Source organism: Ptychodera flava, chromosome 12 (genome assembly GCF_041260155.1).
Source record: "Ptychodera flava strain L36383 chromosome 12, AS_Pfla_20210202, whole genome shotgun sequence".
Classification (NCBI taxonomy): domain Eukaryota; kingdom Metazoa; phylum Hemichordata; class Enteropneusta; family Ptychoderidae; genus Ptychodera; species Ptychodera flava.
The window spans coordinates 30,359,682-30,490,198 of NC_091939.1; the positions used below are offsets into that span (position 1 = coordinate 30,359,682).

The 130,517-nt window shown below is 36.8% G+C and overlaps 4 protein-coding genes across 22 annotated transcripts; 1 reads left to right on the forward strand and 3 right to left on the reverse strand.

Moving 5' to 3' along the window:
- The first annotated feature begins 20,752 nt into the window (after positions 1–20,752).
- Positions 20,753–58,897, forward strand: LOC139145597 (leucine-rich repeat-containing protein 74B-like). 19 transcript variants are annotated; one of them, XR_011554973.1, is made up of 16 exons: positions 20,765–20,983; positions 22,321–22,498; positions 25,631–25,645; positions 27,577–27,749; positions 30,350–30,457; positions 33,693–33,836; positions 38,456–38,623; positions 40,379–40,494; positions 41,338–41,416; positions 42,820–42,915; positions 43,672–43,914; positions 45,612–45,697; positions 48,911–48,929; positions 52,263–52,965; positions 53,648–53,675; positions 56,631–58,897. XR_011554973.1 is itself a non-coding variant. In XM_070716853.1 (16 exons), exons 1-14 carry the CDS (start codon positions 20,819–20,821, stop codon positions 53,648–53,650), a joined length of 1,593 nt encoding a protein of 530 aa, XP_070572954.1. In that variant the 5' UTR covers positions 20,765–20,818; the 3' UTR covers positions 53,651–53,675; positions 54,606–54,626; positions 56,631–58,897. The 19 variants fall into 19 exon arrangements, 15 of the variants coding, with proteins under 15 accessions (XP_070572956.1, XP_070572954.1, XP_070572955.1 ...); XR_011554975.1 differs by having other exon boundaries at positions 52,263–52,314; XM_070716853.1 differs by lacking the exon at positions 52,263–52,965 and adding an exon at positions 54,606–54,626.
- A 2,974-nt stretch (positions 58,898–61,871) lies between these two features.
- On the reverse strand, positions 61,872–91,177 carry LOC139145599 (copper-exporting P-type ATPase-like). The gene is made up of 19 exons (XM_070716860.1): positions 90,893–91,177; positions 82,572–84,315; positions 81,735–81,898; positions 79,594–79,755; positions 78,673–78,752; positions 77,840–77,990; positions 77,208–77,441; positions 76,227–76,480; positions 75,891–76,011; positions 75,070–75,204; positions 74,549–74,737; positions 74,004–74,183; positions 73,418–73,559; positions 72,498–72,635; positions 71,217–71,359; positions 69,883–70,086; positions 69,652–69,769; positions 69,097–69,199; positions 61,872–66,643 (listed from the first exon to the last, which is right to left on the reverse strand). The coding sequence occupies exons 2-19, from the start codon at positions 84,199–84,201 to the stop codon at positions 66,547–66,549; spliced, it is 4,245 nt and encodes a 1,414-aa protein (XP_070572961.1). The 5' UTR covers positions 84,202–84,315; positions 90,893–91,177; the 3' UTR covers positions 61,872–66,546.
- A 26,008-nt stretch (positions 91,178–117,185) lies between these two features.
- Positions 117,186–118,250, reverse strand: LOC139146274 (solute carrier family 35 member G2-like). The gene has a single exon (XM_070717680.1). The coding sequence runs from the start codon at positions 118,248–118,250 to the stop codon at positions 117,186–117,188; it is 1,065 nt and encodes a 354-aa protein (XP_070573781.1).
- A 3,938-nt stretch (positions 118,251–122,188) lies between these two features.
- Positions 122,189–129,339, reverse strand: LOC139145600 (phosphoserine phosphatase-like). Its single transcript, XM_070716861.1, has 6 exons — positions 129,173–129,339; positions 127,002–127,279; positions 126,046–126,180; positions 124,234–124,379; positions 123,235–123,383; positions 122,189–122,558 (listed from the first exon to the last, which is right to left on the reverse strand). Exons 2-6 carry the CDS (start codon positions 127,274–127,276, stop codon positions 122,448–122,450), a joined length of 816 nt encoding a protein of 271 aa, XP_070572962.1. The 5' UTR covers positions 127,277–127,279; positions 129,173–129,339; the 3' UTR covers positions 122,189–122,447.
- Between the last annotated feature and the right edge of the window lie 1,178 nt (positions 129,340–130,517).

The following is a 130,517-nucleotide window of genomic DNA, read 5'->3' on the forward strand; positions in this document are numbered from 1 at the left end:
TGGCATTGACTTTTTTGCTCCATGGTGTGAATATACAAAAGATCGACCAAACGATCGATTCTGCCCACATCTGTAGCTATGTAGAATTAGGTCTATGCTTTCGTATGCCAGACTGCAGAGGTTGGTTGATTTATAACGTGACCCTCTCGGATTTTGTTCGCAGAATAAATCAATGCTGATTCTTGGAAAATTGCCAGGCTTTTTATACAGGGGTTTCCCTTTAGTTGTTTGTTTATTTTCCAGTTACAAACGAGTGTATTAATGGCGTTTATTCCCATCATTTCATCGGTTAATTGAAAATATTTTCCTCATGGAGCTTAAAGGAAATTAATGACGAGTAAATACACATATATTCTTGTTAAACAAAATAACATGGTAAAACCTATATGTCAGTATAAGGCTGCGTTCACAAATAACGATTGGGGGGGGGGCTGGAGGAATCGCGATTGAAATCTTATTTTTTTTCAGATCCCCCCTCAATACCCTAAAAAATTTTCAAATGCCCCCCCTCTATATGATCAAAATTTTTCAAGTCCCCCAACTATCACAAGCCCGCATATTTGTGAAGGATGTGCATGCAGAAAAAATCACGTATTGCGGCGTTCCGCTCGCATGCAGGTGTTCAACACTACTCTGTTATAAGCACTTTGTAAAGTCATATTCCTAAGACAAGTTCTTAAATTGATTCATTTTAAAGGCATCAGTGAACCTTTTGGATTTATCAGTCTAAGCCAACTTGAGTTCATCAAACTCTGGCCGGGTCAATTGCTCCTGCCGAAAAGCACACAAAATGACAATCATGAGAGAGTAGGCAAATTGTGAATTCTGGCTAATTGCCATATTGTAAAAAACTGAGTACAGTGACCTACCAAAAATTTGTTTCACAAGTACAAGACATATATGAATTAGATGCTACTCAAAATTGACAATATTGGAAGGCTAAAATATTAATGTTTTAATCTTTTAAATTTTGGGTGTAATAATGGCAAATTTGGTTAAAAATAAATAATTTCATTTATTCACATATTTTTTCATTTAGTCTTTACTGTTCAAAGTTTTACTTTTGTATTATTTTATGACAAGAATGTGAAAATTTAGAAAATCAAGCATGGTGACCCCATCTTTTTTCTTTAATATTTTATTATTCTCATATGCCAGAATTCAAAAATTTGGGATAACTTTTTAAGTTTCCTGGTATTCCATATGTTGCTCTCTGGCCTGTATGTTTCACTGTCATGAGCGCCATTTGACCCAAACTCTTCTTCAACTACCATGTACATCAGAGTCAGAGCTCTGTCACTGCTCAGGTATGCAGTGACAGCGACACTGCAGTATCAGGGCGGTACCTGATAGTGACACTGCCCGTAGGCAGTAGCTGTATTAATTTAGATAATTTTGACAATATTTTTGTTCAGTTTATACAACTGAGTTCTTGTTCTACTCCCTACAGCATGTTGAACTGTTCAGTATTCAGCTTGCTATCACAGCCTGTGTATGTGTACCATGCATTTGTATCACTGACAACTGACTGTCAGTCTGGACTCTCATTAAATCATCACCTAATACATATTAATATATATAGGCTTTGTCGACAAACTGAATATTGTGTGTTTGAGCATGCTGTAGGGAGACAGCAAGAAACTGTAGTTGATACATTGCATAGAAATATTGCAAAAATCAACATTTGCAGCTTCTGCCCTGTTATTTATAGGCTTGTTTGATTTTTTACAACAAATCACACATGTTTAGATTTTTTCGAGATAAAAGTCATGAAATGTAACAAAATGGTTTCTAGATTTTGTTAAACTTTTACAAACAATACAACAATTGGATGACATAAAATGGTATTCATTGTTCATTGAATTACCTACAAAAATTTGAATTGGAAAATGTAAAACATAAAAGGGAACCAAAAAATTTCAAGTCCCCCTACAGGTAGAGCAAAATTTTCAAATCCCCCCTGTACTACCCCCAAAATTTTCGAATCCCCCTGAATTCCTCAAGCCCCCCTAACCGTTTTTTGTGAACGCAGCCTAACTACTGAAATCCATGTTAAAAAGACAGTAACCATTGCTTCAACGATGGGAGGAGTGTTGAAAAGATGTGAACTTGTTGTCAGAGTATTTCACGGCGTATGAAGAAGTCTCGGCGTTAGTATATGTGATAAATGTCCGCCATCCTTCCTGAAAACGAACAAAATAGGTGATCAGTGTCCAGATCGGTGATTACTTAAAAATGTACCTGTTAACCTCATCTACAGGAAGTGGTTTACTCAATGCCACATTTATATTAGTTTTCCCTCGTAGTTCACTTATCTCCAAAAGTAAAAGTGGCGATTGGGAAAGTACCAGTTACGTAAGAACACGAACGATACAAAATGGCCTCTGGCCTTCATAATCGCAAAGACAAAACGTCTCCTCATCAGGCGACATTCCGGATAAATCTGTGAGCAATAGACAAGCGTCCCCTCCCCTCCCCCCGGTGGTGCTACTGTCGGGGGAAATGGGTATCTATGCGTGTTCCTAAGATCACGGGGAAAGGAGTATTTTTGTTCCCTATCATGGATCCGTGAAGTCGAGAAAAAGGGGTTCTTTTAAAACCTGGCCTAAGAAAGGTTTGAAATATCCCAGGAAATACCTATTAGACACTCAAACTTCACCCAAAGTTTCACTGTGCGTTTGCTATGCTTTGATCTGGTTTAAAGCTGTAATGTGAAACCTAATGAATTTTATGAGTTTGACACTCCTGTTCAAAAGTTAACAGTTTCTTTCAGACTCTGATGTGTTAATATATGCGAAAACAATATCATAATTCAGCATTGGCCTGACTCTAATATTACGTCTTCCTCTACTCCTGGATTTTGTAAGTAACGAGCATGGATGCCCATGCTCTCTGAGAGTGTCACCACCGGGCCCTGTCCATCATTGAGGCTGTGTATGAAGTTAAAACATCACGATGAGACCAACGAGGCGGAAGTCTGTCAGTCCAGATTCTTGCGAAACGGCGGTGACGGAAGCATCGCCCTTCTAGATATTCCCATATTTGATTGTATCTTATTCCTCTGTGAAAATAACATCAGAATCTGAAGCTGAGCTCGCTGATCATCGGATAGACAATCTTGGAGGTTGCGTTTGGAAATTTCTCAATTTATATTCGCGTGGGCGTTCGTCCTTTTGCTCGCTTTACAAAGAATCTTAATTCCTCCTACAATGAGTCGACTTTTTCTGTATCAAACCGTCCTGATATGTCACGCACAAACTGTAATACATCTATTAAATTTGTAGAAGATCTATTCAGTGGGGCATTATGGGAAAAAAACCTAGTCATTGATCGCGTACAGCCGCCTTTACAAATACTAGCAGAAGTGACATTCAATGTATAGTTGTACATGGAGATTTTTGCCTTCGGAAATTATCGGGCGAAGGCCCAAAAATATCCTGAGGCAAAAATACTCCGGCTAGGGAATATACTAACATGGACTCTACAGTTTCACTTCTCCTTTCAAGTCCCCAAATGTCTATGCAAATTTCGTGACAATCCTACGCTTTTCCCCGTTTAATTTTGGCATATATTTGCAAAGCCCAAAGCCGAAGAAACTGACCAGTCCCTATGTCTCTGTAATTGAGGCGAGCAGATTGTGAGTTTTAGTAGTATATGATATATTAGCCACTAGTCTTGAGAGGAGTGGTTGAGCTGACAACAGCTGGAGGTTAAATTGGCTAAGATACTTGTACAAAGGAAGATGTGTATATATATATATATATATATTTGTTAATTCGTTTATTCAGTACTAATGGCCTCCGGCCAAGATGTACAAACTTCAATAGAAAATAATACAGATCGCTAGTTAACAAAAATTACTGATTCAAAAGAACACATACACATACATATACAAGAAATCTTAAATATTTGCCAAGTGGGCAGCTCTAGCAATCTCTTCCCTGCGTTTTGTCGCGAAAAAAATGTATCTGCTCAACTTCCTTAGTGTAACGGTATTTTGAGATGAAAGGAGGGTCTTGAATTTATACATAACAGGAGGATTAAAGTAATAGTAAGGTAAGTATTTCGCTCTCAAGTCCATATAAGTTGGACAAACAAGTAAAAAGTGAAATTCGTCTTCAACGATACTTAGATTACAAAAGCTACAAACTCTGTCGGGTCTGGGAATATTATTCCACCTGCCCGTTTCTATTTTTAGTAAATGGGAAGATGTTCTAAATTTACAAAGGGCAAGTCTGAAAGCAGGTTTCTCTATACATGTCAAATATGGTTCCAAAGTGAGCTCTTTCTTAAATGCACGATAAGTATTTAGCCTCTCAGAGTTATTCAAGTCGCTCATCCAAAGTTGGATATCAATGTCTATACATCTTTGCTTAAACAATCTTAAGAATACAGTCTCGTCTCCTACACCTTGGTGTTCCCAAACTTCTCCGAAACCATAACTTTGAAGTAAAGCTCTTACACTTTTTGCCCAAAAATCATAACATTGTACATCTATTTTACATTTTTGGAACTCGTAACATTTGTATACCATTCTGTTTTGTCCATTTTCAATATTTTAACCAATATTTAATAATTTTACAATACATATGAATCTTCAAAGTTGGTCTGCCTAGCTCGCCCCTCATAGCAATGATCGAAGTGTTGTTGTACAGTTTTAAAATATGACGCAGCATTTTGTTGTGAATTTTTTCAATATCTGGCGCTGGATGAAATCCCCAGATCTCAGCACCGTAGAGTAGGATTGGCAGTATTTTGCAATCAAATATTTTGAGAGCAGTTGAAACATGTAATGTACCAAATTTACAAAGGCAGGTAGTGAGACTGAATAAGGCTCTTTTAGCTTGGTCACTTAACGCTTTTTGTGCTTGATACCAATGACCAGTCCAAGAAAGAACAACACCAAGATAGCCATAGAAAGAGGTTACCGCCACCTGCTGGCCATTGTAAAACCACTTCTCGTATCTTTTTAGACCCCCACCTCTCCTAAAGACAATAATTCTAGTTTTGCCGACATTAACTGTGAGTTTCCATTTGCAGCAATAATCATACAGTTGGTCAAACAAACGCTGTAGTCCTATTCTTGAAGAACTAACAAGTGTGAGATCGTCAGCGAACAATAAATACATTATTTTCAACAGACCAATTTCGACACCAGAATAACAGTAAGTGTTGGCTAGAGAGGTTCCAATATCATTGACAAAAATCGTAAATAAAAGAGGGGACAGTACTGAGCCCTGCTGGACACCAAAATTACAATCGAAGAAATCAGTCATACCTTGTGATGTCCGCACACACGACTGTACATTTCTATACATTGATAAAATAACTCTGAAAATTTTACATGACAACCCACATTTAAGCAATTTATAAAATAAACAATAATGATCAATGCGATCAAACGCTTTTTCAAAGTCAACAAATGCTATGTATAATCTACTCTTTTTATGAGCCAAGTATTTTGAAATAATAGTGTGTAAAATGAAGATATTATCTGATGTACAGTAATTCTTTCTAAACCCCGCCTGTTCATCTACAATTGGATAGTTCTTTTCAAGCCACACACGAAGTCGATTGTCTAAAATGCTACAAAAGACTTTACCCATTATAGGAAGCAAAGTTATCCCCCTGTAATTACCGGCACAATTCTTGTCACCTTTTTTATGAATTGTGTATATATATATATATATATATATATATATATATATATATATATATATATATATATATATATATATATATATATATATATGTGTGTGTGTGTGTGTGTGTGTGTGTGTGTATATATATATATATATATATATATATATATATATATATATATATATATATATATATATATAACGAATTTATGTTATAACCTAGCATTATTCTCGCACATGTAATACCTCGTCTTCGTTTGTGTATCTCATATTTCTTTGCCAATTTTCCCAGGACACACCGGTCTCTCGCACACAAAAATTCTCTAGAAAGGCATTTTCTTTGATTTCTTGGTATTGTCAGAGGAATAAAGGACTGCGGGCAAGCCATCAAGGTGTACACTCTAGCGCTAGGAAAAACAACCAAGGTCACGATACAAGGCTCTACCTTTCCACTTGCCCTTGCCCATGAATAGGCCATAATGCACCGCCCTGTCTGTGTTTCCGTCTACCTTTCGGAAGGGAAAGGCAACAAGTTTTCCTTCCAGCGATGGGATATTATTCTGAGGCCCGATCACCTCACGTTTTGTCTGGAACGTCCTGGAAGCAAAGAAGAGACTTAGGGACACCATCAATAGTGATTTGCTTTCTCTTTGAAGGGTCATGTAGCATTTAATATCCTGCATTCATTCTACATGGGAAGGGATATGTTTACACAGTCCTCCAGCATAGCATCCACAAGCCCGTGTGTATTGCAATGGTTTACTTCTCACACGAATATTTTACTAACATTCTTTTTACTCGGACAGTAGGATGTCTCTGGTTTGTTACATTCTGCAATATTATGAACTATGCTTGAGAGCCAGGCACAAGAACTGTCAAGTTTTGCATGTTTTAGCTCTCTCAGCATTTTTATCGTCTTTCTCAATGCCAGTGCTGAAAGGTACAATTTCCTTTTGAATCGTTATCAAACAACTGTCGACTGAGAGTTTCCTCTCGACACTTTGAGTTTCTCGGAATTTTGAAGATATGTGTCGAACACCAGGGACACATAATCATCTTCTCGGCGCGCTTACACCTGAGGGCTTGTTTGAGACTCTTGGGAGATTAGGGTGACAGACAGACAGACAGACAGACAGACAGACAGACTAAAATTGTAGATTGACTGGACAGAGATGGACGAAGATGAGTACATGTGTCTGTAGTGACTGAGGCTAAAGAAAAGGAAATCAGCGAGACGAGATAAATAGAGCAAATCTCTTTTAAAAAACGACATCCAAAACGTGCATGAGAGCTTAATTGGCGGCTTAATATCCTCCATCGACGTGATAATAACCTAAAGTATTCATTGAGCTTTCGAGGCAAGTGGTTTTCTCGAAGAGTTACTGTAGCAATTTGCAAGTAATTTCATTTTTAATTTATCCAGGCGGTTTTTGCCAACAGGTGTACCGTGACGGGATGCCAAAACGAGACCAGACTGGTTGGTGGAAAATTCACCGTACCCTTGATATTTTTTTCAGGTAAACTTAAATGAACATTGCCACTCACAGAAAACTGTTTTGTTAAAACTACAGTTTTAGGCTTAGCATTTGCATCTAAACCTATACTTAATAAATTGAAAGCATTTGAGAGGAGCCATGAAAATACTAATCCAGTATTTGACGGAATGACTCACCGTGACATAACCTTATGACAGCGAACCACATGCACTTTAATCCTACGCTATAGGTTCAATCCTGCAATCCATATAAGATGTAAAACTTCCTTCCACCCTTACGGCTGTGCCAGATTCCCGGTATGTCGTGTGCGGGAATGGATGTCGGCGATGGGGTCCAAAGGATATAGAGAAGAGTTTATAGAATTAAAGAGAATTAATCCATTGCCTGTAATCAAACTTTACAAAAACAGAATTCCTCTGTGCGCTAGAAAAACACTCGTTCTTACATGTACCTCAAAACGATCCATGTGTGACTGACGTGGAGGAGACTACCGTCATAAGATGACGGTATAATCGGTTCCCCAAACTACGTAACTTCGAGTAAAATACAGTTGGATATAGATTGTAATATTGATACGATAGGTATAAAAGACTACAGAACATGTAATAGAATCTCACACCCCCAAGGACCTGGGATCAGATTTCTCACACGAGTTGGGGATATTTTGTCTCACACGAGTCGCAGGCGAGTGTGAGACAAAATATCCCCAACGAGTGTGAGAAATCTGATCCCAGGTCCTTGGTGTGTGAGATTCTTTTTCTCACATGACCAAAAAATGCGTTAAATTCACATTGGACATGTACAACATTATCCAAAATCGTGACAAGTCTGTCGTCTGCCACTGTACTTTGACCTGCTTACTTTGTAGTTCTGGTTTGTGTGTTACTCGTCGTGCCATTGGATAACATTTTGCGCGTGGAACAAAACAGACTGTTTATCATCCAATCAGAGCTCGTGTAATATTTACTGCAGAGTGTGGGACGGTTTCTGAGAGTGTGGGATCGATTTTTCCCACACTGTCGATCCCGCACTCCTAGCGGCCAGGAATGTCAGAACATGTATTCCAAAACTTATGTAACAAATGACTTATAACACGATTGGAAGTTGGGAACTAGAGAAACAAATTACCCAAAACACGATTGAAACTAATTTGGGATAATTGGATGGTGAAGTAATGTCGATTTAATGTACAAATGCTATCTCATCTGCTTTTCTTTTTATGTTACACACTTGTTTTTATGAGTAATCTGCGATATTGCAACATTCAGCTATATGGCACCTAAAACTTTTGAGAAATTTGTAAAATATTAGTTCCAATCGTGTTTTATGTACAAGAAACGATAAATCCTCAAGTACGTGTACTTTGGATTTTAAAAAAGACGATGCATTGTTGAGAAATGTTACGCAAAAACAGAAACTTTTTTGAAAATAGAGACTGATAAAAACTGAATGCTACCATATACAATATCTTTATAACATATCGCTCTAATTCTATCTCGCATGACTCATCTGTAGCCGATCAAAGTCAAGTGCTGGTATACTTTCCCGCTAAAACTAGCTACATGCAAGTACACATCACATATCATGCGTGTGTTCAGGGTGCATCGATCACTACCGGAAGCATAGCTGCATCAGGGGCTGCTTAAATGTATGTCCCCAGGGGTGGGGGTAGGGGCATGCAGGGGTGTCTTGGTATCAGCACAGGTTTTTTATTCAGTGCTATTGTTTATTTTAGTTAATATGTTTGACTCGACTGTGGTATGTATTGCCAATAAAGATTTATACTGTCAACTTATGGTGTCTTGATCTTAGGCCAAAAAACCCCCAAACAACAACAACAACAACAACAACAACAACAACAACAACAACAACAACAAATCAACAAGAAAAAAACACAAACAATTGTGCTGTTCCGATAACCCGACCTACCCTAGTTTTTACCTGCAGACCCTAGACTTTTAGAGCAACGTAAACGTGGAAGTAAAAGAAAGAAAGTAAAATCACTCGTTCGTTACCTGGCATTTGATTTTTGCTTGAACGAGGATGTCATTTATGTTTTTATTCCTTTTATATGTATGGTACGTTTTTTGCTCACGTGTTGACACACGTGGGCATATGTCGCAGCGATGTCTGTCTGTCTGTCTGTGTGTCTGTGGTCTGTCTGTGTGTCTGTCTGTCTGTCTGTGTACTCAATATCTCTAAAAACGGCTGATCAGATCAGAATCAAATCTGGTACATAGATTCATTTGCAAATGGCAAGAACTGATTAGTTTTTGGTGGGTGTGGCTTGCTTACTTTTTGCTCATTTGCATATTAATGATTTTGGAAAAAAACTGATATATATTGACAACGACTGCACACAATTTGATGAGATTCGCTACAAATGTTGATCACACCAAGATATATCAGCTTTGATCTTAGAGATGATGTTGTGGCCAGTGTTTGATCACCTTGACCCCGGAAAAATTTGAATCTCAAAATAGGAATATTTTAGAAAAAAAACCCCTGCTTACCTACCTACCCTTGTTTTGAAAACCATTTTATTGGAACGGCACTATTTATTGGGGGGGGGGGGGGCTTATCTTAATAGCACTGGTTTTGTAAAGATTTCTACTTCCCTCTTACGCGAGGTTTATCACTGTGTTGCGTCTATTATCTGATGCGTTTGATTGCCTAATGCACCAAAGCAAGCAAGCAAGTGTAAGTTACTAATCTGTGGCCGTATCAACTCTAAAGGCATACTCAAAAGCATCGTCCGCTCTCACGGGTCCGTCACTTCGACTACAGTCTCCCACTAATTACCTGATTCCGGGGAGCATATCCAGCAGTCCAGACAAGAGACCTTGGCAAGCGAAGATGAACTCAAATGGGACTATATCCCAAAGAGAAATCTTCACATACATAAATATCTGCAGGAAAGTGTTCGCATGCACGTTTAAGAACAAGCAAAATATACAAATATCACAGTATATTATGCGTATAGGCTCTCACTATCGAACTCGGTGAGTAAATTTTATATCCAGCATTCTAATCACTAGAATTCAATATGAAATATGAAAATTAATCGCCAGTTTTATGTTTGAAAAACAGATTGTCTAAAAAATTAAAATAAGATGAAAGTAAAAAAAAATTGGAAACAAGCCATGACCAGAAACAATTCTTTTTGCCATTACTGAGCAACTTCACGAGGATTTTTTCTAATTTTCTTAGATTTGAAATGCTGTTCTCGTATGTGATGCCTCGTTTCTTCGAGCAAGTGCTTGCCGTGAAGTATAGCTTGCTTGAACACATGCCTGTGCAAGAGCTAGAGAGAAAAACGACAACTTGTCTCACGATCGATGGCCTACGTACTTTTCCCGTCACATCATATGTTCAAATTGTTAATGTTACATTTTACCTTACAAAAGGTTACCCTTTATACCGAACTGGGATATCTATTTATTTATTTCAAATAAACTTTGAATCATACACCACGGACTTAAGGGCAAACTTTCCGATGATTAAGCTTATTCGCGCCGTAGCCATTTGCCACCAATCTCACGACAAAAATCGACAGTATAATGCGATCAACAGAGATAGTTAAAAGTACACATGCACAAGTGTGACTTTATTGTACTAATCTAGCGTAAATGAAAATTATCTGTCGTAGTTCTTGGTACTTGCTTTACGTAATAAACATTTCTCACAGGAAGGTCCGACACGCTGCAATGCATTGTGGGGAGTTTGTCTGCATTTGAAGGAAATTAACTACTTATTGTTTTCGATACAGTTAGTTGCAACTCTGGCGGGTTTTTTTCTCTTCTGTGGACTGTAGGATTATAGTTACAGCTTATAAGATGAGCACGGTCTTAAAGATAGGCGCATTATTATTAAAAAGTATTAAAAATCAAGGATAATTCAAGTTGTTCAACAGCAAAATCAACAGGAGAGGGTGGAACAGTGGTACACGCTCCTTCATATGATACAGAAGATAGACCACCCAACATCATTTTTTGTAAAGATATAACACGATATGGCAAGCATCAGTATACGGAAACCTAAAACACTACTTGTCGTTAAATGTGAAAATATCGACGATTTGTTAAAAAGGAATTAATTTTAGAGCGTAAAATCAAAATGCTAAATTATTTGAAGTATTTCAGCTTTTTCTCTTTAAAACATGAAAGGTAGCGTGAAATTAGTTTGTAAATTGTGTATGATAGAATACAGGCAATTCATAACACAAATACAATAATGAACGAAATCATTACTTCTCCTGTACAAATACAGTATGTACAGTATGTAAGACCTAATTTTATCGAACGAAATAACTTTCAAAACCCTGAGTGAAGTTCTGTTTTCATAGCTTTTTACCAGAAAACGCGCTCATTTTTCTCAGCTCTTACTTATCTTTCAATGACAAAAACATAAAGGAATGTATAGTTGGTTAAAAGAAATAGTGGCTCGATCACCCTCTCAAGATACCTTGTGCAAACGCCTTTCCGAGCCACCGTCATGTTAGATTGTCCGAGACTGTGTCTGATGGTCGTTAAAATTTGCACAAACATCGAAACGTCTTCGTGCGTAAGGAATTTGGACACCGTAAGGGAAGTTATATTATGCGGTTCAAAAGTTCAACATAATCAAATCATTGAACTTGAGCGGGGTCGATGAAAGGCCATGGCACTAGAAATCCCATTCAATGATTAAGTATTACAACGTTATCATCTGTAAAGTTCACGAACAGAAGGACGTTGAACAAATTTTATTAATTGGATCCTTGGTCTGAGATCTAGTGAGATAATTAGATGACATTACTCTGAGAAAGCAATGCCATCTAATTAGATACATGCAACATCGACTTTGCTTAAAAGACTTTGAACCCTTGACTCTACCTAGGGTATTTGCCGTGATACATGTATAAGGCTGCGTTCGCAAGTAACGGTTGGGGGCGGGGGCTGCTGGAATCGTGATTGAAATCTTATTTTTTTTCAGATCGCCCCCTCAATACTCTAAACACTTTTCAAGTCCCTCCGTCTATAAGATCAAATTTTTTTAAGCCAACCCATTCCCCCCCCCCCCCATTATCATATAGCCACATATTTATTAGGGATGCACGCAAAGAAAAATTAAACATGTATTAGGTAGTTCTGCACGCATATGCTCAACACTACCTGTTATTATCAGTTTGTAGAGCCATATCCCTGAGGCAGGCTCTTAAATTGATTCAATTTTAAACGCATCAGTGAACTTTTTTGATTTATCAGTCAAAGCCGACTTGAGTTAATGCAATTCTGGCCAGTTAATGGCACCTACTGAGAAGCTCACTAAAATAATTTCATTATCTGCATTTTTTGCATTTATATTATATTCTTTATTATACAAAGTTTTACTTTGTGTTATTTTACGCTGAGAATGTGAAAATTTAGAAAATCAAGCATGGTGACCCCATCTTTTTTCTTTAATATTTGATAATTCTCATAATGCCAGAATTCAAAAATCCCTGATAACTTTCAAGACTTCTGGTCTTCCATGTGTTACTTTCTGGCCTGATCTTTTGTACAAGTATGTTTCACTGTCATGAGCGTCACATGACCCGAACTCTTCTTAAACTACATCAGAGTCAGAGTTATCTCTGTCACTGCCAGTATGCAGTGACAGTGACACTGTCCGTAGGCAGTAGCAAGGCAGTAGCTGTATCAACTTTGATAATTTTGACAATATTTTTGTTCAGTTTATACAACTGCTTCTTGTTCTACTCCCTTCAGTATGTTGAACTGTCCAATATTCAGCTTGCCAACACAGCCTGTGAATATGTACCGCGCATTTGTAGCACTGACAAATGACTTTCAGTCTGGACTCTAATTCAATTATCACCCGATATTTTATGCAGGCTTTTGTCGACAAACCGAATATTATGTGTTTGAGCATGCTGTAGGGAGACTGCAAGAAACTGTATTTGATATATTGCATAGAAATATTGAAAAATTATCAACAGTTGCAGCTTCTGCCCTGATACTAGGTCTACTTGGTTTTTTTTTACAAAAATTCATACATTTTTACATTTTCTCGAGACAAAGGTAATGTAATGCGACAAAATGGTTCTATTGTATAGGTTTTGTTCAATTACAACTAACATTAGAAAAATTGGACGACATTAAAATGTTACTCATTTTTCATCGAATTACCCATCATACCTTGGAATTGTAGAGAGTAAGAGGCAACCAAACATTTTCCAGGTCCCCTTATATGTAGGCAGAGCAAAACTTTCAAGTCCCCAAATTTTAGAATCCCCTCATGAATTTCTCCAGCCCCCCTCACTGTTTTTTGTGTACGCAGCCTAATGGTTGGTAATCGTGCCTTGAAAAAAGGGACTGTTGTTTAACCAGTCATTTACTCGCTCATTGAAAGGAATCTTATTTTGCTCACTTTTGTCTTTTGATTTTGTGTTCGCTAACTACAAAGTGAATTGTTTTCAGTCCATCCATGGCTGTTTTGTCACGTGTGACTTCATTATAATTACCATGTAGTATATTTCGCGCATAATACAGTTGATATTTTACGTATTTCCTATTGAGAGTCGACTTCAAGGGAGGAATTTGTTTAATCATAGACTGTAGAGAAAATCGACGGATTTGTTGGATTTCATTGACTGTCAAGGTCAATATTATTCCCAAGATTATTTTGGGCAAGGCGCGGCAATGGTGGGGAGTGTTTTTTACCACCAATACATCTTTTAACAGCAAATGACGAGTAATGTTCCCGAAAAAGAATTCCCTATGTAATAACTGGAGTGGTAGTCATTCACCGGGGTGACCGAACCAGTATCAACACGACTCGTATGTACAACCATCTGACTTGAATATGTCAGACAGAAAAGTATTTTTCAGTTGTGAAACTTTAGAGGGCCAGTAGCTGTAACTTTTGATGATGAACTCATGCAATCATAGGTAGTAAATATCTATGTACATCCCAAGAAGTAGAACAAACAAAAAAGTATTGTAATTAATGGGGAAAACATTTATATTAGCATGCCAAATGAACAACTGGCCGATATGTCTTGTTTTGCATTGTGACTTCGTGCCATTATTTTCATGTGGTATAAAGCGAAGGCCAGTCAACTTTTGACTTGCCTATAGTCTTTGGTAATAAAATAAATGCATATCAACGGAAATGATGTGATGGCGTAATAGTCACGTGATCGCGTAGGCCCAAGCACAGACCTATACATGGCAAAAAACACATTTCCCAGACGCTTAATACGAATAGGAGACAGGGAATAAATGAATAAGTTGAAAATCTTTATTAAAACATAAAAAACAAAAAACGCTAGGCGACTAGTGGACTAGTCTAAGTCAAGCAATGTTACTTAGTAATTATGCAGACGCCATTGGTAAATTTGACGTAGTCATTAGGTCTACTGTATCCTTTAATCATGAATCAATGGATTCATACAATACTCATAGTGTGCTAATACTCTCTAGCATATTATTCATTCTGTCCCGCTAGCTAAGATATGCCATGATTATCTCAAATAAAGATGTGCTCACGATTCACATTCTACTGTTTTTTTTAAATTATTGCTTTTCCGTGTAAATCCACGTAATTCCGTGAGATCCGAAAACTCCAGTATCTGCTCGCCCCAAAATTAAAAAATTGACACTTAACGTTTATAAATGCTTGTGTATAATCGAAAACACCTATCATTTACTAGTAGTGTAAGCCAATCAAACTTACTTTGACGGGTATATCTTGAAAAACATTTTAACGGGAAAGTTCAGTTCATGAATTTAATTGGCTGACACTGAAGGGATAGCTGTTTCAAGTGCTATATTTGACCAACTATAATCATCTGATTAGTTGAGGTTTGATTCCGGGGTTCCAAGGTCTCATGGAATTAAAACCCCGACTCGAAAAGGCCGGGGATCGGGATTAACTGTGGTGTAAAGAAGGTTGTGAGGTGTTTGTGTCTTTTGTTTTCCTTTGAAATTGCAATCGTTACGGTATATAAATATGTTGCCAGAGGATTCCGGTATTTCCAGGAAACCATCAGACTTTTACATGGGGTATACATGTTAACCACGATGTGTAGCATGGAGGTTGAGATGGTGTACATGAGCTTAATTCGTGGCGTGAGCGGCTGTTTACACCTTCCTACGTCCATGTTGCCATTGATCCACGCATAAAACACGCAAACATATTATTTTTATATTTTTCAACCAGAGGGCAGGGGCTCTAAGAGGGCACGTACTGGATTGCCAATTTGTAAAGTTTGCATGCAGATGAACAAAATTATTGCTTCTGCGACTTGTAATAACTAAAACAACGTCCTCCCTCTAAAACAAGCTTATAGTTTTATAGTCGCATAATGTAATTCACAGACAGTGAAGTCGAGTCTTCGACTCCAGTGTCCATGTGTCTGAACTTTTATGATATCGTTGAAGGAACGAGTTTCTGTTTGTGATGGACTTTGATAAGTCGGCTACAAACTGATCTGAGCCTTGAACACAAGGTGGAAGAATGCAACAGGAAAGACGACTAGAATTCCTTCGGCCTACACACTGACTGACGCATTGACTCTGTATCTCAAACAAGTGATCGGCTGCTGTATACACTGCAAAGGTGAAGTTTGTAGTGAGAGAGTGGGTTAACCAAGTGGCACTGAAACTATCATGCATTAGCATTTTACGTTAAGTCCGACTTTTTTATAGGTGTTTTATGACAGAAAGTGGTCAAAAACAGCATCGGAGCCCCTGAAACTTGCCGATTCCAGAATGCTACTTGGAATTGCCGATGAAACACGTCATTTCATTTCATTTCTCTCATTTCAGTCTTGCGTGTCCGAGTTCGATGTCATCTTGTAGGCCCTAAACTCGTAAGCTTAGGCCTAATTAGTTATAATTGGTTACAATTTACATGTAAATGTGAAGCATACCCATATTCACTCCGATAGCCTATTTTTGTCCAGTCAATCTACGAGATTTTGGCACCTAACCCACACAAATTGCAACAGAATTTTTTTCTTCAGAATGCATTTTAGAGAGGTACCCAGAACAACATATTAAAAGTTTACTCGAATCCACCTTGGGGAAATATGCCTAATTTGCATAAATCAAATATGGCGGCCAACTATCCGACAAAATAACATAATTGGCCATATATCACATGTTAAACAAGCTATTTCAGTGATTTCAAAGTCTGACACTAGTTATTTGGCTCAGGGAATCATTTTGGAGGTATAATGTTTCATATAGGCACTTCACTAATTTGCATAATTCCAATATGGCGGCCAGCATTCCTACAAAAGATATTTTCGGTCATATACCACGTATTAAACCAGCTATTTCAGTGATTTCAAAGTTAAAAGTATATTTGTTTGGCATTGACAAATGATTTTTGAGATGCAATGATTTCCATAGGTACTTTGTTAATTTGCATAAATCCAATATGGTGATCAACATACCTACAAAGGACATTTTCTGTCATATACCACGTATTAACCCTTTGAGCGCCGGTCTATTTTTGTTAACTTTATAAAATGTACCACAGTCATTTTATCAGCTATTTTGCTAACATTTTGATAAAAAACTGTTGCTGATGAAAAATGATATCCATTTGGTCCAAAATTATGAAAAAAACGTACAGACAAGTTAACAGAAATTGGTAAAATATTGCATAAAATTTTGGTCAAAAAAGTACAGCAGTCAAAGGGTTAAACAAGCTATTTCTGTGATTTCAAAATTAAAAGTGTGTTTCTTTGGCATAGACAAAAGATTTTCAAGATTCAATGATTTGCATAGGTACTCCCTAATTTGCATAAATCAAATAGGGTGGCCAACATACCTACAAAGGACATTTTCTGTCACATACCACGTATTAACCCTTTGAGCGCCTATTTTTGTCAACTTTATAAAATGTACTACAGTCATTTTTCTGCTATTTGCCAAAATTTTGATAAAAAACTGTACCTGATGAAAAATGATATCCATTTGGTCCAAAATTATGAAAAAGTACAGAAAATTCACAGGAATTGGTAAAAATATTGCATTAAAATTTTGATGTAAAAATTACAGCAGTCAAAGGGTTAAACAAGCTGTTTCTATGATTTCAAAGTTAAAAGTGTATTGCGTTTGCATGTAAAAACGATTTTTGGCTTGCAATGATTTGCGTTTGCACTTTGTTAATTTGCATGAATCCAATAGGGCGGCCAATATACCTACAAAAGACATTTTCTGTCATATATCACGTATTAAACAATCTATTTCAGCCGTTTTTTAAGTTTAAATATATTTCTTGAGCATAAAGTATCACCTTTAGCGGTTCAATGTTTTTAAAAGACACTTTGATAACATTCACAAATTAAATATGGCTACCAAATTAATACCCAAATAGCTTCTAATATAAATAGGGTTCTGGTAGAGTTTTTAGCAATAGGAGTATCATGAAAAAAACTGTTAAGAAGGTACTGCACCCAACAAAGCGTATTGTGCTCCAAACGAAAATTGCAAATATTCATCCAATTTTGATTAATTTGTTAACCCAAGATTAAAAATTGGTCAGTCTACCTTCTAGCTTGGCAAGCAGTCGTAAGTTGCATGATGTAGAAGTGTTAATGTATACAAATGTATTCACCCGATTTCCTGCTTCCCTTTTATCCCAATTTCAAGATTTCCAAAGCATTTAACTCCAGTCTGGCTGGGTCAAACTTTCTGAAATTTTCACTTTATGTTCTTTAAATGCTATATAACAAAACAACTATTTTGTTTTGCCATGAAATTTTACATTTTGAATAAGAGGCATTTTTATTTTGCTAATCATGATTTTAAGCACTTTTTTGAATGTCAGTCTTTCAACCCATGCCATATTAGAATGAGGATAGATAATGAAAAATAAAATTGCCGTTTTTTTCTACATGTACTCTTGTTTCAAGTGAAGTATAACATTTTACAAATAGTTCTATGGTTTCCTTGTCATCTTAGACAAGAAATATTCCTTTGAAAAGAGTGTGTTGGTAACGTGCAGCTCCATCTTATGTCCTTAAACAATTATTTTTAAATGTGGAAAATAAACATCGTTACAATAACGATCCATTAAAGAATAAAAGTTTATTTTACTAGGTGTCTATGATACCTGATTTGTTAACATGCTTCATTAATATATTGTATTTTGAAAAAAGTTTAAAGTGAATTTGGTAAAACTACAAAATTATCTGACATCCGAACGGATTAAAATACGTATATGTTGATGAGCTTTTACTATTGAGATGTAAGAGAGTCATGCAATTTTAATTATTTTGTGATTTTTCTATATATGACAACCGTTAAAGTCCTGTGCAAAATCCTTAGTTTTTAATTTAGACTGAGCCCCCTTCTTATGGACGAGTGCATCTTTGTACATCCCCGAAGATGATAGGCAAGAATTCCACACATATAACAGCAAAAATACAATAAAGATAAACACAACAAGATAATAAAAATGGAGAAACAAAAAAAAGTGTGATCAAAAAAAAAAAAAACAAATGACACAATACAGACAAATTAAAACTTAGCGCTGTTGCCAACAATGTCAGACTCTTAAAAACTTGATCAACACGCAAACTCACAAAAATTGAAAACTGCATGCTTAGCGAAGGTTTATCATTAATTCAAACAACTCATCAGCCCAACAGAATCCAACTGTTACACGATACAAACATGTACATCTGGAAAAATGACACTTGGAAAAAAAAAACGACTCCTGGTGTACTTGTTTGTATTGTGTAATGGTTGGATTCTGTGTTTGGATTAAGTATAAGCCTTTGCTAAAGCATGCAGTATTCAGTTTTTGTGAGTTTGCGTGTCCTTAAAGTTTTTATGAATTTGACATTGTTTGCAATAGTGCTAAGTTTTAATTTGTGCGTATTATGGCATTTTTTTCGTGGTCATGTCGTTTTTCTGGTTTTTTTTAGCTTTGTTGTGTTTATTGTATTTTTGCTGTTAAATGTAATGACTTCTTGCCTATCATCAAGGGGGGTCTTATAAAGATGCGCCCATCCATAAGAAAGGGGTTCAATCTAAATTAAAACTTAAGATAATGAACACGTCTTTTTTAACAGTAAACATTACAGATTACATTTTTTGACACTGTACAGTGATAAACACCCATACAAATTACAAAAATGCCGTACACAGATGAACCCAATGTTATATTCAGAAAGAGAATATATTATTTAGAAGACTAACAATCATTAACAGTCATCATATATAGAAAAATCAAAATTTTAAAATAAATGTCCAAGGACAACAGTTTCTTCTCGATAGATTCCTAGTGCTAAAACCTATATCAAACCCTTATTTATATTAGAAGCTATTAAGAAACGGGCATTAATATGGCAGCCATATTTAATTTATGCAAATTATCAAAGGGCCTTTGTGAAAATTGAACCACTGAAAGTGTTTCTTCATGTACAAGAAAAATATTAAAACTTTAAAATGACTGAAATAGCTTGTTTAATGTGTGGTATATGACCGACAATGACCTTTGTAGGAATGTCGGCCACCATTTTGGATTTATGCAAATTAACAAAGTGCCAATGCAAATCATTGCATCTCGAAAATCGTTTGTTCATGCCATAGAAATATACTTTTAACTTTGGAATCACTGAAATTGCTTGTTTAATACATGGTATATGACCAAAAATGTATTTTGTAGGAATGTTGGCCGCCATATTGGAATTATGCAAATTAGTGAAGTGCCTATATGAAACATTTTACCTCCAAAATGATTCCCCGAGCCAAATTACTAGTGTCAGACGTTGAAATCACTGAAATAGCTTGTTTAACATGTGATATATGGCCAATTATGTTATTTGTCCGATGGTTGGCCGCCATATTTGATTTATGCAAATTAGGCATATTTCCCCAAGGTGGATTCGAGTAAACTTTTAATATGTTGTTCTGGGTACCTCTCTAAAATGCATTCTGAAGAAAAAAATTCTGTTGCAATTTGTGTTGGGTCTATACCCTATTTTGACTGGACTAATTTTTTGTCCGTCGCATGGCTGAACTCTCAAATGCGATATCGCTTTATATAGCAAGTTTGGAGAAGACGCAACTGTTGAAACTACCTCTACTGAATCTGAAGGTCGGGTTTTCGTGATATGGAATATTTCCTGAGCGGACGTGCATCCGTAGAATCTACGTCTACGCACACATTATTTCTCGCAGGGCGTAAACAGGATCATATCATGGCTCCATAGTTTCCGGAAGAATCAAGTCTGAAACACATATACCGTCCCCACTTCAATTCAAAACACCTACATAATAGGCTAGTTTCCCTGGTAACACGTGTTGATTTTCCCATCCTCTGGCATTGAGTAATTTGAAACTGATTGCTAGCTAAGTAAATACTCCGACGTCAGTACGGGTGTACCTTCAGCTATCATAAATGCATATGATTAGATTAACCTACAAGAACATGGAAAATAAAATTGTAGCGTCATTTACCTAGGCAATGTCCTTTATTAATATTTGGGGCAGAATACTGAGCATATAACGTCATGTCGGATTTTAAAATTGATGTACAGGTGCTTGCCATCAGAGGGCGCTAATGCTTCCCATTTCAGGGTATTACCTATGCAAATTGGGATGCAAATTGCCAATAGCAACTCCAACATACACAACGCCATTTTGGAGGCGATCACTAGCGTAACTGCAATAAGTCATGGGTCGCGAACAGACTCCAACGTCGGAGGAGGGTTTATCAAGAGCCCCGTCCAGACAAGGTGGGGAGAAAGACGAAAAAACACAGAGTCGACAAGGCAGTGCGCTGGGAAGTAGAGCGCCGAGCAGAGCCAAAAGCCGCGGCAGCATAAGCGAAACCAGAAAGGTAAATAAATCTGGGACTTGAGTAAGTTTCTGAGTGACTGATGACACCGACTTATGACAGCTCATTGTATAGGCCTCGATCATGACGAAAAGTCAGATTTTACCTTTAACGGGACATGTGGATATAATCAAACAGTAACATTCAATTTCTAGTACTGCCTTTTGATTATGAGTGCCCAAACGCATCGTGCAATTCAAGTTGAAAACTGAACCCGTTTGTCTATAGGGTCTATGGAGTATGGTTTACAATATGGCCATGGCGAAACGTTAATGTACATGAGCCGAAGCAGTCATTATACACACATCACTTTACGTGAGTTCGTACGGAGGAACAGCGAATGTATACCACAGCCACAAACTCGTAAAAATATTTCTTTGGCCCTTTGATGACCTGGGGGTCTCGCATCACAAGATTCTGTGACACTCTTTTGGTACCTCCATGGTATTTCCTATTAAACATGGCCAACTGCTGAAATTTTGTCTATGATATATGAACTACTTTCAGTGTCTGTTTTTTCGTCTATGTACATATTATCTTGAGGCGATAGGACACACCAATATTATTCACATATCGATAGCCTCAGCTCACATTTGTGCTATTGTTGTTTCCAATTCAATTCAGTTTACACTATTTTTATCTCTTGGACCAAAACTTAAAAGTAATCAATGATGAGACATAGCTACATCCAAAGCAAACACCAACACTTGGGGAAGTCCTTCTACATATCTGGTTGCCAGGAAATCAGCTCTTTCCAAATACAACTGCATGCGTTATTTTTCACACAGTTATATCAACTTGCAATCAACAATCAACGATGTTTTGTGGTCTTCACTCGGAAAGATTTACAAATCGATGTTGGCTATCTAAATCTTCACGTAGAAGTAGCATTGAAATTGTCCAAACGTTCTGATACTTTTTGAGTCAAAAAACACACAAGAAAGTCTCATGAGATGTTAGGTATAAATTTCTGTAGGGAATACAAAAGACTGAAAAAAAAATGGAATAATTGATAAGAATATGTATGTTTGCATAAATTATATATATGATATATATATATATATATATATATATATATATATATATATATATATATATATATATATATATATATATATATATATATATATATATATATATATATATTTGTATATATAAACATTCAATTCAATTACTGACAGTTCAATGTAAATGTAAAACTGATCATTCTTAAACGTCAAATGACACTGTAGTATTCCTATAAAATCTAAACGGCACAAAATATTTAAAACTAAGAGACTGAGTTTAGGTTGACATGAAATACAGCCAGAGATACATTTTTACATTCAATATTTCAACAGACTGTAAGCCGGCCGAGTAGTCGCGCAGGATCGGCGAACCGACGACCGGACAGCCATGTTTCCAACAGATCTGACAAAGACAACATCGACAGCGATACAGAAGAGACACGGACTCGAGCCACATCCGAGCAAGACGCCATGAGTGAAAGTGGCTGGGACACTGATCTGGAAGTCGAAGGTATGATTTGAAAGACAAGAATGCAAAATAAATCATGGTGGTCACATCACCAGTGGTTTCGAAAATTCAAAGATGATGAGACTCTATAAGCTTATTTCAGCCCAAAAATACTCCTCAGTCACACATAGAGTGTGGTTTTTCTTTACCGCTTGATTCATCCACTATCAACTCAAGCTTGTTCAATTATATCCATCAGCAAAATAAGGTTGTGCCATTATCATATTTCAAAGAACACGTTTAACAATTTACGGCAAATGAAAAACGGCTCTTGAATTATTTATTGAGACTTTGCAAATTACCGGCAAGAATTGGCATTTTTTGTTCATAAAATCTGTCCAGAAATGCTCTTCTAAAATGTATTTCTCTACTGCTATAAACAGAAAGAAACCATGTAATATTTCTGTGTAACATGTTTGAGAAATCTGTAATTTTTGATCTCGGAAATAGAGGGAAATGTATTTTACAGTTCCATTTGACTGGAACACATGTTGATTTGACCAGTTGTGACTTTTATACCCTGTACGTGTCAACTCAAAATTGTTTTAGGACAACCTGTTATGCTGTTCATCGTCATTTTGGTTTTTCCAAGAGAACCCTTTGTTCAAATGTCACAAAATTTTATTCTGATTGTCACAAAATTTCACTGAAATTTTGAATGATAAAATGAGAGTACCCTGTTCCTTCCCAGCTAATTCATTAACATATAACTGGAAAACCCTACTTTAGACTGTTCCATTTAACTTTGAGCTTTCTATAGAATGTATATCGCTTTATGTATCGTCCAACTCGCATGCCTTGTGAACGATATTTTGTTTTCCGTAAAAGCTTTGCATGACAATAATGAACCCATTGATTTTCTTGCAGTTGGTTTTCTTCTTTCTCTATTGTTGATCCGAATGCCAACTCTAATCTCACATAACATCCTTTATCTAATCCTAATCCACATTGATATAACCTTTAACCCCTGGTGGCCATACATTTCTTGATTCTTCTTTACTTGTACCACCATTACTGGTGTTTAACTTTCTTCCACTAGGTGAAATGTAAAAAATTAACATTTCCCCTAACTGTAATATGTATTAACCATTGTCTTTAATACTAGATTTTTATTTTCAGTAACACCCTCCTCCAGCATCAAGATCCTTTATTAATAATTAACAAGTATCAGTGGACAACAAGGCCCTTTGCTACTCATTGACTTTATTTCTTTCTCTTCTCTGTGCAGTTTCTTTTCTTCACATTGGCAAACTCACTTCCCAGTCCTCCAGCTGGTTGGCTGTAAGGCAGTGTAACCATCTCAAGCTTTGGTATCCATACACGTATCTCAATTCCCAGTGTCATTGTTTTGCTGATCATATACTATACCATAGCTGAGTTATCTGTATTCACTTACAATTCAGTCACGGTATCTCCACTGGGTACTTGATGGTAGACGAGTCTGTATGTGTCCCTCACATTAACCCTTTGAGTGCCAAAGTCAATTTTTGTTGTCTCTGCAGATTATCATGCTTACATTTTTTTTTCAGATCAAGACAATTTTTTACAAATTTTTGCCAAAATTTGGATCAAAAACAGTAGCCAATGAAAAGTTATGTCCATTTAGTCCATCATATCAAAAAAAATAACAGAAATTCATAAAAGTTTGTAAAATTCTGCACTAAAATTTTTGTTAGAAAAATTAAAGCACTCAAAGCGTTAACAATAGTCTTGTTATAAACTGAGCGAGCAGATAGCCTTCTTTGTCTTGCAGCACTGAAGTGCATTATCCAAAAGCTCTAGTAAATTGATTACTAAGATAATCTTTCAGACCCAATTATGATATTAAATTGAGTGATTAAATTGACTTTAGTGAGTGTACATAAATAGTCTATTAATTTTATATGCAACCATCCATGACATTTCTAATCATGTTGTGCATTCAGTGTCATTCTATCGTGCAGGTGTTTGTCACGCATGAACCATGTAGGAAGACAGTGTAGCTGCTAATGAACGATCAAAGAGCTTCCATTTTCAATGAATGGGGCAATAGCAGTGGGATAAAAGAAATATTTGTACATATTTGAAATTAAATTAAAGCATGTACATCTCTTGATCTTCATAACCTGACCCAGCTGGTGTAGGGGGTAATTAGCTAATGTGACAATCTTTGCCATCGCCCACAGACAGTGCAGATATAAACACGATACACCTACAGTATATTGGCTATCTATGGATGGATATTCTAGTTATTAATAGTTTGTCAGCTTTTTCTCTTTCATTGGAAATTCATCATATTTTTGGGGAAATTTTGTGAGATATTAATTCAACGTGTAAAAATTATTTGATTTATTTTTATGTTCTTTAAGGGCACCGACAAAATTTTAGTTTATCTAACCGTATCTATTATATCGGTCTATCAGTATTGATTGCAAAAAGATAGTTATAAGTTAGTAGCATAATTAAAGTAGTATGCGCCTCGAAAGTGAAAGACTTACACTTTTGCTCAAACTTTCCTCAAGGAATCTTTCAACCATTCTCTTTCAAAATCAAGAATAAAATTCAGGGATCACCTTGTGAATTTTGTTACTAGAGAAAAAAATAACAGAAGGTTTATTGATATTTGAAATTCAAATTGGCCACCATTCCTGTGTTAACTCTATGGAGAAAAATTAAATTTTCGAATTTCGAAAAACTAAGTCAGTAAAAAGTTTCCTTTCACCAAGAGCTTTAAAATGAACCCCCACAAGTGGTAGATCAGAAACAAGCCGTAAAAATTTGAGAGTCTGAATATCTGTCCTGGCCTGAGGCACATTGAGAAATGCAACCAATGAAGTCAAAAATAAAATCTGACTTAATCCCATTGCAACAGTATACGGACATCTGCATATATCATTGAAACGAGATTCTGACACTTTGTAGAAATCGGTCTTGAAAAATTCCTACTCTGAGCTTGTGTGAAGGACGCTTATTCCATACTACCAGCAGGTTCCCTGGAGATACAAAATAACACCATCTAACGAATACTCTCCAAGCTAGAAACCTGCAGTCCAGCAGTCTGACCTTTGACCCATGGAGGAAAGTTCACATACGCGCCGCAGAACTTTGCATTTACTATTTTCTCTCTGCCTGTTTTTTGTTTGGCCTCCCTTCTAGGAGTATTACGCAGAAGTAAGATATCAAAAATTTCATTCCAATTCACCCGTCATTGTCAGTGTTGTTTGTTGTGCATGGTCTTGTGTCACCTTTGTTCTTTCAGTAACCGTGTTAAAAATTTCTATTTTTTTTAAAGGCACAGAATTTTTATTTTAGAATTTCTGTATCGTATTGATGTATTTTTGTAAGTTTTGAGTTCACTAATATTTTGGAGATGGTCTGTAGTGCTGTCGTAGAAAAACACCATTTCGGTTGTCTTGCAATGAAGCACGAATGCCTCCCTTGAACTTCAAAATGCCTTTCTTGAACTTATGACCTCATACTGACCCCTCAGGCTGTGGTAGATTTGTGTATGGAATTAAGGTGATACTGAGGGAGCCATTCACTATCATCACTTCAGGTGCAGGATCTTTCACGTGCAAATTTGTACCGTTTACTCAGGGTTTTCTGCACATTTCGGTTAAAGCTGTATTCACATTTGTAATATATATATATCTATGTAACCAGTTAAGTGTTATGTTATCCAAACAAATATTGGTAGAATTTAGAAATGTAGATACTGACTTGGGAAATATGGATAAGCACGGATTAAAAATCATGTTGGTTTAGTTTTACATAAAATCTGTTCAAATTTGAATAAACTTTTATACAGAGTGACAGTTTTCTATTTCAAATTAGCAATTGACCACAATGGCTATCTCTGTCTATGCATATGCAGGGATATGAGATGGCATACATACAAACTCTTTAAGTTATTAAATGTTTAATTTATTTTGAGTGGCTTTAGAAGTACTTTTATCAACGTAACCTATTTGTGTTTCCACAGAGTCACACTTTAGATGAGCAAAAACTGCTTGCATTTACCTACATATAAAAAAATCATCAAAAAAACATTGTTATGAATATTATTTACCCACCCTCCATCGCATACTGATTTGAACTCTTTGATACGCCATAAATGACACAAAGACCTTTTTTTAATACCTGCAGTCAATAAGTGTAAACAGATACCTATTTATAATCTTTTCAAGGAAATCTTCATTGTCATGAGACTTCAAAACCTGTGAATATTCAGTCAACTGTACACCATGGAATTAAATCCATGGTGGAAATTCCTCCCCTGGTGTAGAATTTCACATCTTGTGTAGACTTGGTTTCTAATCCATGCTATATCCATATACCAGAGGTCATTAGTAGCTTGATGGAGACACACTGAGTGGGACAAGATACCGCCTGTCAAGATAATCTGCTTGCTTTGTTACTGGTAGATGTTATTGAATAATATGGACAAGGTGTGCCATGATAATTGGAGATCTGAACTATTTCAAGCTAAATTACCACAGCAAATAAGATACTGTCGGTAAAAATGATATCAAGAAAGAGAAGCAACATTCACCATGTTTGATGCAACCTGATTTGAAAGTTACAATTATGTTGCCCTGACAACCACCAAAGCTGATCCTTGTAGCGATTTCTGACATTGTTCCAAAGTAATAGTGAACTTAAAAATAATGACGTTCTATAATGATTTTTGTTCTGTGTTGTTCTGTTTACCATTATGTACTTGTGTTATCATGATTCTTGTCTCTCAAATGCCTGAACTTATTTTGATAATCGAATGAAATTATAGCATTTTAGGTCCTCGCAATTGTCTATTTGCTTGTGTATTTTTTAGCTTCTTTATTTATTTGTTTATGTTATTTACTGATTAATTTTGCTCTTGTGGTAATATTACAGTTACTTGTTTGATGTGGAATGCAAATTGTTGACATTTTCTATAGTGCTGCATTTGATATTGTTTGTGCTGCGTGCTCACAGTTCTATCACAGCAATTGACTTTATGCAGGAAAATTTTAAACACAACCTTGCTTTCTGCTTTCACCCAAAAGTGTGTTTATCTGCCCCGGTTTTGACGCATTTCATCCACCCAATCTCTCCAACTGCAGAAACGCGCGAGTCATACGACGCATCTGGGCGAACCACGTACAAAGAAGCATGTAAAATGAATGGTGTGGTACCCGTGTCGTATTTCTTGAGACATATCACCGATGCAGAGCTGACCATGATGCACCATGGACTCGGACCAGCGGGCGCAAAAGCCATCGCTATTACCTTAGTCGTAAGTATCAGTAAATAGTATTGGTGTCTCTTTGTAACACACCCACCTAACCTTACATGACCACCATAGTTCTTGGAAGGCGTTAAAAACAGTTTCTCATAAATATTAAAGAGCAAGTAGCCTTAATTTTGGATGATTTTTCGCTATTTTTGCTTTTTATGTCAACTGCAAGTTCTTGTTCTACTCTCCTAAACATATTGAAATGGCCACAATTTAATTTGCCAACGCTGCGTATGTGTAAAATTCACTGTAACAGTTATTGCTTCCCTTTGATTTCTAGAACTGATCAGAATTCAGTTGTCAACAATAAAAATGCTGTTTATATACATGTATGTACAGGCTGAGTCGACAAGTTGAATACTGTGTATCTCAACATGCTTGCAGAAGTAGAACAGAAACTATAGTTGACATTAAAATGAAAAAAAAAAAAAGTGAAAAAATCATCAAAAGGTATGGCTTCTTGTTCTTTAAAACTTACATGATTGTCTGCAGAAAGGACCAATGTGTTGCAAATTAATAAGTTCAGGGAGTATGAGATTTTCCAATTTAAAAAAGCAACCTATCAGGGAATGTTAACTGGTCATGATTGGTTGTAACTGACATACCTGTTGATAATCAGATCATGTGAGACCAGGAGGACTGGTGTTCACCTATTCTCAGCTACATTTCACTGTCACTGATTGATCTGTAAAAAAAAAAACTGAAACTGGCTGATCTATGATAATTGACAGCATAATCATCAATACTGAAGCAAGGGGACCATAGCTAGCTTTTCTCGAGAATTTATGTGTGTGGAAAAGTGAGCTCTCTTTACAAGTTCATACAGTCATTGCATTGTGAGATACAGACCAAACTGGTTTCTGTTTCCCATGTATGCCTCCTAATTGATGACAACCAAGCCCTTTAGATTGACTTTGTACAGATCTGTTCATTAAGCTGTGTTGTTGCACTTGAACTACAAGCTCTGTATGTAGGGGAGACCATCACAGCCTATGTGGTAGATATCCAATATTTGGTTCTCGTTGATCAAAGCAGGAATAAACTGGTGATGTATGGGTGGCAAAGCCATATGTACAACACTGGCACGTAGCAGCACTTGATGTGTGGACACTCTTATTTAGTTTCACACCTTGTTCATGGTCAAAACAGTTGACATTTTGCAAGACAGATGGTTGGATACACTTGACCACCATCCCTATGACTTGACTAAATGCTGCAGTGTCAAGTCAAGTTGAATCTTGTACCACTTCTTTCTTCAAGGAGTTCACTGTTGCTGTTGATCTATGAAAGCATCTTTCCTATCTTACTTTACTTGAACAAATCTTGCAACACGCCTACAGAAATAAATTCAAATAATGGCTTAACTCTTTGAGTGCCGTAATTATTCTCACCAAAATTTTGTTGCAACATTTTACTAACTTCATGAATTTTTCTGAATTTTTTACGATAGTTTTGGACCAATAGACATCACATTTCATATGCTACAGTGTCTTATCAAAATTTGACAAAAAATCTGGAGAAAATTGACTAGGAGGTGACAAAATTTGACTTTGCTGCTCAGAGGGTTAAAAAACAATTTAGTGTGAATTTGGTAGTATTTCAGAATCTCATACAGGCATAAAAAGAATTTTTATGTGAGACATTCCTGCCAGGTGTGAATAAGCTGATCATAGCCTGACATGAAGAAAATGTTGAAATCTTTCAACATTTTATCGTAACAGTACTTTGCTAAATCAGTTTTGGTGGAAAGACTTCAAAAACAGGTTGCAGTTACTTAGTCGTGGACAGTGATACAAATAACATAGAAAGCAACATTTCAGGGCTAGTTGTTAGTGTGAAATGCCTGGGGAATGGTAGAACTGTGTATTGGTTCTTGGGGTTGTACTTGACTTGTAGAGCAGTGCACAGCAAACGTTACGTCCAAAAATCTAGAAGTTACCCTACGTGGATAAATAATAACTCAAAGTGAGGCTTTAATCAATGGTATGAAAGTGTATATTTGCTACATATGTAATTATGACTCATGTGATTTTCATGGAGTCATCGCCTTTGTTTGTACCAAATTGAATTTTAATTTTTACAAATATGAACCGCACAGCATAGACTTATCTGTAAAACAATCAATCATGAAAAAGCTTCGAGATTGCAAGAAACAATATCACAGCACTAGTGTTTGTTTATTTGAAGTATTGAACCACAATGTAAAAATGGTGCATTTGGGTACAGCGTCTTCATTAAGGCCGGTATTGGTAACTGTTACCCAGGGTTCCCCAGTCATTTTACCAGGGTTACCCATGGTATATCAATGCAATCAGATTAGGAGACAGTAAAAATGTTACCACAGTTCCCAAATCATTTACCAATGCTCCCCGACCTTAGCAAAAACACAGGGGTAACCCCATACAAAAGGTACTGTCTTCATGTCAGGTAGTACTGGTTCTACTCAACTTCATTACATTTCGACTACATAAACTTGCTGGTAAAGCAAAACTCACAAGCCGTATACTCTTTTAAAAGCAGTGGACTTTTTTGTGTTTTGCCATAGATTTCACATATCTGTGCTTTATTTTTATATTTGGTGGTTTTTTTTCACTTGGTAGGCAAACACCACAATCCTGAAGTTAAATCTGTCAGATAATTGGCTGGATTCAGAAGGTGGCATTGCCATTGCCGAGATGTTGAAAGAAAACTGCTACATAGCAGAACTGGTAAGTTAACTTACATTCTATATCGGATCCATCTATCCATCCATCCATCCATCTTGTTTTACATCACAGTAACGTACATATGTGCAAACAGTTTTGTTGTTTTCAAAACTTCAATTTATTTGCCAGTCATCCAGTGAACACAAGTGAAATGCTGCTCAATTAACAGTCAGCTTTCTATCTTGCCCTACTTGAAGATTTTATTGGTACAAGAATTGCAATTCTTGATAGATCACAATGTGTGCTGGTTAACATGGTTTCTGTCTGTCTTGGGCCACTTTTCTTCTGACTAGATTTTTAACTTTGGACTGTTATGTCCTACATGTTTCCATGAAGCAATGAAAAAATCCAAGTCATTAGACCTCAGCTACATTTATAAGCAAATGGTATTTGCTAACTTCAAAAATTTTTCCAAGCGATGGGGAACAATTGGTCTGCTCAAAAACCATTTGAATTTATAGTGTATGTATGTGTGTCATTTTAGTTTGTAGGTCTACGCTGGTCCACACTCCGTAGCAATAATGGCATTGTTCATCACAAAGAGAGACAGTAAAATGCTTCACCACCACAAAACATTCTGCAGTTTAGTAGATTATTACCCTAAACACTGAAACAAGATAAAAAAATTATGTTTACCTCTGCATCCATACAAGAAAAGAAACATTTTTGATCCCCATGAAATTTGACATGGAGAAAACCACCTTACCAAAGCATTTTGTCTTCAAATGTGAAAGTCTTTTTTTGCCTGAAGTTTCTCGTGATATGGAAGAGACGTTGTTTTCGATGCTCACGCACCTGGTTTTTGTTGAGAAAGATCTGTGCGTCATTTGAATACAGAGCTGAAAGGTCAGGAAGGAATTTGATACGTCAGATTAATCTCCTGTCTCTGCTGCAGGCAGTGTGAAGTTTCTGTCTCTCCTGGAACATGATGAGACGTGCAGAAGTACAGGTAGCCATATCAGTGGTTATTTGAGACTGGGTCATCAGCTTACTGAGTAAAATCTGCTGCCAAATACCACATCGCTGTGGGGGTCTAAATCTGATGTGAATTTCACTGCCTTTCTGTGGTAAGAAATGGGGGATCTATCAAGTGCATTGTACAGGACGATGAGCGTGTCCCTCATGGACCAGTTCAGTGTAGATCCGTTTGCTTTCTGTAGCAAATTGTACGTCAGCGGAGGGAGGATGAGTGTGAGGTTCAAAGGTGTTCAGATTACATAGGTTTTGTTTTATGGAATGCACGGATTGATATTACAGAGCTACCTGGACATGATACTGCCCATGAATAAAGGGTCATGATAAGTTAACAGGTTCCTCTTTTGATCTTAACTTTGTGTCGGTGAACACAAATCATCTACAGTAAAGCTGTGCTGTAACTTATACACCCAATGGAATATTCAGGGTCTCGATGCTCCCGGAAAGTCCTTTAGAGTCGTTGAATTTTAAAACCTCCTGGAAAGTCCTGGAAAAGTGCTTGAAAATAAAACTAAGCCCTTGAAGTTCCTGGAAAATTGATAATCCACGCATTCAAAAATTACAAGATGATCATCCACTATATCCTAAAAATGATATATAAAAATGATATCTGGAAAGTAGTATTTTTGACCTTAAAACAGTCCGTGAAAATTACCAAAAAACCTTGAAAGTCCTTGGAGATGAGGTTACTTATTGGACCCTGGATATTACAATAAGTAAGTTTATGTTTGTATCGGGGTATTATTTGGAGACCTAGTTATACGTCAGCAATTTCAACATTAATTTCTTTCATTTTAGTCTTGCCTAAAGATGAAAGCTGAATTTGGCTCGTGTTACAATGCCTCATGGAAGATGGATAATGTATGATTTGCGTATACTGTGTAAATGAAATAGATATTTATAGATATGAGTGGTGTACATGGACGTCATACATGTATGATAGCTAGGTGATACTCTTTCTATAGACATATCTATTGAATTTCTCTATATTCTTGATAATTAACCCTTTGAGTGCTTTAATTTTTCCCACCAAAATATTAGTGGAACATTTTACCAATTTTTATTAATTTTTCTGTTCTTTTTTTGGTAATTTTGGATCAAATGGACATAACTTTACAATTGCTACAGTTTTTAGTCCCCACGATCAAAATTTTGGCAAAAATCTGAAAAAATTTGTCTTGATCTGAAAAAAAATAGTGACTTTGGCACTGTAAAGGTTACTTTTGCAGTACAGCCTCAAAGCCCATGTGACATGCTACTGACACAAAGTGAATTTTCTTTGAGGCAAGAATTTCCAAATAATTGCAATTTTGTATGAAACTAGCAAAGGAAATTTTTAGCAATACTCAAAATTTAATTGATTCTCTAAAATAGGCGGCAACTTTTGTACCTCACACTGCAGTCAGGTGTCGTAAGGTACAAAACTATTTGAAATTTTCACAACAAACAAGATGTAGAAGTTTCACACCTGCATTCCACCCACTTTATATCTGCCTGATGATGTACTCTAAGTAATTAGATACTCATGTGTAAGCTTAGCAGATTTAGCATGTGGGTGCCATCATTGTGACGTTGGAACGTCCAAGCTGGAGGTGGTTTAATGAACTAATTCACCTACTTTTCAGAATATGGTATCTGTGACGCAAATCCATTTGATGCGTGACAGCAGGCTTTCAGTGAACAGCTGTCATGAAAATGTGTCAAAAATCTCACATTGTGAGATTTTTGTCAACAATGTACGACATAGGTCCTTTGTTTCCCTATGCAAGATATTTGAAGAATAGACAAGCGGTATTGTTATGTCTCTTCATGTATTGGTACCCACAGAATATATTGCAAAATTATGCAAATAAATGTAGCATTATTATGTAAATAAGTGTGCTGAAAAGTTCACTCCTTAAAAAAAATAGCACTGATCGTGATTTCAGGTTTGTTCCTAACTGTAGCGGCATACGCACAAAATTTGACGTTACTGCTCAGTTGAAATTTGGACAATTTTGTTGTTGCATGCATGGCTGTTGTTGCAGCTTGTTGTCTGAGCCATAAAGTAGTGTGATTTAACACAAGCAGATTGTATTTTCGTTGTCCTTGCGGAAAATGCAGACAAATATTTATTTTTGCATATTGGTAAAAGAAAATGGTGTCATTTGCGATAGGTGCTATTGTACATCGAAATCTGTCTTACAAATCGTATAGCAATCACATTGCTCTCGTAAGTTATGTCCTGTTTGTAATAATGTATCATTGTTTGTGTCATTCACAGGACCTGTCTGACAATCGGCTAGGGGATGCCGGTGCCGCTGCCATGTCAGAAATGTTACTCCAGAATGTTTACCTCACCCACATCACTCTGGCAGGAAACGCTTTCGGAGACAAGAGTTCAGATGGCTTTGCGGAAGTTGTTCTTGTAAGTGTCAACAAAGTTTAATATTTTTTTTATCATTTGTTCAAGTGAACTTTGGTTCAGTTTGTGTTTCCTAGCAGTATTTAGAGTTAGTATGCACCAGAAAGTGAGACTTCAACTTTTGCTGAAATTTTACCCAAGGAAATTTTTAATCATACTCTCATCAAATCAAGAATAAATCGGGGTCACTTTGCAAATTTTGGTGTTAGCAAAACAAATTACTTAATATTCACTAATATTTGAAATTCAAGATGACTCTCTAATGGGGAAAAATTAAAATTTTTGAATTTCACAAAACTAAGATGGGTAAAGTTTGACTTAATCCCAAAGCTTCAAAATGAGCCCCGACACGTGGTAGATCAGTAAAGTAGTAATTTGTGTGACTGAATATCTGTCCCCAAGGCCCACCCTACCTCAGCACAGTTACTGAAAAAGAGATGGTTGGCAAGAAGTGAGTTTCTGCTGTGAGATGCTTGTCTTAATCATAAGGGCCTATGTCTCATTTAGTGAAGATTTGAAAGGCAAAGCTTGTCTTTACTGTTTGAGTATGTAATCATAAACTCTATAATGTCTATGGTCAGTTCTGTTATATTTCACGTTTCTCAAATGGATTGTTACAGTATGACCATCAACTGGTAAAGCACAGCCTTTCATCCGCCCACTTCTCACTCTTCACCAGCATGCTGTGTGCAAATTCACACCATAGAGCCAATTCACACTTGTTTTCACACTTTGCAAGGTTGACATACTTGACCTGTAAAGTAGACGACCTCTGCAATCAACCGGTACAGATGATGTATTGAGGTGTTAATTTATCTTGACTTATCATCTGCAAGGCTGTACTGCTAGGCTCAGGAATGTTGAAACATGGATGTAAAAAATAGAAGGATACAGGACAGCCCTATAATCCCTTTCACACCTATTGTTATTTCTTTGTCTACGCTGGTCTTTGAAGTTGTGGCATGGTTGCCGCGATCAGGACGGCTCGGACACACCCACTTCACTCACAATATCATGTACATCAAATTATTGTTGCCAAATTCATAAAAAAAAAACTTTCAAACTTGTGAAATTGCTTGTGTTGAATGCCCAGACTGAACAGAGCTCAAACAAACCAAAGACTGAGAAAATCGACGCATATTTGACCAAGTTATGACTATTCTTTGGAACCGACTTGGATAAAGTCCCCTGATCGTAAAATTACTCTAACTTACAAAGTATCTAACCGCGGAGTCTGATTTTTTCTTAATTAGAAGGTTCAAGGTATGAACGCTTAAAAAATGTTTGTTCCAAGTGCTGGTTCGCCTGGCCGTTGAAGTTATCGTATTCTAAAGTTGGGCTATATTTGCGGTACGCCGATAGTTCGTCCCCATAGGATTGCGTGCAAATGCGTTCGTCGTTCAGGCCATGGTTCACCCGTTTGAAGTCACTTTTCCAGACGTTCAAAGACACTGCTGAAAGAACTGTTACGCCAAAACTAAAGTCATATATATAGACTTTCCGGTCTGGTCATGTTTATCGATCAGAGTACCTGGCCGAAAATTCCCTGGTGATTTTTTCGCCGAAGTTCATTGCATCACGTCACCATTCTGCACGGGTTCACGCATTGTTCAAGAAGGGGAAAGGTTATTACACATGCGCAGTTCTTGTTATACCGTGTTTACAGGAGACAGAAAGTGAGCCAGATGCTATGTAGTCGATTGTTTTCGTCCTCGATGAGCTGCATATCATCGTTAAGATAGAAAAAGGTCGTAGTATTGCTACAACAACATTACTGGCACGAAAGACGCTATTTTTACGCTGTCTGTGGTAATGCACGGAAAGACTCGACGTTTACCGATGACAACCCGAAGGCACGCTATGAATAAAATAACACGCTAATCCCGTTACGGGATTACGAGATAACGAATCGGCGGCAACTATCCCTTGAACAAAGGATCAAAGGAGTGTCCTGTATCCTTCTATTTTTTACATCCATGCCTGTTGAAAGTATCACCATTCTTTTGGCTTTTTTGACTTTGAGATTGTCCTCAGTAATAGCAATCAAGATCCTTAGCTACATGTACCTACAATACTTTTCAAAGGAATTTGAGACAGTGACTCTGACTAGATTTACAAAAATATTGACTTAGTAGCAGTATTTCATTCAATCTTTTTGCTCTCAGTGATCATGTTTATGAACTTTATCACAAAATTATACCTTGAATGTCATAGTCATTTTTTGTTGCCCATGTAAAATATAACTCACTTAATCTCTGGGAGATTTTTAGAAAAATTTTGATCTAAAACTGTAGCCGATGTAAACTGATGTCCGTTTGGTCAAAAATTATCAAAAAAAGACACAAAAAATCAAAAAAATTGGTAAAATGTTGCACAAAAAATTTGGTGGGAAAATTACTGAACAGTAAGGTTTTATACATGTATGGTCATGATAAATATAACAAATGAATAAACATAGCTATTATGTTTCAATTTTTTTAATGAGCTTTTTCTGAAGTTTAATGAAAATGACACAAGTTACTTGGAAGTAGGTGTTCTGGCAAATTGTATTGTGATCGTAGTAAAGAGATGAATTCACAAAAGTAACAAAACAGGAGATATTTCAGTGACAGACAGAATGATTTATTCATCTCTAAATGGCATCATGATTCATTCACTTGGATCATGGCAAAGTTATCATATCAACTCTTTATCAACCCTCGCTGTTTAACTCCCACACAAGACCCTCCGGTATATTCCTGATAATCCCTGCTGCATGATATGAAAACAACAAAATTAATACACCTGAGTCTGTGTGTGGAAAGCAAACAAAAAACGGGTTCAGAAATTTCAATTGTCATTTTCATCAGTTTTCCAATGCTCTCTGATTGTCCAAGCAAGTGTTTTTATTCCACCAATCACAGAGCTTGAATACTGAAAATTTAATCAAGAAAATTCAAACAAGAAACTTTGAAGGTGATCAAACTTGAGGTAGTATGTGCCTCAAAAATGAAAGACTTAAACTTTTGCTCCAGGAATCTTTCAAGTATCCTTTTTCAAAATCACAAATAAAATTTTTTGTTGTTTTTTTGTTGTTGTGTTTTTTTTTTTGGGGGGGGGGTAGTTTAAAGTGCAAATTTGCATACTACAGAAAAAATAACCTAAGATTTACCGATATCTGAAATTCAAAATGGCCGCACCCCCATTTTATCTCTATGGAGAAAAATAAAATATTCAATTTTCAAAAAACTAAGACCATTGAAAGATTTTTTACACCAAGAGCTTTAAAATGAACCCTCACAAGTGGTAGATCAGAAAAGAATTGTCCAAGTTTGGGAGTGCAAATGTCTGAGGCGCAATCTACCTTAAAAAGAGTTGTCTAGTCTATTCCAATATCAGCTTTGTTGAATTGTTCTCCTTAAACTCTGAATCAAATGAAAGATAAGGAACCATTGGCATAAACTATGATTATTGATTTGCATTGCAATTTGCATATGTCACGTATACTTGTAAATGTATGTAAATATGCAAACATACATAAACACACAAACATGCTGTTCGAAAGTCTGAGAGCGTGAAGTTTAACCCTTGAGTGCTGTATTTTTCCCACAAAATTTCAGTGCACATCTTACCAATTTTTATGTACTTTTCTGTAATTTTTCTGATAATTTTGGACAAAATGATCACAACATTTCATTGGCCACAGTTTTTTATCAAAATTTTGGCAAAAATCTGACAAAAATTGACTTACCGGTAGGTATATTTTATAAGAGTGACAAAAATTTTCTTTGGCGCTCAAAGGGTTAATGACAAATACAACACTTTACAATCCAAATATTACAAAATCCTACTCTTGATCAACATTACTTGAGGAATACTGAAATACGGCAAAAGAAAAGCTGTCAAAAAAACCCCTGTAACTGTGAGTATAAAGTGAAGAAAAAATGGCGATCATGTAATTTTAGGTTTTTGCAAGAAATATGTACAGAGCATGCAGCTGTTTTCAAACACAGCAGACATTGGTGTGCAGATTGAAAGTGAGAGTAAAGTCTCATTGACACTAAGTTATATCAAGCATGATCAATCACATTTGGGTTCATGTTTGATTTGAATATGCAGAAACTGGAAAATACCACCATCAATGGCGACCCTTGTCCCTTGACAGTATCATGCTAGCCTGGTAGGAATTAATGCAATGCCAGCTGGGCTCTACAAATATAAAGTGCAATGTTTCAAAAAAGGCCATTTGAAGACTGTATTTGACTAAGTTTAACTCCCCGTCCCTCATTTTCCATCATAATTGGCATTGTGGAAATTTCTGTCAGTCAAAAAAAAAGTAATTCATAGTACCTGGATAGATGTTCAGGTGTGTGAAAAATCATCGGCACTGAATGTGAAATTATGTATTGCTTGAGCATTGCAAACAGGATGGGATTTCAAATTAAAAATATCAGATAGGTAGTTCAGGCAACCAATTAGTCAATTAGCGTTCTATGGGTTTATAATACCTTTTGAGTAGAGCTCTGCTTTGAATAGGTAGCCAGCCAGTTCTCTCGGTGAATAGTGCTTTGTTACTTTTATCATGATGTACAGTCCTAGCTCATTTTTTCCTAAATTTTTCCCGTATCTCATATTTTTTTCAGAACAACAGCAAATTAGAATTTGTTAACCTGAGTAGGAACGCATTCAGCGAGCCAGCTGGTCTGATACTGGGGCCGGCTATATCAGAAAACATTACCATCCGACACCTGGATCTCAGCTGGAATTACATTCGGCGGAAAGGAGCCGTGGCATTAGCTAAGGGCATTGGAGTAAGTTGCTGATCTTTCAGCTGTGGAACGTTTTTCTTTCATCAAAAAAACAAAATGCATAAAGAATAAACCCCTTTCCTTGCAAATCTATGACTACACATATTATCCTCTGTTCATGATCCTAAAATGATAGTTCCTGAAAATAGTCCCATCCCTTTCCTTCCTCCTAACATCATCCGTCAAATTTTTAAAAAAGTTCTTTTCTCAAATGCTTCTAATCAATAACCTCTCCACTTCTGTGAACAGACTCTCTGTGCAACAAGTTTCCCTCAACCGTGTTGCTTTTCACAGGAAACCACTATTCCTCTAAAACCTGTCTTCCACTTCCAACCCGATAACTTGCTCTTTTTCCAAATACTTGAATCTTGCTTCTGAGATACTGAGAAAAAAAGGTCCACAGCGGGTTCAGCATTTCACTCCCTTATCTTTTACTAATGACACTACAGGATGAAGGTTTTTTACAATAAAACTAAAACAACCCAACCAACCAACAACACCCAATTTCCTAACTATATAGTTTGAAGATGTCCCGTTTATCACATTAATTATTTCCACATGTGTACTGCAGCTGTAAATTATATACATTTATTTTATTGTCTTTATAATGTTTTATTTTTATTCTATGGTCACTCACAATTTGAAACTTTAAATCTAAATTCTAAATCAATCATGGAATAAAGGAGTAGTCTTTCATAACTCATCATAGACTAGTTCTAAAGACCTTTCTACGTAGATTAAAAGTAAACCCCCCCAAAAAATGTTGAAAAGGCAGAAAGTATAAAAATATACCCAGCTTTTAATATGGCTGAAAGTCTCAATAAATAGTGGAAGGGTTTAAGCTTGAATGACAAGATGTTAAATACGGTTGGTTTGGTGGACAGTGTTTCAGTAATTTACCCAAACATTGTAAGATTACCAATGAACCCTTCGAGTGCTAAAGCCAATTTTTGTTGCCTGTATAAAATATACCTGGTCAATTTTTTTTTCAGATTTTGCAAATATTTTGATTAACAAACTGTAGCCAATGAAATGTGACGTCCATTTGGTCCAAAATTATGAAAAAAATTCAGAAAAATTCATGAAAATTGACATAATGTTGCATTAAAATATTGGTTGGAAAAATGATAGCATTAAAAGGGTTAAACCAACGATATCAGAAAATTCACAGATAATCTGCAAAAACCATGCATACGGTATCATGGATTTTTGATGACAAAGTACAATTTTTTGACTCGCAATGGAAAGATATGCCTTGACCAGAATTTACCTTGATTTGCTAGGAACACCAATCATTTATTTAGGTATCGTATTTATTTTCTGTTTTTGTCCCATTGCGAGATAAAATCAACCAGAAATGTCAGAAATCTAGGTAAATTGCTGTAGGATTTTAATCAGGACAGCAACATAATGGAAAAATTTCATATCTATCTTTGAACATTATATCTGGAGTGAAGATGTGTATGTGTTTCATGGAGAAATCATATAAGATTACTGTTCTCGAGATTAATATTTTATTGTTTGGAAAACTATCCAAAAATATGATTTTAAGAGAGTATCAAGTTATGAATTCAAATTTTGTCAGAAAAAAATTTGAAGCAATAGAGATGCAATTTGATTCTATTCTATGCTTTTCTACGCAGAACTTTGGTTTATTCAATAGCGCAGGTATGTGAGAACATCGTAGCCTGTATGGCGTTGTTTGTATCATGTCAGTGTTTTACTAATCATGTTTTCTCCTCCCCCAATGCTTCTCAGAGTAACATTGGTTTGAGGAAGGTCGATCTCTCCTGGAATGGTTTAGGTAATGAAGGAGCTATGGCAATGGGTGAGGCCCTCAAAGCAAACAGCTCCTTGGAAGAGCTGGATCTCACGTAAGCCGATTACTAACTACCAGTTCTTAATACTGAGCGAAAATGATTACACTGAACAACATCCTGTTGGAAATTCCTCTCTCACGATCAAGAGTTTAAGGCAGATTGTGCAATATTTTGTGAATGAACTGCATTTCACCCCCCAGGATGTCTGTATTGTAAAGTTGAACTGATCTACATTTGCCACTAAGGGAGAGATTTCAACCTGACTTGGTTGTTTTACCCTTTCACCGCAATGGTTCGGCCCAAGACCCATCTGTTCAAGCACCACAGTACAGACAATGCGTGGGTACCTGACTTGTGGTTGTATGTCACTCGTCGTGCACTCATCGAAGCATTTTTGTAATGATGTGACCTTGGCATGATATTGTAGCTATTGGTAGATAACGGTACTCCTAAAAACTGAAAGTTTTAAACTTTCACTCAAATATTCCCAGAGGAAACATTACAGCTATTTTGACTTTTAAATTTAGCATGTCACATGGGCTTTGAGGCTGTACTGCAAAATTATCCATACAGTGACAATTTTTTTTTCAGATTTTTGCCAAAATTTTGATCAAAAACTGTAGCCATTGTAAAATTATGTCCATTTGGTCTAAAATTATCAAAAATTAAAAATTACGTTTTTCCCCATAGAGTTAAAGTAGGGATGGCGACATTTTGAATTTCAAATACTTGTAGATTGTTTCTGTAGTACCGAAATTTGCATGGTGACCCCTGATAAGTTATTAGTGATCTGGCAAGAGAAGGGTTGAAAGTTTAGTTGAGGAAAGTTACAGCAAAAGTTTAAATCTTTCACTTTCGATGTGCCTACTACCTTAAATATTTTTTGCAAAATTTCAGGAATAACCGTATCTCTCCAGAAGGAGCTGTCCTTTTAGCAAAGGGCTTGTACGTCAATGAAACCTTAAAAGTACTCAAGGTGAGTTGAGTAATGTTTCAATTACTGTCATAAAAGTATTACCATTTAAGGATTAAACCTCCCGACTTATTACAAAAAAGGTTCCATTTGATATGCACATTGAGCATCCGCATTTAATCAAACAATATTTACATACCCTTGATTTCATTATATGCTCTTTTCACAAGCGCACATGATATACCTTGTTGTGGGCATTTTTTTGTGTTGATGGTAGCAATGACCTCGTACAACTTCCTACAATGAGAAAGGAATATTGTGTTTGCCAATTCGGACATGTATTGCACAGTAAGAGTGAAGTCTCCCTTTCCGTCATGGCAAATGATTTTTTAGTGCACTCACTTGGGTTGAACTGCCCTCATGCTGAGCTGACCATAAAGACTATCTGTACAGATTTCTTATCCATTCTGGTTTGAAGATTAACTTCACTGGCGGCAAAGTCTGATTTATATTGTTCTGTTTGTTCAATTAGGTTTCTTGTTCTACTTTAACAATTATGTCGAAATGCTTACTTCTCAACTTATTAATACAGTTTGTATGTACATAATGTCTAATGTTATTGTCTGCAACTGAAATTTATTCTACACTAGAATTTGTTTGTCAACAATAACATCGCCAGGGTATATATTGTCTATATTTTGTCGTGCTTGCAAGCTATACAGTGTGTTTCAACAGACTGTAGGGAAAAGAATGTGACAATGTTTTTGTTTAATGGAACAAATTAAAGCAATGACCACTACTGGCCGTTTAAACTGTGTATCCCGCCAGTCCTGCAGAAGCATTATGAATCTATGAAACAGCAAACACTTCAGTGTATTAGGACGAATGAATATTATGTTTTCAAAAATGTGATTGTTTCTGCTGTTGTACCATAATTCTTTGTTTCTTACTGATTAAATTTTCAATCTAATCAAAACTGAACATTACGATCTTGAAGAGACAGAGAAGTGAAATAGCTCCAAACTACTTCATATTCTGGAAGTACTTACATTCACGTAGAACTATGTATATACATCGCATGGAATGTCTACGCCACATTTAAATATTTTTCATGTAAAGACAGGATTTATTTTTGCTTCAAACGTGTCTGTCATGCAGTACAGAAAATGGTTATTATAGTCATCGAAAGGAGAATAATATGCTTTAAAGAAACGAAACATTTGTTTTGAGAATGTTCCGGCTTGCAAAGTTGCCAATAAGCTGCTTTATCACAGCCATGTGTATTGATTGCCTTGCATTCTGTCTGTCTGATAGATAAAACATTTCAGTCTCCATGGTTTACTGAAAAGCTGCACGCTTGTCCAGTCGAAAGTAATCAGTATGTGTGTCCAATTTCATTAAGATGTGTCGCACTTATCCATGCTTCCTGTTTATCCATACCTCACACATTTTTTTTTGGTTGACAGGTTGGCAAAAACCCCATGCAGACTGCAGGTTGTTATGCAATTATAAAAGCTGTCAAGGAGAACGCAAACACAGCCATAGAAGATTTAGATTTCTCAGTAAGTTCACGCCTTTTGCTAAGAATTCCTCTTGTATATTTCCCTCCCATTGAAATGTCCTTGAAAACTAATATTTTCTTCTCAAAATTCCTAGAAGGTAATATTTTGCCATCAAAATTACCCTCATACAAATCACATGTTTCTAAAACTCCTTTGAAGCCTACTGATTAAGTGACATTTGCACAGTCTTGTATTTGTGAAAATCCAGAAATGTAATTTTGCTTCATAGAATTAACACAGGAACAACGGCCATTCTGAATTACAAATGTCAGTATTGGTACCATAATTTGTTAATTTTTTCCTCTTTTAGCAAAATTTGTTTGATGATTTTTACATTTCAAGAAACTGGTGTAAAGTTTTTGTTAAGAAAGTTGGAGCAATAATACATTGATATGAAGCTTAATCATTATATTTTTAATATAACATTTTTGCTGAAATACTCAACTCTAAGCATTAAAGATGTACAGTCACCTGTAATCTAAATATGCCCATATATAGTCAAAGGGGCATTCCTTCGTATTCAAAGTGCCCATGTGAGGGCACTGTTTTTAACTAGCGGCCACTCACTTAAAATCTGTGATTGGTCAGATTTTCTATTTCCATGGTAAGTGTGGCAAAATTGGAACAGGTGACAGTATACCTTTAACCCTTAGTATATTCTATATCTCATTTTTGAAAGAAAGCACCTTTACATTTTTGAAAACCAGCTTTTACAAGAAGATAACGATATACACATTTCACTTCCTTCACAACCAGGACATTCAAGTGAACAAAGATTTCGAAGACCTCTTCAAGGAATTGAAAGAAACGCGGCCAGAGCTGAAGGTCAAACACGGAGGCTCGGAAGAAGAAAAGAAAAAGAAGCCCAAAGTCAACCCCATGCAGAAGTTACAGAAGTACATCCAGAAGAACAATCTCCGACTGGTCGACTTCTTCAACAAATTTGACAAAGATGGAAGTATGAGCGTCTCGTACGATGAATTCAGGGAGGGGCTTGAGGTATGAGTGGATCTTTTCCTTTCAATGATTTTGTTGTTCAAACAGAGAGGCAGTTTTATTTGCCCTTATCCATAAAACAAATCTCACAAAAGCTGGAAAGGGCCCCCTAGCCTAGTCTGAAGTCATTCTTATAAAATTTGACATGCACAAGTCTTTGTGAACACAAACCTTCCAAATTATACCGTTTGATTAATCATTGAAATATGAAATGAATCAAGCGATAATTTATCATGAATGACAAACATTTTTCTTATCACAATTTGATGATAAAGTGGTATTTCTTAATCATTTATTAGTGGTGTTTACTGTTTGCACAGTGAATGACCTGTAATCATGCAATTAATTGAAAGAATCAATTTGAATTGAAAAGAGTAAAATGACAGAATTGCAGAGAGCCAAAGAAATTACCAGCTGACCACAAGATGTATTGAACAACATGGCATGTTGAAAAAATGGTACTGATTACTTGATATTCAGTACACATGTTAAGTGTGCAAATATATGGCAAAAAATTGTAAAAAAGTACACAAAATATATCCAAATTCTGGCCCTTAAGCAGATATTTTGTATTATGTAAAGTAGATAAATTTCAACTTTAACCCACAAAATAAAAAAACTTTGAAAGTGCACGAAATCTGCTCAACTGAAGTACAGTCAGTACATAAGTTTGATGGTTCAGGCATAATACCCAGTATTTCAGTACTTGGAAGTCCCCTTGGATAGTTTAGTGTTTGTTTGTTTGGCAAAACTTCCCTCTATACATTAATCATATTCAGAAACCCTGGACAGCAAAAACCTGAAACCATGGCAAACAATAAATGAAAGAAAGAACTCAGAGAGTGTAGCGGTAACCGTGATGTCTTTACTGGAAATGCAAACTTGTAAATCTTGTGTCCTATAATTCTAGATATGCACTTCTCATTAGCATTGCAAAGATTAGTGCTACGCAAGCCTTGGGTGTTTTGCCTTGAACTCATAATGGAACAGTATACCGTGACTGATTCTATCATAATCATTTATTTTTCATGTTAAATTCTAAAAGTAATTTAGCCGGAGGGAAAATTTGTCTGTGATACTACTGTGTGATGTAAAGCAGATCTTATTGTGATTTGTAAAGTGAAGTTACATCATGTTAATAATTAAAAAATGCCAAGATTAGTTTAGCAAGGGATTGTTGAACCCAGGCAAAATATCATTTGGAGGTCAAATTTAGATTTCAGACTTGGTGCTGTGATGTGCCGCAAGCGTCAGTGAGAAACTTTCATACCATTTTGGTAAATATGCGCTCAGGTCTCAAATGCTTCATTGTATTTCTGGGGTAACGTAGTGAATGATATTTTAAAAAAAATCCAAAACCATGGCTTGGGATATCAACGTGAATATCAAAGCCCCTGGTCAGTGGACTCATAAAGCAAAGTAAAAATGTTGGGTTTGTTTCTGCAATGCCCTACCTGTGTTTTAAGTCTCGTATTTTACAATTCATCCTCCATCATATTATCATTTATTTTCTATTTCTGTCTCATCATTACCAGTTTATGATATGTAACCACGATCACTCACTATCGCCAGCTCTGAGTTCCCGGAACCTGTAACCACAGACGCGTGGTGGAAACAGGTCACCAAGTTTAAAAAAACATGTGAACTCAGAACTGGCATATTGAATGCTGAGAAATACAACTTCCATGGTACCATTTCAGGAAACTGGTATAGACATGTCACCGGATGAGATAGAAATGTTGATTGCTGAACTAGATAGGGATGGAGACGGAGACATTAACTACAGGTACTGACAAAATATTCATCCTATCTTATATGAAAAAATACATCACATAAACTGTTGATCAGGGCTGTATAAGGTTCCTTTCGCAATGCATGAATCTTCAAATAACAGTATTTATGTTTCTCTTTTGTAGCAGTTATCAGTTTTCGTTTTCAGGGTAAAAAGTGTGAAGATTGGAGGATATTGTTTTTCATATTCTGTCAAGGAGGAGGGTATCAGAAAAAAAACTAACTCTTCACATCCACTAAAAAATTATCCATCAATTAAATGACTAATTATTAATTTATTGACATGTGCAAAGTGGAAGTTTACTAGCAATACTGCACTTTGGATGAGAACAACCATAATATGCCATGTTTAACAATTTTTATTTTTCCCTTATTTTGTATTTCTTTTATGTTGTATAACATGCAAGCAGTGCACCAACACACTACTCACCCTGTGATATACTTATCGTTCACAGCATACCAGGAAATCCAGCCCAGAAATCACGTTTTGTTTTTGTTTTCTTGTTGTGTGCACTGCCATTGCCATGGCTACATGTGACTGAAAAAGAGGTGCAAATTATCATCATTTTGTCAACATTGCTGTTATGATAAAAGTGGGCCAAGTTTGAACGCTATTTACAATAATCGTTATGTCCAGTTTTATGTCATTGTGTGAAGATGAAGGTTGATTCACACGTCACAAAAAACTCTTAATCGAAAAACAGTTTTTGGTAAATTACTCTTGCAAAATTACCACGAAAAAATGGCTTGCAAGAAAAAAATGTAGAAAAAAATCAAGCAGAATGAACTAATTCTGTTTGTTAATCCTGATCATGATTTGCATCTCTCCTTAGCCATCATTTGCATAACAATAACATCACACTTTTACCCAATCAGGTTTCAGCATATACACATTTGCATAATACTAATTTGATATGCAAACAGTCTGACAGGAGTATAACCATATTTGGCATGAATGATTGATACAGTGTGGTACAAGTGAGTGAGAGACTGAGTAAACTGACAAGCACACATAGACATTTTAAGACCAAACACCATCAAGGAATTTGGTACTTGAGCTTCAAAAGGTGTAATAATTTTTAATCACTATCTTGCCTTTACCATTGCTTTTTTTACTTTCAACAGTAATAAAGAGCTGAGCATAAGTTTCTAAATTTATATGCTTCACAGCAGTTTTTCCACATGGCCTTACTCATTACATCATCGTCTGCAGCTTAGTGTCCCATCGTATCCCAGCAACAAAATTTTAAGTCAGTTTTTTTTTTTGTTGAACTCTGGGTAAAATTCTTAAGCAAGTAGTGAAGTTCAAAGTGATTCTTAAAAAACTGAGTCTGTCAAACTCTTATGGAGTGACATGTTTCTTCAGGAATTCTTAGGAATAATTACCGATCCTAAAAAAGTATATTTATTTTGCAAAAAGTAAAATTCAATGATTGGTACATGTGATGGGAACTGTGTATATTTCTTCAGTTTGCATAATCTCACAACTGTAGGTCTTTTAATGGTTACCATTCCCTCGTTAAAATGTGCATGATAACGCTTTGCATGTAATTGAAACACAGCGTTCGTTAAAACCATTGATCCTCTGCATGGAGTAGGAAGACTTTTAATTAATTAGATTTATGAATAGCATGCCCTTTTCTTGCATGAGATTAAAATTTTAAAATAGAATAATTCTTAACCCATAGTGAGCCTTAACATTTTATGTCCAATGATTATGTCGCATCCTATGTATTGCATGAATACTAAAACCTTGATAACTTAAAACTTATTAGTTTCTTGCTATTCTCGCATGAGGAATAATTGGATAAAAAAATGCATGCCAGCCACCGTGCTGTTTACTATCCCAGGCCTGTCAAGTTGGTATGGTACGTAACCATAAACATGAATTCTGTAACAAAGTACATGTATTTCTAATCCTGCACTAACAAAGTTTCCCCTGTTACATGTTTTGTCCCGTTTCGTATTATGTTTTTGTTTTGTTAACACTATAACACAATCAGATAAATTTTATGATAACACTTTCCAAATATCCCAAAACTTCAACAGGATATTCCTAAGAACTCTAATCAAAGTTGAATCTCAATAAAATAATTTGATACAACAAACAGTGAACAATATTAGATCTTAACATTTTTTTGAAAGTGTTTTTTTTATGTCTTCCCTGCTGTTAATACCAGCATTGTTTCTATGAACATTTCGTACACCTGACCAAACAAACAATTTCAAAGCTTCTTCCCCTACAAGATATGGTTCAGCCTTGCTGTTTTCAGTGTTGTGGTTGGACTCATGTAATAGTCTGAAGGGGTGACAATGTTGAAGAACAATTTTACCGGATTCAGTGTTTGATGCCCACAAAGGTTTAAGATTCAAATTTAATTTTGGCACAAAGAAAACCTTACCATTCACCCTCTGGACTATCGGAATATGAAGGTGAGAACTATCAGGCGTGTATTAATTCACACTGGTAGCTTGGCCTGGGCAACCTGAAGATGAGTTTGTCCAATAACATGTTTTTGTGTGTCACTGTGACCAATGAAACCTTGAAAGTGAAAGTCGGAGGCCAAACATGCATCATCTCATTCCATTACAACCACTCTCTGTCAATTAATTTGATGGATTTATCTTATTAGAAGTCACAGATCTGATGAAAATTTTGTCTAAAATTACTCACGTAACATCAGTTGTGGCATTCAATCACGAACTTATACATTAGTGCTGTGTATTGTGTATGAATGCTCAAAAAAACCCGAAGAAATCCAGTCCAATTTCAGTTTTCTAGGGCGTTTGATTTTACACCAGCTGATCTGCTGTGTAGCACTCTTGGAAAATATGAAGCCATGCATTGAACAATAGAGTGAACAGTCCAACCTCCTCACCCCTATGTTTCCACAATGTAGAAGTCCACCACTGTATTGGAAATCACAGGGTTGAACCAAATTGTGATGATGAAAGGGTTTTGCCCACACACACATGCACATGTGATTTACAGGACAAACAACATCACCAAAATATACTTTTACGGGGTCTATGTATGTGTCTGTATGTGTGCTCAGTATATGTCTGTGTTTTCATACATATCTATAAGCTATCCTCTTTTCTCCAAATCTTAGTCACCAGACCCGAGTACTAATTCCCCGTTTCTTTGTTTTTTTTGTCATATAATGTCTTCCTTTCCCTGTAAATAATGTGCACGACGCTACAACAGGCTTATCACACTGCGGTTGGTATGTATGGCCACCACGTACGATAGATTAAAAAATCTGCCACGCCTCAATATAGCAGTTTTATTAGAAATATTTCCATCCGATTCATAACCTTATCCTGCTTATACTATAGATATATCCAAGTGCTAATCATCTGTAAATTCATAGACCTAGAGTGGTACATCTCTCATATCAAAAATACTCTATTATTTATTTTTCATGTATTTTGCGCTTAGCTGTGTAACACATATAGCTGTCCACCAGACATTAGTCAAATAGCACCTACCGCTTAGACAAGTAAACAGTAACTGTGTGATATGCATGATATGGAAAAAAAGATACCTTGACTTAATTAAAGATTGGAGTGAAAATTGAGAAGGCATTGCTTTGCAATCAGGAGATGGACAAAACATCAAAACAAAACATGAGATATACTCCCACACAGTGGATAAATATGTACCATAGCCACCAGGGCTGCAGATGGCTGAATTGTTAAAGAGATTGCTTACTCTACAAACTTTGTTTTGCTCAGCATTGTAAGTAGACATAGTTTGATTTGGCACTGATCAGTGGTGACAAACACTGACTTGTTTTTTCTTGCATTGAACACTATTAAATCTTGTCACCAAGTTTATCAAATCTGGCCTTTCAGTGACCATTACTGAACGATATCAAAACTTGAAAGGAACAATAGCCATAACCATTGATGATTTTGATCACTTTTTTGTTTTTAATGCCAAGTACGGTGTTTGAGATCCATAGTGTTCAGATTCTCAGCTTTGCCTGTACATGTGAAGACTGCATTGTTCTTATTGACGAGTGAATTTTAGTTGGACTAAATTCCCAGTGTAAACAATAACAGTGTTTTGTTGCCCAAGGTAAACAGCACATCAGAATGGTTGTCTGTTGTGATCAGCATATTCCCAACAAAACAAATCCTTAGGTCATCAAAAAATACATGCCAAGATGTACATTAATTAAAACAATTCTCACTTCCAAGTATTTAAGTCAAGGTCACGGTAATCATATACAGTGCAAAGTGTGAACAATAGTATTGCGTAGTCATTGGTCGGTATATTGTAATGCATGCTGCGTGCTTGAAAATTTCTAACTTGCACAAGCCAATGTGTGTATCACTAATCATAGCAATTAAAGCCCAAAAGGGCCTGTAGAGAAAACCCCTCTTTTTATCACTCTCCATCTGGTAAGTACAAGGTTTCACAACAGGTTTATAAGGACAGAGATCTGTGTGTGCTGCGTTGGGCAGGGTGGGCAATGAGGGTTGGTTTTTCCATGGAGCTCGAAGTTTAAGTGTTGATCTGTACAAAATCCTGTGTATCATTTTCTGGCATTCCAGAAAAATGTACGATCATTATTACCACAGTTCTCTTTGTTAGAGCCTCTTGAGATGTTTAAAGAAGACAGGATATACTGGTACCTAACATTTTCAAAATTAACTCAGCTCAACAAACTTGTTAATCCTTTGAGCGCTGTAATTTTCTCCCGCCAAAATTTTAGTGCAAAATTTTATCAATTTGTCATGAATTTTTCTGTAATTTATTGATAATTTTGGACCAAAGGGACATCACATTTCATTAGCTACAGTTTTTTCTCAAAATTTTGGCAAAAATCTGAGAAAAATTGACTGGGGTTTATTTTATAAAGGGACAAAAATAGACTTTTGCGCTCAAAGGGTTAAAATAATGAAGAGAACTGCAAATAGTATATTAAACCCTGCATTAAAGTTTGTTTGACTTAAAATGTCAGTAATCTGATCAAATAAAAAAGTGCCATTCAAGGTTCTTTTGGACAGATGCAATTTCAATGACGTCATTGGCACTATAATCTCCACTATGACTACTCTGTTATGTTAATGGCTCCGTTTTATGATGTTGTTGTCAGTAACAGCATGATCTGTCAGCCAACAATTGTTCACATTCCAAGCAGTGATGATGCTTAGGATAAAGGCATTCATCTCTTCAACAGCTTGCCAGAAAATGAGACTGATTTATCACATTCTTGTGAAGAAGCAGAGAAGCGTAACAATCGAGAAATAAACACCCGTGATAATTGAGCTGCTGTCTAAAATCAAAGAATAATGACAATAATGATTTTGGGGTATGGAAAAAAAACCGGACCGAATTCAAACATGAACGCATATCAATGTGACTTGAGTTGAAATATTGATTTGCTATCGTTCTATATGCGTGGCATTGGTGTTAGCAATATCTAGAGTGTCACCACTGCTTGGAGTGTGCCCATGTACAAGGCAGCCACAATGACAATCCCTTACAGTTATCACACCTGGCAATTGAGAGAGACTGAAACAAACTTCGAGATCCTACGATGCTTTTGTCATTTACTTGGTGATGGGCACAAAAAATGGAAACAGCCACAAAGCATTAATTTGTGTGGTAATTGACCTTTTGAATTGCATGAAATAAGTCATTGTGACGAGTGGGCTAACTGTGCAGTTTATTTGACCAAGTACTATATCATTTTCACTTTTTTAAAATTTTATGTATGCCTGCATCACAGCTTGAATTGACTGTAATAAGATAAGGCTACAAAGAAAATGGTCAATGTGTATATTGAAAGGGTACTGTTCATAAAAGTGCAGCTAACATGGATGAATCTAAGCCAAGAAGTGTACATAAGGTGTCTATAGGTGTGCACTGTGTCACATGACCATCAGGAGTTTTTTCATTGGTACACAACTTGCAACACTGTATCATTCTCTTTGTCCAATCATGATGAAGATGATATGGCAGGATCAAATCTCAGTGTTGATTTTTGAACACAATATTAGAAGAGACATTTGTTAATATTCAATTCCTGCGTGAAGTTTTTCCTAAACAGAATGTGTGCCTTTGAAAGATTTGCCAAAAAAATCTGTGTCAGTAAAAAGATAAAAGCTTATTTCTCTCAACATGGTTACTAAGGTAAAGTATGTTGTCATGTGGTGTAAAACTGTACCAAAATGTGAATTTTGCTGCTGTAATATGTTTTCCAACCATGCAGATTGTGTTTTTAACATAATTATACTTGTTATATCCAATGGTATACATTGTATAGCAAAAACCGTGTCATTGAAATTCTCACCAAATAATCACTTTCAAGTTATGCCCATGAATTACTATGCAGGGACAACTGAAATTTGCATATGTTAAAAAGGGACGAGGTAGAGGCTCGCAAATTCATGCAACCATTGCTTCATCACAATCACATCACATCACATCACTGTGAAACAACAGCTGAATGGCACGCCACACACCGTACACCATGATTTTCATTAATTTGCATGTTATTTTGTGTGTAACTTGCATATTTGATAACCAGCATTTTCTTCCCCAGGACGTAAAATAAATCATGCATAATTATCAGAGCCATTACAGCGCCACCTTGTGTAAGTTGCATGGCTGGAATAAACTGTCACGTGTTAAAGACAAGATGCCTCTGCCATATCCTTTGCCATTGTGTCAAAAATGTTCGGTCACTTTCCAAATCAATTTGATAGAATCAGCACTCAAAAGCTACCAAATTTACCAGATTTTGTGACAAAAGAGCAAAACATGAGAACTTGTTTGAAAGCTTGTGCAAGGTAAAAGTTTTCTTGTCGGTGAGGTTGCAAGTTTTGTCATATCATGCCATATGTACATGTGATGCACATTTTTTTACTATCATTTCCCCAACTGCAAGTATGCTTTGATTATATAGTTATTATTTAGCTGACAGAAAATCACAACATCAGTGTCCAGTAAAGAGCATTTGACCTTGATGATAACCCATGCAGTCTGTGAATGACCCTGCAAACACACTTAACATATTTGACAGAAAGAAAATCACACAAATCTAACAAAATGGCAAAGAATGGTAGAGGTGTCTAGTGGTTTCATTTGCATGCTAAGTATTTCAAATACCACCTCCCCTCCAATAGTGTACCACACCTAGTAACCATTGCATGTCGCAATTTTCTCCTCTTCTTTTCCATATTCTATCCACTGTTTTTTGCATGCGTGCCCACTGTAGTGAGCTTTATATGTGCTACTCAAAGAAGGTAAGGCTTCAGCGGCATCAGAAATTTTGAAAAATGAATATAATGCACATCAGCTAATATGCTACCACTAATCTTGCTTCATCTTAGTAGGTAACCCTTATAGAGAATGTTAGATGCTAGTCACTGCCAAACTCTTTGCTACATTGCTATATTGCTGTTGATTAAACTTAACACCTAATTTAACTGAGTTCTGTCCCTACTATGGAAATTACCTTTACCCTGAGATCATAAGTTTCAATTTTCTTTTGAGATTCAACAGACAGCCTCTCAAGACTCCTTAACCTCTTCAATATTCATTATCATTTGACAAGAGTTCGTCACCTGTGTGTTTTCATCAACATCATCTTGGACACGTACACTTGTGTGGAGTTTTTATTCATTGAGTTTTTCATGTCATTCATCACGGTGTGAAGTTCTAACAGTTTGTACTGTGTTCTGTTTTAACACATATTTTCACAGTGTGCTGTGTCTAACAAATCGACCACTGCATGCGGGTCATGTCACCTTCACATCATGTGTGTTGTTTGTTTTTTTTTCTCCTTTTCTCTCCCTCTCCTACTGTTGTTGTTGTTGTTGTTTTGGTGTGTTGTCACCACTACCACCACTGCCACTGCCTCATCATTGCATGCTGATTGATCTGACCTGATCTGATCTTCTTTCACCTCATCAATGCAACTTTCAGTGAGTTATACCTTGGCTATGTTAAGAAGGTGGGTGAAACATCAGTATAACTAAAGTCCCAAATAACCATCTTACTAGGGGGTCTGCCTTAATATAACTTATCTAGGGAGCTCGTGACTCCCTAGCTTCATGTTAATGACAACTCTAACCCAAGGAGATATTGACATTAATGAAATACCAAGATGGTTGTTAATGGTTGTTAACAATTTCGTCAATACAGTTACTCCATTTCTAAATCAGTTGACTGAATGGTCAGTTACCTGGATGTTCAGTTTTAGCAATTACCAGCAACCTAGGTGGTTCAATTTTAGTTATTACCAGTAACCAAGGTGGTTCATTAAAGGTATAATGGGCACCTTGGGAGGTCTCAGAATTAATGTATTCATGTAGAGTATCTTCAATTTGTCAAAGTTCAAAACAGAAACGGTATTCTCTCTAGGTTTAATTGTTAATTTATGCCTTACTCTTTCTAAATGTTTGCTCTCTACACACTTTTTGGTAATATCATAAAATAGCACCTCTAGGGATTGAGAATATTCCCTTTGTGGATATAAGTATCTGTAATATTGTGTGACCTCTGAAATCTTTGATTCATGTTTTCTTCAAACTGTTATAATCCTGTTGTGTAACATCAACAGCATCTCACATCATTTGAAAATACACACATTTGGGTAAATTAACGTGCAACCCGAAATCCAATGGATCAAATGTTTGACCATTTAGTGCTTTCCAACCATTTATTCTAAACACATCCTCATCATTGAAATGAGAAATCTTGCCTCTAAATATTTGTCAAATAAGAGAAATCCGAGTAACTTCAAGCTGCCATTGTATTTCAGGTTGCAAAGCTGTTTAATTATGTGTTTAGAAAAGTATATCTTTCGCAAGGGATCAACTCTCCTAAAATGTATCTTTCACTAACCCTGCACAATATGAATCTTTTCTCTCCACTTTTCAAGGCTCAATACAAGTCTGATCAGGCATGTCCGCTATCTTTACCATATCGATATAACATTTTCTTCCAAATGAATATACGTACATCAATATTTTTTGTAATGAATGACAATTGCATACCAGTTTTGACAACTGTAGTGTGCAAGTAAAAATAGAATGTGTGAAAATGTGTAAAAACCATAGACCAAGCTTTTCTTATGGTTTCACATAGGACTGCTATATTTCTGTGTAGGAGTATTTAATCAATATTAAATTTAAGTTCATAATCAACTTGCAAGCATAATTGTAAACCAGCGTAATGCTACAGCAAGGCTAATGGGTTGTAGCTACTTGCTTGCTTTATTTACAAATATAGAATTTATCATGATAATATATGTTTTCTTTTTTTTGAGCAGTGATTTCAAATTAAAAGCCCATTGTAATTATTGGCCCGCAGCAACTTTCTGCTCTGATCCTTGAAAGATTCTGTACCTGTTGGTGCATGAAACAATTATGCAATCTGAAATCAGTTTCTCAATGCCAGCCTATATGTGCATCACAAAGCATTATAAATTATAAGTGTTTGTCTCGCATCAATTTGACAGTTTAAACTGCATGTTCCTATTTAAATACTGAACGTGACTGCTTGCAGTAAGTACCTGGAATTGCATTTGTAAAAGCAAATATTATTCTTTATTATGTAAAATTCATCAGCTTCCATAACTTCTTGGATTTAGAAATATAGAGATCAGATTTTAGTCAAACAGTTCTGAAATGTTATACCTTCAGGGTTCTCTCCAAATTGCTCTTCAGATAGTTAATAGTCAAAGTACATCTCACACAAAAACCACATCACAGCAGAAAAGTTCATATTTTAAAGTTTTGCAATGTGTTTACCGTGTTCTAAAATTCCTAAAATGTGTTAAAGATGAAGTGTGAAGTCTGGATGCTACAAAAAAAAAAAAAAAAAAAAAAAAAAAAAAAAGTCTGGATGCTCTATCTACTGATCTGTGTGTTGTTGCCTGACTCAGACATAAGCTTTGAAAATTTGCTGCATTGGCATAGTGTGAATACAAAATTTACAAAGTCTCATGTGACCAAATTTTACCCAGTATGATGCAAAACCCTAGCAGAGAGACAGCGATTGATCTGTATTAGTAAGTCACTGTTCTCAGGTTTGGTTTCATGCCAAGCTGAGCAACTGCATCTCTACCCTAAGAGAGAACACTTTAAACATGCAATGCTTTGTGCTTGACATTCTGTAAAGCTTCAGTGCAAATGTAGAAAGGGTGTACTTCAGTCAAATGTGTAAAAGTTTACATCGCGCATTTGCTGTTCAATGTAAGCTTGCACTTGGTGACGATGCTGTACATTGTCGTGTGGTGGGGAATTTTCTCGTCGCAGCTACATTCTTTCATGCCAATTGCCATATCCATGTTTTACCATTATTGGTCAAGATCATCTCATGTGGTATAATTGAACATTACAGTGAAACTTTGTCATGTTATTTAACTGTTTGTATGCGTGAGCGTACATGGAGTGCTGTATATTCAATAACACAATGTAATGTGTCTGTGTAGTAAAAAATCAGTGTCAACAATTTCAGTGTCAAATATAAATGAAACAGCTGAACTCATGTCGAGTTTCTGTAAGCTTAGTGTTCATCTTCAGTTTTGTCGCTATATATTGTGAATATTTTAGGAAAATAAATAATATTTGTTGTCAGTAGCTTTGCAGTGTGAAATATATTCCCTGATAGAGTTTATGAATGAGTCTATACTCAAACAAACTTTTAAAAAATATTTAAAAAAAGCTGAGTTTACTAGCCGATGAAACTAAGATTTTTCCGTTCAAACTTTTGAGGAGTCCAAGATTGTACTATCCGCTGTCTGAAGTTCTGACGGTAATCTTCAGAAACTATGTACATCTACCTTCTGTTGAGGAATTTGTAAGATACGTCTAACATTGCAAAGCTATGATATTCATCCGTTGATGCCTATCTCAATATCTGACTGGGCTTGACTTTTTCTGTCTCAATTCTCCGTCAACAGTGAACTCGTCATGACAACAACGGACTTCAACAAGAAAATGGAAGAAGGAAGCACGGTATTAATAATAGCTGTCTAGACGACCACGGACTTCTAAGCCTTCCAGTCTGGCATATCTTCCACTCTATGCCTACACTACAATATTTTCAAGAAGGAGAACTTCTGCAAGCACATAATATTTTAATTTATGTTATTGCTGACACAGAAAAAAAGATTTCTGTTTGCTGCTGGAAATTTCACTTTTCTTTTAAAAAGAAATTTTTAATGTTTAATGTGTTCCTATTTGTGTTAGAGCACCTATTACGCAAAATTTATAGATATATCAATTTTTTTCAGACATACGAAACCTGAATTTCCGTATATTTTTTGGTCAGTACAGTATGCCTAAAACCTAGTCATAGACAGAAGTGTGGAAAACACATTTCAAAAGGAGGGAATGTACATCTCAAGTAAAAAACTTGTACTTCAGTTGACAACATAGATTCACTATTATGGGAGTATTGAGAAAAAATTTAGATTTTGAGAGTTTTTCCTCATTCATGTTTTCAGAATGACTACAGAGAGAGGATCCTAAATTCTGAAAGATCAAAGTAGTGTACAGTAATTTGGTTAAACCAAATAATGGTTATATTGACATTGTTAGAGCTAGGTCACCCTTTCTCCTACCCATTTTGTACGTATACATCCCACTTTGCCACAGAAAACAATGGGTTGTTCTACAGTTGGGTGGGTAGATGTGAAATGGTGACGAAGACACCTTTTTCTTTGGTACGTAACCAAACCCTATAAAACTGGAGTGACATGAAATGAGGAAGAGTTAAGTGTTATTTAGTTATTGGGCGCGTAGCGTAGCCCTATTTTATTACGTCACATTGCATTGCATTCCCAACATTTAATATTGATGATGTTCTTTCATCCAAGTGTATGTAACATTTCCACTATCAGCATTTACAAGCTAATCCTAGCAAAATTATGAAGCATTTTATACCAGTCTACAAACTCCTAAAATGAACAGAAAACAGAATTCAAGACTGGAGATGTAGTCTTTAAGTCCCTAAATGCAAACACAGGACATTGTTACCTCAAGACAGGAGTTATGTTCATTTAGTGTTTGTATTTCAGATACCGTGAGAAGTTTAGACCCAAGTCGATAATTTTCCAATGATAAGACATCTGTTAAAAGTAATTCCACATGTGCCTTGAGATATGCCAGTGTTATTACACAACCTATAAATTGAAAGAAAAAGTAATAATTCTATTGATGTTCAAAATATCTGTTGAAAATATATACTTGTCATTTCACCAGTGTTTTACTATGCAATGGAATAATTTATCCAGGTTTGATAGACATTTTAGGACACATAGATTGCAGTTTTGGAAAAAAATGTTTTCTCACATCAATGTAGTGCCGTCACAGATATTGCAAAATGTACAATTATAGAAGGAACATTAGAAGCTGTGCACATCTGATGTTTCATGCATGTTGATGTAAGTGACACATTAAAAAAGATAACGAATGTTTGACCCCCAGCTCTGGTTCTCTACATTTTACACCATATTAATCAGATAAAGGCTGGACTGTCAGAGAATTTGAGTGACTATGTGCCAGGCACTAGGGGAGCTAAATATAGTAACTCCAAGGTCATTGAGCTGAGCGTGTGAATACTTGCTATGAAAACCAATGTGTTTTGCTGCAAGGAAATCTTATAAGAATTTGAGAAGTAAGCCTGTGTAACAAATGTCAGTCGCCACACCAGAATATATAATTGACCATGAATTAATTGCTGTGAAATGAGAAAGATCCAGAATGGAAATTTTGAAACTAGAATTGATGGAAGGAAATGTGTGTGATTTAATGTTGGTATTCTAGCTCTCTGAGTTGTCACAAAACTTGACCATAGAGGGCAGACATCAGAGTGGTGGCAGTCGATCATCTGCTCCGCAAAATGAAATGCTGTAAAAGAGACACTGATGTACACAGGGGATTTCATTATTTCGTTCAGCAGCTAGTGTAAACACCAAGGATGTTTTCGATAGTAAGCCCATTGTGACTAATGTTATCTTTGTGATGTATTTTCGGTATGATTGCTGTAGGAGTGATTGTCAATTTACCATGACAACAAGCCAAGATGTAACTTATATGTGTAATTTTTTATGTCTGTATATATTGTGAAATGAACTTTTTTGTCTTCCATGATCATGGAAGCAAGTCTGTACTGTACATATTGTGAATGCATTCCATCATTAAAGAGTGAAAAATGAAAATAAAACTCTTGGTTGTTTGTAATTATTTTAAAAATGGATATTCTTGCCCAAAATATGAAAATAGAATAAAAGTATGGTGTCCCAATTTGGGGACAAAATTGCTGACTTGTGGTATTATTTTTGTCAAATGATGCAATTTCATTATTGTAGCCGGTAGTCTCTTTGCCATAACAGTGTTAGATGTTAAGATAGGAGGGATTTTTGTAGTGTAAAGTGGATATGCAGCTCTGTCCTGTTAGAATGTACGATTAGAAATTTCGTTTTGGTTATCTTGAAATTTGTTGAAAGAGCTGTGGACGATACATAACCTGCAGCCCTACCTACATAGATACAACAGTAGCATTTGTTCTTGTGTCTATCACAATCCAACTGTGTGCTAATGAGCTCTGACAGACTGTAAACAAACCCAGCATGTGGCACAAATTGGACATCCTGAATGACAAACGATAGCCCCTGGAGTGAGACCTACGGTAGTCAATTTTGCGAAATCTTTGTCAATTCTGAGAAATAATATCACAACATATAATAGAGAAAACGTCCACGTAACCTCTTGTTTATATTTACATTTAATTCTTATGAATAGAAACTTCACAGTGTTCAGTAAGTGAGGTTACCCACAATTCTCCTTGATTTGTGCACACGGACATTGTTTGCTAAAGGCCAATTCAATTTTATTAATTTCCAAACAATTTGAAACTTAGAATTTCGAGATTATTTGTTAAAAATATTGTCCAAAATTATTGTTTAATATCCAATTTTAAATTGAAAAAGATACTGATGTTTGTAGGCGCTAAATATTGTACCTTTCAAGGTAAAGTTACTAGCAACTGAGATGGTCTTATCATACCTTCTGTCATATGCAAATTTCCTGTGGCATGAATATTAAAAAAAATTAATATCTGTTCTTATGCCATCACAGATGCAACTTATTCCTTTAGTTTCCTTGAAAATAGGCTGTCAAAAATGTCTGTTTACAGAATTACAAAATTGCTATCTCTTCCATGGGAAAGGAGTTGATCTCATCATTCAAAGTGGGAAATGATCCTCAAATCAATGCTGTCAGAAAGTTGAAATATGGACCAAGGTGTTTTGAGAAGAAATTTGCTGCAGTTCAATGAGTTATCTCAGTGTATACAGATCATGGGTAATTGTGGGTAACGTCACTTTCGGTGCACAGTGGGTTGTATTGTGGAAGGAGTTATCTCGACTGCTTGGGAGAGACAAAGTGAGAACCGTATGAATAGCGTTGATCGATTTCGGGTTTGCTACTAAATATAGCTGCACGCGCGCGACTTTCGGACAAATAAGCTGAAATTAGGACAAATTTTGTCGTTGTATGCGCGGCTGTTGTTGCAGCTTATAGTCCGAGTCATCAATTCATACGACTAAGTGTGACGCTAAATAGCCTTTCTAACACTCGCAGGTTTTATTTTCGTCGTTTATGTGGAAAATGCGGACAAAGGTTTATTTATGCATATTAATGAGAGAGAACAGTGACGTCATTTGCGATCAGCGCTATTATGTCTCTGCCAGAGGAATGGATAGATTTGGTATTTACATGAATAAAGTCTAAATTGAGGATGGAGATTATGATATGCATCATTTAATTGGCTCTTGCATTACTGATTTTACAATTTATTATAGATCTGCAGGATTCTTAATATTTTAAAATATGCTCTCACATGATATCAAACACTGGCACCGTCTTGTCGCGAAGAAATTTTTGGGCAAGGGGCTGATTTGCAAGATTTAAAGGTTTGAATTAATGCCAGATTTAGTTGTTGTCATCCTTCAAGGGATCTCCACTCCAGTGTTCTAACTTTGTCATTGTAATTTGAATACAGGTGCCAATTTAAGTGTCTGCCAAATGTTTTGTCTCTCCACTGTAAACCGAACTGAGGATAAAATCACATGCATCGTATTAACCCTTTGAGTCAAAATTTTAGTGCAACATTTTACGAATTTTTATGAATTTTTCTGTAATTTTTTCAATAATTTTGGACAAAATGGACATCACATTTCATTGGCTACAGTTTTTCATCAAAAGTTTGGCAAAAATCTGAAAAAAATTGACTGGGGCATATTTTACAAAGGTGACAAAAATTGACCTTGGCACTCAAAGGGCAAGCTGTAACTTTTGATATTTTCACTACTTCTGTTTTGTATGTCAAGTGCAAGTTCTTGTTCTCCTCCCCAAATCATGTTGAAACACCTTACTATCTGTCCATACGTGTAAAATGCACTGTTCTTCATATTTGAATCCTAGTCCAGACCAGAATTCACATGTCGACAGCAACAGTGCAGTCTACTATGTACAGACAATGAGTTGACAAGGTGGGTACTGTCTATTTCAACATACTTTTGGGAACAGAACAGGAAACTGTAGTGGACATTACAAACAAAAATAGTGAAATAATTATCAAACGTCAAGCTACTGGTCCATGATAGCAGTGGACAAAATGTTTGAGGTAGCCAAGTTGATGAGTCCTTAATTCTTGCTGTGTGTTGAAACTTCCCTTTAATGTGATCTCCCTCTACTATCACTGCTCTGTTGACAAAAACTGATCTCGGAACAGTTGACCACAGCACATACATGCTAGAAATCCTCAGGGACAGATATTTGTACTCTCAATTTTTTACAATTCTTTTTCTGATCTACCACTTGTAGGGGTTTATTTTAAAGCTCTTGGAGTAAGACAAAGTTTCACTGTCTCAGTGTTTCAAAATTTGAAAATTCTATTTTTCCCATAGAGTTAACACAGGGATGGCGGCCATTTTGAATTTCAAATATCATTAAATGTCGAGTAGTTTGTTTCCCCAGTATGAAAACTTTGCAAAGTGACCCCTGATTTATTATTCCTGATTTGGCACAAGAGTGGTTGAAAGTTTCATTGAGGAAAATTTGAGTGAAAGTTTAAGTCTTTCACTTTCAAGGTGCTTACTACCTGAAAAACAAACCGTTTGAGTCATGACAAAAACTATCATTTCGTTAATATTTATTTCCATGATACCTATGAAGTATAAATTAACCAATCGAAGTACATATTCTGCATTTCCTTCATAAAAATCACCCATCTGTGATCTCTTCACTGAATTCATTGATATTTGAAGAGACAAAGTCACTGCTTTTTATTTTAATTCTATAATCTTTTTGTAAATTAGCTGGTGTCTACAGTATGCCAACAAGAAAATGGCTGTCTGTGAAAAGTCAAAAAGTTAGCTGTGAGATGATATGACACAATAAGACTGACCACTGTACACCTTGAATCATAAAATGTATCAATATCATTCCAAGTTGAAGTCTGAGAAAGGTACTTTAAACACAAAAACATGAAAAAACCCAACGACGTTGTCCCTTTGAAAGGCTAAATTTAGAAAGTTGTGATTTTATATATTTTAAAAATATGCTGAAAGGTAAAAAATGTAATGGAAGGTAATGTGGATGAATATCATATATGTATTTAGAATATTCTACAGACTATATGAATGTCTACATTGACAAATTTGTTTTCGAAGTCTATACAGGATAATAAGGGTAGATGACTATCATCATATGTTGAGCAAGTCAGAGTTTGCCTGTTTGTTTGAAAGAAATCTGGTGTTGCACAGCCAACTCACATTGGACTGCATATAGGAAAAGCAATCTGTGTTTGGCATTACAATGTGTAAAATGGATGTTCTTTAACTAGCCCCTGATTTGCTGGGCAGCTTCTGAGTGGTGAACCACACTGGGGTGCCTTCAACAGTCCAGATATAGACCAGCCTCGAGGCACTACATGTAGTCTTGTTAACTATGCCAGCTAGCTAAGCCGGGAGAACACTGAGCTTAAAAATCAGGGCACAAGAGGGCAAGCTGTGATTAGAATTCCCAAGAAATCAGGCAGTGGTTCAAAAACATGATTCATGTGGACAGATGTGTACATAGACAAATAGAGTCCTATCAGCAGCACAGACTGGAAAAACCCATTTTAAACTTCTTATTAAGAAAACAAAATTATGGTTGGATAAGCTCACACAGTATTATTAAAGTGATAAACAAATGCCTACACGTAGCTGCCAAAGTGATGCCAATCATTCTCATCAATACAGGAGATAGATAAAATCTCAGTCCTCTATGATTTCGAAAATGAGCATTTTAAGTACCTTGATAATCTAAAAATCAGACTTGGTAACCCGTCTCCTTCACAGATTCATAGTTTTGTGAGTGATTGGCTGAAGTAAATTCACAAAAAAATTATAAAAAAAACCAATAAACTCTGAACGCTGAACAAAAAAATCATACAATTAACTCCATCAAAATTCTGAATATATATTCTGCAAGATTAGTTGATTTGTGTGACATGAATGGGTGTTTCACAAATCTTTTCCTTAAATATTTGTTTACAAGATACAGATACAAGGTAATTAAATTACTGGTTTGTACGTTCTTTCATATAATGTGCCCTTCCCAAATTGTAAAAATCTGTGATAAGACAATTTTGATATATATAAAAAAAAACAATATGATGTATAAAATAAAATTTTTCATCTGGACCAAAATAACATTAGAAATATCTTGTGTTTGTTTATTTCATGGTATCTGGCACAAATCACTAGCATGATTCATCAACTGTAACGAGGTAGGCAATTGGCAGAATAATTGGGTGTTGCTAGGTGATGGGGGTCACAAAATATTTGACCCTAATGCTGATCATATGTTGTACATATATCTCACATTTGTGTAAGACATGCCTTTTTTTAAGAACATGCTTTCAAATTCTCATTATCATGATTAATACAGCAGAAAGACTTCTATCTTGAAAAAAAAATTGATTACATCAGAAAGGTTTAGAAATTGCTCACACCTCAAGTGTCAAAATTTTACTCCTTCGTGAGCATGATCCTGTCAAATCCCACTATGGGAATACAAAAAAATACCGCAATTATACGGTGTCGCTCAAATTTGATCAGAATTGGTATATACCAGTATGGGTACCAAAGATCAATAAATATTGTTTCTATCTGTTCAGGAAAATTCTATGTTAATGTTATGACAATGATTTCTGCACAGTACAACCAGAAAAACAACAAGAAATATTTAAACCAGAAAAAAAAGAATGACAAAAGTAAATAAGGTCTGAAACTTTAGGTACTGGATGTCAACTTTAGCAACATGCATAGCAGAAACAGCTAGCCCCTCTTAGTTTGACCATAGACAGTCTTCCCCCCTCTACTGTCAATGGTTTGAGCAGGTCTGTTAATATGTAACAGTTCATAAACAATGACAGGAAATGACTCAAGCCTGTTTCAGTCACTGGCATGCCATCACTCCTGCACATTTGCAGGATTTCCCTTTTTCTTACCTCATTTGCACATTTTTGACATTGACATGTTCATTTGAACAAATTCACATCTCAACCCCTGCATCTACCTGTACACCAAATACTGAGATGGTAGCTTTGGCAGTATGGGAGCCTTTGTGTGTGACGGACATACATCCGCACATACATACCCACATACATACAGACGCCACCGACTCATCATATAAGCTGTATTTATATCCAAACCAAATATGAGCTAAAAAAAGTTTTTCAACTTGTTCAACTCTAATTAAATTACATTTTATTTTCTTTATACATAAAAAAATATCTGCTTACTATCTGATATATAAATCTACATGATATAATATAAATTTGAACGTTACTGATATTTCACCAAATGTTATATAACTAGAAATGTCATTGAAATTTCCAAGACTTACCAGAAAAAATGAGTCCCATTTCAAACCCAGAAAAAATGAACATAAAATGATGATAAAAATAGTCTCACAGATAAGATATAATCTTACTTATTCCATGCTATAAACAATGTCCTAACTGGCTAGTTCATAAAGAAGCTTCCAAGATATTAATTTTCTTTCTTCTCACCTTTTTTGTCGTGTAAACTTCCTGAGTGCTAAACTACCGGAATGTGGAAAATTTTGGACCAACATTTAAACTATAACGTATCCCACCCCAGCCAATAATGGACAAAAACAAACTTTGCAGACTAAGCTGAGAACATAATGGACACAAAAGTTTGCTTTCGTCTATTATGGGCCGGGAGGAGGTACAGTATTTCTATTATTTTATAGCTTTGGCGATGCAAGTGAATTTGTAGATGTAGAAAAAGATCTTGGGCCACAATGCTGGATAATATTATGATCAGTAACAATCTGAGGGAATGATATCACATAATTCACTGGTATTGGCAAAGATATAATATAATAATTCTCTACTTTAAGCCAGTAATGGAGCAATGATCTATATTAAGGCCTTAAAAAGATTTTGTTTCTTAACCTCACATACATGAACACAGACTAGCCTAAGTCAGCCTTGAGCAGTTTGGAAAAAGCTCAATATGAAGAAATGACAGTGAGCAATGCATGGCACAAGTGTAAAATTTTTAACTATTTTTGATGACGTTACTATATACACACTGTTCAGTTCTCATCATCTTGCTGTGTCCTAGCCTAATCACTGAGCATAAGTATTCCTGTTTTATTGTTTTTATATTGACAGATGAAAATAAAAAAACTAGGGAGCGAACCATTTGATGTCTGGGGGGCGGGCTGGAAGATTTTCAAAAAAAAAGATTCCCAGTAAATGTCAGTGAAAAATCAATCAGCCAGAGAAGACTTGAAACACAGAAAAATGTAGAAGAGTGAAAAAAAATAATGCTACCTCATCAATCTTCCAGACCCTCCAGGATATTGAATGGTCCATCCCTAATAGCTATAAGAAAATGTGTAGCTGCATTATTTACACCTACAATGACAAAACAAACCAATAATTTTTTTCCAGTAGTGGCTGGTGAGGGGGACAACAGTCTGAGGCCCTGCTGGCTATGTTTGAAAGAAATATAAATTTACAAAAGTTTGTTACATCACACGCTTGCAGACAAATATAAGTTGAAGTATTCCTTCAAAAAGAAAGTTAATTTCTGTGGCCAAGCCGCTAACAGTATTGAACATACAATACTAAACACAACATTACAGTTATTATGTCACATAACATATGAATATATTTGTTGAGCTAATCACCATATAATTGTCTCTCTCCTTTGTACTGTTCAATTAACAAAGTACAGAATACATTATGGCAACACTGGGCATGCACTACAGAACAATATTTCTAAAATCATACTGGCTTTGAATATTATTCTGCAGCATAAAATCATATTGCAAGCTACATGTACGTCAAACCTGGCTTTCACATGTTGTGGCCTGCGATTTATCTCGACCCATACTGGGTTTTGCGCTGTGATAGCCTGCTCACGCACGCCACGCTGCAAGAACTGTGATAATGATATTATTCAGTTTCCTCTTGATTATTCACTCACTACATTATCATAACACACACAGACGACCCTGCAGTCTGTTGTATAGTACTTCACCTCAAATATTTGTCACTTGTAAATCAGCAATATTGATATGAAAAAAACATTTAAACAGACTTCTTCATATAAACATTAAAATAATATGTTTGCTTAAAATAAATGTGCACCATATGAGCTGACAGAAAATTGGACTTTTCTATTGAGAGAAAGCTTGACAATTCCAAGTGTATAATGCTAAAACGTCAAGATTTGACAACAGGACAAACAATGATACGTTTGATACAAAGTATTGGACTTGTTAATCTCCGATAGATTTCTCCTCGTCTCCGTTGAATTTTGTATACGAGTCTGAAGTTGTTTCCTTGGACTCCGAAGAGTAGTTAGGTTTCTTATACCTGTGTTATGAATCAGAAGAAACAGGGAAAATCTGTCATTATTCATCGATTGCTTAAGGGTTAAGCCTTCACTCTTTCATCCCTGATGCTTTTAAACCCTGGCTTGAAAAGGCCAGTAATCAGGATTAAAGGGACATTGTTTGTATCTTTTGACCTCATATTGTTGCAAACAAGCAGTTGATAATGTTATTCGACTTACTGAAAGATGTCTAAAAAACGGTTGACCATAGACAACTTCCATCCCGTTTGCGTACACCGTATAGAAAAACCTTGGGTCTGAGGTTTATGGAGGGTACTGTTAACCTCAGAGTTGGCAGGTTGACCTGCGATCAGACCACACTGCTAACTGCTATCTAGGCCGCTGTAAGCATCCGCGTGTAAAAAAATAAACCACACGAAGTGACAGTCAAAAGCGCAGTATTGCAGTTTCGGGATTCCCTATTACCGATCCCGTTTGCTCAGTTACATTTTGACGGTCAGTTTTTCATGGAGATCTTGATGGCCAATCCTGCTCTTAGATACACCATTCTCTCTGCTACCTCCATGCTGCGACAGAGCACATTTTAGAATGGGCATTTCAAATGCCTACCAGTACCAGCTGACAACGACAAGGCCTATAATTGCGGATCTTTTTCATCTCGTTTGTTCCTCCATATGCATATGTAGACTTGCCCAAAGCCTTTGGGCATAGAAATGTGAAAACAGAGTAAAATGAAGGGATATTTAACTTCAGTAGACAGTCACGTTATTGTCGAGGTGATCGCGAAATTGAGCAATGTACTTTGGCGACTGACACGTACATTATGTACATTGTTGGGTGAAAGCTAACTCTGCCTAGCAGGGCTGTGCCAAACAACTGGCAGCACCTCATTGCGGCGTGCAGTTTCTCCACCAAAACCAACCAATTTTTAATCCCGAACTAATTTTAATCCCGAACTTGCATTGAGTTTCGTTTTCAAGCACACCCACCTCGCCTGGGTACACGATTAGCCCTGTGTACAGGTCTGTGTGTTCCCGGCGTTATACGGCGTGGAGGCCGTACGCAGGGCTTTAGGTACACGATGTGCTCAGCTGCGCTTCTTACGTAAAGGGAGTGGGTCGGAGGCACAGAGGCCGTAAGCGAACGGGTCTAGGCAACTGTCATTGCGATGTACTAACTTTTGGTTCGAAATGCAATTCAACTGATACAAATAATTACACAATGCACAGAGAATAACAACATTCAAACAGATCTTGTGTGTCGAGAGGTGACTCCAATCGCGAGCAGTATCAATGACAGTACTCGCCCGGCGTGGTGTCACAATGTCACCGATGCTACACACCGTGCAGTGTTCAGTCCGAGTGCGATGTTTCCAGGTTCAACAAGTGATCATGTCGTGTTTGTAAAACGAACCAACGTAATGGCAAGAAATTGCCCTAAAAATCTTAAAAGATGGCGAAGATTTGCTAACGATCAAATGCACAGGAAATGCATTACTCTGTACCTGTTTCACTATCACCACAGCAATCTGACATCGTTTTAGTTTTACCATTGACCCAATTGCGTCTATGGTTTTATTTGTTTCACAGTCCGTGTCATCGATACTAAAATCAAACTTACAAGCAAATGCCCTGCTTAGTTTCACTATTTGACAGTAGTTTGTGATACGTGCATTTGTTTATGCGCCGTGTGCTCCTCGATATCCGTTGTGCTGAAGTTAGTGTGTAGGTCACAGGCCTTTCACGTTCCAGCTGTACTTTGATGGTTGACGTATGCGTAGTAATATTGGTCATGTGCAGGGGTTCAATCATGGCGGTTGATTCAAATCGCGCGGACACCCTTACCAACATTGAACCTTGCCGTAAAGAGCAAGAAGGTGGTTTTACATATCCTTGAAGCCGTCCATAGTCACAATTTAGGTCTCCCATTGATTTGACCGGGGATTTCAGTCATCGAAAAAAAAAGTCAAAAGATACAAATAATGTCCCTTTAATTAAGGTGTTGAGAAGATTATGAGGTGTTCCTATATTTTGTTATCCTTTGATGTTGTAATTGTTACATAAATATTTTGCCAGATTGGATATGAATGGGAGTTTAAAGAGAAGAAAAATTAATGCTATCCAAAATATTTGAGTTAACAAAAAGCTGAGCTTGAAGATTCTACTTGCTTACAATATTCTTATTATTTATTTATCTTATTATGGCCCATTAAAAGACAAAATAAATCATGTAACTGTCACAAGGGGGCGCTAAGTAAGAGATTTCTGATGAAGAGAACTTTTGAACAGATCAATTGAATACCTGATTTGCAGTTTAGTGTTAGAATAACATTTGTCTGTTTTGCTCATTTTGATTATTCATTTATTGTGTTAAGAATTTTTCTTTTTTGAGCAAAACTTTTGTTAAGAAATCAAAATATTTTGATTTAGGTCAGCAAAGTCAAAAATGTGAAAAATCTTCAGAAATGACTTACAGTTTCAACAGTAGTGAGGATATGATAACAGCAACAGTGGAGAAAGCTTCAGCGATGGCCGCCATCCAGGGTTGTAAATATATCCCAATAGGAGCCAGTACACCTGCAGAGAGGAAGAACAAGACGGGCACTTGTAATACGTACAATCATAAAAAAACTCAAATATTTTGATTGAAAGATCAGCAAATATCCCTTCCACAGAGAGTCATAATTTTCAGTTTTCCACTGCAGATCTTCCAATCAGTTCGAGGTAAGATGCTGTTAAAATGTACACAGCTTGAATATCCTACAATTTAGAGGTGTTGATAATTGTCCTGAGATGATCACTACAATATGGCGTGAAAAAGATAGCAGCGGATTTTGGTGATAAATAAATCTTGCTGGAATACTGTCTCTTTTTCGCAACTTTTAATATTCTTGATAATATGTACTGTTGAACAGTCAAACTGGAAAGTGCTGCATAATTAAGAACCAAATTTGTACAATCTGTCGGATGGTGAAACAAAAATAAAAAATCACAAAACAATCTCAGACGTTAAGACACAATGTACTAACCTGCTGCTATTGGTATAGCAGTGAAATTGTACGCCACTGCCAGGACGAAATTGATTCGGATTCGTCGGACGATGTAATGAGACAAATCAATTGCTGCAGCAACATCCCAAAGGTTACTCTACAAAATGATATGGTAAGAGAGTCAATTGAAAAAATTAATCCAGGCATCAACTGTAAAAATGGCATTCAAAATTATTTTACTATTCATTTGGTTACTGCAAAAATACTCACCCTAATGAGGACAATATCAGCTGCTTCCACGGCAACATCAGTTCCCGTTCCTATGGCGATGCCGACGTCTGCCTGGGCAAGGGCTGGGGAATCATTGACTCCATCACCTACCATGGCAACACACTGTCCTTCTTCCTGCAGTTCAGTTATCTTGTCCAGTTTGTGCGATGGCAAGACCTCGGCAAAGACTTGATCAATGCCAACCTGAGAATGAAAGTTGAAATGAAAATCTTCAGCACGGTGACCTGTAGTGATCATCAATATGCCTTATAATTCCAAGTACCTTAAATGCAATTTTGCCACCTATGAGCCATAAAAGTTTAAAAGGGACAAGTCAGCCATTTTTTCATGAATTTTGTTTGATACCAGATACTACTTATATTTTTTGACATGTTGAAAGATACTGAATGAATTGGTGACCATGCATATATTCGACCCCGATTTGAGACATGATAAGTGAAACCATCGCGAAAATGACTTAATGGTCATGATAATTAATTCATTTTCACGATGGTTTCATGTATGGTGTCTCAACTGGGTCATATACACGCATGGTCACCCATTCATTCAGTATCTTTCAACATGTCAAAAAATATAAATAGTATCTGGTATCAAACGAAATTCATGAAAAAATGGTCAACTTTGTCCCTTTAAGGCAATTGACAATTTTATAAACATGGCAGATTTCTTCAGGTATAAAACAAAAGACTATAGAAGCCAAAGTAAAGTTTTAGGTACCAGAAATGCCTAAAAATTTGGAAAGATGCATACGTTTAGCTAGTTTCACAAACAAACAGAACTTATGTAAGTGTTAAAAAAAGTATTTAGATCACTATCTCAAACTCTCTCTGTGGCAAAAAGTAAACTTTTTACCCACAATGCATTGCAATATCAGTACTTTGTCTCCCTAACACAAGACAAAAGCTATTTGAGATAGCAAGAATTTAGTCTGTTTTACATGACTATCATTAAAAGGGAAATTTGCCAATTTAAGTCTGATTTTGTAATTTTGTTACGTGTGTCTTTCGGAGTGACTCAGCAACAATCACTTGCATCAACCATACGTTGCACATTTTCTGTGAAATGGGGGCAAAACGACTCACTGCAGGGACATTGTAAAGGGAAACTACCTGAATTATGAGACTAGCACTAAGAATGACCATAATATTGTCTGGCACCTCTCCAAGCACTTTTCTAGTACCAGAAACAGCACATACCAAATGTGCCTTTCTTATAGTCATCCAAGCTTTTCATGAAACACTTTTAAAACCAAGTTAGGCATGTACACTTTCAGCCAATCAAAACATTCAGTAGAAAACAAAGAAGAGCATTACCTGGTCAGCGATGGCACTGGCAGTTCTTTTGTTGTCTCCAGTCAGCAAGACTACATTCAAACCGAGTTGTTTTAGATGTGCTATTGCATCGTAAGCCTCTTCTTTGACTGTATCAGCCACTGCTATCATCCCAACAACCTCTCCTGGTATTTCAAGAACACATTCAATACAGAATTACTACAACAGAGAGGGCGCTCTTTCAGTATGTCGCACACACTGGTAACAAACTCATCGAGTACAAACTGTGTCTGTGTCAATAGTTATCATATTCTGTATAAACCGTAGATTAAATCTCTTTGACTTTATTGAATGCAAATAAACTTAAAGAAGAGACCCCTGTATCTTATAGCTCAGTAAGCACTAAAATGCTATCTTTCAGCCCACATTCAATTATCTTCCATACCAGCTTTTTAATGATCACTCAAGTCCTGTTGCATTATTTCATGTTTTTGCATACCCATAAAAACACACCAAATTATTCTCGATTTGAAATCAAACTGCTCTTCATGGAAACATGAAACACTTTAATATTGTCGGATCAAAATCAAAAAAAGGAACAGTTTCCAAAATAAGAAACCACAGTGAATCAGCATAAATACAGCAACATGGCCTTGCTGATATCGATTAAGGTTCAAAATAGTTTAATGTTTCCGAATAATTGCTTCAGTCATCAATGCTCTATTTACATCTATTACAGATACAATTGATTCACAATTGAAGGACATAGAATATGTAGGGTATGTGAAAGTATACAGCCCTTCCACATGCTAATACTTGTCCATCTGTCAATGTTTCTATATTTAGTGTATATAATAAAAGTTTATTAGAACTAAATCTGATCGAATCTGAACACCATCTGTATCTGCACTTTGTGAGCTGGAATCACTTTCCCATCTTGTAACACACCATGATCTCAGTGAGAAAATCAAACTCAACATAGCCTCTGCCAAAGAAGAGTTGAAGTTGGTAGATTTGTAGAAAACTAGTCTTTGAACTAAAAACTAAAATCCAAATAAAGATTCCACTCACTTCTAGATAATCATCCAAACATTCCTCACACCAAAACTAGTCACATTTGGTGCAATAATTTTTGAGTTATGAGCTCCAAAATTTGATATCAAGACAGACAGACAGACAGACAGAGACTGATTGACACAAATACAGACAGCGTGACGATATAAATGTACCGAAAGTAAATTGATTATTGACTTGATCTAAAAGCTGCTATGAGGTTCAAGAGTAACACTGAGCAAAGAACTGCAAAGTGTTGTGTCATCTTACCATTGACGGCCACTAGTACTGAGGTCTGGCCCTTCCGTTCAGGAATGCTCATAGAATGGTCAGCCAGATCTGTGACCTGTAACCCTTTGGTTGTCATCCAGTTTCTGTTACCAATCAATACTTCGTACGACTCTTCAGCTGCAGATTGAGAATGTTGAGGTTTCATAGTCAGAAACGTAAGCACATAAAGAATATCCTGTCTCTCCAACAAAAATTTAGGGATCGACACACAAATATAGTATACCATCTGTATTCAAACTGTAATAGACTGTCCAAATGACAAAGGATTACACTCCAGTTTCCTCTCACAAGGGGATTATATCCCCCATCCTCGAACAATTTGGGGGAATTGGTTCTGATTGAAGGGGCACAATAATAAATTATGCCAACTGAATTATGTAAATTAAGTTTTATCAAGGTATTGACATGTTACAGTAAAAGTGTGGGTCAAATATCAAATACAAAAATAGTCTCCTATTGTTTCTTCTTGTCTGTGTAGCAATTGTCTATACCAGTATATAGTAATATATTAGAAGCTTACACTGATAAGTTACACTTTATTCATATAAATTCCGACAGTTTTGTGATCTGGAGGCAACGTCTGTGACCTTACATTATCAGCGCCAATCATGGTGTGAAATGTCACTATTCTGTGCATCTCAATATTTCAAGATCTCTTTGAAAGGGGTAACATTGTGCACATTTTCATTACTTTAAGTGTGTTCTACATGTATTAGATAAGAAGGAAATGTGGATGTTGTTACTATACAGATCGTACTCCACTATATTTTGTCAGAGTTTTGAGCCTATGCAAACAAATTTATCGGTTGGACAGTCATGAACTTTGCTCCAAAATACTCCCAACTGAGTGAAAGGCTGGAAGCTTGGCTCTAGAACCAATGATTGATCACAAATCTCACCCTCTGTTTCGTCAATTGGTTTTCCGTCTTCATCCTTGGCACTGCCGCAGAGTTTATCCAAACCACTGACGGTACACTGTAAGCCGTACCCTGGCTCTGCCTGGAAGTCTTCACACTTGCCCAGGATGTCAACATTAAAAGCCTGCGATGGGAAACAAAGATATAGGCATATTTTAAAATGTATACGCATGAAGATTTTATTAAAACACTGACATGAAAACACACAAATGATAATGCTGATGTGTTTATACCAGCAACAGTGATGAGTGCATGCATGTGTTTCTCTGAAAAAATCTAATATACTTCAGCTCATGATATTGAAAGATATGGAATATATGGCAGGGATGCTTGTGATGAAATAATATAAACTTTAAATATAATTTTGATAAAAATATTGATGAGCTCTTAGGTACATGTGTCAAAGTGCATTGTTGCTGCACAAATTCTATACAAAACAGGCTCAGACTTGTCAAAGGAACCATTCTAAAATGCAAATATGGTACAGAAACACACCAGCAGACAACTTTTCAACATGATTGTAACATTTTGAGAAGAAACCTTAAACCTAAAGAAATTTGGCATTTACCTCTTTTGCAGCTGTTACTATGGCAACACCGATGGGATGTTCGCTGTCAGCCTCTGCGGTCCCTGCTATCGCAAGAATGTGTTCCTCACTGAACTGAACTACTTTGAAAGTTGCCACCTTGACTACTTTAGGAACTCCATGAGTTACTGTCCCTGTCTTATCAAACACTATAGTCTGTACCTGCAAATCAGAGACAGCGTTTGCTTGCATAAGATTTGGCAAATTAGCATATGCAAATTTCCGCACTTTATGCAAATTTTCCATGGTGAAATGTCATAATTATTTTACTTCACTTTTGAATGCTGACTCAAGAATATGTAAAGTATTTTCTATGATTAAAATTTAAGTTTTTGAGGTAAATTTGTGTGAAGCAAGTTGTTGTGTCGAAAAGTGTCGCAAATTGCAGACTTCTGCAACATTTAATAGTAAAAACACAGAATCGAAAATTGCTGTAACTGTAAATTTACTTCTAAGGTAAGAGTGTCGAAAGCATAAAAAATTATGAAAGTTTACAGTTATTTAAGACACTATACTGTAATACTCACCTTATGTGCAGTCTCCAGTGGTTCACCACCTTTAATGAGAATCCCATTCTGAGCTCCCAGACCGGTGCCAACCATTACCGCTGTAGGGGTGGCCAGCCCAAGACCGCAAGCACACGCAATGCACATGACCGAAACAGCACAGGAAAAGGCGAATGTAAGGATGATTTCATTATCGCCCATGCTGTCAGTCTGAAAATGAAAACATTATTAAACTCTCATGAATTTTTGATCAAAGAGAAACAAACATGACTGTACAATGGAGGATGATTTTAAAACAAAACAGACATCAAAAGCATTTTCAAAAATTAAAACATTTCTCTTTGGCAATTGTCCATGGATAGACAATATTTCAGAAAATACATTTTCATCATATTAATTTTATTATTTCTCTCATGAAATAAAATTCTTTCTTTGTATGTATGCCGTGTTTTAAAGAATCTCAGCAAACTTCTTGACAACAACGCATTCCATACATTAGCATAGGAAACCACATTTTATGTGAAATTCTAATCCGTACTGACCTCTGCTTGATGTGGTATGAGATCAACGTCCACGTATCCGATGATGAGCCATACTATCAGAGTTGTCATGGACAATGCAAAGACCAATGGTACAAATACACCGGCCACTTTATCGGCAATCCTCTGGATCGGAGCCTAGTAGCAATACAAAGGACACAAGATAAAGGAAAAATTTGCACCTGACAGACTATTTTGGGGGACGCTCAAAATTTCTATAATACTTTGTCTGGTCTATTGCTTTTGTTAATTCATTTTGAAGCCTGTGTAGTCAATGAAGTTTGTACTGCCTTGGTTCAGTGAAAATCAAAATCAAAAGAGGACATAATGACCATTTTAAATTGCAAATGCCGGAACATTTCAGTTTATTCGGTTCTCTAATCCCAAACTTCGCTCAGTGACACCTGATCTTTATTCTTGACAATGAAACAGAATGCTTCTTTTCCTTTTGGAAATTTTAGCAAATGTTTCGATTAAACAAAATTTTTCTACTTCCAGGAGCGCATATCTTTCAAGTCTATTTGTTAAACGGGCTACAATGTCAGTTGTCATGTAAGACAAACTGAAATGCCCAACTGACTGACTATTACAATTTGAATGTATGCGAAAAACTATCTTTTTTGTGATATATACACTATGATGCCTGTCCTATTGTTACTCTTTTCTGTTTTGAAATCACACTAAGTCTTTAAAAACAATAAAAGCTGCTTCGAAATCAAAATCACTGTTGTCTAAATAGGAAAGAGACAAACATGAAAAATGCACAAAATCTAGTTAAAACAATATGATCCATTTATTTTAATCTCATGAAATTATCACTCTACCTTGGAGGTTTGTGCACTTTCTACCAGACTAACAATCTGTGCTAATGCGCTTTCCGCTCCAATGTTGGTGGCCTCAATCAGGACGGTACCCTTACCATTCATTGAGCCGCCTATAACAACACTACCTGTAACAAATATTCCAGAAAAGAGAGAGACACAGAGATAGTCAAATCAGAACATAGTCATCACTCAGAACCAACAAACCAAATTTTTGATACCGTGTATTTATTTGATTTATTTTGTTAGCAGGTTTATGAAACACCGATATGTTGCAACTTAACTGTACACTCTGCATCATGGTCTGTGACAGTAATTGGAGTCTAATTGGTTGATCACCTACCTGGCTCTTTCACAACGGGTAATGACTCTCCAGTGATCAGCGACTCATCCGCCAAGGTGCTACCGCTAATAACTCTACCATCAACTGGCATCTTGTCACCGGGGACGACTTTCAAAATGTCGCCACGTTGAACAAGATCGATCTCAATTTGTTCTTCAGACAGGATTTCCTTATTTTCACCCAGAGTCACCAAGGTAGCATGTGTTGCCTGAAGTGATATCAACCTAGCCAGAGCATCTGAGGTCTTACCCTGGGATTGAAAAAAAGTAGAGTTACACAATGCGTTCGTAACAGAGGGAACCAGAAATGATGTTTCAATAGCCAGACAACAACTATATGCAAACTGGAATTCATTACTGTGTATGGGGTTCCTGAGCCGCAGAAATTACTGTCCTCCTATATTATATTATATTATATTATATTATAAAATAAAGAATATGTTTGTGATCTGATTAAAATATGCAGTAACCATGACGATTGACATGTTACAATAGTAACTTCAGATGCAAAAACCCTTTATAATTCAAAGGTAGTGTCATGATATTTTTGAATCCGGTCAACATCATCATTTATCATACTGTGCTTCTTCCGGCGAGTAAACAAATGTTTTGAGTGTCAGCCTTTCAACCCATGCTATTTTAGAATGAGAGTAGATAACGCAAAATAAAATACTCATTTTTTTCTACACATACTCTTCTTTCAAGTGAAATATTACATTTCAGAATATAGATCAAGTTTTTGACACAATTTTTATCATTAATACCAAAATTAAGGTTTTTACCCCAAATAAACTCCCGTTTATCCATCCAGTAAACTGCTATAATACTAAACTTTAGATTCTCTGCTGTTTGAAAATATGTGTTATAAGGGGTTTCCTTGTCATTTTAGATAAGTAATATTCCTTTGAAAAAAATATATGTTGGCAACATGGAGCTCCACCTTAAATAGTTGGTAGTAACAAATAATATTACACGCACCTTTGCTATGTACTCCAACCATCTTCCGAGAGAGATGAACAAAAACAAGAGCGGAGGAGAATCAAAGAATGTCTTGGGACTCGTCGATGTCTGTTTTGCGATGGCAACAATCAGTATGAGTACTGAATAAACATAGGCAGTTGATGTCGACATGGAAACCAGGAGATCCATGTTCGCATTTCTGTGCTTCAGTCCCTTGTATGCACGGATGTAGAAATACCGTCCACACAGGATCTGAAAAAAAGATAATACGTCATATTGCTGTGAAGTTCATACTGTGCTTAAGTCCAGGGATAACTTTGGTCACATGTGGCAGCCTTTCCTTTTGAAAAAACTTTTGAGAAAAAGTTATAAATTTACAAAAACTTAGAAATTGTGAGTTTTACATGTGTTTCATGCTGATTAAGGGATTGATAGCCATGATAGTATAATTGGTCAATATTATTAACTATGCCCTAAATTAAATTATAACCAAAAATTGGACACAAAAATTCTAATGAATGATATTAATGCTATCATGTTTTGACTGCAGATAACTGAAGATTACCACGTTGCAAGGGCATTTCACCTACATCTTTGGACAAGAAGTGATTTTTATTCTGATTCTGTGTAGGAGCAAGTTACATTTTTACCTGTACAGGCGTCGCTAACAGGAACAAGATTAGGTTCTCCACGGACAAACCCGGGCAGATCATCTTCTCAGAACCGGTGATAATGAAGTATAACATGACGATAAAGGCAGGCAGACCAAAGATCAATGAAAAGAGAAAGGTATTACGCCATCTGTTGGTGTAAGAAATAAAATGAATAAATGAATAAACTTGTCATCTTTATAACCAGTATTTTTTCACAGCCTTTACATAGCCTTTATACATGTTTCAAGTCTCACTGACAAACTATACTTACTAATCTCCAAGGATTACATGTAATATTTTACCTGATTCCAACATACTGTTGGACGCTCCCTATCGAAAACATTTTCTCATGGACCTACTGCTAGCAGAAGATTAGTTACTATTTTTATTGTGATACAGTCTCAAATTATTATTATTGTAATTGATCTTGAAAATAAACTGTACTTCTAATTGTGAATACACATAGACCAAATTTTGAAATTTCTCATGCGGTTTTCCTGGAAAAGTTATAACTTTGCTTTGTGATTTTCATATTGCCCCACATCATAAAATCATTCAGGGTGGGGATCACAATTTTAATATGCTTTTTTGTTTGCATGCCTTCATGCCTTTACTTATGAATGTAAATTGACCATAATCTCCTTTCAACGTGACAGGGATATGTACAATTTTTTTTCTCTTTAGCACAATCATTGTTAATCTGTATTGGTCTATTGCAATAAAAAAAATCACCTACCCCTTTCTTAGTAGGCAAGGGCTCACAATTTTACTAGAAAAAAAACCAATGATGACAAACCACTGTCTGCTCAGAAACAGGCAAGTATACTCACTGTATAATGGCATCTTCTTGCTTGATCACTCGCAAAGATTTCTCCAACCCTTTGGCTATTTCTACAGCAAAGCCTGCACTCTGTGTGAACAAAAAATTGAAAGGGCAGAAAGTAAATGAATGGGCTTTGTAGTACTATCTGAACTGTTGTACAAGATTGCATGGTTTATCAGCTATTTAACATGGTACTAAGAGAAGTACTGATGCTTATTTCTTTACTTCCTTTTGGTAACCTCAGTCACATTTGTTGGTGATATTTTGGGGCATTTTTTCCTATTTTTGGTCAAAAAATCTTATTCACTGATACAGCTAGTCAGATTGCTTTGAAATTTGATATGCAGGTTACTGAGGAAGGCTTTAGTTGGGTTTCTTCAAATTGCAGAGTAATTTGCATGCTGAATTTTTTGGCCATTTGGTCAAGAAATCGCTGAAACTGCTTGTCAGATTGTTTTGAAATTTGATCTGAAGATCAATACAGATGATCCATTTCAGTTTTGTTCAAACTGTTACAAAACTTGCAACATTGTACTTTTAGACTAGATTTGCTGATTTGGTCAAAAAATTGTCTGGAATTGTCTGTTTTTCATGATTACACAAATTCCTTGATTTGCTTCGTTGAAATTTGGTTTGTAAGGTCCTAAAATACATGTAGATAGCGTTGGATGCCTCTAAGTTATTTAACAAGGATGATGACACTGCTATCCTTGTTAAATAACTTAGAGGTGGTATGGTACACATCATTGTAAGGTAGGTGTGGCAGCATTGTTTACAATGTTTGTTCATCATGGTTTTAATGAAACTGTGATTAAAAGAAACCATGGACAGCCCAACACTATAGCTGATATTTTGTTCATTTTGACCTACCAAATCTGATTAAATGTGAGCACAGTGTCCTTAACGCTATTTCTAAATTTCCTCTCACCTCTATAGCTTTCATGATGTCCCTGGGTCCAGTAAGACTGGTATCATACTTGAATATTCCTTTACAAGTTGACAGGGAGACAGATGCATAGTATGCACCAGGAAGTTTTAGAACAACATCTTCAATGAGACTGACACATGATGAGCATGTCATTCCAGTAATCTGTGAGAAGAGAAATGGTTCAATTAAATGTCAAAAAATTTGACTTTCTTTAAATTCACCACAGTTTAAGTTTAGGATTACAGCCGGTTATCCTGTTCACAATGCCACAATGTCTAATTAGTTAATACTCTGTCAAGTTTTTTAGTGACTGATAAATTGCTAATTTATTCCTACATCAAAAAAGCATATAATTGTAATGATATTTATACATTTTGGTTGGTTGTGGCATCAAATGCTCAACAGATTACTAAAGACATGTCCAGCTTAATTCAATGAATCCATGCATTATTTCTACCATACCAGCGAAAACACTGAACTTAAAAAGTAAATAGGTTGCTCATTTTTCTTGAGTGAAATCATCAATGTAAGTCTCCAACATAATGCTTAGAAATTCAGGAGTTTTTTGTATGAATGTCAAGGACAATGACTCGGAATTGCTGTTACTTTGTCACTGTTCATGTTGTCTGACCTTCACCCATGGAAGGTCATTCCAGTGTCTTGGCAAGTCAACATGTCACTGGTATCATTGCTTTGATGAACGCAAACACCCAGATCATGTGATGTCTAGAATAGTTTTCGATAAAGTGCAAAAATTCTTGTGTGACCATGACTTTTCAGTCAAGGACAGAGATGAAAACCAAATTCAGCTTGTCAAAGACAGGTTTGACATTTTTGAACCACAATCATCACCAAAAGTGCTTTATTGTATTTGACATATTATAGCTTAAAATTGTATATTGAAGTTAATGGCATTAGAACAAGTCATTGACAATGACACAGTCCCCACTTGTACTTTAATTACAAGTCCTCTGAGAGGAAAAAGTCCTCTCCGTTAATTAGGTCTGTGATGAAAAATACTGCGATACAGATGGGGCTTAATGGTCAAAAATAAGTTCTATGGTGGTGAAAACATGAAACCAATGTAAGCCGCCACACTAATTACAAAAGGTCATTAAAATGAATCAATTAGTACTTATAAACAGGATGCTGCCAAACATTTTTGCATCCTATCGTAATACTGACAGATTATCACCGGTAAAGTTTGATGCAGTACAATTTGTTTAGACCTGCCTGAGTTATGGCTAAGGACATGCAAAAATTGTAACAAAATGGCCGCCAAATGCAGCCATATTGGATCACATCGTGAAACAAATTGACATGCATATGTATGATATTGGTCAATGTCCTTGTGCAAACTTTTAATAAAATCGGTTGAGACGTGCCTGAGTAATGGCTCCGTACATGAAAAAATTGTAACAAAATGGCCGCCATGCGGCCATATTGGATCACATCGTGAAACAAATTGATGTGCATATGCATGACATAGGTCAATGTCCTTGTGCAAACTTTTAATAAAATCGGTTGAGACGTGCCTGAGTTATGGCTCCGTACATGAAAAAATTGTAACAAAATGGCCGCCATGCGGCCATATTGGATTATATCGTGAAACAAATTGAAGTGCATATGTATGATATAAGTCAATGTCCTTGTACCAACTTTGAATAAAATCAGTTCAGATGTGCCTGAGTTATGGCTCTGTACATGAAAAAATCATAACAAAATGGCCGCCATGCGGCCATATTGGATCGTATCACAAAACAAATCAATATGGATATGCATGACATAGGTCAATGTCCTTGTACCAACTTTGAATAAAATCGGTTGAAACGTGCATGATTTATGGCTCCGTACATGAAAAAATTGAAACAAAATGGCCGCCATATTGGATCGTATCAGAAAACAAATCAACGTGCATATGTATGACATATGAAGTAATCCTTGTACCAAGTTTGAATGAAATCGCTCCAGGCATCTCTGAGATATCTGCGTGAACGGACGGACGCACGGACGGACGCACAGACGCACGGACATGACCAAACCTATAAGTCCCCCCGGACGGTGTCCGTGGGGACTAATAAACCACACTGACTAACCTGAGCATTACAATGAACAAAAAAATTTTTATAAATATAGCTTACTGATAGTTCAAGGACTGCTTTGCCCTCTTCTGCATTTTCGTTGACCTCAGCTTTGAATCCAAGACTGCTGATAATGGACTTGATTTCCTCAATGCTGATCAAAGCTGTGTCGTAACGAACGTCTGCCTTTTGGGCCATCAATGCCACAGAAACTTCAGCAACACCTATATAATCGGAAGGCATAGATTTTTACACACTTTCACTCTCTGTATATATATTGAGATCACTGTATTATATGTAATTGTAATGCAGTGCTTTGAGCATTGTACTGATATCAAAGCTAACCAAATGACGTGATTAAAAAATTCAATAAAAATTGCAAGTCTGTCTGTCGTCCAATCTTTGTGACAAAGTCACTGATGTTGGTGCTTTTCTGTCTTATAAAATGTCTTTTCATGATCAATGATCTTGGAAAAAAGATCACTGATCATGCATGATATGGGTGGGAAGTTAAGTCTGGCTGTACCGTTCACTGAGATTTTGTGGTGTATGACAGCAGACATTAGCTAAGTCATGAGTGCGCATCGACTGTAGCTACCACAAATTATGACATTCATTTTTTGCCTGTTCTGTGTGTAGACAGGGCTGAAATTTTGTCAGCCACTTTTTCACAATATATTACTGCTGTGAGCAAAGTCACATGTCTTCTTCGATTGCACTGAAATTACATGTATGTATCATGGTAAAATAGTGACTTCATGTCTTCGGACAGCGAAATTGTGAGTCAATAACTGTCATATCGCACGGTGGTGTTGTGTGGCAAATCAGAATCTCACGTGAACGTTTAAACTGGCATTAGTAATGTACCATTAGGTACATGTAATGTACGTTTCTCACCTGCTTGTTTCAATAGCTGCTTTTCAAGACTTGTGACACAGGACACACATGTCATTCCGGTCACTGTCATGGTAGCTTTCACCAATGAGGACTTGCCATGGTCTTCTGGCAAGATTGACAACTTCACTTGATCGGCATCCTTATCAAACATTGCCATGCTCTTTGATGCACAGGGGTCATTCTCACTTCCACAGCAATCTTTAGATTCTGCAGCAGGCTCTGAGCATTTCTTCTCGGAACTTGCACGACGGGAAACTACTGGCTTTTTCTTCTTGGTGGAGGAGCAACGTTTGGTGGTGCTATCACAACATATCTCTACTAGCTTTTCCTTGGCGGCTTGGAAGCATACCTTGCAGCAAATGGCACAGCATGAATCTGCTGGTTTTTCTTTCACGTCTTCAAAGAACTTCTTGGTAGGACTTCTACAACAGGGATCATCTGTGGTTTGGGAGCGTTTCTTCGAAGAACCTGCACAGCGAGGATCTGCTGGTTTTTCTTTCACGTCTTCAGAGCACTTCTTCGTAGGACTTGTACAACAGGGATCTGTTGGTTTTTGCTCAGAGCTTTCAGAACATTTCTTAGCAGGACTTGTACAACAGGAATCTGCTGGCATCTCCCTTGCCGTATCAGAGCGTTTCTCAGCGACACTACCACAGCAGGTGTCAGGTGGTTTCCCCTTTGCTTCTGCGCAGCAGCCAACTTCAGCAAAGCTCTCTGTGGGACTTGCAAGACAGCAGCCTTTGTCGTTTACTTTTGAGCGGAGCAATTTGCGTTCTGCTGAAGGACACAAACATTGCACTTCAGGAATTGTACAGCAGGATCCAGCTGATTTCGCCGGTTCCTTCTCAGTTTCAGCGCAGCAGTCGTCTTTACATTGGTTTGAATCGCAAGGCTTGTCTTCTTTGGCCGTTTCTGTATTTCTAGAACTAGAAAGTTCTTTTTTTGGTGCTGTGTAACACCCCCCACACGGTAGTTTTTCGCAGGATCTCCTGGTTTTAGAGCAGCAGTCGTCATTGGTGTCAGACGGACCAGCTTCTCCATCACTGCATTTGGGAGAACAAGATTCCAGCTTCACTTCTGTGGCTGTGCCTTTCTCACTTGGACTGGGACAACAGGAGTCGCTGCACTTTTTCTTCGATATCTCACATTTGTCAGCAACTGAGTCGCAAGAACCATTGGCTTCTTTCTTTTGGCAACAATCATCCTGTTTATTGCTGTCCTTTTCTTCATCATCACCAGTTGCCAATGCCACATCACCACATTTCTTACTCTCACAGCATGGCCCATTCTTACACTGGTCCACTTCGTTCACAGGCCCAGCACAGCAACTGCCTTTGCAACCATCACTACACTTTTTAGCCGACTTGGTGGCAGGGGAGTCATCGGAACTTGAATCATCGTCCTGGTTGATCAGACTGCTGTAAGACTTTGAATTGGAAACTTTTCTCTTCTTTACCGTTTCATCGTCTGCATCTACTAAACTGCTGTACGACTTTGACACTTTCCTTTTACTATCACCGACTTCACCATCTTCTATATTTTCCAAAGAGCTGTGGGATTTGCTGGTGTTCATTTCGTCGTCCCCGACTTGATCTTCGATATTGACCAAACTGCTGTATGATGTTGCCATATTGGTTCAGCCTCTCTTTTATACCCTTTCTCCGGTAATCTTCTCACTCTAAAAATACTTCCCTTCTTTGTGCACACAAAGGTTTCACTCGGCCACAAAGCTAGGTTGATTTACCTACACAGGTGAAAATGTCAATATATTGACTGTAAGTATATATACATGATGCTATAAATGCTCATGATTTGGTCAAAAATTGCCAAATGGTTAGTTCTGGTCATGAACTTTGCGAACAATGGAGCAACAATGTGTTTTTCTTTTGTATTCCTGTCAATCACTCTTCTTCCTATATTTACCTTATTATGGACATATTTGACACTTTTTCCCTTACACTGGTATGCAGGTAAGAATGGACAGTGAAATTGATCTAAATGTTGCCACACTTGTGTAATTGGTTTGTAAAGTTGTTTAAAAACTTGCCTCAGAAGTTGCACTGACTTGTTATAACTACGGTGAAAATCAAAGAGCTTTTATGGACCCATAATAAACACACACCTGGGAGTACACTTTGAAGTGCACTTCACATACACAGACTCATATTACATTCCTTATATGCTGCTTTGAGTTACATTGTATCACAGCCAAGTCAGAGTCTAGTTGTCATTAAACTCTTGTTTCCTTTACATTGTAGAAGTTTTTTGGCAAAAAAATCAGAATTTACAGGAAAAGAGGTGTACATAAGCCAGAAATAATAAGTGAGAAAGTTGTCGAAATGTACGGGGATAGAAAGTCAGGAAATCTTTACCCTACACACACAGACACTAATCAGTGTCTACTTTATTGCTTTATATCAACAATTACAGCAGAAGCCTACTGTGAAACAACACTATCATCCGTCTTTAGTTTGCCGCAACTCAACTAAAGTTACTGATCCTGTAGTAAATTTTGAAACAACTTTACAAACCAATTACACAAGTGTGATAACATTTAGATCAATTTCACTGTCCATTCTTATCTGCATAAGACAGTAAACTTAAAGGTAGATTATGCACCTCGGGGACAGATATTAGGACTCTCAAATTTTTACAATACTTTTTTTGTTCTACCAGTACCACTTGTGTGGGCTCATTTTAGAAGCTCTTTGGGGGAAATAAAGTTTTCAACATTTTATTCTTGTGAAAAATCCATAAATTCATTTTTTACCATAATGCTAACACAAGGATGGTAGCCATTTTGAATTTAAAATATCAGCTCCTTTGAGGTGACATGTTTCTCTGCCACCAAAATTTCACAGTGAAACTTGATTTTTAATTCTTGATTTGGAAAGAGAATGGTAGGAAGTTTGATAGAGGAAGTTTGGTCAAAATCTGATCTGATTTTAAACGTAATGGGACATCTTACAAAAATCTGGAAAAGTTATTGCACTGTATTGTGCTTGGTAATTCTAAAGTCGCAGTTCTCTTCATCAATCTTTGCAATTTATTGATGAGGAAAGAAATGATGCACAGGATTTAAGTGATGTGTGTAGGAACATCACTCCGAGGTCATCAGTTTTCAATGCCATATTGATATATCCCAAACATTCTTTAGAGATTTTCTGTAACTTGATAGAATGTAAAACAAGTTATGATCTACTTGTCACTTTCTGGAGGTTCTCTTAGACCAAATCATATAGGGTACATGTATGTTCACGAAGGTATTGAGAAAAAAAGTTAATTTCTGTTTTTCTGAATAACTTGCTAAATTATTTTAATCCAGGGCAAGGTTCAGTTCACAACTACGTAGTTGAATATAGCTGAAATGCAGTACTTATATGTGAGGCTGTACCTCAAAGATATTGCTGTCCATACTACATTGTATCGCCAACAAGGCACTATCTTAAATTTTTTACATGTATTATTGCAATTAACTGTCCATCAGTTATGTCAATATTGACAGTTATTTTAGCATTGTCAAAATTACTTTTAAAGGGAGGCGGTTGTCAGAACTCTGTTTAAAAGTTGCCAGGGAACCCTACGACCGATGTAAACACTGTATCTAGGGTATGTTGGCGATTGATGAAATTAAAACATGTTTGTTAACAACGAATATTGTAAAATTTAAATGTTGCAGCTATGTTGACTTGATGCATCTAAATATCATGCATGAAATGCATTGTTTGTGAACAAGAAAGTCTCCCATGCCCAGTTCCAATGACTGCCTTCCTTTAACTCTTTGAGTGCTGTAATTTTTCCCACCAAAATTTTAGTTCAACATTTTACCGATTTTTATGAATTTTTATGAATTTTATGTAATTTTTTTGATAATTTTGAACAAAATGGACATCAAATTTCATCTGTTACAGCTTTTTATCAAAAAATTGGAAAAACTCTGAAAAAAAAATTGACTGAGAAATATTATTAAAGGTGAAAAAGTTGACTTTGGCACTCAAAGGGTTAATGTGTTGATTGTCTTGAGGTGAATTGCGGAGTTTTAGCTCAAGAAAATACAACAGTACAGCTTTTTTTAGCCACAAAGGACAAGGGCCAAACTAAATTCTGACTTCTGTGATGTAGAGTTGTAGTTGCACTTTCCAATTTCAATTGATTCTGTGTGTTAATACTTGATCTGTGCTTCAATTGATTATTTTCTTGTACATGTAGTTTCCTCCCTTATAGTTGTTTTTAGCCAAGAAGCCAAGACAATCAATGACAAGATGCTCATCAGCAAAGACAATGGTTAGGACATCTTACATAATCCCTGATGATAGTATCTAAATCTTATGGTTTATACCATTTTGGCTTAGGGATGGCCACTGCCAAATATGGATGAATGATTATGCGATAATGGACATACTCAAAGGGAGCAAGTACATTCATGCAAATACATGTGCAAACAATGACCGTCTGTATGGAAAGAATGCATCACTTTCATTTCAGCGACAAAGACTGCGTTCTTCAAAAAATATCATACAGAAACCATACAGAAAGTGAATACTCTGTACACTCCAATGTATTTTATAAAAGGACATTTTATCAGTAAAAATGAGAAAATCAGTCTCAGAAATTATGTGTATATTTTGTAAACTGTGCATCATTTTAAATCTGTGAATGAGATCACCCAAAGAGACGTACTTACCAAAGCAATGAGACAAATTTACCTTCAGAAATTGACCAAAAAGTAAATACTTATAAGTAAAATTAGACCTTGAAGCTTGTATCTGAACAAAAGTGACTGTAGGTGAGTCATCCTTATTAAAGCATCTTTGAAGCAAATTCCAAAGCTATCAGATGAGTGGTTTCAGAAAAAGACGATTTGACAATGGAGTTTTAAACCTGTACCATAAAACATACTAGTAGTACCGGTAACAGGGAAATTTCATGATGATTTTAACAAATGTGAGTGAGGTCAGAACCAGTAAGCTATACATGTACATGTGAATGAAATTTCAGAAAATTATGAAAAAGCTATTATCAAAACACCCGCAAATGTTCAAAATCAGTGACTACAAAAATTACCACTATTTGCGCAAGTTAAACGACAACATTCTTATCAGTCTCACTTCACTGTAGCAACACCTGTAAACCAAATTTCAGTAGAAACTGATCCACTTTCTAGAAAATTATGTTCACAGACCGAAAGCAATACAGTATCAGCTACTGTGTAACATGTGAGTTCAGATGATGTCTGATTGTAATAGTTGTATGCAATGTTTGAGATAGACTTTGGATAAAACAATGTCGCATTACATAAGCTTACGTCATTGTAATTAATGCATGCGTTACCAATTTTCTGGGGAGCAGAAAGGCAACATGATCTGCTCTATTGACAGCCTGAGTGACTGCATGCCTATTGCAGTTGTATATCTGACAAAACAATCAATACTGTATCGGCATAAAAATGTGAAATTAGATAAAACAGATTGGATGAGCCGGCACAGACACGTTTGCACTCATCTCCACTGCACTGGCGGCATCGGTGACAACTTTGCACTCAAGGACAATTTTGCACACATCACCAAAAAACAGTTGTGACATAGCAATGTGAACATAATCCCTTAATTCTCTTTGTATTGAGGCTTCAAAGGAAATGCAAGTCATTCATTTTCAATAGGCTCAAAGCATCATGGGATATCCACATACATACCAGAATCATTTTAAAAACGCTCTTTTTGGTACTGATCCCCGAGGTATACAAATTGTTGACTTCTTTATGTTGGACAGTGTTATTTGCATTGATTCTGAAAAAATAATCTATTCTTTTATAACCAATCAGAATGAATATTATAAATAAAGCATGGCATGGCCAAAAATCTTAGTATCAGTACGATATACTCTATGATTCCCATCATCATTTGAAGGTGGCCAGGCCTTTCAATTTGTTCTCAAACTTCCTATCCACTGCTTAATAGCAAACTGTCTACTGTGGGTCTCCAACCTATTTGTTCTCATTGCTCTTATTGTCTTCAGCTTTCTGATTGGGACTTTACTTCCTTTGTGCAGTGCATTGGCCAATCAAATTCTAGTTTGGAATGAAAGAGCTGAAGCTTCAAGCAGTGAACAAGATAACAGATCAGTTTGACACCTTTGAAGATTTATTGCAATAAGGCCTTGAAGCATAGACTCAAGAGAAAAGAAGGATCCAATGCTTGATATCAGCCAAATAAACGCTACTGGTAAATTTTTTGGGTTTTTTTGTCTACCAAACCAAACCATATGTGAGGTCGGAAAATGAAAGTTCTGCTTCTCCTCCTTGTGCATGCCATTTCAATCCAGAATCATCGCATCAGTGATATTTTCATGTTTGCTCTTTAGAACCATGTGGACAAATTGTAAACTTTATTATGGTGAAACAATCATCTTACTGCGTGTCACAAGTACATACACCATTGCATCAACATTCCTGGTTTTTTTTTAATGCTGGTAAGAGGATCTTGAGAGCTCAAATTGAAAGGTAAATAAAAATCTGTGCTGTCGACCTCACCTTTATAACAGGCCTTTACATGTTTGGCCTTACTGTATCTTTCAAACTAGTAGCCCAGCATTTGCCTTGTGGCATACATGTACGCTGGGATCAAATAAATACCAAGTCAGCACAAACTGACAATAAAGAGAATGATCCTGGCACAAAGACCAGAAAATATAATTCATCAAAAACTTCTAAACATTACAAAGATTATTATTGCTGGGAGTTTTTTTTACGCATTTCCCTTTCATAGCTACATAAACAATTGTCGAGAATTGAAGGTAAGAGGCATGTAGATTGGGAGCTGCAATCACAGCATATGTAAAAATCATTGAAATATCTTTACAAAGATTTTAAATGGTTTTGCAGACAAAATTATGCTGCAGCAAATTGTGCAAACACAAATTCCTGCTCACTAATGGACCTTTTGATTATGGAAAGACAAAGTCTGCTGTATCACTGTCTGTGAGTCACCCGGAATAATTAAGAGGGATTAACAGGAAAAGGGAAATCGTTTACAAACTTAAAGAAATGACAGCCATCTTGTCTCTTTAATACGTGTACATATGTTGGTCATTGTTATCTTTTTGTTTTGGTTTTTTTTGTCTCGTCTATCTGTCTTGGACCCATGGTATTTGGCACATTACATAATCAATCACAAATTATAAATCTTCCTCAGCACCTCCACTTTTTCTGACCATGGAGGTAGCAGACAGAACGCCATGCTCTTCTAACATAAGCCACGGGTGCGTGAATCTGTATCTTGGAAAAGGAGATGTGGGAAATCGATATTCATTCATTCGTTCATTCCCCCCATCTCTCTCTCCATTTCTAGAGACAGGCATTGTTGTTGAACGATGGGGAAAAAAGCAGTTTCACCTCCATGCTGATACCATTGGGGCTACCAAAAGACAGGTCACTGACTGCTGAGATTGTAAATCAGTCAATATCCCAATACCAAAGATCACTACTATTTATAGAAAGCTCCGAAGTAAGAGTCTGAGAGTCTGTTCTACCATGGATGTACATCCATGGTTCTACTCGCAATGCCCGGGTCCTGTCTCAGAGCTGTCATCAGTATGTACAATTGGAGTGCTATTAAATTTCCCGACAGGCTATGTTCAGACATCGAATACGATCACACGATTAGCGTTGCTATCTCGTTCGAAAATCAACGTTTTTGGGGTCTGAGACAAGCTTTTGTTTGGGTTTTATAGAGGGAAGACAATTATATATAACGGTCTCTGGTTAATGGTTTTAAGATCTCAACTGACTTCAGTAATTGGAATGCTAATTGCCTGACAGGCAGTGACAGATAATGGTTGGACGTCGAAGGGCAGTATTAGTGGCCATACATGTACGATCACACGATTAGCGTTGCTACTCGTTCGAAAATCAACACTTTTCGGGTCTGGGACTATTATTTCGATTGTTTTTATAAAGAGTAGTGGTCTTTGGTATGGAGATATCGACTGATTACATGAGGTTAATTTCCTGACGGGCAGTCGACGGATGGTAATTAGTAGGACTCATTACGGTTGACGACATTGTCGTAATGATGATCGCAGAATGAATACAGGTTTGGTCGATAACTTTAGGATATAAGTGGGTTTTTGTCGGTCAAAACATACTTCGTCATTGTCTGGCGCTAGAATTTCATCGATCGACATATTCACCCATGCCCCCTTTGCTTTGGATCGTAAACGTCAAATGGCTCGAACTCAAGGTTTGGCCACGGCGAAAGTGATTGTGGTACCACACCAAAATACACGCTAAGTGGATCCCAGGTCATTTACGCTTATTTACTCACCTATTATTATAGTCGCTTACTGCTAAAATCGGATCGAAGACTGTTCTTTCCGTGGCGGTTCACGCAGTGTTGAGCGGGTCACTGTTTTTCACACGGCACTATTCTGAACAGCTAATGTGATATGTGGCAACGAGTCACACGATTTTCGATACAAAGGAAAGTGGCTCTCACTTAGATTCTGTCGTTCTCACGACTCAAGCAATAGCTTCAATGTTGATTGAATGGCTTCTTATAATGACTTGCGATCTGAAATTGTGACACCATACCGGCTGACCGCCTAAATTTGAAGTCTAGACAATGAACATCCTCCAAGGTCACAGCAAAACCGGATCAGCTGACTAGGTCAGCTGACATGGTCACATGACCAATTTTATCATAAAGTTTTTTCTAGAAAAAAACATGAACGCGCTTGGTTTGCAAACACGTGATCCACATCCAGAGACAACACAGTTTCAAACACAAAGACTTTTCTAGAAAAAAACTTGCGAGTGATGAAACATGTCCTGCCAACACGTGATCCGGAGAGGTTTCAAAAAGTTTCAAACAATCTACGACCATCAACACCTGCGATGCGGCCATTATTTATGGCTGGGTCGGCCCACCTGTGGCTGTAGAACCAGTGCAGCGGCACTCCAGGGTCTAAGGCAGTACACAGCTTGCACTGCCTCCGTATACACACCGGTTTCGTAAACCGTCTAAAGCAAACCCATCGCCACGGCACAGTTAAGAAGAGAAGGGTATTGAAGCGTGTATCTCCGAGCTCAGACATATTATCCATCCATGCCATCGTGAGGCGGAGCAGGTCGGAAATTTGCATAGGTCTTTGCGCATGCGAAGTAGACATTAGCAACAACGATCAACCATGCAAACATACACATATGCAGATATGCAACCAATCCATCGGAGATGGTCTTGGAGATAAGATTACAACCGAGCTGTTACATTTAAATAATTATGCAATATACGTAGCATGTCGGATATTGCAGATGCTGCAAACCGGACGACTTCTCGTATCTGTGGAGTGCTGAGAAATTTTAATAATTTTGTAATAATGCATTGCATACATAGGCTAACTGAACGTTTTGACTTAGGCCTATAGGCCTAGATATAGTCCCGCGCATATTGGAGGATGCTAGGGACTGAGATAACTTTGTAATTTCTCAAAATGGCTGGAGTTTTTTACGGTATTTACGTTTTTGCAGTTCGAGATTTTAACCGTTTCGTAATATACAAACCGTAAGCTTATTGAATATTGCAATTTGTCGGAAACACAGCGCCTTTTCAATGTTGACGATAGCTTCGAGTATATTGGAGGATGCTACAGAGTCTGAGATAGATTGGTAATTTCTTAACATGGACGGAGTTTTAGTACAGGTTGCTCCGACCTGAGACATTTTACGTTTGTGATCTACATAGCGTGTCGGATATTCTACATAGCGTGTCAGATTGCAGCAAACTTTTTGTAAGACTTAGGCCTACCCGTGGACTTTAGATAGAGTCCAGAGCACATTGGAGGATAATCCGTGGCATTATTAGGCCAACCATATTTCGATGTGGAAATCAGAGAAAGACATGATAAATTATGTCTAAATTGCATTTCGTCACTGATTTCAGACCCAAGGAAATGACGTTTACCAGCTAATTTTACATAAACCACTGCGATTTTGTGAATGAATTCGAAAATTTAAATTGCAAGAGGTGCGCGATACATTTGGCGGCCAGGCATCTTTCTAGTTTTGAAAGAGAAAAACATTTGTGTGGAAACGGCTTTAAATTGATATTTACGAGTGTTGACTAGCAATATTGCGCATGAAGTAGTTGCTCTTGTGCGACGTGTTCTGTCTTATGCGTGAAACAAAATCGAATATTGCAATTTGATACACTGCCCCTTATTTCGGATATGCGATTTTCGATATTGGTTTGGACCCGACAATGTTCCATTTTTAGTGATAATCCCGTCTCACTGACACTGATACATTTTATAGACAAAACATCCATCCGCGCCCATACTGTCTACGGTTTCCTCAATAGCTGGTGTCTACATGTAAAAAGCGCGCTCCTTCCTGTCCTTGTGATACTTTCTGATAAAACTGCAAAGTTAGTGTCTATGCTGAGCCGCTGTTTACTCAGCCTGAGGCTGATTTGAAAGTCTGGCACAAGGACAGCTATGGATCTAGAAAGGCCAGTCAATGACAGTTACATAAAGGCACTTCTTGATCCCGGGAAATGTGAAAAAAAAATATTAGGAAAAGACATCAAGCTGTAGAGAACTACAAATCAATTCCGTGTTTATCAACCCCGTCAATTAATTATTTTATTCTGAATAAGGAACGCATCTAGCCGCAAAGCAGTTACCCTGAAACTTTGTCCTGTCTGGCACACGCAACTCAATAACAGCTCTATTGGGATGGGGGAGTATGGTGACCATGAGCCGTTTGTTTTGGAAAAAAAGCAGAGTAACTCGTTTGTAATTAAAAATGCCTGAATGGAACGTTCACATTTAATGTAAAACTTATTATGTTTGGCATGGCCGTCCGACTTGTGACGCCAGGTCAAGGTAAACATTAGAGACGCAATTTTCAATCCCAGGTTCTCGCATTAGTGGAGTTCTCCTCCCAGTCAAACACTTGGCCAGTATGTTTGATTTCTAACTGATCTCAACCTTTTGGCTCCTTTTGCTAATCCTGCAAACAGAGTTTACACGAGAGTTTGATTAAAGGCCGGTTCAAATCGCCAACGGTCATTGATTCCCCACCACCAACGCTCGAATTTCCTAAAAAATCGTCTTCCAGTCGCGTTAGAATTTGAATGTAACCGCACAGTTCGATCGGCAGCAGCTTCGCGCTGACTGCTTGGCAGTTGTTTGCCCTGTTGCGACCGAAAAAAAACTAAAAAGTGGCATTTTCTGGAGCGTGTGCCCGCGTGTTGCCTATTTGGTGTCCACTTACACAGTGAACGCAACCACATGGCTTCGCGCCCTTTTAAAAGGAGGCTCCGCCTTTACAAATGAAACATTGACAAACGAATTAACTTCCTGTTCTACACCAAATTTCGATATTCGATTTATTCCTAGCATATTGCAAAGCGATGGTCCTTACATATTCTCACTTGTTTCGTGCGAACATTGCATATGTGCTGGATTTCGAGCTAATACGCGTTTCGTTCTCTAATATCATCATCATATATAACAGTCTGAAAGGAGGGTACTTCATTTGCATGCATAATTAGGGATTTAGTTCAAATTCGAACAGCGCCCTCTAGCCAGTGAGTGACGGTTATGGCATTTTCACCAGAATTTTATCCGCAGATATCTCAGCCTTCGTTTAGCATCCGTCCTGTTTCCAGTTAGCGGCTGAATTGTACTCTTAGTTAGTGTTCGCCGATGATTTTTTATGGGGTTTTATCGATTCGTTTTTGCGTTAGCCTTATTTTCATGGTTTTCGAGCGACCGAAAATGCCGTTCACTAAACACTGCCGCAAAAGCATATCCAAAGTCAAATTTCCATAAGAAGTAGGGAGGGGACGTATCTTGAGTAGGTCCATACGATCTGAAAAAATCTCAGTGGCTTAAGCCTCCGTTTTTGAAATAAGTCTCGTTGAAGTTGACTATATGCAGCGACGTTCATGTGTTAAATCTAACATGGCGACGTACAGCGCAGCGTGAGTGTACACGTATTAAAACTCTTTCAGCTCTTTCTCGGTCCTCACCGGCTAACTTGGCAGATTTTTTCGGTTCTGTTTATGTTTTCAATGATTGTGACGAGGAAGCAAGACTGCAAGCTTGTGTTACCTCACTGGCCAACACAATCTGCCTGGCTGGCTTCTCGGTAAAGTCGTGGACAGTGCAAATGGAAAAAAAACACTACGGTGACAGAAGGGCTACGTTTATCACTGTCTGCGGCCGTACACGTAGTATAGTGGTAGACACCCGTCGTACTGACTAGCAGTGCTGTTTCGTTTATGAGTGATTTTTTCCGTTTTCGCATTCTAGTAGCTAGCAAGCATACTAGTACAAAAACTGTAGGAAATAACATCGACTGCAAAAATCTCCGTGGATAAATACGGCTACTCTGTATCCCGCACACGAGTACGTGAATATAGATGCGGCTAGAATTCGAATGATAGCCGGTAAACAGCTGCGCGTTGCGGCCATCCCTGCTAGCATTACCGTGCGTGCTCGAACTAGACTGGCACATTTTATAACTCATGTAACTAGCAAAAAATTTTTTTAAGTATTGATGGTCATAATGTGACATTAATTAAATACTTTATTTATATATAACATCAGTGACCCGAGATTATAGGAGTAAACTTTGAAAAAAATGAAAGACTAATCGTGTAACACCCGCGCCGTGTGAACTACAAGTGGTTTGGTCGCGGTAAACAGCGTGGAGTGTACGTAGCGTAACGGGTGTTCGTATACTCATAGACCCTCGAGATCTACGTATACAGGGATATGGTAACTGCATGCCAACATTCAACACTGCCGCAAATACATGTCCATGGTCGCACGGTCATGAAAATTTCACCAAATGTTGATAATAGTTAAATGAATATTTTCTGAAATTTTCAGCTTGGCTTAAGACCTCTAAGGTCATTATCGAGCTGTTTTACGAAAAAGGTGAGGTTTACTTCCGCATTTGGCGGGTCGACCTCGCCACCCACTTTGTAGCGATTTAAATAAAATCTTCTCAACTTTTGTGAGTTTACCCAAGGAAAACAGATCATTAGTATGTATGCTACAACTGAAAGCAAAAATTATAGTTCTAGCTATTGTACGTTTTGCTGCACGTCGATATTTAAAGACCACCCTTTCGCCGTATTTTATCCCTCACTGCAGTGGCGGTCAGCGTAACGAAAACGAGGCTCTCTAACACGAACTTTTATGCAAATTTCATAGGCTCCTTTCAGACTGTATAAGCTGGCCGCGTAATGCACGGCGTTACATGTAAAATCCGATGTTGGAAATGCCAACTCTAAAACGACAATCACAGAAAAGAATATGACGATATTTCAGAATTCCATCTTCGATTTCGACATTCAAATTCGGTTGGCCTAAAAATGCCACGGATTGAGGATGCTAGGAACATGTAGGAAATGAGATAGCTTTGTAATTTCTCAACATGGCTTTTTACTTCAGTGCAGTTTGCTCCGAGCTGAGACATATACTATAGCATGTCGGATATTGCAGATTGCAACAAAGGGAGAGACTTGTCTTAACTGCCTAGATAGCCCTCAGTATATTGCAGGATGCTAGGGAGTGAGAGGGATTTGTGCGGAGTTTTTACGTAATTAGTGCAGGTTTTACCGTGAGCTGAGAATATAGAGCCCCGAGCGTGTCGGAGGATTTCTAGCAGAAATCTTGCCACAGATTGCCAGATAGAAAACTAACGTGAAGGAATAAAATCCATCAGGAAGGCACCTTCAGGTACAACGTATTTTATTTACAGCGTAGGGCCTAAGCTTACAATCCAGGCGCCCAGTTTTCAGGCTACAACACATGGTACCCTGAAATCTGGTTGTCGGTGTTATTTGTACTGTCGTTTATGTTCATATTAATGTTGTTTGTGTGTTGTTAATGTTATTAATATTATTGTTGCTGACTGATAAAATCGAACTAACATAACAATCGTGTTGTTGCTTCAATGTCGATGTCATAAAAACATTACAAGAACTCGTTATTTGACTTAATAGGCCCTACTACTCTCTCTTTGGCCATGTAGGCTAAGCTTAATTTCGTTCATGTACGCACAAATTTATCTGCTATGTAATTTTCTTTCCTTTATTCAGAACCGTATCCGTATATTGTATTCCGTATTATGTACACTTCCATCTGTATTGAAACTGTATGTGTATGTAGTTTCGCCCGAAACGTACGTGTTAGGGCCTACGTGTGTCTTGAGTGAATTCATCGGAGACCCATAGCGTTGTAGAATTTTCAGATTCTACAAGCAGTTTCAGAGATTTTTTTTTGACAAGAGGACAAAAATTGCCAAAAAATACAATGTTGCAGATTTCCTAACAGTTTGGATAAATCTAGTGTAGCTTTCACCAAGAAACCAAACCAAATTTAAAGCTGTATGACCGTTGATTTCTGAGAAGTCAATGAAAAACACAATGGAGGGCCCACAGGGGCTCGAAAAGGATCAACTAAAATATAATAAAGAATAATAAATCTATTTTGATTGTACGCTTCTAAGCTCTCTATAAGCATGGCCCTAGCCTGACAAATTTGCCGGGGGCAAATCACGCATTTAAAATTTGAAATCCAAAAATCTAATTTCTTGTACACAACTGCGCTTTTTACTTCCCACCTCAAGCAAAGTACATTCACACATATCATCAAACATATATAAATGTACATACATAGCTTTTTTTGCGGAGGAAAATTGTCATAAACTGCCAATAGTTTGTCTGATAGACTGCATGTATTATGATTTGACATTTTTGGCTGAAGCACTTTATCAGCCACATCTTGCCTTCTTATGATTACATAAAATATGGTAACCCTCCCACAAATGTATGAAATATCATGTCCCTTCAAAAATGCCTGTGTGATAAATTGCGATCCTCCCTCCCAAAACGCCACCCTCCCCTGTAATTTCTGTCCCTAACTGACATAACAATTAAACCAATTGTTATGTTAATTAGCAAATACTGTTTCAGTTATTCCTGCATATAACAGTGATGGTGGGGAAGGAGTCAAGTTTTAGAATGTCGGACAGGAGGAGGGTCACATTTTAGACGGGAGGATAGGGGGGATGTCGCATTTTACTGTACAGGTGTGCACGGAATTCCCCCTGCCCGTGCCTTTCCTGTAGTTCCTGAAGGCTCCTAAACTGAACAAAATATTGTCAAAATACAAAAATAATACAGCTACTGCCCTTCTAATGTCTACGGGCAGTGTCACTGTCACTGCGTACCGGCAGTGACAGTGATAACTCTGACTGTGATGTAATTGAAGAAGAGTTTTGGTCATGGGACGAGCTATGGCCAATAGTTGCCGATTTAACATTTTTTACATTTATGACACGAAAGGTCTGCACGAAATACATTCTATGGTCGGGTCAGGTTTAGCTGGGCTTGCACGAATACATTCTTTACATTTATGTCACGGAAGGTCTGCACGAAATACATTCTTCGATCGGGCAGGGTCTAGCTGGGGTTGCACGAAATACATTCTTTACATTTAATACATATAATACATTTTTTACACGAAAGGTCTGCACGAAATACATTCTTTACATTTAATACATTTTACATTATGGAACGAAAGGTCTGCACGAAATACATTCTATACATTTAATACACTTTTTACATTTAATACATTCTTTACAATTGATACACTTCTGCATGTTTTACATTGATGACATGAAAGTTCTGCACGAAATACATCATAAGCTCGGGGCAGGTTGTAGATGTGGCTTGTAAAAGTTCAAAATGGGCGAAAATTGTCCTAGCACAAGGTACATAACCGCTGAGCGACGCTTAGAACAAGTTTGACACGACAAAGTGTTACATAATCTATTGTTATTCAGCACCCATTCACACCTATGGCCATGTAGAAGTCCAGATGTAAAAAATAGACATCCATGGTTAAACCACGGCACCTGTAACTTGTCTTACGTGCGGACATTTTTACGACAAAATGTATTAATTGTACAGAATGTATTTCAGGCAAGGCCCGCCTAAACTCACGATAAGGTGGGACCGTCCCTCTGCACGAAATACATCATAAGCTCGGGGCAGGTTGTAGATGTGGCTTGTAAAAGTTCAAAATGGGCGAAAATTGTCCTAGCACAAGGTACATAACCGCTGAGCGACGCTTAGAACAAGTTTGACACGACAAAAGTGTTACATAATCTATTGTTATTCAGCACCCATTCACACCTATGGCCATGTAGAAGTCCAGATGTAAAAATAGACATCCATGGTTAAACCACGGCACCTGTAACTTGTCTTACGTGCGGACATTTTTACGCCAAAATGTATTAATTGTACAGAATGTATTTCAGGCAAGGCCCGCCTAAACTCACGATAAGGTGGGACCGTCCCTCCGAACCGAGTCCTGATAGTTTGTGCGGACATGTTATGAAAAAAAAAACATTTTATGTAAAGAATGTATTTCGTGCAGACATTCATGTAAAGAATGTATTAAATGTAAAGAATGTATGAAATGTAAAGAATGTATTTCCTGCAAGCACAGCTAGACCCGACCTGACCCGACCTTAGAATGTATTTCGTGCAGACCTTTCATGTTATAAATGTAAAAAAAGGTATTAAATGTAAAAAATGCATTTCGTGCAGACCTTTCACGTACTAAATGTAAAAAACGTAAAGAATGTATTAAATGTAAAACATGCATTTCGTGCAAGACCGGCCCAAACTCCCGATGATGTCCGATAACTCCCGAGAAAGGCCCGAGAGTTCGGTGTATTTCGTACGGACATTTGTTGAAAAAATGTATTAAATGTAAAGAATGTATTTCGTGCAGACCTTTAATGTAATAAATGTAAAAAATGTATTAAATGTAAAGAATGTATTTCGTGCAGACTTTTCATGTAATAAATGTAAAAAATGTATTAAATGTAAAGAATGTATTTCGTGCAAGCCCAGCTAGACCCAGCTAGACCCGACCTTTCGTGACATTAATGTAAAAAATGTATTACATGTAAAGAATGTATTTCGTGCAGACATTTCATGTGAAAAATGTATTAAATGTAAAGAATGTTAGTCCGTGGGCTAAAACTCAAATATATCGATGATATGGGTAGGTACATGAGTGATAGTTCCAAGAATCATCACCAGTCTCTGTTCCGCTCCTGTTTCCGGGGCGATTGCTTTAGCCGTCAATCTGTTTATCTATAATAAACTTGAAAATCTCGAGCTGGTATCCATTCTATCTATTTCAATCCTATTCCCACTACTGGACCTGGCCTCTCTGTTATGATCAGTATCTTCGTTTACGCGCAAGTTTAACATGTGCATATGTCAGTGCATTATCCGTGCGGAAGTTTGATATAAATCGGTTCAGACATGTCTAAGTTATGCTATCGCCGTTAAAAGATGAAAAAATGTTTCCACTCAATCTGAAAATAAAGTGATATTTATTTATTTATTCATTTATTTATTTATTTATTTAGCCGTATACACATACGTAACATTGGCATAAAATGAAATACAAATGCATATCTTTGCCATAGTCTATCATATTTGTCCCACGTTTTAAACAAATAAGCGGATGCATGGCTTTGATTAAGCTCTGTACGGAAAGATAAGGTGACAAAGTATGAGACCGTTTTGTCACTGTAGATTGAACATTTCACATTGACAGCACAATATATTGAGTTTTGGTCAATAAACGTACACTTATAATTGTTGGACGTGAAATTAAACCAGTACAATTATTCTCATCTCAGATCAAGTTGTTTCACTTCTTATATACCGTCGGCTACACATGCATGATAAAATTGTCTCGTATAAGTCTGTGTTGGATAACAGGTAAATAGTAACGCTTGTAGAAAATCCGCATTTGTGGTGACATCTTTCTTTTCAAACAAACATACAAACATATATTTCAGTCGACTATACTCATCGAAAATCAGGGCTCGAAATTAACTTTTTTCCCTGGTAGTCCCATTGGGTTACCATTTTTTGAAGTTTGTAGCCCAGTGACAATGTCTGGTAGCCAATGCATTAATGAATAGGGTTTTTTGTAGAGGATATTTTATTTATATCTAGACAATGAACGATTTATTTTGCACGATTCTATCCAGGAAGTGAATTTTCTAGTCATATGACATCAATAGCTGCAGATCATAGCCTATAGGAGTACGGTATAGCATGTGTAGTGGATAACTTTGACGCCTCAAAGTTTGACGACCTATTCACACATACGCAGAGCTTATACAAATTTTTATGTTCGCCATGACAGACTTTTCACTCAGCACGTGTAAACATAACACAGCTAAAAATAGATTGGCTATGGATTTCAGGATGAAAACTTGGTACAGTCATGTTCCTAATACTTTCGTGGCAATTTTGGCTATATTTCTGCACCATAGTACACACTATCATGGAATGATCTCGTACACTTCGGAAAGCGTGATTTGTGGATGGCCTGACAGCTTTTTCTTTGCAGTTTGAATAATTTTGTGTTTAATTGTGATTGATATATTGTGATAAATAACTATAAAAATGAATGTTCATTGGCAATCATTTCCCGAGCCTGTCATCCAAGTACATCAGTTCAGATAATGATATTTTATTGAAAGTTTGTCGCAACAAATTTGACTGCACTGTCGCCTTTTAATTTACATAACAAAGTCATAGTCTGGCCTTTCTGTGTCCCGCTGGGTTGACTGTATGAGCGTCGGTCATCTCAAAGTGATCAACATCATGTTGCCCGCTAAGTAATTTCATGTCCCAGGTTTTGGTAGTCCGTGTGGGCTACCATTTCATGGCTTTTGGTAGCCCCATGAAAAAGTTGGTAGTCTGTGGACGCGGGACTACCGCTAATTTCGAGCCCTGAAAATTATTGAGTTCAAACTACTATTGTGATATATAGTGACTGTCGTGGGATGTACAAATGTAAATAAACGTTGATAACAAAATAACAGTATGCACCAACAATGTGATATGGAAAGCCATAGCTGTCTTATAATGTATGATATCATTATGTGATGCGGACATGCCATTATAGTCATTAAGTCCGACATTACACCAAAGTATGATCTGAGAGAAAATCTGTTTATGATATCATGAGTGCCAATGTCAACGTGTACTTGCTATACTGATGATCTCTCTGACCACTATTGCAAATCTACGTTATATGGTGCATCCACAGCGGTAATCTGTAAAAATACCTGTAAAGTATATATAGTCTAATATGTTGACCAGAAAGTAGGTTTCATCAATTAATCTGCCAATATCACATAAAAAGTATATTTGTGCTGTTAACAAATTAATTAATCCCTATACGATAAACACATTTGACTGATTTGACTATTACGTGGACAACGTTTGTGTTCAGACTACAATAATTATTGTTAGTGGTAAAGTGACGTACTTTTGCAACCAGGGTGAAAATGAAAGCGGAAACCCTTGGAAGCAAACACACATGGTATTGGAAAGGTTAAAGACTGAAAACAAAGAAGAAAATTTCTTAATCCCATAGGAAAGTCAATAACGTACTCTTTGGTTATTCTACAAGGTTCTATTTCTAAACGTCCGGTCACTAGACGACAATGACCTCTTGGTCAGACAATATGCCCTTCTTGAAGACAATATAGATCTGATAGCATAAAAATAAGGAATGAAAATGATAAAATGTGCCTAATGGCAGAGACACGTGGTAGATCATAAACCAAATATTATCTTCAAAGAACCAGGACTGAACTGGGGACAGGTGTAGGATTGGGTTTACTTCGAAGAAGCTGTCCAGCGCCCACAAAGCAAAATTGCACGCGCCAATGTATATTATTACGTCGATGAAGCGGTTAATCGATTGTGTGTCACTTGGATGATAACGCACAGCCGTGATGAGTAGAGTTGTCTGCACCCACGACAGAACCATTGTAATAATGGCCTCCATAAATATGAGAGGAGGGAAGCCCCCCGTGAAGCAGTTGTCGATGGACTCTCCGAAACTGCCGATGGCGGCCATCGTGCTGAACATGTGATAGAGCAAAATACCGGATACCGAAACGAGTAACAATTCATCATTTCCAGTCATAGAAATGCTGAGAGTATAGTCGTGGTCCTCCAGTGTTCGATAAGCACACCAACATGCTACAAGCAGACAAGTTAAAAAGAGTAATTTATAGATGTAATATACGAACATGACTGTGGTCGTTGTATCACCCGTTATGCTTTTAACAGTGAGTATCACAGCCAGAGCGATCAGAATTATGCTCAGGACTATTCCAAGTATTAATCCACAACTTCTAAACACTGATCTTCTGGAAACCACGTGAGAATTGTATGGTGCATCTCCTTTCATATTGACTGGAACGGTTCCATATCGCTTCTTGCCTCTGACAAGATCTCTTGCCTTTGTTTGCAGATTTTCCACCAAAGAAGATCTCTGTAAACCTGTTTCTGTTTGCTCTGCAGTTTGGTCTAATTTACTGCAAGTGCTGGCATTGTCTTCTCTGTCAATGAGGGTGCGTGTCTCGTCATCTTTATCTTCTTCAACACGTCCCTGTCCTTTGTTTCCTTCAGTCTTTGCTTTTTCAGTTGACGAGCTATCTGAACTTGTCGTAGACATCATCTCGTAGAGAATACCTGCAGCCAACAGAGAAAACTCAAGCACAAATGGAGACATGAAGGCTTCGGCATATTTCATGAACTCATGAAATGGCGTTGTATGATTCCAACACATTTGAACGTGTGGAGTGGTAATGGTCCCGTTCGTGATCATACTCCAATTTAAGTGTAGGTCTTCCTCAGAATGATTTAGTAAGGGACTGGACACAAATTACAGGGGGGGGGTGGGCCGGTGTTTTTTGGGGGTGGGTCGCCATTTTTCGCGCAAGCATTTTTGAAGGGTCATAAAATTTTGTGCAAGCCTATGGGGGAGGGTCACCTTTTTTCATGCATCAAAGCTGAAATTGCATGTGCACGTTATGGAATACTGAAAAAAGAAAAAATACCTCCTGGCACTTTCATTTTCTGCCATTACCATTTTCGGCGCGCCCTTCGGGCGCAAATTTCAGGTATAATAAACAATGTATTGATGATCCAAGCAGCCACATTGATTTAAGTTGTCATGATTTCTACTTATTCAACACTATTGTGCATAACTGTCCCCTATAATGACTCTTTCAATAACAATTTGGGAGATTACTTATTTGACATCATTCTCCCATTGACAATACATTGGGTATAGGTCAGTGTCAAACGTTCATGTCGCTGTATGTACATTTTTTCATTTTTTGAGGACATTGACAGAATACAAACTGTTCAGAATAGTGCATAGTGTCATCAATAACAACTGGAAGCTTCAGGTCGAACAACTTTTGAATAACAATTTAGGATCAGATAACCTATGAGTTATTTGTAGTTTCCTCATAGCCTACAATGTATAGTGAATCAACATTTTGGGAAATTTCTTGTACAACCATGGACTTGAAACCACTCTAGTCTAATCATGAATATTAATACTAATAATTAGGTGTACATAAATGCACAGGTTTACCAAGTTTTGTATTGGAAAAAAATTATTCATAGTTTCATCATAGACTGCCATGTATAGTGAATGGACATTTCAGTGAAATTCCAAAATCAAATTTCTTGCACACCCATTGACTTGAAACTGCTCTAGTCTAATCATGAACATTAATACCAATAATCAAGTGTACATAAATGCACAGATTTTCCTATTTTTGTATTGGAAAAAAATTATTCATAGTTTCATCATAGACTGCCATGTATAGTAAATCGACATTTAAGTGATATGCCAAAATCAAATTTCTTGCACAACCATTGACTTGAAACCACTCTAGTCTAATCATGAACATTAGTACCAATAATTGAGTGTACATAAATGCACAGATTTACCTATTTTTGTATTGGAAAAAAATTATTCATAGGGTTTCACCATAGACTGCCATGTATAGTGAATCAACATTTCGGTGAAATTCCAAAATCAAATTTCTTGCACACACATGGACTTGTAACCACTCTAGTCTAATCAAGAACATAAATATCAATAATCAAGCATACATAAATACACAGATTTGCCAAGTTTTGTATTTAAAAAAATTATTCATAGTTTCTTCATAGACTACAATGTATAATGGATCCACATTTCATGTGAAATTCCAAAAACAAAGTTATTGTACACAGATGCACGTGTTACCACCCTCTTCTAATCAAACACAATTATGTCAATTATTCAGGGTCATATATACACAAATAGTGCATATTTTTAATTCTGAAAATTTTTTTTGACAGTTTTGTCATAGACTCCCATGTATAGTGGATCAACATTTTATGCGAAATTCCAAAAACAAAGTTATTGTACACAGATGCACATTTTACCACCCTCTTCTAATCAAGCACAATTATGTCAATTATTCAGGGTCCATATATGCACAAATAGTGCAAATTTTTAATTCTGAAAATTTTTTGACAGTTTGTCATAGACTCCCATGTATAGTTTTGTTATAGACTCCCATGTATAGTGGATCAACATTTTGACAGAAATTCCAAAATCAAATATCTTGTTCACATGTGCACTTGTAAACAACCCATGCTAATCAAGTATATCTATATCAGTTATTAAACATCTGTATATGAACAGATATAGCTAGTTTTATACTGGAAAATACACGTTCGTAGTTTTCTTATAGTCGACTACATGTATAGTGAATCAACATTATCGATAAAATCTAAAAATTACATTTTTTGTACAGGCATGCACTTTTTACCTGCCACTTCAAGCAAAGTACATTTACATGAATAACACACATATGATTTGATATTTTTTGGACAATGCGTTATATCGGCCACATTTTGCCTTCCTTTCGGGAGGGCGACTTAAAAAGTATAGCAAGTCAGAAGGGGGTCTTTAACACATTGCGGGTTTTTTTGGGGGGGTATTGAGTAACAGGGGAGGGTCACTTATTTTCATGCACGGATAAGGGGGAGGGTCACTAATTTTTGTGCATGAACTTTTGAAGGGTCACTATATTTTACGCAGCGGTTTTTCGAAAAACACCGGCCCACCCCCCCCTGTAATTTATGTCCAGTCCCTAAGTCGACTCCCGCCTTCGTTGATAGACGGGGCAGTTCGTCTGAGTTTGCACAGTTAAAGTTCGTGTTATGATCTTCGGAGTTGACATGGGAGCCGTATTCAATAACGAAATTAGCGACCCAGAGTAGCACATTTGCCGCCATTAAAAATAATATCGCATACCGAAACCTTGTCCTATTTTGAAAGACGGTGCCCTGGAAAACGAAAATGAATCTCATCAGACAGGCTGTGAATAAGACCCTTGATGTGTGGTAAATTACCCTTGACACCATTTCAGAAACTTTGCCACGAGGTACATCTGCACACTCTACAATATCATAGATGGTCAGGATTGCGAAGATTATCCTTCCGCAGCCGAAAATCAAGATGCCCACGGCGTTGCTGCAGTACAGTAGCTCGAGGTTTTGCCTGGGTATTTGGGTCGGACGGCAAAACCAGAGCTACAGATCCAACCGTCCAGAGAGAGTGCAGGTGCCGAACGTCTGGCCGTTCGGCGCGCCTTGCAAAGTTATTCGGCGAATCCGGCGTTCTTCTCCTTACCGGTTTACCTTCAAATACTATTTTGCACCTACCCGCTCAAGGATGTCTCGCTATTTATCCAAAGTACTGCCGTTCGGCAGGTTTTTGTGTGCCGATCGCGGGTTACTCACTGAATGGGACGCCATGTTTGAAAGGGATGACGTCACAGTCTCGCACATCCACGTTACTATCTATTAGCATAACAATGCACACATTTACGTTGTACGTGTACGCTGCGCTGCAGCTGGTTCTTTCAGTTCTCATAACTACTGACCGGCCGAAGTCCGTAATGAAGACGATTGATGTAATATGATAATTTTTATTAACAAAATTAAAGAGAAATGTTATAATGTGTAAATATGTACGTGCATGATATTCATGAAAGTGATTGTAAATGATTATATGATCAAGCTATTAAAGCCTCAATACAAACGACAGCATAGACGAAACAGCAAAAGCAGGCGGAAAACGAAAAGCAAACAAGGTTTTCATAAAAGTGAGGGAAGTTGCCAAGAACAAGGTAAGTTACCTTTCAAAGGCAAAAAAATAAAGTCATCCGTTGTTTCCTAAGTGGTGTTTTGTGTGATATTTCTTATCGATGTCCGAGGAGGCAAGAACGAAACCCTCCCGTCCGACAACCTTTGTATGCGATCAAGAAATCGAAATTGTCTCTAAGTGTACCCACCTTTGGTTGAGTACTTTATAAAACATTAAATGGGATTTAAACATTGATGCTATCTTGAAGGAAGGGCGATAGCGATTGTATTTTTAAGGAAACTGCTTTCCTTCAGGTTTGATAGATAAATCTTATCCATTACAGTGAAAGCGTTGTTTCATTCTCGCTCATCTGTTGGCTTCATCTGAAAATCAAAGACATATCACTTACCTCAAAATTAGAATATCAAGAGAAGTCTGTCATTTTATGATCAGCTAGTACTTAGGAAAAGCCCGATCAATTGTTAACTCTAGTAATCATATTCTGTTATAGTCATCATATTCTGTACGGAGTTCGACCCTCCGGTCGGCGTTTTACACTCGGGAACCTACTTGCAGGTCAAACCGGCGCAAGTTTTTATTAATTTCCTCCATTACCTTGCGGCTTTTAAATGATTTGTAAACTGTTTCATGTGTATGTTTTTGGTCACCGCTCTGTATCTATGTACTTTTTGTATATTTAATATTTTGATGTATTGTGTTTTTAATATTCGCACTTTTTATTGCACATGTTTATGATGAATAAAGCTGTACTGAGTTGAATTGAACTGAATAATTTCAAAGGCCATCACGTCATATTAAAAGCGAACTACCGTTGAACAAACTCATTGTCGATCAAAGCACACAAGACGACGTAAAGACCGACACAAACAGACAATTTCAATAAAGGAAAAAAAAACCCTGAAGTTTCTCAAACGAAGAAAGCAAAAAAATAAATAAACAACGTACGACACGGAACACGTAAAAGCTATAATGGAAGATTAAACAAAAACAAGAAAAACAATAAAACCCCTTCAATATAGGAGCAGGCATAGCAATTATGAATACGAAAGATTACATTCTAAGAAAATAATATACCGCTGAAAATTCAAACTACACATGTATTATTGTAAACCACGGGACGGTGACATGTAACCAACGCAGCGCGACTTAAGTACACGATGGATATGGGAACAAAATTATGACGAGGTAACTGAACTTACAGTTTCCCCGATCCCGTAACGAAAATAATACGGTCATACTCTTGTATACAAATAACGGAATGATCTATCAAATCTATTTATCAAAACGTTCCCAAGTTACTTGTTGTTCCAGTCAAACATATCAAATCCTGGTATTTTTTTCTATTTTTTTTAATTCAACGGAGAATACAGTATAAACAATTCTGTGAATAGAACATAGGCTCACCAGCAGCCTCAACAGAAATAGCTGGCATAAGATTCCATGAAACGGAGAAAATTATGTTAAATCTCCACTCCGGTCAAATATTCCGATGGAAACGTTTCAGACACGACATTTCCATGTTTTACGCTGGAAAGGGCCATATACCTTACTTCAAATTCACATTTGAACATTCAATCGACAAAATCTCGTACCTTGACTCAGTGTCGGAGATATGACCGAGAAAGAAGGCCCGACATTTATTCAGTGTATTTTATTTAATTAACTTCGTTTTATTGATACGCGGAGTTTTATTTCCCGAAAAGTCCTCGCGTAACTTTCCATTGCACAAAATTAAATGCTTGTCCGCATTTTCCGCAAAAACTGCAACTGCAACCAGGCGAGCATGCATCAATAAAAATTGTTATAATTTCAGGCAGCAGTGTCCGATATCGCGTATGCAGCTAAATTTAGTAATAGGAATCAGTCAAACAGGCATGAAATCAACTATGTAAGAGACGCACTACCGAGCCTTCCATTATTTATTTCGTTTAATTTTTACTTCAGTTTTGTTTAATTTGTATTTTATTTGTTTAGCTTCGTTTTACTTGTACACGTACAAAGATTTTTAATTCCCGAACATGAAGTCAATCTGGCGTAACTTTTTTACATAGCGCAGCAAATATCCGATGGCGTTTTGGTATCGCAATTGTTATGCTAATAGGATAGGAACGTGGATGTGCGAGACTGTGACGTCATCCCTTTCAAACATGGCGTCCATTCAGTGAGTTACCCGCGATCGGCACACAAAAACCTGCCGAACGGCAGTACTTTGGATAAATAGCGAGACATCCTTGAGCGGGTAGGTGCAAAACAGTATTAGAAGGTAAACCGGTAAGGAGAACAACGCCGGATTCGCCGAATAACTTTGCTAGGCGCGCCGAACGTCCAGGCGTTCGGCACCTGCACTCTCTCTGGACGGTTGGATCTGTAGCGCTGGTTTTGCCGTCCGACCCAAATACCCAGGCAAAACCTCGAGCTACTGTACTGCAGCAAGATGCCCACGGCGTTGATGGCCTCGTGTTGCACGTGATCGCCAGCCCCCGTTCCCGCTTTAGTTGTCGTCGATTCTTGGTTAAGAATGAAGAGCAGGCACTGATAATCTGGAACCCTTTTTAACAATTTCAACATGGCTACCTGTGTTTTTCATGCGAATAACTCCACTTTGAAGCCATTCTGTTCGTCTGACAAATATCCATACCATCAGTGCAATGGAAACGCCCATTATTACAGTACGGAGTAGAGGCAGTATGACGGGCAGGTAAACGAGGTAATGCTCTGCATGTGGCAGCCAGTAGCAGACGTGGATGGCCACGCCGAAACACAGCAACACCATCATCATCAGAACCGCCGATATGAAACCGTCTCCTTGTGCTGGACGACCGTCATCTCTGTTCTCGAGCTTCTTGCCGGTGTCTAATGCATAATATGGAAGCCCTAGCACCATACTGAACTCGGGGGCTTCAACTACACTGTAAAAATAGCGGACGCTAGACGCGTCTTTACGCGTTCAAAATGTACGTGTCGGTGTTCAAATTTGAACGGCTAGTGTTCATATTGTTAACACTAGTGTTCATATTATTAACAATGGTGTTCTAAACCTGAACACGTAGTGTTAACAACCATCTCCTTCAAGTGTTCAAAAACTCAGCATCACAGAAATTTTACAATACTGTGAAACAATTACCAATCTTTAGGGTATTTTTACTTTACAATGGCTATATTAAATTTACTACTGCCTCGCTGTCCGGCAAACATACACGGATTTTGGTGTGACGAATTTCCACTAAATGAAAAAATATTTCCGGTCTAAAATTGCTGAAAGCATGTTTTTTCTAAAAAAGAAAGTATACAAAATAATTTTACACGTTTATTACGTGTTGAAATATTGAAAATTTGAAAAGAAAATCAGAAAACCATCATGAACGTTTTAATTTTAACATCGGCGTGCAAGAGGCGTTCTATTTCTAAACACTTGGTGTTCAAGTTTGGTGCTTTTTCCTATCCCATGATGCATCAAAACGGAAGTTGCGACATTTTTCTTGTAAGCGCACCCTGAAGTCGTGATCGTGCTGAAGCAAGACCAGAAAGGGTAAGTTTTCTGTCCAAAATAGTTAAAGGTATTAGATTTTGAAGCATCTGTATTCATATCCTTCGAAATTAATCGTATTGTACTTTGAAATGGCTTAACTACGTGAAGAAACCTGTTTTCTTTCAGTGGCTGGTATACCAACAACAAGCTGTGAATACGCAGTGGTACTTTGGCCATGGCCTATCGATCGATCTCACTCGGGTCAAGGGTCATTGCAACACAACTGTAGCGATAACCCTTGACCTGAGCGCGATCGATACGCCTTGCATAGTACCGCTGCGTAATCACAGCTGACACGTCTTTTAGTAGAGACAATCACATGTAAAAAAATCAATTAAACATTGTAGAGTATACAATGTATTGTTTCAGCATATGAGAGTTTGGCTTTTTTATTTTAATCAGTTGATGACAAGAAGAAGCCAATATTTTGTAACAGTATTGAAAAGAGGCACTGTATATGAAAGTATCCCCTTTTCCTTAACCTAATCAGCTCCTTCTCTTTCGTTTAAAGTCTCCTCTCGCCATATTACCTATTGTTGCATTTTTCAGGATGTAAAAAGTTGGATATAACTGAAAATCGAAGAGTTGTTACAGAAGCTGGCGGTACAGATAATGAAGAAGATTAGTGTACAGGTAGCTGCATGTCTGGAAACAAACTTGAGAACCTCAGTTCATCTCTAATGTAGATTTAAACTTCCGAGGGTCAGTATCTGAATTTTGATAAGTTTCTGATTTTTTTTCTGTAAGCTTTGGTATCATGCTATGATCAACTACATGTTGCCGGAGGATAAGCTTTCACAGACATGTAGTCTCCTTTATCAGATGCAAGGGTGGAATGAAAAATAATAGCTGAAAGCGACAGAAAATTCAGAGTAATAAAATGTCCACTCTGACAGAATTACTGAATTTTCTGAAATTTTCACTCTGAATTTTCTGTCACTTTCTGCTTCAATTTTTCATTCCCCCTTGCATCTGATAAAGGAGACTTCACGTCTTTGGAAGCTTATGCCCTTTTAACATTTAGTTGATCATAGCATGCTATCAAACCTAAGAGAATTTTGTATTGTAGCTCAACACGTCTCTTGTTCTTAGCAACTGGTTTTTAGCTTTGCCGTCAGCTAAATAGGTGGATGTGTAGCATTGCCCTTAAATTTGTACATCCCAAAGTTTTTCTTCAAAACAGCCTGTACGAATTCTTTAATATTTGGATTACAGGTCCCCAGGGATTACCCTAATCACATATGTTCAAATTATGATGAACGAGGCAAATTTATATTTTTGATGCTAATTTTGCTATTTTTGGCAAAAATCTTCTTCTCTTCTACTGACGTCTTCAATATTTGGTAAACATGTCCCTAAGAATGACCCTAGTCAAATTGTTGCTAGTTGTGATGAAATATTCAAATTTGTATATTTCATGGCAATTTTCGTCATTTTTGGTCTAGACTAAGAATCTTTAAAAATCTTCTTCAAAACTACTAATTGAACAGCTTTGATATTTGAGACATAGATCTCTACTGATTTTTCAGATTGTTCAAATTATGCAGAAATTTGGAACTTTGTAATTTTGAGAAATTAAAGAATTTCAGACATTTTTAAGATATGAGGGATTACCAGGATGTGATATATATACGTTATGATGAAATCTACATTTTTTTTTATTTTAAGGGTGAATTTTACAATTTTTGGTAAAAACATTTGTATAAAAATTAATAGCAAGGTACACCAGAATTTGAAAGGTCTTTACGAATATGTTTTTAATTTCTGAGAAGTAGATTTTCGAAATGTCACCGATTTATTTCATTGTTTATTTAAAGATATTACGAACAAACAAACCTTTTTGTTTATGAAGGACTTTGTTGGACAAGGAAAAAGGTTTTACCCTGCCAAGGACCAATTTTCCCCACTTTCTGCATGTTGTGCCTTACTGTGACACTTTGACAACTTGACATGTTGTGTTTACTTTAATGTGGACAACTATATACCATGTGCACTAGAGAAGCCTTGACTAACTTTTTTTCTTCAAAATTTATAATTGTCTATACAAGAGGAAATGTCTTTAAGAAACCATCTTACAACAATGAAGTATGCATTCCATACATATATGTGTTTTCAACACAATAAGTAAGCCAAATTTTGAGCTTTTTCAGACGATTTTTTGTACATTTTAAACAAGTATGAACCTAAAAACGTAATCCACAATATTTAAGTAAAACCTGTTTTGTCATTACTTTGTTCATATTTTTTAAAACGATCTACAGTGTTCATGGGGATTTTTATTGCTTATGCTTTTGATAGGAGGGTGTTAACACCGTTGGTAGTTTCCTATGACAAACTTTACATACAAATTGGCAATGTTTATTTGCCCACTTTACAGTAAATTATTGTATTTACTCTAGAAATGTTTAGTGTATTTTTGGAATAAAATAATTTTACTGTATATCAGTGGTCTGTAATGTTATTTCAAGGCTTGAACACCCCCTGAATGCCCAAAATTAAAGGTGTTCAACAAGCGCGCATTATGTGTTCTAGCCTTTAACACACTTATCGTTGAACGGCGTCCATGCGTTCAAAAAGTGTTACAGCCCTTTGAACGCGTAAATGCGTTCAATTTTTTGAACACATTTCATGTGCAACGTGTGTTCAGATATGGAACACTGTGGTGTTCAATATAATGTCTGATGAACACGTAGTGTTCAAAATCTGCACACGTGTGTTAAAAAATTGAACGTTGGTTGAACACGTAGTGTTAAATTTCTGAACGTCTAGACGCGTTCAAAAAGTGTTACAAAAAGGCGTTTAATTGGTGTTCTATCCTTTAACACTCAACTTTACAGTGTATGTAACTGCATCTGAAACAGGCAAAATAATGAAGGGCGCAAAATTTTTCATCAAATTAAATCGCAAATTGGTGGTGGTAATGACATTCAAAGTATTGTTACAAAACACGTTGATGAAAATATAGAGAAGTGACATATTATACTCACACTCTAGGGGGTGATATTGTAGGTAGCAGGGGCAACTTTCTTGCTTTCTACTTGCTTACTCACTCACTTACTTGCTTACTTACTTACCTACTTTGTTACTTGCTCTCTTTAGTCTGGTGCTTGTATATCATGCATTGTCCCTTACGCCAGATGATAATATTTCGATTTCGAACTATGTTATCGTGCCTTTATATTATACATTATACACAAATACCTGCGCCCTTCGTCTTATAACATTATACCTTTAAGCCTGAGGACAATATTTCGTTTTTCCATATTATTATCAAAGCGTTTGCTTCTATCACTGTCAATATCATGTCACCAACATGGCATCAGTGATAGTTATAGGCCCCCGATGTGTATGGTGCTAGTGCTTGTACATATTGCATTGTACGTAAACCCATCATTTCGTCCAAAAAGATAAGTCCCTTAAGCGTTAGAATAATATTTGGTTTTTGCATTTTTTTATGAAACTGTTCTCTCCTTACCCTGTGAATATCATGTTCCCCTTTCATGGCGTCAGTGATAGTTATAGACCCCGCCTCAGCATGGCACGAGTGCTTGTATATATTGCATTGTACATAAAGCCCCTCCCCACTTCTCCCAGTAACATAACTCCCGTAAGCTTAAGGACAATATTTCATTTTTGCATATCGTTATCAAAGTGTTTTCTTCTGTTACTGTGAATAACTTATCCCCCTTCACCACATCATACAGGCCCCCATAATATGGTGCTAGTGCTTGTATATATTGGATTAACACGATTGGAACTATTTTGGGATAATTGGATTTTCCTTTTTTTTCAAATTTCTCAAAAGTGTTAGGTGCCGTATAGCTGAATTGTGCAATAATACAAATTACTCATAAAAACAAGTGTGTAATGTAAAAAGAAAAGCATATGAGATTACATTTGTGGATTAAATCGATATTACTTCACCATCCAATTATCCCTAATTAGTTCCAATCGTGTTGATTGTACATAAAGCCCCGCCTTGTCCACTAACATAAGTCCCTTAAGCGTGAGGATAATATTTCATTTTTTCATATTTTTTATCAAAGTCAGGACAATATTTTATTTTTGCATAGTGTAATCCAAGTTTTATCTACTTAAATTGTGAATATCATAACTTTCCCCAAGGAACGAGTCGCTGATTATTCCATATCATAGTTTCAAAAATAATGCGCCCTCCTCAGGTGGATTCTTTGCCTTTTCATCAACGGCCAACATTTTATGAGTGGAAACTCCAGTTAGAACATGTATGTGGATGAAAATATTGCACATGTTACCGCTTCTAATTGACGTGTATTTGAAACATTGGGCCAGGGTGTTTAATTCTGACGATGCAATGGTAATGATCGATGGGACGTTCAGTTTGGAAAACAAGAAAAGTCACTTCTATCGAATGTTAAAGGTAGCATGAAGTTTTAGTGATGACAGTCGACAGGCTGCAAGGGGAAGTGCCAGAGGGGTGTCCCTTGCCTGCGGGGAAAATTTTGAGAAATTGATGTGAGCAATGGTGCAGTCTTGTGCAATCTGAGAGATGTTTTCAATTTGTTTTTACAAGTAAAGAGCACACTAAGGGGGAGAGCACGAGAGGTCATATATGATGTAATACTTCTTGAGTTATGAGCTCCACAAATATGGTCTATGGACGGACAGACGGACAGACAGACAGACAGACAGATTGGCACACACAGATTGACTGAGTGATGACATTCTCCCCCTTAGTGTGCCTCTGGCGCACGGAGACCAAAAATGAACTGAGAATATTGGTATACAGGTGCAGGCTTTCATGCATGAAAAATTGATCCCTCTGAAAGTCCAAAAAAAAAAAAGCAAAATTTACTGTTTGAAAAGTCAAAGTGAAACAGGGAGAGAAAAAAATGATTCTCTCCGGTCAATCTTCCTGAACTTCCTCCGAGTCCCACCAAAGAATATGATAAGGTCTATCCCTAATTAAAATCTAACTTTCTAGCAACTCCCAGGGATTTTTTCAAAAGGAGAAAAGAGGAGAGTTTAAGATAAGCCAGGTTGGGTCAGGTAAAGGAAACAATATTTGTATCGGCCTACTTGCAAATACAGTGTTTTTTTTAGAACTGTGGACACAAAATTGTTAATTTATATAGTCTTATTAACCTATCATTAAGGTCTAAAATTGGTATAGAAGATAAAATGTTATACGTGATGAGATTAAGCAAAGGGGTAATTATTTCAACCAAGTAAATATTGAAGGGAAAACAAGGTACAAGGTGTGAATTAGGTACACAAACAAAACAATTTATTGTCCTGAGAAAATAAAAAAATATCTAGTAGTCCGCAAACAAACAAACAAATGAAATATACAATACTCCAACATTGACTGTAATGTAGTATATTTAAGTTTCATCCAGTAACCCAGGCAAGCAATGTCAAACATTAAAATTCAGATCGTGCATGGCCCTTTCAAGTCACAGATGCTTGCGGTTCGATACACAGCAAAATCCACCTCTCTTTCTGCATACTTTTGCCTTCGCCGTGTATCGAACCACAAGCGACTATATTTCAAGTCAAAATTGCAAAAAAATGAATTTTCTTTTTACAGTGGCGACTCAGGTCAACCAAATAAACTCAAGACAAAATGGGTACACCCTCCCCTATATCCTCTCTCTATTTATCATCCTGGTTGGTCCTGAATCAGACGATAACCACAGGACAACACAAAAGTGCTAGCCAACTGATTCTCCGTTTCTGTTATGACAGTGTAAGTACTTTGCCAAAATAAATAGATATAAATGAATTTCAAAACAAATGATGATGTGTTCATTACAACATTCATTGAGGGACAATATGACCTTGTAGATGACCTTGTGGAGTAAAGCAAACGATTGGAACTTATTTTGGATAATTTGATGGTGAAGTAATGTCGATTTCATCTACCTAAGTAATCTCATTTACGTTACACACTTGTTTTTATGAGTAATTTGTAATATTGCAACATTCAGCTATACGACACCTAACATTTTTGAGAAATTTGAAAAATATGAAAATCCAATTATCCCAAATTAGTTCCTATCGTGTTTAATGTTGTCACCAACAAGGCAAAATATATATAGCTAAATGTGTGATTCAAGCATATGAATAGCTACCTTTATATCTATTTTTTGCTCTACATATAATATTGATACTGATACGGTCAAATAGAGTTGACTGGATATGCACAAAATCATGAAGAGTACTGACTGGAACTACAGTCTTCATCAAATGTCAGTAGAATTTATTTGTCAGGTGATAGCAAATTCATGTCCTCTAAATACCAATTCACACATGCAAATCCTAGTAAGTTGTACAATGTGCAGATGAGGTTAAACATGTCTAATGATTATAAACAGTGTTTCCCTCCACTCATCCTAGGAGAATATGGATCGAGATGCACTGATTAGTTTTAACTCGGATATGTGAACATGGAAAAGTTATCAGCGTGGATTGTCCAGTGCTGATGGAATGACAATCCCGGCAGTTGCAAAGAAATCTGGAACATACGACCATGCCGATGTTCTGAAATCAAGTGGGTGTCACTGAGAGGTTTACGTATTGATCACAAAACAAGGGGATCTTCAAATGTGGGTTGCCTAAGCTTCTCATTGGGCCACGTTTCAACACACCGTTTTTCACACGCAGATACCAAAATTCTTATGTTTTTAATGATCAAGAAGACCAAACTGAATCTCAGTGGCTTGCCAAAACTTGTGAGTTTGTAATCTATAGAGATGAAAAATTGCCATCATCATGTTCGAAATTGTAGATTTGGATGGTTATTTTTTTCCCAGGAGAACGCTAACACTTAAAAAACATTACCTTTGGTAAATGGATGCCTCCTACTTGAAACCGTAATTTGCACAAAATCTAACTAAACTATTCACTTACACCTATGATAATTAGTTTTAATCTCAGGCTTTCATTTCAAGGCATTCTCATATGAGACGCTGGTGAAATAGTTTTACGGGTATTGCATAATTTCTTTCTTAATTGAAATCTTGTACTTCAGCACGACTCTCTCCGTCTGTTGGTTCATCGCCTTTCTGCATGTTTCTTTTACTGTCCCAGGCTGACATGAGAGTCATTACACACGCAGACACTAAAATTAGCAAGCCACCGACAACTTCAAGTATAATTGGTGGGTTTTCTTCCAGGAAAATGTATTGCAAAATATAGGCCACTGGAAAGTCCATATTCAAGATCACCGAGACTAAAGCCGCTCTACCGTGCTGTGAACTAGCTGTCAATGCTGAAACAGCGATTGTGTTGCTGATACATAGAGCAACCAGCATCCCTGCCAAACTCTGCTTCATCCTCCACACAGGCGTTTCCATGGAGAGCATGAATATCACAGAGATAAGGCAGCTGATGGTGTTACCGTAGAACGCTTTGGTGTGATTTGAAACGTCCTTATCGACAGCACTGGATGTGATGACAATCACGGACAAGATTGCAGCATAAAGGAGTGAGAATGAATAACCGATTACCAGGTCGCGTTTGCTTCTCTCAGCCTCATCTTCAATCGGAGTTGTCTTCCGACGGTTATCACCAAAGATGGATGTCGGATGAAGAAACAGCAATGTGGCAACGATGGTTAGGCCTGTTCCAACTACATCAGAAATCTTCAATGGCTCCTTCAGATAAACCACTCCGCCAATAACGCTACAAACTGGGAAGAGTGCTGTCTTCAAGCCAGTGAGAGTTCCCACGGGTATATGCAGTAACGCTGTGCAGTACGCAGCATAACTGAAACCAAGAGCTGATCCAAAACCCACCATTACAATTGTTGTTCGGACACCCCAGATAACTCTCTGCCTTTGCCATAGGACTGCTGTCACTGATATGACAGTACTGACGCCGAACATAAGAAACATTTGTTGGTATGGGAAAATTCCGCTGGCTATCAAAATGGCTGAAATGAATCCGATAATTCCATAAAGAGACCCACTTACACCAGCAAAAGCTGCCCCAAGGAATAGAGACCGACAACTTGACTTCTCGCCATCGTCAGACGAGAGCAGATAGCTTCCCTCACTGGTGATGCCTCCCATTTCAACGTTTTCCTACAACCAAGAGTTTTTCTTGAAGCAAATGTTGTTCGATATGGAACTGAGTGAATTTGACTTCTGCTTGGTTTCTATTTCAGTCAAGGTGTTAATTTGGATGTAATGTACATAAATACTGGTGACAACAATTCCATTATTTCTGCTTTGCATAAAGACATGTACAAGTCAAAACAGGCATCTGTGACTATTAACTGATCGGCAACTATATACGGTATATGTTTTTTCTCAGTGGTTTGTCATATTTTGTAAAGCACAATGATTCCTTCTGACTCTACTTCTAAAAAGACGTTGAAACTGCTGCAATCGGTGGATATGGTTATCTGTTTGTTCATTCCCTGTCCGTCTTCATTACATTTATGGCTGCAGTGTACTGTTAAAGGCCCAGTGGCTTTAACACTTTGCGAGTTCTTCACAACTTTTGTTTTTTAACGTCGACTAGTTTCTAGTTCTACTCCCTAATTTAGCATGTTGAGATACACAGTGTTGAGCTTGTAAACTCAGCCTGCACATGTACAAACTGAATTCTCATGCAGGTGTCTTTACAAAATTTGTCAAAAAAGTTTTGTTGGCAGAAAAGCTACACAAAAAAGATCTATTCAAATATTTTCTTTTCAGTAATAAAACCTACAAAACCATATATATGCAGGGATGCAAGACATTTGTTGCGACCAATCAGATTTCATCACAAAATTTATTGGCAGTTTTGAGGTCTATGTCACGCCCATGCAGTGAGGGGGGGGGGCGTAGAGAAGGGGGGGGGGGGCATAGAGAGCGCCGTCGAGCAATGGATCTTTCAGTCTACCTTGCCTGATGTCGATTATTTAATCTAAAATGTATTCAGTCCCGGCCCATAATGGACTCAAGCAAACTTCACACCACATAATGTACAAGGTGAGTACATTAGGCTCTATGGATTTCAAAGTTTGCTTGAGTCTATTATGGGCTGGGACGGGGTACATTATTACTACTATTTTATAGTTTTGGCAATGGCAGTGAATTTGCTGATGTAGAAAACATCGGGCCACAATGCTGGGTAGTCAGACATATTATCAGTGATAATCCAGGAAGATTACATCTAGAAATTCACTAGTATTGACAAAACTACTGTACAACGTAATATAGAAATAACGGGCGACGTGCTGACCATTAACGTTTATTTGTGGGCAAGGGCGAGAGGAAAGCCAAAAATTAACGGGCGAGGCTTGCCGAGCCCGTTAATTTGGCTTTCCTCGAGCCCGCGCCCACAAATAAACGTTAATGGTCGGAGCGGAGTCTGTTTCCATTATATTATCAGCGAACCCAAGAAAACCATCAAAATTTCCGAAAATTTCAGGAGCGAACGACAACTGGGCCCAAGAAACTGAGCAATACGCGACGCACTGTCAGGCGCGCTGTAAAAAATTGGCAAATCCGGAGATATTTTCAGAAAAAAAGTATCTCAACTTGACCTACAAGTGCTCCATTTTATTTTGTGATTGATTATGATTTGCGTTTGAGCTGTAAAGTTACGATACTTTGAGTTGTTAATCTTATTATTCATATTCACGGGCATGTAAACAAACCATTACTGTGTATTTGTGGTCAGTCACGTGGTTCAGCTCGGCCAATCAAAATGCGACGGGCAGGGCATGGTAATATAATTCAGAATAATAGCAGCATAACAGTATCAGTTTCACTGAAATAAGCCAAGGACCCAATTGTTTCACCCTTTGAACCCGGCTCCGACTAAAATGTCTGCATGATGTCATAGGTCATCAGGGGGTCAGGGTGCAAAGGGTTAACATCAGTTCACTGTTTCCTTGGAATGTTTTGAGTTTTCTTTGAAACTGTGATGAAATCGGCATCTTTGTATTGCAATCAGACATATTTCTCAAAGCATGATAAAATTCCATTCTTGCAATAAAAACTAGCCACACTTAACAACACATGTACACATACACTCACTACCTAAATTTTACTCAGTCTCTTTATTGCCATTTATTGCAAACTTCTGGTTGATCAACAAAATCTTGTTAAACATCAGATGTTGGGATTTGCATTCTTCTACCTCTTTGACTAATCCATGCCTGTAACCTCTTGACTACCTCAAAGGGACAAAGTCGGCCATTTTTCATGAATTTTGTTTGATACAAGCCACTATTTATTGTTTGACATGTTGAAAGATACTGAATAAATGGGTGACCATGCATATATTCGACCCTGGTTTTAGACAAATGAAATGAAACCATTGTGAGAAAGAATAAATGGTCATGACCATTTATTCTTTCTTGCGTTTGTTTTCATGTATCGTGTCTAAAACTGGGGTCGAATATATGCATGGTCACCCATTCATTCAGCATCTTTCATCATGTCAAACAATATAAATAGTGTCTCGTATCGAACAAAATTCATGAAAAACGGCCGACTTTGTCCCTTTAAATGCAAAAAATTCATGCATTTTGAGAGCCATTTTCCTTGATCCTATACGCATGACTGGTATCAGTGTTTGGTCAAGCAATTTTACTAAAATATGGTAGCAGAAGGGTTAATGTCTACTGTCTTTCCTTTATATTTCCATTGACCAAAATACATGTGTATAACTTTGAAACTGAATTAACTGAACATTTTTTCAACACTGACAGATATTTTGCATGATCTTCACAAATTTCATTAGTTTAAAGTCTAAGTTTAACATTTTGAAAGTCACAACACAGTGTAGTAAACTCTTCTCCATTGTGAGAAACTTTAATGAACACGCAACTTCTTTGGCAACACTTTCAGCCTGTTTCAGGAAGATGAGCTCAATGTGTTCTTTGTATAACTATTTCAGCATTTTGTTTTCATTTGTCGTAAACCGGTCTTACTTTAAGCCTTTCAAGTCATGTTCATCTGATGATATCAAAGTTGTTACATCTAAAACCGGTAAAACACTATATCTCTCTTACAACGTATTTCAACACATTTGACAATTTGAAGACCCCCTAAGAGGACAGTAGCTGTAACTTTTGATGATTTTTTTCACTATGTTAACTAGTCTCTTTTTCCATTCCATTAAAGCATGTTGAGATACACAGTATCCAGCTTGTCAACTCAGCCTGTACATGTGTAAACTGTGTTTATATTGTTGACAAGTGAATTCTGGTCTGGACTAGAACTCTGTGTTGATAAGCTAAGTAGTAGGCGTTTCAACAGGCTTTGGGAAGTGGAACGAGAACTTGCAATTGACATACAAAGTAAAATTAATGAAAAATTATCCAAATTTACAGCTACTGACCTTTGAAAATTTCTAAACATAGCTTTCACTGACATGTCGTGGTATGACATTCACATAAACTTAGGTAATCTTGAAGAACTTGACCTTATAGTGATGTAGCAGTGATGTTTATGAAATTCATCTTCTGCGTATGTTGATTTTTACACAGAATTTTCAATGCCTTGAATTGAAAAAAGCTTAAACTTTGCAAATTAAGAAAGTACATTCGTTGTACTCAGAGTGCAGCACATTTGGATGAAAGTGGCATCGCTATCTGCCATTTCATTTCTCTTACAAACTACACGCCTCTATGTTTCATCTAAAACTAGCTACCCCTACAAGCATAATAATTACACACTAATACACATTGGCAATCAATCAATCAATCAATCAATCAATCAATCAATCAATCAATGCTCATTTTCATTTTCTTGTCCTGAGATATTTCTGAACTTATTCATTGTGATTCAGCTGCTGACAACACTGTCATGCAAATAAATATTTCTGTTGTTTATATAAGTCTGTGTAATTTAGGATTATCGCTTGCACTCATAACTTAATTTTGTTTGATCTCAACTCGTTTTCAAAGTGGAAACCTGAAATATGAATGAAATGTTCAGCTGTCCAAAAAGTCTGAATAAAGCACCAAAATGTATCGAATCTGTATGAGAAAATAGGAACTCCATGGATGTTAATGCTAAAAATAATCATTATATTGATTTATTTCAACTTGATTCTGTTAATGATTGGATGTGGTAACGTAAGTTGAGTTTAACTTGGAATGTATTAAGTTCCAGTATTGTAATACTGGATTACCATATCCATGGATCAGATTTTACTGGTCCATCAACTTTTCTGGTAATGACTGGATGAAAGGGTTTCCGCACTTTGTTTGGTCTTTCATTTACTGCGCATTCTGTGGCTGAATCTATGAGTCTGTCATATCTTTTTCAATTTTCCTTCAGTGCCTGAGTCAGTTCAGCGAAGTCATTGACAAACCACTTGGATTGCTCTTTGACCTTTGGCCTGACCTGGTTTCCTCCAAAGCCAATGAAAGCATCCTGAAAGTGGAGGACAGAAGCAATAAAAGCCAACGAAAACCAAGAATAGTATTAACCCTATGAGTGCCAAGATCAATTTTGTCACCTTATAAAATGTACGTCAGAAAAATTTTTTCAGAATTTTCCAAAATGAGATGTCCATTTGGTCCAAACTTGTTGAAAAAATTCCAAAAAAATTCATAAAAAATTTGTAAAACTTTGCACTAAAATTTTGGTGGGAAAATTTACAGCACTCAAAAGGTTAAAGAAAAAAATAGACTCCACGGAGGCCTGGATACTCCCATGATAGTCACTGTTTTCATTTAATGTAAACTATGGATTTTCAGCATTCTCTTTGCAAAGGAACAGGTACCATGTCATAAATTTAACAAACTTCCGATTTTATTTCCATGATAACTACAATGGAAAGTCCATCAATCAACTATATTTTTTGGAGGAGACTAACAAATTCTGATTTAGTGTCTCTTTGATTTAATTAGTGAAAACGCTTCATGTCTTACAATGCATTCCAGACAACCTAGGAGCCTGGTGTTACGAACAGCACATGGTGAAAAGACCCACTGATGGGAGACATGAAAAACATGAAGAGAAGATAGTTGGTAGCATAAAGTTTCAGAGTATTCTCTGAAACATTGGCGCAAGGCAGATACTAATTTGGACCACTTCTACTACTTACTGCAGGGGGCCATGCTTCAAGATCTGTAGCACCGTCTCCTATCATTACAAGATTTTTGTATCCACATTGCTTCTTCAGGGATCTGACAACTTCAGGCTTCCCTCCCTCTCTAGAAGTGGGCTGATCCTCATCAAAACCAGCATACTTTCCTGAAACAAGGCGAGAGAGAGAGAGAGAGAGAGAGAGAGAGTGATAAAGTTAGTTTGGTTACAACTGGGGCTCAGAGGATAATGTCATAGTTAAAGGTACTTTGAAAGTGATATGTACTCATGTTACAGTGAACACGCATCATCACAACTGGGTGAATCCTACCCTGCATATTCTTAGGACACACCCAATAGTTTTTGTCGGGAATTATTATAATACATTCTTCCATTTGGATTTGCATAAATTTGCATAAATTTACATTTCTTTCTTGCCTAACTTATGACTGCTTGTAATGCGAAAAAGTTGAACCAAAACCAATATTTTAACCTTGGGTAAACAAAATAATGAAGATTGAATGAATCTTTGCCAAAAAAGTGATTTTGAGCAAAATACGCTGTGTTATGTGCCAGCCACCTTAAATCTATGGAATAAATGAAGCTGACACATTACAGACAGTGGTGCAGTTTTTGCTGACATCATATTATAGAGGGACTTCCTGTAATGTTTGACGTACATTGTATTTTCCATCAATTTTATTTTGCTTGTCAATTTAAGTCTCTCTGCTCTGCTTCTCGAAATCATATCAAAATGCCTATTTGTCAATCTGTCATTATGGCCTGTACTTGTGCCAAGCCCACTGTTGTTGCTGGTGACGAAGTGTTAGTCCAGACTAGAATTTGTTTGTCAATAATAACGTCCCATATTGTACAAAATGCATTGTGTGAGCAAGGCTATTACTTTGTATTTGAACATACTTAGGGTGAAGCAGTGGAAGAAAATAACAGAATCAATGAAAAATATTATCAAATGTTACAGCTGTTGTTCCTTTAATTAAATTTCAATGTAACTCACCATTGAAATAGAATTTCAATCTGTTACAATATATTCTTTCATTGGGTATGTCCAGTATCTTGGCCATTGGTTCAATGATACTCCGCAGACCTCCAGATATAAGGTAAACATGGCAGTCTCTGGCGTGCAAAGCTTTGATAAGTTCTCTGTAGAAAATGGTAAATATGAATGTGTTAATAATGAGATTTTATGAGTGATGCAGCAGTTAAATCCTCTTTCTACCAGGCTCCATAGACAAACCACAGAAATGACAATGACTTGGGAGACAGGATCACTGTGCATTGCAGCTTTTACCTGCTGAACTCCATCGCCTGTCATTCTGCTTCGTCACAAAAAGTAATACGGTAATCAACAATACCTATACTACTTTCATCAACTTGGCATGTCACATAAACAAGAATGTAATCTACTTGCACTAAGGTAGGCAGTTTGAGTATCCCTAAAACAATCCAGTGGTTTTTTTTGGTTACAGGCAGCACTCAAGGTAAATTTTACATGGGTTCTCCAGTTGTGTCCTTGAGGTTCCTCTGCCAACATCTGGGAACCACAGATATGTAACCCGGGTTCCTGAATTACTTTATACCTCTCTTCCCAAACGTTATCAAAAACACTGAAATCTACCTAAATATGGGACAGTATGTGCCACTGTACTTGGCCAGGTATTGTATCTGGATAATATGGAATATGACTGACTTAGCTAAGCAGGATAATGGTTAATGAATGACAGCTTTGGAGCAACCAATATGCACCATACAACATTACCGGTACTAACAGGCAATTTTCAAATCTTACTTTCATAAAAATGCAGCTGTAAAAATTTCACCTTTCTATTGCTCATCAGTGGAAATTTTGACAGAGAATTACAAATAATTTGTTGCTGGCAGTTTTAGATACTGGCGCGATACAGGAGAAGTTTATAACAATAATTTATGGTATTAGCAATTTACAGAAACCGCAAACTCACCCTGTTGAAATGGGTACATGTGTACTTAATTCGGTTTTTATGAAAACAATTCATGTCTTGTTAAGTATTAATCAAACCTTTCTATACTTACGTCTACCTGTATTTAATGTATAGTACAAAGGGCTCATTGTTTCCAAACAGGTGCCATTACAAAAATGGCAAAAATGGGAAAAAGATTTTTGTATATGCCCTAACAAAAATAATGTTTCCTGTAAATATACTGCAACCCATAGTTATGAATAATTGACAGGAAATACTGGAAAAAGTCCTTTGTCATGTTTTGTCAGTTTGAATAGAAGTAAGATACAGGATGTCCGAAGAATAATCAACTTCTTAATGTTGACATGGCTGTGCATATATTGCATTTATTGACAAATATATTTGCATAACAATGCATAACATGACTGAATACTTTAAAAGTATCAATTGAGATGATCAATAGAGCCTTTCAAGCAAACGTAGTCTATCAATGAAACACAAGACAGGTTTGGACAGAAACTATTTTGGATGGCAGCAATATAGTAGTTGATAATTCATTCACTAATTCTCAATCATTACCTTTTCCAACTAGTAAGATTTTTAATTCTTTGGTTGGAAATCAGAATTTCTTGAAAATTCCCTGAATCAAACCTACACTAAAGCCAAAATAAACCAACATGAGTCAGTTGCACATTAAAACTGGCTTTCACCAAGGACACGTTTTTCTCCATATTTCAGTACCATTCCTTCATCCATTTTACTCTGCATCTCAACAGAACTACACAATAAAAAGATCCGGCAGTGACACAAAATATCTTTACCTTATCATTTTCTCAGTGGAAAAATAATTTGACTGATGCAGTACTTACTGGACACCCTTGGTAAATCTTGGCGGATGTTCCTTAACAAATGTCTCTATACTCTGTCTAGAAGGTTGTATGATTTCAAGTCTTGCCCGCAGTGTTTCCCTGTATGAAATGGTGCCATCCATTGCTTTGACAGTCCTGTGGAAGTCGTTTTTTTTTAAATACAAACCTGAGTCAGATTTACTCTGAATGGTTTTACAAGTAATTAGTAATATCTGTCACTTATTTTTGCAATAGGAAGGACAGGAAGATTCTCTACAGGAGGTAATAAAAATTTCTGAATCTGAAATCACTTAAAGGTGCAGAGCTTGCCAGAAAGGGACTGATGAATAACTGATACAGAACGTAATTTAAAATTCAGTGAACTTGCTTGAATTCATCTCGCTATGGTTGGACCAAACTTCACTTTCATAGTTTTGTAAACAGATATTATTACATGCCTCATATATCGAACACTGTGTGCTCCATAGGATTCAATGGTAACTCATCGATGATGTTATAGGTAGCATGGTCATCACTTGACTGAAAGTGAACTGGAACTATCTTCAACTTGACAACTTTGGGATGTAAAAATGTTCAAATTATATGTTTTACGATGGTAATCTTGTTTTTTGAAAATTATGCATGAAAAATTGATAAACCCCATAATATTGATTAACATTTATCAAGGTGCCATGCAGCGATAAAAAATTGTTGTATTTTTTTAACGGATTTTTGTCTAACATGGAAATAACGCATATGATTGTCATTTGCAAATAAACCCAAACATTTGGAGTGAAAATTATGTAAGAGAGGCATGTAATAAAAACATTATAGCCATAACAATGGATTATGTACCCATGGAGCAGGAGACCATTTGCCCTCCTAAAATAGGGCAAATGGTCACCTACCCTTGGGCACATAGTCCCTTGTTTTGGCCATAATATACAATATAGGCCTTACAGGTTAAAGGTACGTACCAAGCAGCCACTTCTTTGCCTTTGTTGAGGTATGCAGCTAACTCATCAATACCCTCATCGATGACAACAGTACTGTCCACATCAAAACACACTGCATCGCTTTTCTTCCAAATGTCTTTTGTCTCATCCAGGGTTGCCATGGTATTTATTGCACCGCAAATTCTTGACTTGAGATGAATTGTTTGGGAAAGTGGCAGAGGTAGGACTCTTGAAAATTGCGTGTACTGTCTTCTAAGTTTCTGGTTAACTAGATCACGTGCACATCTGTACAGCATGTACTGTGAAGACATGAATGGACAAACAAATATACAATGAAATAACAAGTTGTATGACCAAGATGAGTAGGCTTCTGATTATTTATAATTAAAAATACAAATGTCTTTTTATTGCTTGCTTGTAAATAAAAAGCTTACATTATATTGTGTAGCAATGCTGATTTTTTTTCAAAGTGCATATAAAAAATGAATACATAAAAAATATAACTAAGAATTTTGTATTATATGTCATGTGAAAATAGTTTGGAAGTCCCATTAGTTCTGTCTTTTGGTATTTTACTTGCATAAAAGATGTTTTGGATTCTCATTATTAAGCCATGTTGTCTTTGAAAACGTCACTTTTTCAATTCCTGATGATGGATTTGGTTGATTAAATTCAGGCGCTGATGCACACATTCGCAGAAGCCATATTTCAGTTGTTAAAATCTAAGTTGAACGTTTGTCGCTGATGTTTGAAAAATGTTCTATGGTCACACTTTGATAAGCATTTTTATATAAGTTGATTTCAATTGACAACTCCCATTTTGTTAGTTGAAAAAAAATAGTTTTGCTACATGCTGTGTTTGGATGATTGATTTTTTGAGAAAGGTACTTTTTGGGCTTCATTTTAAGGACTGACTAACAAAAAGAACTAATTTTCAGTGTTTAGTGTGACATTGATTTCAGTATCTTTCAATAATTGGTGCTTTGGGAATTATTCAGTATGCCCACCTTTTTTTCTATTGTTAGGTCATAATTGCCAATGCAAAGCTATGTAAGTAATTTTCCTTTATCACTTTGTAAAGTACAGTTTCGATGGAAAATGGAGATTATTTTGCCATACAGCTTGGTTTGCGCTGTATTCATATTTCTCACAATGATTTCATAATTGCTAGCTAAAGTTAATTTTATAGGAATTGGTGGAAACAGTGTCAAGAATGAATGAATGAATAAATATTATGGGCTTTCTGCATGAAATTATTTCATTTCTTCACTGTTGCCAATCAACCTTAACATGACGTCAAGCTCATTCACACATGACGTTTATCAGTTACTCATCACTGCACTGTCAGCAGCGATGAAGGTAAGTTTATGACGTCGATGAGATGTTGATTGCTCAAGTTACAGAGCTGAACTCTTCTGCCCGTATAGTTGTACAGCTGAGGTTCAGTATAATTAAAGTGACATCAAGAGAACATGATGCCTTTCCATAGGATGTGACATGCAGTTTGACTCTCAGCCAAATAAAAATGAAAATTTTCTATTGACCCATATGTTATGAATTATGTGATGATTGAAGATTATTTAAAGACCTCAGTGAATGTCATTTATCAAGTGACTTATATAATACCATATTATCTATAGTTCAGGGAAGTCAGCAAATAGACGGTGTAGTATGGTAACCTAGCCCTACCAGTATGGCGAGTGTGTCCAGCTTGATAACGCTGCCTTCAGAGGTGGCGTAGCCAAAGCCGGACAATCGCCCTAGTCTCGCGTGATTAGATTTATGCTGCACAACCCCTGTGACACAGAAAAAAATCCGTGTCAAGAAGTTATTGAGCGTATACCTAACCATGGAACCTACCGGAGTAGTTCATGACCTTAACCCGAGCACGAGTAACGGTGGGCTCTACCATCGAGGTTACATCCACGGCTATGGAGGTATGGAGACAGTCTCCATGTTCATGCACGGCCGTGGTTCACGCGAACAGTTAGAGATCATAATCATATACACTGTCCAGTTCTGTACATATTACAACGACAACACGTGTGATTCAGTGAACAGACGTCAAATATCTGTACATGTGCACTGTACATGTGTACGGGTTGATAAACCACATTGTGATTGAAAAATGAAAGACACAAAAATCGTAAAGCGTAAGGCTTCACAAGGAAGTTCGCACCAGTTCTACTAACCTTGAGATATCGAAACCGGTTTTGGGTAAATAGTGATAATGCCACTAACAAGATCTTGACTACGTTGACCTAAAGGGTATATACACGAATGATCAGCTGAGCCAAACGGAAATTTCCTAAGCCAGTCACGACTTTATGTATGGAAGTCGCCATTGAGAGTTGTGTCTGACGTAGAGGGCGCTCACAGGCACTGTGCAGGGCACTTTACAAGTCGAGAGGCTGGGACGACTCAAAATTGCACGTAGTACACTGGCTATAGTTTTGCGAAAAATGACGGATGAATGCTTGGACATTCCCTTGATCGCTTAGACAAAAAGTGTCACCTAACCTTTTTTTTTCCTCGAAAGATTTTATTTATGGAAATGATATACCAAATTACAAAATGACATACCAAAACCAACTGTTCCAAGAAAAAATTATGGTAGGACTGTTAAAAGTGACAGCCATATAATAATAATAATATTCAACCTGTATTGAATTGTAGCACTCATGACATCTTAATCATAAGATACAACAAAAGTTATCCTTAAAGAAAAGCCAAAATCTGACCCCTCCCCCCAAAACAACCAATAAAAATATAATCTATGAAATGTATGGATGTTGAAGGATCATAGACAAAAGTTTAATACACATAGCACACACAAAGATTAACGAACAGACCGGCTTAAATAAGTTATCTATATAATAGACTTCTAATCAATAGATGCGATCGTCCTGATCTGGAATGGTTCTTTTTTTTCTGATGTCCCAGGAGAAGAGGGCCACTGCAAAATTATTGTGTTCTTTGATCTGAAATCTCATCTTTTTATTTGCTCTACTGCTCATATTTGCCAGATACTTTCCATCAATGTTTGTTTGTTGTGTTGATTTGTTTTATTTATGTATTTGTCATCTCCTTCAAATGTTTTTTTATTTCTTTTCTTTTGTATGTTGTTTGTCTGTTTATCTGCTTGTTTGTTATTCTGTGTGGGGTCCCTGCATCTGACCTAGCATGATCAAAAGTTCATTTTTCATTTTCTGTGATTTTTATCTTATTTAGCTGTTATTGTGCAAGAGTTGTTTTTTTGTTATTTTTACTTTATTCATTCTAGAAGTTTTTTCTTTTCCAATATGCAATATATTGAGGAAAAAAGTGGCCTTTCTACCTTTGCCCTCAGAACTTACACACACTTGGTGCCTTTTATAATTCTATGTTTGCCGTCCACGGGTGGATGGTTTTTCATGCAAAATGAAGAAAAACAGTGTTTAAGGTGTCAAATAAAAATTCTTTACCAAGCCCAAGAAATGGATTAGAAAATTAGTGTATGTATTTACATCGTGTTTGACTTTTTATGTTTGTTTTTAT

Bases quoted from the DNA above. Each gene is read 5' to 3' on its own strand.
- LOC139145599 (XM_070716860.1), bottom strand. From the start codon at position 84,201: ATGGCAACATCATACAGCAGTTTGGTCAATATCGAAGATCAAGTCGGG. The intron at 81,899-82,571 runs GTGAGAAACGTA...CCGATTATATAG, and splicing joins GCAGCTATTGAAACAAGCAG to GTGTTGCTGAAGTTTCTGTG. The intron at 78,753-79,593 runs GTGAGAGGAAAT...TTGTTCACACAG, and splicing joins ACATCATGAAAGCTATAGAG to AGTGCAGGCTTTGCTGTAGA.
- LOC139146274 (XM_070717680.1), bottom strand. From the start codon at position 118,250: ATGGGAGGCATCACCAGTGAGGGAAGCTATCTGCTCTCGTCTGACGAT.
- LOC139145600 (XM_070716861.1), bottom strand. From the start codon at position 127,276: ATGCTGTACAGATGTGCACGTGATCTAGTTAACCAGAAACTTAGAAGA. The intron at 123,384-124,233 runs GTGAGTTACATT...GCCTTGTTTCAG, and splicing joins ATTGAAATTCTATTTCAATG to GAAAGTATGCTGGTTTTGAT. The intron at 122,559-123,234 runs GTAAGTAGTAGA...CTCCACTTTCAG, and splicing joins TTGAAGCATGGCCCCCTGCA to GATGCTTTCATTGGCTTTGG.
- LOC139145597 (XM_070716843.1), top strand. From the start codon at position 20,819: ATGGGTCGCGAACAGACTCCAACGTCGGAGGAGGGTTTATCAAGAGCC. The intron at 20,984-22,320 runs GTAAATAAATCT...ATATTTCAACAG, and splicing joins GCATAAGCGAAACCAGAAAG to ACTGTAAGCCGGCCGAGTAG. The intron at 45,698-56,630 runs GTACTGACAAAA...CTCCGTCAACAG, and splicing joins GACGGAGACATTAACTACAG to TGAACTCGTCATGACAACAA.